Raw genomic sequence first — 143563 nt, 5'->3', positions numbered from 1 at the left:
ACATCCCAGAGAGCGCTTTTAGATTTCCCAGGGCCATCCAGATACTTTTCAGTCTCCTGTGAGAAGACACTCTGAATTCTCATTTCCTGGGACAGAGTAGAGGTCATTTCCATTTTCCTGAGAGGCTAGCCTGAAAGCTCGAAAGACATTTCCAATAAAAATTCAAAACACCCTGTGTTTGATGCATTTGATGTAGTACATTTAACAATTAAAAATTTTTTCTTCACGATGGAGCTAAAATCTGCTAAGCATAAAAGGATAAAGGCTTTTATGATATATGTTGGTTCAAGGTACAGAAAGTACTGCAGATATATTAAGATTATAAGGACAACAGGAGCCAAAAATTGCAACTAAAAATTAGACTTGCTGCTGGACTTTGTGTCTTTTTGGAAGAGGGTCTAGACGACATAAAATCCTGAAGAACTCTGAGAGGAGGTGGTAGGCACATGGGCATGGTCCACAAGGGTAACATGAAAGTAAGACCATTCTACACCTTGCATTCTCACTAAAACATGGGTCAAGGGCTTATGGTATTGGGCTGGCTTCGCAGAATGACATGGAGACTCCACTAACCCTACTAGAATGTAAGCTCTTTAACATCCAAGTCTGTTTCTCTTGTTTACTTTTGCATCCTCAGCACCTAGAACAGTGCCTGACATGAAAGAAATTCTCGCCACTTTGTTGGGGACTTGTTTAAGAAACTAGCCTGAGGGAGAAATGTGCATCAGTTCAACTCCTGGTGGATCTGCCATAGAGGAGATCTGATCTGTGACACGAACTCCACCATGCTAGGGTAGCCCTCAACTCCAGCTTCTGACCCTCTCTTCCCAGATCTCAAAGCTGCTGGGCCAGGTGATCAGCAGTCTCAAGGGGAGGTTCTAACAGTGCTCAAGCAAGTAAGAAGAATCCTAGCAGGATCACTACTAGACAGGTTAGATGTCATTTTGTTGTTGTTTTTTATCCTGGGATTAACACACAAGAAAGAAAGCATTGTGAAACATTCTGTACCATAAGCATGGGGATGATAGATAGATGATTGATTGATGATGATGATAGATAGATAGATAGATAGATAGATAGATAGATAGATAGATGATAGATAGATGATACAATGAATTACATAGAATTCATATAAATATACATATATGTGTATGCTTATATGTGTGTGTATAAATTTATTTATATTTATTAAGAAATATACAATGCTGGCTTCTTTCTCTCAAACCTAGTTTGTTGTTTTGTTAAGATAGAATTTTTTAAGATAGAATTTTTATTTCTTTATTTTTTTATTTTTTATTTTTTGTATATTTTTATTGGAGTTCGATTTGCCAACATATAGTATAACACCCAGTGCTCATCCCGTCAAGTGCCCCCCTCAGTGCCCATCACCCAGTCACCCCATCCCCCCGCCGATCAGTTTGTTGTTTTGTTGTTTTGTTTCCAGCCTCCTTCCTCCCAATTGCATAGAAAAATTGTATGAAAAGAAATGGAAATCTCTGTTCTTTATTTGGATGGCTTCCCACAAAACACAGGATCTGCTCTCTGGAACTGAAACATGTAAAGCTCTCAGCTGCAAGAGATGTGGTGTGGGCTGAACTGTGTTCCAAATAAAGAAGAAACATGGGAAGTCGTAACCCCCAGTACCTGTGTATGCAATCTTATTTGCAAGCAGAGTCTTTAGAGAGATAATCAAGTTAAAATTAGGTCATTAGGGTGGGCCCTAATCCAAAATGACTGGATTTTTAAGCCACTCAGTTTGTGGTACAACAGCTCTAGGAAACTAATACAGATAGACACTAGCTGAAGCAGAAAAAGCAATATGTCATCAGAACTCACTTTTTCTCGATTTCTCTAAGCTCTGCTTTCCTCGGTCTGGGCTCCACTCCCAGGCAAGCTATCACTATATGGTGGCCCTCAGATGCAACAGACATACAACTTTCCTGTTTCAAGTCCTCTGAGGGAAGTTCTCTTCTCAGGACTTCCAATAAAAGACCTGGAAGCCAGTCTCAGTGACTTGAATCTTGGGCATCAAGTTGGCCTTGACCTCCACTCCAGGGTCTGAGAGTGAGTTAAAGACTCTTCCTCATGGAAAACCAGGGTTCTAATCCCCTAAAAAAGAAAGAAATGGATGCTGAATGCTAGACAGGCAAAATATAGGAAGGAATCTGTAATACGTTTGGACATAAAAGAGTCATGCTTCCATTCAATCAACAAGTATTCACTGCACCAGGCCTTATTTGAAGTACTTGAGATACACAGGTGAGCAAAACAAAGATACCTGCCTTCCTGGAGCTAACACTCTAGTAAGAGGAAGGGTAAAACATTGAAAGCCACAGAAATCACTGTGCCAAATGCAGTGCCTATGCCATCTTGCAGGCACTGAATGTTTGTTGAATGAGTAAATGAATGGAAATAGAAAAAAAATGGATCTGCCAACTGAGCTCCAGCTACCTCTGAAAGTGCATGAAGGGGATCTTGAGGTTCCCAAATGCTATGCAGGACAGGACTTCGGTAGAGAAAAAGGTGGGTGGATCTCTGAACCCCAGGAAGGGGACAATAAATAACTTCATCCATACTGGAAAACCTAATGCCTAATGATGTGACTTTCTGTAACAGACACATGGAAATTTCATTACAAATGGACATGTAAAACCCCTATTACAACAGTCCTTTTATGAAGCTAAAACTGAATGTCTCTTAAATGCTGTTTTTCTGTTCCATCAGGGAACTTCTCACCATGCTGGCCCAGTATAAAGAAAACTGCTTCTTCTAAGGTGGTGGGGGGGGGGTGGGGGATGAAGAGCATGAAGTCACTGTATTTTGCAATCAGGTTTCTTCAAAAGCCAAATGTGTTTAAATCCAAAATGCTCCCTCCCTGAATGAGATCACGGATGGAGTGAGTACTTGCAGCTGAGTCGGTGAGCTTTCCGAAAAAGCAGAATTCTAAAAAAACAGATTCAACACATGTAGCTCCCTCTGAAATTCTGAATCATCCAAACAGGTCCCCATTCCCCAAGAGAAAGACGCAGTCTCTTTGTTTGCTTTAAAGCAAAGGCAAAGATAGTGGCCAATGGTGAAAGCTTGAGTAGATATTCACCATCTTCAAAATCATCAATGGTGTTTTGATTTTTTGTTCGCTAATTTATTCGCTCATCAACTAATATTATTTGAGCACTGTGGTCAAGCATAAGAAGCAATGATCAGCAAAGCAGGCTCTGTTCTACTCTCAGGGAGTGTAGGTATGGTTTGTACAGCCTACAGGCATCAATCAACTGCAAATAAACATACAATCTTACGTTGCTTGGAGCATCAATGTGGAGAGTTAATTCAAGGTTAGAGAAGACTTCTCTGAAGAAGTGATAATCTAACTGAAATTGAGAGGATTGAGAAGAAGCCATCCAGTGAAGAGAAAGAAAAAGGAGTCATTCCAAGGGAAGGGACAGAACAGTTAGTCATGAAAAAGAGTGACCCTCCACATGCCTGAAATACACAAGGGAGTGCAGTGGGAAATGAGCCTGGAAGAGTTGCCAGGGACAGACATTGAAAAGAAGCCACATAAAGAAGCTTAATCTTCATCCTAAAAGGAATAGGAAGGTATTAAGTTTTAAGCAGTGGCTGACACCCTCAGATTTGTGCTTTGAAGTTATGGTAGATACAATGTAAAAAAGGATGGGAGGGTCAGGATGGAAGCAAGTAGACTATTGAGGTGGCTGTGACAGTAGTTCATGTGATGGCTGATAACCTGGGATGCTGGTGGAGATAAAGACAATAAATTCAGAACTGCTTAGAAGGTCAAAGCAGCACATCTTGCTGATTCAAGACACACAGAATTGAGTGTGAGAAGATAAGGTCAACTCCCGGATCCCTGGCATAACCGGATGCCCAACGAAACCAATTGAGACAGGGCACACTGGAAAAACAGGAGGTTTTAAGGAGCAAGTAGCTGGTGAGTGTTGGTGCTGTTGTTTTAATTAATAGACTTTTTTTTTTTTAGCAGGTTTTTTACAGAAAAGCCAAGAAGAAAGTACAACAAGCTCCAACACACTCCCTCTCCCACAGTTTCCCATTACTAACAGCTTGCACTAGTGTGGTACATTTGTCACAATTAATGAACCAATACTGAAACGTTATTATTATCTGAGATCCATAGTTTGCATTAGGGCTGACTTGCACATTTCTACCAGTTTTGACAACTGTGTAGCATCACATATCCCCCACTGCAGTACCATACAGAATAGTTCTACTGCCCTAAAGGTACCCCGTGTTTCAACAATTCATCCTCATTCTCTTGCTCCAAACCCCTGCCAACCCCTGATCTGTTTAATGTCTCCATGATTTTGCCTTTTCTAGAATATTATATAATTGGAATCATGCCAATCAAGCTAGTCTTCTCAGACTAGCTTCTTTCACTTAGCAATGTGCATGTAAATTTCCTACATGTCTTTCTGTGACTTGAGAGCTCATTTCTTTTTATCACTGAATAATATTCCTTTGTCTGGAGCAAGTCACATCTCAGGGTTTAATCCAGTTCCTGAGGTTAAATATGTGTTTAATCAATATTTGTTGAATAAAGGAACTAAATGTCTAACATACTGTGTGGTGGCATTTATATAAATAGCCACATGATAAATTCGTTGCTTGATTCAAAATATATTTCACGATTGACTATTATGTACCAGGAACTGTAATTGTTGCAAAACAGACTAAGATTACTGCCCCTAGATGTTATATCCTGGAAGGAGGAAATAGTGAATAAAATTCAAACAAAACAAGTAAGTTATATTGAATGCTAAAAGGATTGTCAAGGTCTGGGAGAAAAGAAAATGTAAAGTAAGGTCCTGTTGGCCAATGTGTGAACTTGGACTTTTCTTGAATGGGATATGGAACTGTTGCAGGTTTTGAGTGACGGAGTGACATGATCCGCCTTGCATTTTGAAAGGATCCCTCCGGTCTGTTGAGAAGGCTGGAAGGAAAGAGGTTAGCCAATGACTAGTGAGTCAAGCAAGCCATGATGGTGGTGTCATTCTAGATACATGATGGAGATGGAATCAACAGGTTTTCCTGTTGAAGGACTGGCCATGGTGAGCAAACGAGAGGAATAATCAAAGATGACTTCAAGGTTTTTGATCTGAGCACTTGGAAGGAAGGACTTGTAATCAACTAAAACATAGAAGAATGTGAGGTACCTGAGTGATTCAGTCAGTAGAGCATCTGACTCTTGATCTCAGCTCAGGTCTTGATATCACAGTCTTGAGTTCAAGCCCCATGTTGCATAGAAGGATGTGAGAGAGGAGGTCTGGGGTTGAACGAGTCCAGAGTTCAGTGTGGGGGGTGTCAAGCTGGAGATACCTACTAGAAAGCTAATGAATAGAGATGTCAAGTAGGCAGCTGGAGCAGTCTGAGCTGGAGATATAGTTGAGAGTCTTAGTACAAAAGATACCCAAAGCCATGAGGCTGAGCAAGATCACCTAGTGAGTGTAGATGGAAAAGAGAACCTGGATGTAGCCCTAGCATTCTCCAACTGTCACCTTTTACCACCTCCACTACTACACCCTGCTCCAGAACCCATCATCACCTGCATTTCAACAGCCCCCAACCAGCTTCCCAGGTCCCACACTTGCCCACCTTTTGTGGCTCTCCTCACAGTGGTGAGGGTGGTCGCAGTAAAAGTCAGGTCCTCTTGCTCTCTGCTCAAACACATTGCCGTGAAGAATGACAAAGATGACCACGGTTGGATGAATGGATAAACAAAAAGTGACGTATCCATACAACAGAATATTTTTCAGAAATAAAAAGGACCAAAGTGTGGGTTCGTGCTATAACATGGTTGAACCTTGAAAGCATGGTACTAAGTGAAAGAAAGCCCATCATCAAAGATCTCAGGTTATCATATTATATGTTCCTTGTGTATACTGTGGCCAGAATCGACAAATCTACAGGGACAGAAAATGGACTGGTGGTTGCCAAGGGTCGGAAGGAGGGAGGAGTGGGCAGGGATTGCTAACAGGGAAGGGGTTTCAGAAATTACACAGTGGTGATGGTGGCATAACTCTGAATACACCAAAAACCATTGAATGGTAAATTTTAAATGGCTGAATTGTGTGGTACATAAATTACAGCTTCACGTGGCCGTTTAGAAACCCTGCCGTGGCTGCCTTCCCTCATGCAGACAGAAGCCTAGTCATTCAAGGTCCCCGATCCAGCTCACGTGGTCTACTATTTGATCTCCACACCTCTCACCCTGCTCTCGACCCTCCTGCCCCAGCCTTCCCTCATATACACGCACGTCCATTCTTTGTACCTGCTTTTCCTTCATCCTCCATCATCTGCATATTTTACCCCTCACTCCACTCAAGTCCTTGTCCAGACATTACCCTCTCAGCCTGCCATTGCGGCCTTCCTTGGCATCCCACATCTGCCTATGGGGGCAGGGCACTCCTCTCCCTTTACCAATTGTCTTGTTTCCTTCTTCTTCTTTATCCTTCTCATCATCTAGTTCCCTACGTCCTTACCCATCTTTTTATTGCCCGTGTCCCACATGGGAGGTGAGCTCACACAAGGATGGGGTTTAGTGTTGGTTTTGTTCAGTGCTGAATGCACAGGACTTCGGATGGAGCTTGGCATCCAGAAGACAGTCAATAAACAAATATATCTCCAGTGAAGAAATTATTATTTCTGTGGGCTGCTTTATGTGTTCCTTCAGATTGCTTTTCTGGGATGTTCCCCCCACACCCACATCCACACCCACACCCACACCCACCCCAGCAAGCTTTCTACAATGGATTTGCATTACTTACAGTCGAGGGGGAAGAATGTTAAAAAGGAAAAAAAAAAAATCCTACCACTGCTCTCTGCTGACACGGGATGAAATCCTAAAGTCCTTAGCAGATCCTGGTTTTTCTAACTGCCAAAGTCCCGATTCCCTCTCTGCCCTACACCAGAATGAGTCTTGTGTGGCTCTGGTTCCCTAAAATGAAAGTAAATGTTTTCAGAAAAAAAAAAAAAAAAAAGAGGTTTCCTTTGCTTAAAAATTGTTAGGGACACCTGGGTGGCTCAGTCAGTTAAGCAACTGCCTTCAGCCCAAGTCATGATCCCAAGGTCCTGGGGTCCTCTGCCATCTGGGCTCCTTGCTCAGTGGGGAGCCTGCTTTTCTCTTCCCCCCTCCCCCTGCTCATGCGCTCATACTCTCTCTCTCTCTGTCAAATAAATAAACAAAATCTCTTTTTAAAAATGGTTAAACAGGTTGTATCTTGTTTCATTCTATTGTGTTTGTTTTGCTATGGGCCTTCCATATCCTTCTGGAGAAAATAGAACCCTAATAAGACCATGGAGCCAGCAACACTCCCTGACACAGATGACCGAGGAGCTGTTTTCTGGTGGCTCGTCTCTAAGGATTAGAGTTCCCTGGAACAAGTCTGAGGAACACCGCCCTAGTCAAACAGGACTCATGGCAATCCAGAAACATCTCATGCTCTCTCCAGATGATGCTGCCCAAATGTGCAACCCTTCTCTGGTTGCAGAGACCCTATTGTTGCTTCAGAACTCAGTGGAACTCAGTGGCACTACCTGTGAAGTCTTCCTCCATCCCCAGCTCTAAATTAAAGTCTCACTCCCATGTGTTTCTACAGAACTTTATTTATATGATGAAAGCTCATGTCACAGTTCTTGCTTGAGGTCTAAGCAACTGTTCAAGTTACTCCAACACCAGACCATGAGTTCCTGGGGGCACCAGTGGTGCTCCCCAATCCCACCCAGGATTCCCAAGGGCCCAGCATGACACTGGGCTCTAGGAGTGTCTCTGCTCTTGGAACTGAGTCTCTGGAGGCAGGTGGGCCTCCCGTGGGGCGAGCAGAGCAGCAGGAAGCAGACTGGAGAAGAACACCACGTGTCCATCCTTTCAACTCTCCCTTCTCAAGGTCTCTGGCACCTCAGGGGTGAGTGTCCCAGAAATCTTTTTCTTAGCTTTTCTCTTTCCCTGTCTTTGGCATTCTGTAAAAAGGCTGGAGGGTGGGCCCAATTTTATTGAGATATAACTGACGTATAACACTGTATTCGTTTTAGGCATACAACACAACGATTTGATATTTGTACGTGTTGTGGAATAATCACGATATGCCTAGGTATATCCCATCACCTCACATAGTTACAAATGAGAACTTTTAAGACTCTCTTAGCAACTTTCAAATGTACGGTACAGTATTAGGAACTATAGTCACCATGCCGTACATGACATCCCCAAGACTTAATTATCATAACTGAAACTTTATACCTTTGACCCCCTTCTCCTACTTCTCACACTCCCCACCCCAACCTGTGACAACTACCAATCTGTTCTCTGTATTTATGAGTTCTTTTTTTTTCAGATTCCACATATGAGATCCTATAGTATTTATCCTTCCTTGTCTGACTTATTTCATTTAGTGTAATACTGTAAATGTCCATTCATGCTGTCACAAATGGCAAGGTTCCCTCCTTTTTCCTGGCTGAATAATATTCCGATGATAGATAGATAGATAGATAGATAGATAGATAGATAGATAGATCACAACTTCTTTATCCATTCATCCATTAATGGACGCTTAGGGTGTTTCTGTATCTTGGTTGTTGTAAATAATGCTGCATTGAACATGGGCACACAGGTCTCCTTTTGAGTTAGTGTTTTTCTTTCCTCCAGGTATATACCCAGAAGTGGGATTGCTGGATCATATGGCAGTTCCATTTTTAACTTTTTGAGGAACCTCCACACTGGTTTTCATAGCAGGTGAACCAATTTACATTCCCACCTGCAGTGCACAAGGGATCCCTTTTCTCTACATCCTGGCCAACACTTGTCTCATGTTCTTTTTTATAACAGCCATCCTTACAGGTGTGAGGTGATCTCTCATTGTGGTTTTGATTTGCATTTCCCTCATGATGAGTGATGTACTTTGCCCTGTACCTATTATCCATTCATATGAAAGAGCTGCTTCTAAATCAGAGGATCTGGATTCTAGAATTAGAATCTGGCTCGGATCGTGTCTTATTGAGCCTGACATCTTCTACCAATGTATGAGTGAGCAAAGGAGCTGTCTCGAAAATTAAAAACTCCCTACTCTATCTGTGGGAGGAGGCTTGATCTGCTAGGAAAAGTACTGAACTGGGGAATCAGGAAGCTTCTGTTTGTGTCCAAACATCTCTAATAGTGTAAGGGTGTGTGTCAATCACTTAACTCTTCTGAGACTCTATTTCTTCAATTCCAAAATGAAAGGGTCTCTGAGTAGCATCCTCAACAGCTCTAAGACTAAAGATCAACTTAAAAAGGAATAGCCTTCAGAGTATGTATTTGCTGAGAACTCTATTTTAACACAATCTAACAACCAGATAGTAGAGTCTCCTGTAGTAAAGCTCCATGGTCCCCACCACAATCAATAAGAAGAGTCAGACAAGATTGTCATCCTCCTTGCTAGCCCCGTCAAGACGGTCTTTGAGGGCATGTGCTGTAATCTTCCAGCTGGGTAGAACATGGGTGATCAGGTCAGAGACAGCTTGAGTGTGACTCATACCCACCCTGCATGGCCTTCCTGTGTTTAAAACCTACCCAGAGAACCCATTCATAGGGCCAATTTAAAACACGTGGTCTTCATGTCCCACCAGGACCCTCTCTCCATCCGGGCATCCTGTCCCGATTTAGTTTGGAAAAAATCGTCGCTAGAATAAGGGCTCTGTTTCTCTTGCAGGCAAGAAGTTCGTGAGGAGAATGAGTCAATTCTTCCTGGACTTTGACAGAGCCTCTGAGCAGAGGGAGGAGGACAGGGAATGTTGCTCAGGCAATAAACAGAAATCCTAGAGAGACAATCACTGAGCATTTGTCTTAGGGCCATTCGTGGGACCCTCCCTATAGAGCGGTAAAGTGTCATCGATCTGGTTGGGGGAGGGAGTGGCCCTGACTGGGTGACATCTCCAGCAAGGGAAGGCACAGATGTCTGTGCTGGCTGAGATAAGAGGCTTCTCAGGAAGTCTGAGTCACCTTGGGCTGACTCTCAAAGCATGAAGACCTCACAGCAGCGCAGCCTGGAGGCAAACCCAGCGCTTCCTCCCAGCCTGGGGGCCCCGGGAGTCAGCATTTCCTGTTGGTGTCCTTTGACCTGGGCGGCCACCACCCCTGGGAAGTTTCCGGCCATCCTCACCCCTACACTCTGCAAGCATGGTGTTAACAGGTCTTTGTGTCTCTGCTCATCTTGCATTTGTTTCCTCCGGAATGTTCAAGCCCCTTGTATCACCCTGTGCCAGGAATCTGAACATTCCAGGGTGGGAGAGGCTTCAAGTTACTCATTCCTCCATGTGATTTCCCAATGAAGGATCCAGAGTCCTGAGTTCTGGTCCAGGACTACAAACTACTGACTGTCATGGTCAAGGCCACTCTCTAAACTTTCCCTTCCTCCTATACCTAATTAGGGGTGAGGAGTAAGATGGAACAATTTGGGAAAAACAGACTTTCAGAACTGGGATGACATTAGGACCTTTAGGCTTCCTGCAAAGCATTTGCTGGCTGACACCTTCCATCATCAGATGGAAAAAAAATTGTTTAAGCTGTTATCATACACATACTCCTTAGTGTAAGTGAGGGAGATCCAAGCAGATTTCTGATGGAAGCAGACTCAACAATAAAGTACACATCTCTCTGGGGGATGTAGGCAGGCCTGGGAAGACCAGGGAAGGGAAGAAGTATGGAGAGAAGATCCATTCACACATTTTTTTAGGATGCAGCCTCACCAAAGGGACTTTCAGAGATTGTGTCACACAGAAACACGTGTTAGAGCAGAACAGTCATTGGAAGGCAACTAATACACCTTTGATTTTTCCACCCTTGGCCTTGCAAGACCATGACTTCAGAATCATACCAAAGTTTCCAAAGCCAGGAGCACTGTCTGGTATCTCCACTTAACAGCTCATTGTGTTGGGCAAGACATTCAACCCATCAGTCCCAGTATCCTCAGCCATCAAATGGGGATGACAGAAGGATGACGAGGAATAAAGGAACCTGTATATGCCACGTCTGGCAATTGTTTAGTTGAGTTTTTGAAAGATCTTACTTATTTATTTAATTTAGAGAGACAGAGAGAGACTGTATAAGCAGGGGAAGGGGCAGATGCAGAGAGAGAATCCCAAGCAGAATCTGCGCTGAGTGTGGAGTCTGAAGTGGGGCTCAATCTCACAACCCTGACATCATGACCTGAGCTGAAATCACAAGTCAGATGCTTAACCAACCACCCAGGCTCAGTCTGCCACCATGTTTGGCAATTGTAAGTCTATGATAAATGGTAGCATTAAAATAATAATAATAATAAGAGTAATAGTAATCCCCCCGGATGTCCCAACGACTCTATCTCCCAGAACCACAACTGAATCACCCTCCTAACCAACACTCTATACCCTTCTGTAAGAGGTTTCAAAACTGGAGGACTACAAACCCATTCTGAACTGAACCTAACCTCAATTTTTCACGTGCCTGTTTCTTCAGGCCCACCTGGGGTAAAGATGGAAAACCATCCATCATGATCCTGCCCCCTCTGTGGGTGGGGGTCATTCAAGGAAATGGCAATGTTGGGAATCCCCACAAACAGACCCTTAAACTCTGAAGGAGAATTGGGCACGGCAGTGTGATCAGATAGTAAAGGGGCTGAGGGAGATGAAGACGAAGATTCTTGAAGACTTTTCCAAGAGGGAGCAGACCACCCTCACAGCCTGGTTCTTGCTCTTAGAAGCTAATGAGCCGCAAGAGGGACAGCAGCTGACTGGGGCGGATAGCCTGTGCCCTCCCAGGCACCAGAAAGCAGGACATGTCCAGAGCCTGCCCCTGGGTGGCTGCCACAGACAATGCTGGGGGCCAGCTTCCACTGGACTAGTGCTGAGCTGTCCTGCGCCCGCGAGCACTAGTCTTTGTCAAAAGAATGGATTTGTGCAGCTCAGACCCCACAGAGCTTGGGCATTGTGGATCTGTCTGTCTGCATTTCAACTCTGGGCTTCACCCTCTGCTGAAAGTGATCCTCCGGACACACAGGCACCCAGAGCGGAAGCAGCAGCAATACGCAACCTCACTCTTTTATGCCAAGAGTTTTGTGTGGGTCAGGCCAGAGCCCTGTCCTGGGGGCAGTAGAGAGATCCAGAGGAATCAGAAGACCAGCCCCTGGCTGCAGAGAGCTTGCTCTCTAGCCCGGAGAAGGAACCCATAGCACCTAAGGTAACAAAGAATAAAGTGCCGTCTCTCCTGAGCTCTATCATTCTCAGAGCTGTTAACAGTATAGACTCTAGCTCAGCATGTCTTTTTTTTTTTTAAGATTTTATTTCTTTATTCATGAGAGACACAGAGAGAGGCAGAGACACAGGCAGAGGGAGAAGCAGGCTCTCTGTGGAGAATTTGATGTGGGACTTGATCCCAGGACCCCAGGATCATGCCCTGAGCCAAAGGCAGACGCTCAACTGCTGAGCCACCCAGGTGCCCCAAGTTCAGCATTTCTTAAAATGGGCATTGAAAACTAGAGATCATCCTGGAGGCCAGCGGCTAGGAACCAGAAGATGGTCAAGCTACTGGTGCTTGGGAAAATGCAGTGAAATCTATCATTCACTACCTTTCACACATTTAAAAGGTAAAATTAAGAGTATGTACCTAGTAGTTGGTACAACTGAAATGGTCAAACCCAAAGTCCAGGTACAAGTTACGTAGACTGCGTTATTCATCTTGGCTAACTTTCATTTGACAAGGTGTGGTTTAGCTCAGCTAACATTTTCTCATTATTTGTAGGTCATTCCTTAGAATTTCTTTGATGCTGTTGTTGCTACCGGCTCACAGCATAGCCCCAAGGCACAAAATGCATCAAGTGTTCACCAACAATTCACTGTGGAATTAATTAGTGGTGGAAGCAGTGGCATAGAGTACATTCACATGATAGAAACACACACTGCATCATAGAATAACGTAATAATCACTAACTATAAGCATGGCCTCAATGGGAGTATAGACTGAGAATTTATCATTTATCATTTATCATTTATTATAGGACTGTACTAGGAAATCTGCAAATTCACTCATCTCCTACATACTGCCAGAAAAAGAAACCCATGAACGGGAATTATGACAATTTGTGTCTTCAAATTGAATTTCACTGGAACAGTGAACGATCCACTCAAATCTCTACTGGATTGTCAGTTAAGAAACTATTAAATCACTCACAGATAAATCAAATTTTGTAGAGCAAGTGCAAAATCATGTTTGCAAGAAAAAAAAATAATTTTGTCACTAATGGTGAAGAAGAAACCAAGATGTAGAAACATCATTCTAAATTATACCTGAGCAGCAAAAAACAGTTCATACTATTTCTATGGTCCTGGGCGGGGGCGGGGGGAGACTTATTGACAAGTCTTTGACAAGACAGATGTTGGGCTTAGAATAAAATTGCATGCTTTAATTTTAATGTGTCAGTAAATTCCTTATCAGATGATACTGTTGGGCATCATGATAGCAATGCATAGGAACAATTGATATTTTCACTTGTAATTTGTCTAAATCAGAGGTTCTCAACTAGGGTCAGTTTTGCTCTGCCCCTCCCCCCAACACACACACACACACACACACACACACACACACACACACACCCCAAGGGGACATTTGGAAATACCTGCAAATAGTTTTGGTTGTTATGGCTGGGAAGGGAGGAGGAGGAGTGGGGGGTGGGGGCTACTGGCATCTGTGTGTAGATGCCAGGAATGCTGCCGAGACTTTACAAAGCAGAGTCCTCCACGACAAAGAATTATCTGGCCCAGAATGTCAATAGGGCTAAAGTTGTGACACTCTGGTCTAAATCGCTAAGGTGCAGAATATGAATGAGCTGTATGGGTAGAAAGAGAGAGAGGAGGGGAAGGGAAGGAAGGGAAGCGCAGAGGATGGGATGGGATAGGGCAGGGGGTTAGTGAGAGAAACATAAAGAGCTTAAAGACTTTTTGTTCTGTCTTTTCTTGAAAATCCATGCTTTGGGAGGAGATATGTGGTTAACGATTATCTTCTGAGTCATGGTGTTCACAAAGCATCTCAGCGTCCATATGATGAAGAATCGGATGCCTGCGCAGCCATCTTATGGAATAGAAGAGCCTAGACCAACAGGTCTCCTCCCATGGTGACTCAGTGTCGAGATAAATCATGAAACTCTGTGACTATGGTCAACTTATGGTCATGAAAGTTCATCTTTCAAGCTTGTCTCTCGAGGAGAGGAGGCCACGCTGAAGCATCTCCCCTTCCACCCTGCAAATCTCAGGCACTGGGTGGGGAAAGTACTTTCTGGAGGCTTTGAAAGGAGGGCTTAAGGTACAACCTGATGAAGATTGCATCGAGAAAGGCCGGTTTCGGGACGTCAGGTAGCTTGTAGGGGTGCCCTACCCCACTGATTTGTTGAGGGTGGATTTTCAAGGCAAGAGCTTCATCCTCATGCAAGGAGCAGGTGTGGTTCAAAAGTGGGCCTGCTGCCTTCCGGGAACCCAGAAGTCCCTCCTGCTGGATGCCCTAACCCACCTGGGGGCTCTCTTACCCCCCCACCCCACACTATGGGGTTAATCTCATGGAAGAGAGGGGGCCACCTTGGCCCTCTTCTCTCCCCTCCATACCAAAGAGAGGGTCTAGCCTCCCCTTCCATGAGACGATTTCCATTCCTCAGCAGGAAAGTAGCCTCCAGGAGAGTGGAGTCGTCACCCCTGCATGGGATGCCCCACAGAGTCCTGCACATCCCGGGGTCAGGGGAGCAGCCACATGCCTCCAGGGGAGTAGGCAGGGGACAGAGGACCAGCAGACCCCAAGGTCCGAGGGCCAGGACACCAAAGCACAAGTCAAAGGACCTCGTGACTTGGCAACTGGACAGGAATGAAGATAGTCCACCAGTGGTTCTGGTGCAGATTGCACCATCCCCGGGACCGATGCCTCTCTCCACCGCCCCCCTGCCCATGTTAGATGGTGGATGACCGAACTCAGACACCTTTCTGGAAAGACGAAGGAGGTAGGAGAACCCAAGGTTTGAACTTAAGAAAAAAAAAAAAAAAATCCAGAAAATTCCTGACATGACCAAGTGTACTCTGAATCAGCAAGGTTGTGTTTTCTACATCCAGGTGGAATTGACCTCAGATTCCAGAATCTAATGATGCTGATAATACTAATATAAAGATTATAATAAAGAGAGCTCTCTTTCTTGCAAAGCCAAGTACGAGCACTGAAAATGTGAGTTCCCCTGAGCTCCCGAGCTTGGGGGAAATGTAGAAGCTCAAAGGAAGGCATGGATTTCTTTCCTATGGAGAGGTGGGGGAGAAGAAGTTTCAAGAAACGGAATACTTGCCCTTGAGGCACTGATGTCAGACAATTAAAATCCAAACCATGGCAGAGGGGGCGCCTGGGTGGCTCAGTGACTGAGCATCTGCCTTTGGCTCAGGTCATGATCCCAGGGTCCTGGGATCGAGTCCCGCATTGGGCTCCCTGCAGGGAGCCTGCTTCTCCCTCTGCCTGTGTCTCTGCCTCTCTCTGTGTGTCTCTCATGAATAAATAAATAAAATCTTTTTAAAAATGAAATAAGAAAAAAAAGTAAAAATCTAAACCTGGGGACAGCTGCTCTTGCCTTGGCTCTCCTCTGAACTACCACATGATCACATGCTCCACCCCTGCGCTAGGAGTGCTCTGGCCCCAGACACAACTGGAAAGCACTGAGAGAAAACATCTGTAACTTAGGACATTTCCTTGGAACCAATTATTTGGGCGTTGGGGTCTTCAGAAATGCTAGTACTTCCTTTACAGAAACCAGGAACTGGAAAAGACTTGTTCCAAGGGGCCTGTGGGTTCCTCTCAACAACAGCAAGCAGAATTTCCATCCACACGTTAAACCCCCAGAAAGCAGCAAGCTAACCACCACCAAAAACAGTTCCTTCTCTCTGGGCAAGCGGGAAGGGACAGACGTGAGTATGTGATAACGTTTCCAAAGCCATCCTTTAACGCTTACTCCAAAACCAAGCACACACCCACATAAAACAACAGACTACAATGCTCATTGCATGTGAGCGGAGAAGTGCTTCCAAAATTATCCAGTCTGGCGACCTCATTCTGCAAATAAGAGCTCAGAGACTCAGAGACGACATGCCCTAATCTTTGTGACCAAGTTAGGTATGGGGACTCACACGGGGAATGGGGCTCTGCTGCTCTAATTCCTAGTGCAGACTGCTTTATAGTCTCTGCAAAGCAAATGTCGAATTTGGTTTTTGTTGTTTTGGTTTTTGGGTTTTGGGGTTTTGGAGTTTTTTCCAGTAGTGTCCTCCTCCGGGATGACAGACAGCAGGACAGAGCAAGGAAAGAAAACCCAACAGTGTGATCCAGAGGGTGGGAAGGGGGTGAGAGGATCCAGTCAGGTTGGTGGGCACTGGCCCCTAATGAGAAAGAGAGCTGGTCCGGACAGGCTGGAGCACTGGTTTCTTTCTTTTCTTTTTTTTAAGATTTTATTTATTTATTTGAGAGAGAGAAAGCAAGAGACAGAGCACAAGTGGATAGGGAGGGGCTGGGGGAGAGGGAGAAGTAGGCTCCCCGCTGAGCAGGGAGCCCAATATAGGGCTTGATCCCAGGACCCCAGGATCATGACCTGAGCTGAAGGCAGACGCTTAACCGACTGAGCCACCCGGGGGGCCCCTGGAGCATTGGTTTATTTTCTTTTCTTTTTTAAGATTTTATTTATTTATTTATTCATGAGACACATAGAGAGGCAGAGACATAGGTAGAGGGAGAAGCAGGCTCCATCCAGGAGCCTGATGTGGGACTCAATCCCGGACCCCAGGATCACGACCTGAACCAAAAGCAAATGATCAACCGTTGAGTCACCCAGGTGCCCCAGGGCACTGGCTTCTAAATGTCTTTGATTAGTGATCATTAAAAAGTTTGAGTGTTAGGGATCCTTGGGTGGCGCAGTGGTTTGGCACCTGCCTTTGGCCCAGGGCGCGATCCTGGAGACCCGGGATCGAAACCCACGTCGGGCTCCCGGTGCATGGAGCCTGCTTCTCCCTCTGCCTGTGTCTCTGCCTCTCTCTCTCTCTGTGTGACTATCATAAATAAATAAAGAAAAAAAAATATTTTAAAAAAGTTTGAGTGTTAGATTATAGACAGGGACAATATATTTATATATGGAAGCATATGCAGCAAAAAGTAGACATGTTTTTAAGTTGATATTTTGAAACAATAAATTCGAGTAGAAGTTGACTTAGTATAGTCTGACATTATAACAAATATCCCCAGAACTTCACTGGATTGGCACAGGAAGTCTGCTTCTCGCCCATGTCAGAGCCCAGCATTGGGTGGTCAAGGGGGCTCCGGTCCTTGTGTTCATCTGAGGATTCAGGGTCCTTCTACCTCGTGGCTCTTCCTGTCACCGAGAGCCAAGTTCAGCTGTCTGTGGCTCCAAAGGCCAATACTCAGAGAGGAGTTTTGACTGGAAAGGAACTGTGAGCTTGATTCAGGAGGCCGGCCACCTGGGAAGCAGGCCGACTCTTGTCCAAAGGCCCACTCCAAGGCTTCCGCCCAGCCCAGAGATTTTTTTTTTTAATTTTTTTATTTATTTATGATAGTCACAGAGAGAGAGAGAGAGAGAGAGAGAGAGAGGCAGAGACACAGGCCGAGGGAGAAGCAGGCCCCATGCACCGGGAGCCCGACGTGGGACTCGATCCGGGGTCTCCAGGATCGCGCCCTGGGCCAAAGGCAGGCGCCAAACCGCTGCGCCACCCAGGGATCCCTGCCCAGAGATTTTTAAGGGGGCTTAATCAGTTAAGGAAGTGCAGTGGTGACATTTCTTGAGCAGGTGCAGAGTCGATGATGCCAGCTACAAAATTATCTTGGTGCTCAAGGTTGTGCAAGAAGGTCCGGTTCCTTGGCAACCAGGAGTTGTGTAAAGTTATGCAAAGTTCTTTCTGCAAAGTAGGGCAAGGTCTCCAGGTATGCCAAGGGAGGTCAGTAAAGTCATTTGTGTGACTTTAAAAAAAAAAAAATCATTTTGCTAAAAGATCGCTGAGCTGATCAGAAAGCTAAGGGGGGGCTTCAAATGGACTTGCTGGCCTCTGTGGCCTGGGGACGTTCTGGTCCTTTATTCCCCAAGGCCAGTGGTCTGCAAACCTCAGGGAAAGCAAATTGGCTCTGTTACAAATCAAAGGCCTTGAGTCAGCAAGCGAGGAGTGTGTTACCTTGAAGCAAGTTAACCCTTAAGACCAGCACGGGGGCAACTACACCCTCTCCTCTGGGGCCTTGGGGTCCTCTGTATCCCACCAGCAGCTGGGGAGAGAGAGGGAGCCTTGAAGATTGCACCTACCATGGGGTGGAGGCTGGGGGTGAGAACCAGAGCAGGAAGGGACAACATCAGAGCAGGCTGCCCTGATTCCAGGGGTCCAAACACAGTCACGTGGTCCCAGCAAACTGCAAGGGAAGCTGGGAAATGTAGTCTAGCATGTGCCTGGGAGGAAAAGGTAATGGGGTTTGCTAAACATAGAGCAAACTCTGACACAGAAGTGCAACATCTCCCCACTCCGTCCTTATCCCCAAAGAGGGTTGGGTACCCTGAGGGGTGCATGTTCCCCTGCTTTGGAAACCATTGGCCTGGAGGCCTACATGAAGACCAACCCTGTCAACCCCCTTCCTCTCCCTTAGACCAGGACCCCCAGAGGAGAACCAGATTAGGCGAACAGAGGGAAACATGAATAAGAGCTAATATCACCAAGCACCTACCCTGTGCCCAGCACTCACTGGGCAATTTATGTGTATTAACGCATTTAATCCAGCAGATGACCTGAGGAGGTTGGTGCTCCTATTATCTTCATTTTTCCTATGAATAAAAACTAAAGCTCAGAGAGATTAAATGACCTGCCCCCCAAAATCACACAGAGGCAGGGATGGGACTGGACTCAGACACAGGCTGCAGAGCCTGTGCTGTCAGCAGGAGGGGAAATGGGGCATCACTCCCAGCTCTCTGCAAGCCCTGCAGGTGGAAAGGGGGCAGGGGAGGAGCAGGCTGCAGCTGACATGGCTGACACGAAGGGGCGGTGCAGGGAGGGGGGCAGCCAGGAAGGTCGGAGGCAGGGAGGGAGGGTGGGGGGGATAGGGAATGCACAAAGCTAGGCTGTTGGAGCTCACCGATGAAGCAAGCCCTAAGTCGAGGACGTCCAGCACCCAAGTAATTCCCCTTTCATGCTGGGGCCTCCCCTTGATGAAGCTCGGGGTAACCACTGGGAATACAGTGGCCCCACAGGGATGGACACGGGCTGCCCAGACCCCAGCTGCTTTCAGAGTTTACACTCATTGCATCCCCAGGACAAACTCAGCCCTTCCTCTGCCTTGACACCCGGGTCGGAGCAGGTGGGCAGGGTCCTTCAGACTCAGCCATCAGGAAGTGGCCTCTGGCTCTCCCAATGGTCTGGCTCCTCCGTTGCCTTCTGAGGAGTCCACTCTGCCCTGGTTGCACCTTGAAGGGACCTGCTTCTCCCAGGTAGAGAAGCCCTGGGTTGGTGGCTCCAGGCACTGTCACGGCGCTGTCCTTGCTTTGGACTCCAAGGCAGTGAGCATTGAGTGTTGTTTCTGCCATAATCGAGGCTCCGTGCCTCAGTTTCCCTACAGCAAAATGAGCTCAGAAACGTGATGACTCAAACCCCCAAGGAGATCCCTCAATAGCTCTGTGCATCTCCACCTCAAAACCAGTGAGTCCTTTCAAGGGGGATGGACGGGTCTTCCTCTGAGGATACGTCGGGTCGTAGTTTACACTGAGATGCAGACATGCCCGGAGTCTGCCTTCACAGAAGAGAGGTCCGTCTCTGCCGATGGCAATGAGCCTGAGAACATCGCAGAAGCCACACCACATTATGCCACAGAGCTTCCTTGCTCTGACACCTGTTAACTCTCCCCCTCAGGAAAACCTGTGCTGGTTGGAGCTGCCATCGTGTTCAGGGATCCAACCTAGACTATGGCCCCAGCTTCAGGAAAGAAGGAGATAATGTGCCTTTTTGGCATCTACTTTGATTTTTATTTTAATTGCCCCACGTATCAACCCACCCACTTGTTTTAACCAATCTGTACTGGATACGACCCAAGTGGGTAAAAGGTGTTAAGTCCTACAGGCATTGACATACCATCAGCCCACCCTAGGACACTTCGAAAGACTCCATCACCCACATAATCCCATTTAACGCTCCAGCAGTCCCAGGGAGGGGACTGTCCCCCTCCCCACTGCATGGATCACAAAACTGCAGCACAAAGAATACACATGACGCGGTCAAGATCACAGAGGCAGCATCTGGCTGAGCCAGGGTTCAAATCTTGCAACCGCTTGACTCCAGCCTTTAATTCTTTCCACCTCACTCGTCCTCATCCATAAGAAAGAAAGAGACATAAGCCAAAGGGAAGTGTGCTAAGTGAAAAGAAAAGAAAAGAAAAGAAAAGAAAAGAAAAGAAAAGAAAAGAAAAGAAAAGAAAAGAAAAGAAAAGAAAAAGGGTAGTGAAGGGCACACGGTCATGGAAGATCTGACGGTCCCAGGCCGATCATGTATGACAACTATTAAAGGAGACTCTTAATTCTTTGACCTCTTTGAACTTACAAAATCGTTTCTCATTCTATAATTCAATCCATGCTTGTGTCAATGATAAGTTGTTGAAAATTATTGTGTCTGAAAAAAATCTAAGCTCTCTAGGACACATGCAATTATTCATTGTTAAGCCCCGTGGGAGACAGGAAAGACATAGAAGACGCCATTTGTGCCCTTTTGGGGTTTCTGACCTGTTTAGCCTTTAGAAAACAGTTCCTCTAAATTTCCTAGACCAAGACTTGCTTCCTCTGGTTGGAACAGTGGGAAAGTGCAGGATATAGTGGACGAATTCCCGTCAGAAGTTTCCCAGAGTCTGTCCCTACTCATCCACCACTGTTCCACCCCGTTGACCCATTTGAACTTGGGGTTCACTATGATCACTAGCTCCTCTTCTTCTGTTGTCTGTTCCTCTTGGAAAGCATTCTGACCACTTGGAGATTATTTAATCCCTCATCCAAAATGCCTACCTCCCCAGTCTCAAACTGACCTGGTGACCTATTGACAATAGTGTCTATTTCATCCCGTGCGTCGTCCCCGGGGAGAGAGTTTGAGAACATCGTGTGTGTGGGACTGGCTGTAGCATGCCTCCAACTGGAAGCCTCCTGACCTGCCCTATGTAACCCTTGCTCAGGCAGTCCCCTGGGGAAGGTAGGGCAAGGAGAGGGCCTTACAAAAAGTCAGCTTAGCCTGGCCTGGTGGCTAGGCCTCTCGGCCCCACACCCTTTCTTCCCACACAATCCCACCAAACACAGCCTCCAGGAGCAGTGAAGGAAAGATGAAGTCAGCCACAGCAAGGCGGTGGTTGTAGCAAGCTTGAGATGAAAACAGTGGGGTTCGGGTGCAGAGGTAGAAAATGATGGGATTCAGGGGCTGCCACCCACCTGAGAACAGGTATAACCCCTCGCTGGGCAAGCTACCCTCGTGCTGGCCTGGTTCTCTCTGCCTTCGCCATGAAGGCATCTCCGGCTGCAGGAGGACAGAGAACCAGACCTCACGCACCAAACCCAGGAGCCTGTCACCACTGAGGCACGGCCTGGAGAGGGTGTGCGGCTGGCCCAGCCACCCCCCTCCCTCCTTCCCCACCCAGAGGGGCCTCAGACCTCATCTGCCCCTCGCAGCCTGCTAGGCACTAGGTAGTCAAATCCATCATGCCATCATGACGAAGGCCCAGGAAAAAAAAAAAGATGGAGTCAAGGGGAGTAATCATAAAACACAGATATTTTCTGGAACTAGACCCAGTTGCCTTCCCCATGAATCACCCGCAGAAGCAAGCATATGTCATTCTGTAAAATGACAAAATAGCATGCAAAGGAGGAAGGTGGCAGGCCTCCGCCCCTTCCCTCTTTGTCCCCGCCTGGGAAGGACAGGGATCCCGTTAAAGGAAGGATTGGCAGGCAGAGTTCTGGGGATCCTGTCATGCCATCCTTTGTTTGCCAAGCTCTGGCTCACGACTTCCTTCCTCCAGGCCGGGGGCCTGTCCACCCAGGGTGGGCATGCTGGGGGCTGCTGGGGCTGCCCTGGCTGAGCGAGGGGCAGAGGGCCTCCCCTCCCAGTAATAACCCCTGGGCTGGGGGGCATCTTTCTGCCTTCTTCCCCTCCCTAGTATTTCAGGCTCACTTCTCTCTCTCTCTCTCTCTCTCTCTCTCTCTCTCCTTCATTCTCTTCCAAGGAGATGAGATGCAGATTTGTGGGCTGTTAATGCATTCCAGATGCCAGAAGCAATCTTGGCCGGGCTTGGCAGTGCTGCCATTGGGCCTCTGCTCCACCCGCCAGCCCGCCAGCCACCCACCCCTCCCCTCCCCTCCCCTCCCCTCCCCTCCCCTCCCCTCCCCTCCCCTCCCCTCCCCTCCCCTCCCCTCCCTCGCCCAAAAGGGCAGCGAGAGAAAACAGGCAGGCTGGCGCCACCTGCCGGCAGCATCTCGAAGCGCAGCAGCGAAGACGAAGAGGATTTTAGGGTGGGGCTGGAGGTTTCGGGTTAACCAGCTCAATTCACAGGATCCGAGTGGAAGAATTCAGTTTATCTGATGAAAAGTCCTTGAGGGAAGAGGTTATATATAAATTAGAAAACTTCAGTCCTTAGAAATACACAGGAAGGGAACTAGGGATTTGTGGAGAGTTTGGGCAGCCCTCTTGGTCTCATTTTGCTACTTTGTTCTCTTTCTTTTCTTTCTTTCCTTCCTTCCTTCTTCCTTCTTTCCCGGCTGGGTTGCCTCTAATGTCAGAGCCTTTGAAGGGTGGAGATTTTTGCATTGGATCTCATGTCAAACAAAAGAAGCCAAGAGAAGACTCCGTGTAAATTAGCCAGCATGTGTGTGGCTCGGTGAAATCTAGTAGGTAGAGGAGGAGGGAGATTTGAAGTAAATGGAGCAATGGAAATTCACGCTCCTGTGATTGTTAGGACAAAGCAATCGTGAGGATTTTCCAGGCTAGCTTATAGGTCATTGCCATGCCCGTCAAACGGGAGGAGACTTTACCATAATGGTGAGTTCTGGGGGTGTTGTGCAAGGAGTGGATAAAATCCACAGGAAAAGGTGATGAGATTCGGGATTAGGATTTGGGGACACAAGAGAATGAAGCCCCCAGAGCCAGGGAGTCAGGTTCCTCCTGCAGCTGGGTGAGTAGCACAAAAACCCAGACCGTAATTTCTCAGAAAAGGACAAAGGGCCCAATCTCCTCAGAGCAGAGAGTGCAGCCCTGGCTGTGTGTCCTCTCCCCCAAACGTGGTCCTGTCCCCATCAGATCAGGCCTGACCCAGGATCCTGAAACCACCAGGCCAGCTGGGTGACGATATGAAGAAGAGAGCTTGGACACACTGAGCTTTTAAACTGGGTGTATGGGGAAGAATCAAGAATACAGAGGGTGAGATCTGCAGCAGGTCTGGAGACCAGGATTGTGGGAGATACTGAGAACGTTTCAATGAGACAGAAGAGTTGTTTTGTTTTGTTTTTTTAAGATTTTATTTATTTATTCATGACGAAGAGAGAGAGAGAGAGAGAGAGAGACAGGCAGAGGGAGAAGCAGGTTCCATGCGGGGAGCCTGACATGGGACTGGATCCCAAGTCTCCAGGATCACACCCTGGGCTGAAGGTAGCACTAAACTACTGAGCCGCCAGGGCTGCCCTGTTTTTTGTTTTGTTTTGTTTTGTTTTTAGTGACTTGTTGTGCATTAAGAATGTATTTCCTGGGGCACCTGGGTGGCACAGTCAGTTAAGCGACTGCCTTTGGCTCAGGTCATGGTCCCGGGTCCTGGGATCGGTTCCCTCGTGGGGCTTCCAGCTCAGCGAGGAGTCTGCTTCGCCCTCTCCCCCACTCCCCTGCTTATGCTGTTTCTCTCTCTCTCTCTCTCTCTCTATCAAATAAATAAATAAAATATTAAAAAAAGAAAAAAGAATGTTCCCCCCCTCACGCGTACTTTAGGTGGTTTCCTGAAGGACTCAACATCAGAACTCCCTGCGAGTTGCCTTTTTTCAGTGGGGAGAGAAGCAAGTATTTGCTGTTTCTTTGAACCAGCATCACATAAGACGGGGCCACAGGGGCTCCCCGTTGTGGAGTGATTGCACATTCAATGCATGTATGTTCTCAGCACTGAAAAGGAGTAGATAATAAAGACAGATACAGAGCTAGAGTCTCAGACCTTTTTTTCTTTCCTTTAAGATTTAAAGTAAACATGTCCAAACAAAGAAAAAGACAAGCCCATGTTGGTTTGGGTCAGATAGAGATCTGGGCTAAGATATTTTCCCCAGACACCTGGAGGGAGATCTTTGGTCCATATTGCATGAGTGTTGACGAGGCTCTCTGTGGGGATGGAGTTTATTACTGGGGTTCGAGGCTGTGGGATGTGTGCCACCGCTCCCACCAATCTGGGTAGTGAGCGGTAGCGTCCTCCTGTCTTCCTCTGTCCTCCCAAATCCCAGCACGGCGACTTCTTCCGCATGTGGCCCCAGCTAGTGATGTGTCCTCTTTTTGCCTCTACTTTTTTATTGGTGAGGTGGGGATAGAAACAGAACCATTCCCTTAGAGTCAAGAGTCAGCTAAGGAGTAAACAGGTGAAACTGTTAGCACGGAGACCACCATATTGTAAGTGTTCGTTAAATGTTAACCACTCGTGGGGAAGGAGAACTATTTACTGAAATGGGCTCACTCAGGCCCCTGGTAAATATCTGTAGTCTAATTATTCAGTTTGTTCAACCCAGAGGCTACCTGTACTGGTCCCACTGGCTGACTACATCCCTCCATTGGGGAGCTCTTCTGTTGGGCCCAAGGTATCTCTGAGTTGGGGGTGGTGAGGGGTCTGGCTTGGCATCCTTAGCCTGACTCTGGTAACTGACTCTCTTCCACCTCCTGTAGCAGGCTTCCCGTTGCCCGTCATGTGGAGGTGGGGAAAGAGAGGATGTTGGCCGACTACTCTGGCCAGCTGTGAGCTTTGTCCCCTTCCCAAAGCTTTTGGAAAGAGCAGAGAGACATTGCAGGCCACAGATGTCCACTTAGACCCCATGTGGGGGGTGTAGGCCATGTCCTGCTCAGGTCCCACCATTGCCCACATGCCCTGTTCCAACCTGGCCAAGGTCTGCTCTCATTCTTCAGGAGATTGGGCTCCCAAAACCCAGCTCCCCTCCCTGTGGCTTCCCTGTTGCTTCTCACCACCTCCAAAGCTCCACCACCTGAGTGAGCAGAGCACCTACATTGGGACCAGGAAAAAGACCCAATAATAGCTTACAAATGGATAAGGGACAAGGCACAGTTGCAGCATTTTAAAATACTTTCGGTGTTTCCGGACCTACTTCTTGGTCACATCTTTTATGGCCATTTCCTCTCTTGAGTTCCTCCAGCCTCTTTATAATGAAAGGGTGAATTCACTATCCAGCCTCAGCTCTTCCACTGTCTAGACAGTGCCCTTGGCAAGTGGGGTGCACTCACTCACGGTGGGGGGTGGGGGGGTCCGGGATGAGTCTCTGCGGTGTGGTCAGAAGATGCTCTAACTTCGACTTCTGATTGTTCTTATCTTCTTTTTCAGCTTCTCTTTCTGCGTGTGTTTTAGATTTTACATAGGAGAGCAGTGAAAACTCTTCCTATTTGTAAATCGGTGCATGGGGTACATGGGGTGCGTGCTCACACTGGAGGTGCACAACGTCAAAGGTTTGATGACCTGCATCCTGGTCCACAGCTCCTGTCCATCATTCTCTGATCTGGCTCGGGGTGGCTTTTCCTGCTTCATCAATCCCAGGAGGAGTTCCCCTCCTAGCCAGGGTGATATTTACAGCCCCTACCTGCTGGGGGTGAGGGTGGGGGTGGGCAGGCACCCACCAGCCTTCCCAAAAGACACTGGGCTTGGGAGATGGTTGGGCTCCTGGGGGGATGGAGGGGCAGCCCAAGGTCAGGCAGGCACTTGGTGACTTGTGACAGCTGCTGGTTGCAACTAGCCAGGAAGTATTTCAGAATGTGAACAGCAGGCAGCCCGAGCCCAATGTCAAGTCCCCCTGTGGCCACCCCCTTTTCTCCAGTGGGTGGTTCACACTTCCCTGCACCTCTGCAAATCCTGCCTCCATTTGCACTGTCCCCTGGGAGTGAAGTGCCCTCCACCTTTCCTCTGCCTGGTAAAATGCCTCCCATCCTTCAAGATCAAGTTGGGATCCTCCCTTCCTCCCTTCTCAGTGGAGACCCTCTGAAGGTGCCCCCCCGCCCCCCCCCTCCGCGCAGGATTAAGGCCTCCTGCGGTGCTCCCAGCGCGCCCTCACAAGGAGCGCTTACTGCTGCAGTGTGTTCTATGGGCCACACTCGCTGTGGCCCACGCTCGCCCACCCCCCTCCCCAGCTCCGACCCAGAAGAAACACTATAAGCTCCTTGAGAGGAGAAACTCATGTGTGTCCACGAGCGCAAGGTGCAGCACCGTTTTATACACCTCTACGCTCGAAAAGAACCTGCCAGTGGACGATTTCCAAGAGGCTAACAGCGTCTTTTAAGCGCTGCCGAGAATTAATGAACCGTGGTGCCCGGTTTGTACCTGCATCACCCCCTGTCTTGGATGGGGTTTGCATGCAGCACGTGATCAGTAAATTCCGTTGGGTCCCTTGTTGGAGGGTCTAGCACAGAAAGCCAGGGGAGGAAGCGCTGAGGAGAGGAAGGGCCGGCCCAGCGCCCCTGAGGCCGCAGGGAGCAAAGACAGCTGAAATTCGGGGAGCCCTCTGCACATGTCAGCTGTGACCGCTCCCCCTGTGGTTTGGGGGAGGAGTTCAGGGCAAAGGGACCCAACACCCCAGCCAGAGTTCCAGCTCTGTGATGGCCTGCCTGTCACCAGAAAGCCACTTAATCCCTTTGACATTCCTCGTAGTAAATGATGACAAGTTAGTGACATGTCACATTTACAGAGTGCTAACTCCATAAGCGCTATGCCAGAACTTTCATTCTTTTTGTATTTTATTAAAAAATTATTAATAGGGGGCGCCTGGGGGGGCTCAGTGGTTGAGCGTCTGCCTTGAGCTCAGGGCGTGATCCTGGAGTCCCAGGATCGAGTCCCGCATCAGGCTCCCAGGAAGCCTGCTTCCCCCTCTGCCTGTGTCTCTGCCTCTCTCTCTGGGTCCTCTGGGTCTCTCATGAATAAATAAATACATAATCTTTTTAAAAAATTTAAAAATATCAACATATTTTTTAAATGGGAAACCTATGTCACTGGCCCTTTTTATTTTAAGGATAATGGGAGGGACAGCCCAGCCCCCCCTTGGGACATGTGACCTTAGCCAGGCCACTTCCTGCATTTCAGAGCTTCCCAAAAGTTAATCACAGGTACCCGGCCTACTAAAGTTATATTTTATGGAGACACAATACAAGACTGGATGTCAAAGAGCTTTGAAAACCACAGAGCCAGACGGATGTGAGAGATTGTTATAGGCAAACAATGACATTACAGATGTGAAAGTGCTCGCCGCCCTCAAGAACAAGGATCCTATTCCACTCCAGTGTGTCACCATAATAGAGATAGAGTCCCCGGCTCTCGGGGCATAAATCTGCCCGGCTGGAAGCTTTCAGAGAATGTCAAAGTCATAACTCGTTAATAGCAAGGCATCTTAAAAGTCTCTACAGTTTTCAGGAACCCAATGGAACTGGCTTTAGATCTTGAAGAATTGGAATCATTAAGAAACATAAAATCCAGGATGCCTGGGTGGCTTAGTGGTTGAGAGTCTGCCTTTGGCTCAAGGTAATGATTCCGGGGTCATGGGGTGGAGCCTCAGGTCAGACTCCCTGCTCATCAAGGAGTCTGCTTCTCCCTCTCCTTCTGCCCCTCCCCACCCCCACTTGTGCTCTCTTGCTCTCTCTGTCAAATGAATAAATAAAATCTTAAGAAAAAAAAAAAAGAAAGAAAGAAACAAAGTCGTAATAGAATTTTCAGTCCAACAATTTTGGGTGTCTGCACCGTACATAAACTGGAAGACAGGTTTTTATTTAATGGGTCCCATTTTCCCATTTCTCTCTGTTCTGATCAGAAAACTGGTCCAGTCTCTAAACTTTTCCAAATCAGAATAACCACTGATTCCACTGGAGAGCTCAAGAATACCATTAAACTCCTCATTTTCCCTTTCAGTAGTATTTTGTGACTCCAGGAAAATAACTTACTTGCAGTATCTAGCAGGAAATCTGATGTCTTAAAAGCATAATATCAGATTTAAATTACAGACATGCAAGGAAGACTCCAGGAATTCAAGATCACGGCTTCATCTGTGGCTATTTAGAGCCCTGGCTCTCAAACTACAGGGAGCTTCAGGATTACTGGACCACTTGTTAAGACACTGACTGCGGGGCACCTGGGTGGCTCAGTGATTGAGCATCTGCTCTTCGGCTCAGGTCGTGATCCTGGGGTCCTGAGACAGAGTCCCGAGCCAGGCTCCTTGCTCATTGAGGAGCCTGCTTCTCCCTCTGCCTGTGTCTCTGTCTCTCTCTGTGTGTCTCTCATGAATAAATAAAATCTTTAAAATATGTATATATTAAACGGCCCATAGAAGACCATTGAGACGTTTCCATGAATGTGGTATACTTCCAATTTAGAACTCCTGGGTGACACTCCTGCTTCCCAACTCCTAAAGCACCCATGGAATGTCAAGCAAACCAACCCTACTACCACGACCAGACTTAATTGCACCAAAGGAAGGTGCCCAGATTAGAAGCCACACTGAATGCAGGAGAGCCCAGCCATCTGCTGCCCTGCTTGGGGTGGCTGGAGGAAGGTGGGGCGAGACCTTGGGTGTGTGCCCTCCCCTCCTGGGCTCTCATTTCTCCTTCTGCAAAGCGAGGATGCTAACTTCCACCAGTGCAGGAGCTCTTTTCCTCTCACTGCCATGAACACAGTGACTTTGTTCTTCCACATGCCACTCCTGGTCCCCTTTTCTCTGTGCTATGTGAGGAACTTGCCAGATTGTCAGATTTGAGTTGGGGAGGGCGGGGGATGTCGGGTGCTCAGAGAGCCTGAGAACAGCCCCCCTAGGAAACCAAGGCAGACTCAGGCAGTGGGGGGTCAGACCCAAATGGCAAAGAGCTTAGACAATGTCACATTGTGGAGTTTAAAACCATGCATTTTTTAGGAGCCTGGGCTTACTGAGTCAGCGATCTGGAACATTCTCAAGAGACTAAACATATCCCAAGAGTGGACTGAATTTTAAACTATGCTTTAAAAAACTTTCTATGTGAAAACAATTGGGCATTTTTTCTTCCAAAATGGTTCTGTGTTTTTCTTTATTTAGATTTTCACGCTGCAAATAAGAAGTATCGAGGGCGTTTCAAGCCTCAGACATGGCGTTGGAGGTCATGGCCCAAAGAGTCATCTGGTCCTAAGATGGTATCCAGGGCACCAAGATTTATAGCCTTAAATCTCTCAAACAAATTACACTTTCAGAGCAAAGAGGTAGAATGCTTGCCCTTGCCCTTCTGATTGCCAGTTTGAGGGTTCTCTGTCACAGCATCCACTAGCAGGACACAAGGTTATTTTCAAGCAGGGGTTTGCAGCTGCCACATGCTTAGTTCCTGGTGTCACCTGCCTTCCCCGAGCAAGGCACGTGTGAAAGACCTGTACACAGCCCAAAGCAGGTGAAACGTTTACCCGAGTATCACCACCACCCTCACCGCCCTCCTCCCCACCCTCACCACCTTTCCCCAGTTCACAGTAAAATATGCTTGGACTCCCAAGAGGCCAAAGTTCGTGGTACTGAGAACCTGAACCAGGTAAACCACTGCCTGAATCTCAGCACGAAGCAGCAGGACCTGGCAGGAAAAAGTACCTCCCCCGATTTTCTCAAGTGTGCTCTGAATCCAGGGACAGACAGCAAGGGAGGCCCAGAGACCCAGGGTCGGTCACTAACGGGAAAACCACAGCACCAAGAAGCAGCCTCCGCACTTAGCCACGGGGGCTTCCCTTCTGCCCTTGATGGGGTGCAGCACCTTACCTTGGACTCACGAACTTGAATATGAATTTGGGGAGGATGCGATTCAGCCCATAGCGTGTGCATGCAACACCCATGGATTGAGTACCTACTATGCGCCGGCCATGTGCTGGGTGCCGGGGATATGGAAATTAGTAAGACATGGACTCTGACGTTAAGGGGCGCCCCCTCGGGAGGGGCACAAAGGTCGACACATAATTGCAGTTCAGTGCAGGAGCTTCAGTCATAGAGGCACAGGGAGTGCTATGAGGGCAAAGAGAGCCTGAGAGCATCAGAGAAGGCTTCCTGGAGGAGGTGGCATCTAAGCAAGTCCTTTTTCTTTAGTTTCTTGGGTTTTTTTTTTTTAAGATTTTATTTATTCAAGAGAGAGTGAGAGTGAGAGAGATCACAGAAGGAGAGAGAGAGAGAAGGAGAAGCAGACTCGCTGCTTAGCAAGGAGCTCGATGCTGGGTCTGATCCCACAACCCTGAGAGCATGACCTGAGCCGAAGGCACATGCTTTACCAACTGAGCCACCCAGGCGCCTCTTCTTTTACTGGGCTTTTTATTGTAAAAGTTATAACTGGGGGCAACTGGGTGGCTCAGCTGGTTGACCATCTGACTCTTGATTTCAGTTCCGGTCATGATTTCAAGGTCACGAGATCAAGCCCCACCTTGGACTCCACACTCCACCCAGAGACTTGCTTGAGATTCTCTCTCTCCCTCTCCCTCTGCCCCTCCCCCACTCATGTGCACACTCTGTCTAAAATAAATAAATAAAACCTTTTTTTAAAAAAGAGTTCTACCTGGGCTCAATATAACAAATAGAATAATATAAAGGTTTATGAGGGGGGAAAAATACTAATCTTCCCCTCGCTGCCTACAGTCCCTGCTTATAATTGAATAAAGGGTAACAGTTTCCTTTCCTGTGGGGCTTTGCTCGATGCTCCTACAAATCTATACGCACATATATGGAAGAGTCTTACTAGTTTTCTAAACTCTGCAGTAAAAATGCAATTATGCTGTGCACAGCACTCTGCGCCTTGGTTTTCCCAGTTAGCTCTATCTTAGCCGGTTCTCCAGAGGCCCCAGCTCATTCTCTTTAACCAGCTGTACCTAGAGCAGCTGTGGGCCTTTCTAGCATCTTCGCACTCAGTGTCAGGGCATCAATGCATTTTTTTTTTTTACTTATTCATATTTTTCACTCAGTTGTATTTCAATTAGAAATCTCACTCTTGTCACAGGAGTGCGGTGGTCAGACCCTTGACAGCGTAGCATGCAGCTGTCTTCGACGACGCCAGAGCAGATGGCCAGCAGTCTGGCTGCCTGACAGGCTCAGAAGTGCACACAATTCTTAATTCCTGCCTTTCGTTGTCAACCCTACAAATTAACAAGGTGGTTTTCACACCCCAGCTGGAATCTCAGGCAACATACCTAAGCGTTTGGGATGGATGGCACGAGGTGGCGGACTGCCAGCCAGAGGCTGCAGGCCAGCCCAGCCCAGCCAGTCTCTTCCCCATGCAGGTGGCACCAGGTGGCGCTGGGCAGGTGCACCTGCCAGGTCCAGGAAGGACCGAGCGCTGTGTGTCTGGCAGGGCTAACCTGGAGTGGAAGGTGTGGGGCTGTCGGGGTGTGAGCTCTGCACAGAGCCTACTACTGTGTGATAAGCCAGTCGACGCTGCCACTGACCCAACTGGTCAGTCTGCCCAAGCCAGTTGGGGGCAGACCTGACATTTTATTCCTCCTGGAGGTCATTACAGGCCTGGATAAAATCTTCCACATTGGCTGGGCTGGGGATACCAGGTTCCCCTCACTGTAGGTCCCCCATCCCCCAGCAGTGTTCCCCTAGCCTGGCAAGAGGCCACACAGCCAGAGGTGGTGGACCTGAGCCCAGGCTGCCCTGTCCTTGGCCAGCTCGCTGGCCCACCTCATACCAGTCCTCGCTGTGATGGTATGACTGGCAGGGTCGCTGTCCCGCAAAGCAGCACCATCCCTCCTCTCAGCAAGCACATGTGCCTCGTTGGGAGGCAGACACATGAGCAAGGACACCGGTGCTACACCAGACATCAATTTTATGCTGAAATGTCGCTAAAGTCATTTAGATTCAGAGAAGGGTGGGAATTGAGTATTTTTTTGGTTGCGTCTTTGTGAAGAACCGGAATCTAGAAAAGCCAGAAGGCAACTTTCTGGACACCAAGCCAAAGAGTTGAGATGGTAATGATCCTAAAATCCAGCTTTCGTCGTGTACCTCCCTTGCTCTGGGGTCCCTCCGTGTGTCCAGGGCAGACTGCGGACGTGAGCCAGGGGGTTACAGACAGCGTCAGGCCAGCAGGGCACCAGCAAGGAGGCAAGGGCAAGAATGGGGAAGGAATCTTGGTGATTGCTGTGAAGGAAATCCAAAGGGTCTGGTAACTGGTGTGAGGTGGGATGAAGACGGTCAGCTTAAGTCTGCTCGGGCCGCAGTAACAAAGTGCCCCAGACTGGGGGCCTCTAAAAACAGAAAATTTTTGTCTCACAGGTTTGGGGGCTAGAAATCCACAATCAAGGTGCTAACAGAGTGGCTCAGTGGCTAAGCATCTGCCTTTAGCTCAGGTCATGATCCTGGGGTCCCAAGATTGAGTCCCACATCAGGCTCCCTGCATGAAGCCTCTTTCTCCCTCTGCCTGTGTCTCTGCCTCTCTCTGTGTGTCTCTCATGGATAAATAAATAAAATGTTAAAAAAAAAAAAGGTGCTAAGGTAGGTGCTAGTAGGGTTGGTGTCTCTGGAGGCCTCCCTCCTTGGTTTGCAGACAGCCACCTTCCCTCCGTGTATGACTGTGCCCTAACCCCCTTATAAGGACAGCAGGCCTGTTGGATCAGGGCCCAGGTAATGCCCTCGTTTTAACTTACTCCCCCCTGTAAAGGGCCTGTCTCCAAAGACAGTCGCATTCTGAGGGCTGGGGTTTAGGACTTCAAAATATGAATGTGGGGGCAGGGGGTGATTTAGTCCAGAACAGTTAGCAAGAGGAAAATGAGTTTGGTTCCAGGGAGACCAAGTCTTAAGGTGCAGCCAGACCTCCAAAGTATAAATGTCCAGCAGGCTGTTTTGTAGATCTGGGCATAATATTGAGGGGAGGCCATGGCCACATGCAACTAGAAGCAGCTGCTTGCACGTCCAACTCACAGTGTGTGCTGTCCGGGGAAGCATGCAGGCATGGCTTCTCACCCTCCACGTGAAAGTCCAGAAACTCCATCCCATCCATTCACCCACCGAGCTCTGACCAAACCCCAGTGAGTTAGTTCACGCCTGGCACACTCAAAAGAGACTCCTTTGTAAATGAGAGGGCCTGTTTACCAATTAAGCCACAGAAATTCCTGGAAGGATCATGAGCACCAGCCATCCCCCTGGGACATTCCTTCCTGTTGACCATTTGAACTTCTCTCCCCTTCCCCATCACCCTGCACTGATGAGAAGCTGACTGTGGCCCCAGGACTGGGCCCCACTCCTGTTCACACTCCTTTACTTTCAATCCTAAACATATCTTATTAATACTTTGCATCCTTCCCAGCATCTAACACAGTTTCTTTCTGTGCTCAACAAGTATGTGTTGATGGTCACGCAGGTGATCCCTCTTAGGGTCTGGCCCCTAAGAGGGTGCAGTGGAGCACTTAGGAGCCCAGGCCATGGGTCAGACTTCCCAGTCTGAATTCTGTTTCTGCCAAGTACAAGTTGCGTGAGTGGAGGAGAATCAGCTGCTCTGTGCCTCACTTCCCTCATCTTATCAAATAAAGGCGATGCTCAGGTAGCTAACCTCACATGGTCGTCATGAACATAAATGAGGTGATGGATGTAAAGTACTCAGAGCAGCGCAGGACAGTACAATTATATTATACAAGTGATGGCAATTTTTAATATCCACTGTGCGCTTGCTGCATTATCTAGTCCGTCTCATTAAATCTCCAAGCAAGGGACACCTGGGAGGCTCAGTGGTTGAGCATCTGCCTTCGGCTCAGGTCATGATCCTGGGGTCCTGGGATCGAGTCCCGCATCAGGATCCCTGCAGGAACCCTGCTTCTGCCCCTGCTTGTGTCTCTGCTTCTCTCTGTGTGTCTCTAATGAATAAATAAAATCTTTTAAAAAATCAATCAATCCACCGATCTCCCAGACACTATTTGAGATAAGTATTGCCAGCCCTGCTTAAAGAGGAAGCCATGTACCAGCAGCTATTCAACAGGTAACTGGCAGAGACAGAATGTGAGCCTAGAGCTGAGTCTTATGCTTTTTCTCTTTCTACTCCACAAATTAGGCTGGAGAGAATCCTCAGCCAAGAAGAATGGGTCCTCGGGCTCTTACAGAGAACCCCATGGATGCCAAGAGTCATGAGGTGGGGCTCTCACCCAAAACTAAGGGGTTCAAAGATGCCATCATGTCCCAGCTCCTACTCTATATGGTTGGGACCCTATACGCTAAATCAACATCACATCCAAGCTCAATAACTTTCTAATATGCAGCATCCAGAAGGCATCCCTAGTATTCAGTGCCCCCAAAATGTCCCCCTCGGCACCCATCCAAATCTCCAGCATGCCGACATGCCCACATAGCTCCAACTAGCAAAACAGATGACGGCTGGGCTCCCCAGCAACTGGTCAAAAACATAGATCGTGGGATCCCTGGGTGGCGCAGCGGTTTGGCGCCTGCCTTTGGCCCAGGGCGCGATCCTGGAGACCCGGGATCGAATCCCACATTGGGCTCCCGGTGCATGGAGCCTGCTTCTCCCTCTGCCTGTGTCTCTGCCTCTCTCTCTCTCTCTCTCTGTGACTATCATAAATAAATAAAAATTTTAAAAAAATTATATTAAAAAAAAAAAAAAAAAAACATAGATCGTGACAAGGACAGGTTGTTACTGTGCCTTAGAGAATCGCAAGCATTCCTTCAGCCCCAGGATGGCGAACAGTAAGACACTGTAGGTACTAATTCTAATTAATTAGAAGACATCGTGGAGAATCAGTGTTTCCAGAGAATGTTGGCCGCTAAGACTGAGCTCAGTGGAAGAGATTGACTAGTGGTGTCTGCTGGGAGCACAGGACGGGAAGCAGCGCACCAGATGCACGTTTGCCAATTGCCAACCCTTCTTCAGCCACAGCGCTTCACGTCCACTCAGTTGTTGATGAAGCACCTGGTTATCTGTGTGGTTTATGACAACAACGTGGATATGACACATACGTGCAAAGGCACACGAAGATGAGAAATCAAATAAATATAAATGCAATTGCTATGTAGGGGAAATTCCTGGTTTTTTTAAAGATTTTATTTATTTATTCATGAGAGACACAGAAAGAGAGGCAGAGACACAGGCAGAGTGAGAAGCAGGCTCCCTGAGGGGAGCCCAATGTGGGACTCGATCCCAGGACCCCAGGATCACGACCTGAGCCGAAGGCAGATGCTTAACCACTGAGCCACCCAGGTACCCCAAAATTCCTGCTTTAAAACCTTAGGTACTCTTTTGTTTTATTTATGGGGTAGGGATGTCATGGATTCTTACTTTTCTCAACATTCTTCACAACACAGTCAGTTGGTGTCAGCTGCCTCTTATAGAGTCCAAGCTATAAAAAATTGAGCCATAAAAAATCTTGAGAATGGGCCCCGGATGTCACTTAGCTCAGTCCCTTGGCCACGGCAGGAACACTTCTGGCAACAACCGGACACACCTGTTCAGTCCCTTTATCGACCCTGCTGGACGAGGCAGCCAGTTGAATGTGATTGACATGACTGACATGATTGCCATGAAGCGTTTCCTTAGACTCAGCCAAAATCCTCTTCCTCTAAACTCTATCCATCTGCCCTACTTCTGTCTCCCAGAGCCATATGGGACACGAATACTCTGCTCAACATGACAGGGTTTCTTTTTTTCCTTTTTTAAATTTTATTTATTTATTTATTTATTTATTTGAGAGAGAGAGAAAGAGAGAGAGAGAGAGAAAGGAGGGGTAGAGGGAGAAAGAGACAACCTCAAGCAGACTCCCGCTGAGTGTGGAGCATGACACGGGGCTCAATCTCACGACCCTGAGATCATGACCCAAGTTGAAACTAATAGTCAGCTGCTTAACTGAGAGAGCCACCCAGGCACCTCATCGTGCCTACTTTTAATACCTGGATTTGAAAAAGGATCACACTGAAGTTCTAGAAAGATCTTTGGTCAGATAAAGTCCCAGTGACCAGGAAGCACATATATTTTGCCATTTAAACTTTAATATTAAAAAAAATAAAAATAGTAAAAAATAAATAAACTTTAATATTATGTGTGTTTAGGAGGCTGGGACTCCCAGGAAAGGTATTGGCATCTTGCTTGGCATTATCCGGTAAGGACAGGGCTGCCTTGTCAGATGAGGGGCCTGCTCACTTTCCACCTCATTAGTCTTTTCAAGCCTGGTTTTTTTGTTTGCAAAATGGTGGTAGTTATACCTGTTTCACAGAAATAGTGTGGAGTAAATGATCACATACTGCAAGTACCTGGTAACGAAAAGCTAGAGATTCAGATATAAGAGAATCTTTGGAGAACTTCTGGACCAAGCATTCTTACACATTACTTGTGGGAGGCAAAATGGGATGAGTCTCTAAAAAGTCTTAGTAATAACTTTCAAAATTGTAAATGTGTAGGGAAAGAATGTTTTCTGGGGACTTTCATGTCCAGCCAAGATGTGGTTAACAAGGACTAGACTCAACCTCCCATAGAAAACTGGACAGGAGAGATGAAATAATTTTTTTCCAGGCATCAGACAACAGGCGGTGCATAACTGCAGTGGCTGAGAACAGGGAAGTAAATGAAGTGAGCCTTATAATCACCCTGGCTTTCTGCCTGGAGGCAATTTCTGACAATGAGATCAGGGAGGAGGAACCTAACCAGAGCCAGGATCAAAGATGATCTAAAGAAGGGAGAGTCCAGGCTAAGCAGGTGATCTCAAGTCTGGTCACCTGGGAACAGTGCAAGTCCTGGGTTGTTTAGCTGGGGGCAGGAAAGACTTGGGGGTGGGGGGGCGGTACATGCAAATTGTCTTCAGAGATTAGAAAGTGTGTCATGTTGGGGCACCTGGGCAGCTCAGCTGGCTGAATGTCCGACTCTTGATTTTGGCTCAGGTCTTGATTTCACTCCCCAACCCCCCCACCCAGCTAATGCTCTCTCTCAAAAAATAAATAAATCGTAAAAAAAAAAAAAAAAAAAAAAAAAAAGAGGGCAGCCCAGGTGGCTCAGCGGTTTAGCACCGCCTTCAGCCCAGGGCCTGATCCTGGAGTCCTGGGATCGAGTCCCATGTCGGGCTCCCTGCATGGAGCCTGCTTCTCCCTCTACCTGTGTCTCTGCCTCTGTGTGTGTCTCTCATGAATAAATAAATAAAATCTTTTAAAAAGAAAAGAAAAAAAAAACTGGGCAAAATGGGAGAATTCTCTTTTAAAAATATAAAGAACTAAACAGGCTAAGAAGAATAGAAAAGACAATGAAAAAACAATGAAAGTAACTGAATCAGGAACTTAAAACACACATACACGCACACACACACACAGGCACACACATGCACACACCATCACCATGCTTAGAGTCTTACAAGCAGATTCTATCAAACATACAAGGAAGAGATAATCCATATTTTGCACAGATTGTTCCAAAGGAAGAAAAAAGATACAGTCCTGAGCTCCTTTTATAAAGCTGACATAACCTTGATACCTTCCTACAAAGAAAACACCAGGCTCAAGCAGTAACTCCAGCCACTGTGACCAAACACTACAGAAAACAGTATTTCCATCTTTACACAAAGAGGTCTATGATATTAAGAGGGAATGCCTGCCAACTCGCTTTACAAGGCAATCCTACCCTTGTAGTGAAATTCAATAGGACAGTTTAAGAAAGTAAAATTTCAAAAAAAAAAAAAAAGTACAATTTCAGATCAATCTCACTCATAAACAGAGGAAAAAAATTATTTAAAATACAAAAGCAAACCCAATCCAGCCATACGTAAAAATGGTGAGGGGCACCTGGTTGGCTCAGTCGGTAGAGCACACAACTCTTGATCTCAGGCTGTGAGTTCAAGCCCCACATTGGGCATGGGGCCTATTTAAAAAAAAAAAAAAAAAGAAGGATCATGAAACACACTGTATTTATTTCATGAGTGTAAGGTTAGTTTGACATTAGAAAATTATTTAATATAATTTACCACTAAAAGAGAAAATGACTCTCACAATGAGCACATAAAAAAAGTTTGATAACAATTCATTTCCCATTCATGACAAAATTCTCTCAACAAGCAGGAAATAGACAGGAACTCCCCTATCTTGATAAATGGTATCTATAAAAATCCAATAGCAAATATATTTAATGGTAAAATGTTGAAAGCATTCCCTTTAATAACAGGAACAATACTATGCTATTACCACATCTTTACAACATTCTACCAGAGTTCCTAGCCAGTGGAGTGAGGCATAATCAGATGAATAATATAAACATTAGAAATAATCAAATTTATCTTTACTTGAAGTTTGCATGATTGTATACATAAAAATCCCAAAGGATTTATACAAAAAAAATCCTACAGTATGTTAAGTTTAAAACATTTAGGAAATGTGTTTGTAGGGGCACCTGGGTGGCTCAGTGCTCGAGTGTCTGCCTTCAGCTCAGGGCGTGATCCCAGGGTTCTGGGATCGAGTCCCACATCGGGCTCCCCACAGGGAGCCTGCTTCTCCCTCTGCCTGTGTCTCTGCCTCTCTCTGTATGTCTCTCATGAATAAATAAATATCTTTAAAAAAAAAGAAAAAGAAAAAAAAAGAAATGTGGTTGTAAAAGATACCATTTATGGTAACAACAAAAAAGGAAAAGTACCAGGGCACCTGGTTGGCTCAGTCAGTAGAGCATGCAATTCTTGATCTCCAGGTCATGAGTTCAAGCCCCACAGTGGGTACCTAACAATAAAGCTAACAAATATATAAAAGATCTCTGGAAAAAATTATAAAAATTTTATTTAAAAATTATCAGGGAATGAAGTTATATGCAACGTTCATGGATCAGAATAATTACTATTGAAAAGATGAGAATCCACCATGGGGTACCTGGGTGGCTCAGTCAGTTAAGTGTGAGAGATCGAGATCTCTCTCTCCATGTGCATTCACCAAGAAAAGGCTGTGTGAGAACAGTGAGAAGGTGGCCATCTGCAACCCAAGGAGAGAGTTCTCATCAAAAAACTGAATTGGCTGGCACCGATTAAGTGTCTACCTTGGGCTCAGGTCATGATCTCGGGGTCCTGGGATCGAGCCCCACATCAGGCTTCCCCACTCAGCAGGGAATCTGCTTCTCCCTCTTCCCACCACTCATGGGAAAGTGGAGAATATTTTGCCCACAATGAACCATGGCAACGGCAGGAAAGAATAGAAAAATTATGAGCAAGTAATATAATTCACTACAGATCTCTATGTAACACCATACCAAAAAAGTCTATATTAAAGGCTTAAAGACATAAATGTAAAATACAAAGTTATGAAACTTTTAGAAGAATATCTTTATGTCCTTAGGGAAAAAAAGAGGTTCCCAAGTATGAGACATAAAAAGAGAAACTGTTACAAAATGTGATAATTTCAATATTAAAATTAAAAACTTACTTTCAACAGGATTTCAAGATGGGACACAACATTTGCAACATGTATCATTGGCAAAGGATTTGTATCCAGAATACATAAAACATCCTTCCCAATATGGTATTACAAATTAGTAATAAAAAGGGAAAATTATTAACTGAATTATTCAGTACAAGGTGCTGAGACAATGGGCTGTCTATACGGGGAAATATAAAATGAGATCCCTACCTCACACTATACACCAAAATAAATTCTGAATTATTTAAAAAGCAAAATATGAAAAGCAACGCTTTCTCATTTTAAAAGAAAATCTTAGAGGGCCTGGGTGGTTCAGTCGGTTAAGCCTTTGCCTTCAGCTTAGGTCATGATCCCAGGGTCCTGGGATGGAGCCCCACATCGGGCTCCTTGCTCAGCAGGAAGCCTGCTTCTCCCACTCCTTCTGCCTCTCCTCCTGCTTGTGCTCTCTGTCAAATAAATAAAATATTTAAAAAATTAATAATAATAATAATAATAAAAGAAAATATTGGGTATCACTATGTACTACTTAAGGAGAGAGTATCTTAAATGAATACCAAAGAGACAAGTTTATAAAAGGAAAGACTGGTAAATCTGATTACATTAAAATTGTGTAAGTCAAAAAAACACACTGATCAAAGTTACAAGTGAAGTTATAGACTGGAAGAAGCTATTTGCAACACATGGCAGACAAAGGATAAATATCCAGAATATTTAAAATGTCCTATACACACCACAAAACTCAGCCCATTTGGAGAACAACCAGATGTTGCCGATGACTATAGCCCAGAGTGGGGTGCATAAGTGTACGCGTGTACCTGCGTACTACTCTCCATACCTTTGCATAATTCCTTGGACTTAAAATGCCCTTTTTATGTTTTGTTCCTGAAATTGGGAAAGAGTTCATGAAAATTAATATTTCTTTCTTTGGGCTTCTCTGGCTAATTCTACATCCTCAATAGACAAGCTTTAAAATATTATAATTCATTACGACCAGTATTGTACTAGTCTGCTTGGGTTGCCATAACAAAATGCCATCGGCCAGGTGGCTTATAAGTCCAAAATCAAAGTGCCAGCCAATTTGGTGTTTTGATGAGAACTCTCTCCTTGGCTTGCAGATGACCACCTTCTCACTGTGTTCTCATACAGCCTTTTCTTGGTGAGTGCACGTGGAGAGAGAGATCTCTCACCTACTCTTCTAAGGCCACCCATCCTATTGGATTAGGATCCCAGCCTTATGATTTTACTTAACCTTAAGTACTTCCATAAAGCCCTATCTCCATACCTGACCATCTGCCATAACTCCACTTCTGTCCTAGGTATTAGGGTATCTAGATGAGCGTGTGGTTGTTGCCAGGCTATCTCTGTAGGTAAGTCTAAGGAAGGGGGTAAAAGACAGGATTCTAGGAAGCAGTGTAATGTGATCCCAGAGAGAGGAAAAAATGTTCCAAGGTGTGTTTAAATTCTCAAGTAAGAGGTGACACCATTCGCTTTGATGTGGAGGTATGAAACAGATGGCCAAGGAAACTCCCCAAGGGAGTGTGTTTTTAGCCTAATTTTTGCTAGATGCTTTCACCATCTGGGTAGCATCTGCTACCCCATCTCTGTTTTGTTTTGCTTCTTGTGTGTGTGTGCATTTTTTTTTTCTTTTTTCCAGAAGGGGCTGCCAAGGCTCAGAAGAATGCACAGGGCTGGTCTTTCGGCGGCCATAAGCACCAAGAGATCCATAGTTACTCACTCTTACCTAACCTTGGCAAGTTTTGCTGCTTGAAAACCTTTGTGCCTTCATTCCAAAATATGAACTTGTAACTAAGCATCAGTAGCTGAACAGACATGCCAGCAGAAGCCAAAAATCTAACAGTATATACACAGTGTCCTGCAAGGACGACCGCCCAGCTCTTGCTGGTGGCAGCCCTACTCATGGCCCCAGATGGCCATGACCATCAGCTGCTTTATCCTTATCTCCTGCTGCTCCATCTAGGGATCCCCCAAAGAAAGCTACCTGTGATTTGGGAACACTGGAAGTCCATAGCCTAGCCCAAATCTACAGTTGAAACCAAGACACATATGTTCACTTTCCCCTGGGCTGTTAGATGGTGGGCACATGCTCAGTAGACGTTTATTGAGTGCCACGAGGTGTCTGGCATGGGGCTATGCACTGAGAATATAAAATTAAACAAGAAAGCTAGGATCCCTCCTGCCATAGAGTTTACAGACACCTGGAAGGCCCTGACAGCTAGTTTTATGTGTCAACTTGTCTAGGCTGTAAGTACCCCGTTATTTAATCACACACTCATCTAGGCGTTGCTGGGAAGGTATTTTGTACATGTGATTAACATCCACAGTCTGTTGACTTTAAGTCAAAAGAGATTCCCTTCGGTAATGTGGTGGGTTTTATCCAATTAGTTACAGGGCCTTAAGAGTAAAACTGAGAGTTTCCTGAAGAAAGTTGGCCTAGAGATTGCAACATGAGCTCCTTCCTGAGAGCGCTGGCTGCTGGTTGCCCTACAGATTTTGGACTTGCCACCTGCCACAACTGCGTAAGCAGCCAATTCCTTGAAATACATCTCTTTGCATGTGTGTGTGCATGAATTAGATGTACGAGCTCATCTGTAGAGACTTATTTCATGGGATGTATCCTGTTCAGATATGTAGATACAAAAATATGGGCAGAGATAGAGAGAGAGAGAGAGATACATTTCTCTCTCCTGCTGGTTCTGCTTCTCTGGAGAACCATGATTGATACAGGGAGACTCCCATGTGCACAAGGCAGTGTCCCAAGTGCTAGGACCAGGAAGCAACATACGTGGTTTGCAGCCTAAGTCAGGATCTCCAGATCTGAAACTTGGATCCATCCACGGGACACACCAGGCCCCTTGGATCAATTCTTTAGGCCTCACTTTGCTCGCATGTAAATGGAGATAGTCCTCGCCTCCTCATAGGGTTATTGCAAGGGGTCAAAGTGGTTAACAATCTGGCCTACACTGGGTTGGGAGTATGGGGCCAGGATTTAAACTCAGGTCTGCCAGGCTCCAACTTGTGTATCCTTAATCCTTGCTCTGTCACCGCACTCTGTCTATTGTTCTGCAATAGACACTTTGCCATAGACAAACCCATACATTGTCATGGCTTCAACTACGCTCTGCAGAGATGCCTCTTAAATTTATTATACCTTTGGTCCAATCCTAAGGTAGAATTCCAGGTCTCCACTGCATTCCAGTACTTGGATGTGACCACTGGCTTCAAACCCAATGTATCTTATTTATTTTAGAGAGAGAGGGAAAAAGAGAGCAAGTGAGCAGTAGGAGGGGCAGAGGAAAAGAGAATCTCAAGCTGACTTGAGGTTGAGTGAGGAGCCCGACGTGGGGCTCGATCTTACAACTCTGAGATCACAACCTGAGCTGAAACAAACAGTTGGGACACTTAACGACTATACCACTCAGGGGCCTCAAACCCAAACATATCTTAAACTCATCATCTTCCCCCACCATCAACAAATCCTGGCTTCATCACTCTCTACTTACATGATTCTGGGAAAACAACTGACCTTCTAATCCTCAGACTTCAGTTGGGGGCGGGGGGTGGGGAGGGTTGGCAAGCAGACAGACAGTTCTTATTTTTTTGTGTCTTATTTTTTATATCTCTGTGCCTGGTATATTGTAGGTACTAGATACACTATTTCATTTATTCATCCAGGATCTATTCACCAGCACTGATTTTAATTTAATTAATTGTACCACAAGAAACGTGAATTTAGTCCTAACTCACTACTTGCAGGCTAATTTTCCAAGAAAATTATTTCCCATTAAAGCAAGTAAAAAAAGTGCTGCAATGGGCCGGTTTCATTTACATTTTATGTTGGTGTATTGCCATCTAGTGGACAATGTGCAAGTTACAAGCAAAAAGAGGACAGGGGCGCCTGGGGTCATGAGTCTGTTAAGCATCTGACTGGATTTCTCCTCAGGTCATGATCTCAAGGTTGTGAAATCAAGCCCCATGTCGGGCTCCACAATGGGCGTGGAGCCTGCTTAAGATTCTCTCTCTCTCTGCCCCTCTCCTTCTCTTAAAAAAAATTTTTTTTAAAGGAAAAGAGCGGGCAAAGAAAAGCACCATCCTAGAAGAAATGTTTATAATTATGAAGACTGAGTCACACATGGCATTGTTGGATTTCAACAACCATCTGAGAAACATAACAGGCCATGCCTTTTAAATATAACAAATTATAAATGAACACTATAGCAAATTACCAGCTCATATAATCTTATGATCCCTCACTTGTTCTAAGCCAAAACTCAAAATAAGAGAATCAGCATTCTTTCCTACAACTATTTTGCTACATCTGAATTCTCCATGCCATATGTTAGATGAGACTCTAAATTAAAGGGAAGCACTCGACTAGGAGTTAGATTTCCTAACTGCTTTTCCTTTAACTGCTAAGAACTCTGTTTTCTTTTCTAAGTTACCATCATCAAGTGCTTACTGTGAGCTTGGGGCCATGCTGAATATTTGACATGGATTATCTCACTTAATCCTTGTGAATCCCTCCCCCTGCCAACTCAAGGGGTAGGTGATCTTACTTATGAGACTCAGCTTACCGCCTCATCTATAAAAATGGGATAAATGACTTGTTCAAAGTCAAAACCAGGACGTACAACTGGATCCGGGACCCAGGTGTGTCTGAGTCAAACACAGGTTCTTCATGATTGCATCTTTCCACATCCAACACTCCTGCCCAATTCCAACAATGTTGTGAGGACGAAACAAGCCATGGAAAGCACTTTTTGAAGAAACAGCAATGTTTGAAGGCTTATATGCAAAAGCTTACACAAATCGATGTAAAATGCTCTGTGTTCTAGTAGGACAACCATTACTTTACAAAAGTACCATTGTGGATTGGTCTTTCTCAGTAGTAATGTCCCCTCTTTCATTACTGATTTTAGTAATTTTGATCTTTTTTTTCCTAGTCAGTTGAGCTAAAAGTTTGTCAATTTTGTTGATGCTTTCAAAGAACCAATTTTGGGTTCTGTTAATTTTCTCTATTGTTCTCCTATTCTCTGTTTCTTTTAGCTCCTCTCTAATCTTTGGTATTTCTCTCCTTGCTTACTTTGGGTTTACTTGGCTCCTCTAGTTTCCTAACGTGAAAAATTGAGCTATTGATGGACTTTTTTTTTTTTTTTTTTTTTTAGTTTTAGATTCATAGCCCAATTGAGAGGAAAATATAAAGATTTTTCATATCTCCCTGTCCTACAAATCCATAACTTTCCACATGAGCAACACCCCTCACCAGAGTGGTATCTTTGTTAGAGTTGATGAACCTATATTGACACATCATCACCCAAAATCTATAGTTTTCCTTAGGGTTCACCTTTGCTGTTGTACATTCTGCATCTGGACAGATGTACAATGCCATGTATCTGTCATCATAGTATCACACACAGTATTTTCATAGCCCTAAAATTCATCCTTCCTCTCCACCCCAACCCTTAGCGACCACTGATCATTTTACTGTTCCCATAGTTTTTGCCTTTTCCAGAACTTCCTGTAGTTGGAATCATAACGTGCAATCTTTTCAGATTGGCTTTTCATTTGGTAATATGCATTTGCCTCCTCCATGTCTTTTTATGGCCCGATGGCTTTTTAGTAATGAATAATATTCCATGGTCTGGGGGGTGCCTGGGTGGCTCAGTCGGTTAAGTGTTCAACTCTTGATTTTGGTTCAGATCATGATCTCAGGGTCCTGAGATGGAGTGCTTCATCAGGCTCTGTGCTCAGCAGGGAGTCTACAGGAGATTCTCTCCCTCCCTCTTCCTTTGCCCCTCTCCCTCCACCCTAAAATAAATAACTTTTTTTTAAAGCAAGATATTGAAGTCTCCAACTACTATTGTTAGATTTCCTGACCACATCACCTTTCACTAGCAAAGCAACTCAATTTATCCTCCTCAACAACAGTTACCATTACAACAGTTACATTACACCAGAGTGCATGCCATGACCTGGTACTATGCTGAATATTCTATATGCACTATCTCTCAATCATTAAAATTACTAATAGCGAATCATCAGTAATAATACTTACTGAATTCTTTCTACCTTCAATTCTCTCAGTATTTGAATTTTGGAGCTCTGTTGCCAAGTGCATATATAACTGTTATGTCTTCCGTATGAATTGACCCTTTAACCAATATGTAATATCCTTCATCTCTTGTAGCAATTTTTTTGTCCATTTTGAATATGTCATCTTACAGCTTTCTGATCTCATCATTTCTGATGAGAAGCAAGCTTTTAATCTTTTTGAGCACCCTTTATATGTGATGGATTGTATTCTCTCATTGCTTTCAACATTCTGTCATTGGTTTTTGACAGTTTGACTGTTTGTGTTTAGATGTGGATCCCTTTGAGTTTATATTTAGAACTTGTGGGATCCCTGGGTGGCGCAGCGGTTTGGCGCCTGCCTTTGGCCCAGGGCGCGATCCTAGAGACCCGGGATCGAATCCCACGTCAGGCTCCCGGTTCATGGAGCCTGCTTCTCCCTCTGCCTGTGTCTCTGCGCCTCTCTCTCTCTCTCTCTCTGTGTAACTATCATAAATAAATAAAAATTAAAAAAAATGTTTATATTTAGAACTTGTTGAGCTTCTTAGATGTGCAGAATAATGGACGGGTTTTTTTTGCCCAAGCCCTTCATCAAATTTAGGAAGTTGTCAGTCATTAATTCTTCAACTGTTCTTTCTTCTCCTTCTCAGATGCCTATAATGTGTATATTGGTATACTTGTTGGTGTCCCACAGGTCCCTTAGGCCGTGTCCACTCTTCTTCATTCTTGTTTTTTTCTGCTCCTCAAACTGGATGACTACAGTTGTCCTAATTTCTAGTGTTCTAATTATTCATCTAACTGCTCAAAGCTGGTGAACTCTTCTTGTGAATTTTTCAGGTCAGTTATTTTACTTCTCAGTTCCAAGATTTCTACTTGGTTCCTTTTATTTTCACAATGTTTAATCTTTTTACTGATATTCTCATTTTGCACATAAGTAATTTTTATAGTTTCTTTTAGCTCTTTGAACATATTTCAGACAGTTAACTTAAAGTCTGGGTTTCAAACGGTTTCTGTCGATTTTTATCCCTGGTGTGTGAGCCATATTTTCTTGTTTCCTTCCATATCTCATAATTAGTTGAAAATTGGGTAATTAAAATAATATAAGGTGGCAATTCTGAAAAGCAGGTTTGTTGCCCTCTCAAGATTTTTTGTTCTTACAGAGATTTTTTCCGTGATTTTCTGTAAAGAATAGTTATTCTTTCTGCATTATTTGTCATGTGTAGCCACTGAATCTGTCAGCTTAGTCTTCAGCTAATAATTAGATAGGATGTGCTTAAGCACCTGAAGCAGTATCTCCCACCTTTTGCTGAGGGGAGCATGTGTACTAGAGCACATCTTCAACACTCTTGCAGTTTACAGCTCTGCCTAAGCCTTTATTTTTTCTGTTTGTGCAGAGCCTCAAGACCATCCAGAGCTGAAAGACTGGGGCCTTTTTAGGTCCTTCCTGAGCATGCAAATCCTGCATATGCATATGCTTTTCTGCATCTCTAGAAAAAGCTTAAAGCTTTTCAAAGCCTCCTAAGGACATCTCACTTTAAAACTTTTCAGTTTTTTGACCAGTCTCTTGTTTGCCCCAACTGACATCACCATTTCAGGCAGCTGTGCTGTTTACGCAATTATCACTGATTATTTCCAACAAACAACCTGCAGACAGGGTTTTTCTCAGTGAGTCATGTTAAATAAAGATAAACCCCTTGACTGGGATTTTTTAGGAAGCTGCAAGACACATTGAATAGTGACAATTCTTTTGTCTAACTTCATATCTATTTAGAGGAATTCCAAACTATTCCAGTGGTTGCTAGGCCATTGTCTTTCACAGTTACTGTGGTTCAGAGATGTTGGTTTTCAAGGCTACCACAGAGCTGGGCAAAGGCAGATGGGATCCAGACCAGTTAAAATACTACAAAGCTTATTGTTCTCACAGAGACTCAAACATTTTTCTTGAATACCTGTTCCTCAAATTGTTGCAATTCTTTGGTTAATTTCTGGAGTTTGAAAAAGTTGATTTTGACAATTTCTGCCAGTGTTCTCATTGCCTTTTATGGAGGATCAGAATTTCAGAGATCTTTACTTCACCATTCTTGAAATGCTTTTCCAGGATTTCTTTCGATAGAAAATGAAATACATAAGATTTCTCTTAATGCAATCAGCATATACTGAATTCACTTAGAACACCAGACATTTCACCGAATATCAGCACTGGTTTCCAGAGTATGGCATCCACCTCCAGTAAGCATCACAGATTAGAACACCAGAATTCAAGCTCAAATTTATCTGCTCTTCAGTTCCACCTGAGCAAAGAGGACCTAAGGGACAGATTCTCCATTAATAACTGCCAAAAAACAGTGTTTCCTACCCCTTCAGACCCACAGCCACTTGTTATTACAAATATTTTTAAATGCCCTTTTCATTATTCTAACAAATGTATAGACAGACAATATAACTTACCTTGGGCATTTTTCTGAATCAGTATGTTTAATTATAACTTAGGGGAAATAAAAGGAATCAACTTCTGGTGATATGTAATTCAATATGAAAATAACTGGTCACAACTCCTGAAGACACAATAAAGTAGCTTGCATATAGGTATATATAATTACCATGAATGAGGCCACTGCAGATGCAGACCAACGCAGCTGCCATGATTTTGAATTCCAACTCAAATGCCATGAGCAATGCTGCCACTGGTGACAAGAATATTTACCAAATACCCTTGGTAAAGTACTGAACAAAGAGTACAACCTTCTCTTATGTGATAGTTGCATTTTTGGGTAAGTATGGCATATCTACAACAAATGTAAATTATAGCTGATACACATAAAATGGATTTACAATGTAGGCTCAGATAATTACTGTCAGTGCTCACCAGCTAAAGACCATGAGGAACAGAGCTATGGTCACACCAAGTTGGGTTTATTAGCACTCTTTGTACAAGGGAGACCCCACACCATGTGGGATGCCTCAGTATGAGGGTTTTAGGAAGGACTTATTCTAGGATTTGGGTTTGTGTTAGGCCCTTTCTAGAAGGGTTCCACAAATCATTAGGTTTACTCTGGACTGAGGACTTTGAGAAAACAAAGTAATTCTACAATCTAATCTGGAAGGTAGCACAACTAATTGGCAAAGCAGCAGCAGTCACTCATGTAAGCCAGGAAAGGGGGTGTTTGGTCATTTTTTTTGTGGCTTACACAGTATTGTTTCTATACTCCAACATGATTGTAGTGTCCTTATTTTCGCCTTGCTCTATCATGGTCACAAAATGGCTTTGTCAGATGTTAGTGTTGAATAAAATTATTTATGTTCAACAGAACGCCATAGACTTAGCTGTTAGGTTAAAGGTCAGCTTCCAGCAGACAACTGTGGGGGGAGGCATGCTTTCTTTTTCTCATTATAAACAAAATTTTCATGTAATTGTTTAGTGGGAGATACAGAAGTTTTCAGGGATGCAGGACAATATGGGGCTGTAGAGAACTGTCCTATGCTCTACAAGTGCCTGGCATCCCTAGGCTCCACACGTTAAAATATCACCCAGCAAAGTGACCAATCACTGTGTTAACCAACCCCTCTCCCCAAATTACAAAAACGCCCTCCCTTGGGGGTGGCACCATCCCCCTGAGAACCACTGCTGTGAATATCCTAAGTCCAATCCCCACATTATATTGAAGAATATATAAAGAATACATCAGGGATCCCTGGGTGGCGCGGCGGTTTAGCGCCTGCCTTTGGCCCAGGGCACGATCCTGGAGACCCAGGATCGAATCCCACGTCGGGCTCCCGGTGCATGGAGCCTGCTTCTCCCTCTGCCTGTGTCTCTGCCTCTCTCTCTCTCTCTGTGTGACTATCATAAATAAAATTAAAAAAAAAAAAAAAAAATTAAAAAAAAAAAAAAAAAAGAATACATCAGACTACACCTTCATAAAACCATCTTACCCAGTTGTATTGAATGGCTTTTAGCCAACCCAGCAGCCAGTGTCCTCTACATAAAACCTCACATGAGAAATATGTAGTCAGCACTGCTAGTTGCCTATCCCTTTCTTTTTCCCCTAACAAAATCTCACATTTATGCAAGACAGCAATGTGCCTACCGAGGTATCTGCTTTTCCAGACTTCCTGACACCTGAGTGACATCATTTTGGCTAACAAGATGTGAGAAGCAGCAGGTCTTCTATAACTTCTGAGAAAGCTTTTTGCTTTTCTGATCAAAGAGGACAGATGCAACTAGAGCCTATAATCTTCTTCCTCAAAAATAGATGAGTCATCTTCAGCTGTGACAGTCATCTTGTGACCCTGAGGCGATGAGCATGGAGACAAAAACTCGCTCTCTAAAGAACAGTTCAGTAACCACATCAACATACTAGCAATAGCCCACTTCCAGACTTCCTTTGTGGAAAAATACACAGACCCTTTTTTTATCTAAGCCACTATTATTTGTAGGATTTTCCATTACTTGTGGCTGAACAAATTATTAATAGAGGAAATCAAGTTACAACAGACATCTGATGGAATAAAAAAAAAATACATTATGTTAAGCCTTTAATATAATACTAAATTGGACAAAAAGCAGTGCTCAAACAACGTGTGGGAGAGGCGTTTGAGTGAAATCTTCATTTTTCCATAGCAGGAAGTCAACAGCTGATGTACCAAGTTGAAAAGCCAAGAAATATGTAAGTAGTGAAAGAATATTATTTAGAGGTATGGAAGTAAATACCCCAAAATATAAAAACAAAAGCAGTTGAAGACATTTGCTTCTGGAAGCAGAATTGAGTGAGATAAGATAGTTGCTTTTCTTTGTAGCCTCTGTAATACTTAATTTTCTGACTCCTGTGCTTCGTTTAAAAATTAATTATAGTGAAAAGTTCTATGAGAACTTTTTTTACTTTTTTTTTTTTTTTTTTTACTTTTCTCTTGGCAATAAATTGTAACTTCTTCAGGAAATTATAAGTGCCCTCCTTTCTTATGTAGAATAATATAAAGGTTTCAAGGAGTGCCTCCTGCTTCTCATAAGATATTATTTCTGGGCACCTGGGTGGCTCAGTGGTTGAACTTCTGCTTTTGGCTCAGGTAGCGATCCCTCGCAGGGAGCCTGCTTTTCCCTCTGCGTCTCTCATGAATAAATATATAAAATCTTTTTCTAAAAAGTAGATAATATTTCAATTTTATTTAACTGAAAACATATATTTTTAGAATGTGCTGTTCAAAACCAGCAATAGACTGAAGTTTGAAAATCACTGCACTATGGTAAAAATTGGCATAACTGAATTTCACCTGCAAATATACTGTTTGGCTTCACATGTGTTTCCTTCCTTTTTTTTTTTTTTTTCTTTTGAGAGAGAGAGCATGAACGGGGGAAGAGCAGAAGGAGAGGCAGAGGAGACTCTTAAGCAGACTCCATGCTCAGTGCAGAGCACAAGAGGGGGCTGGATCTCAGGACTCTGAGATCATGACCTGAGCCAAAGTCAAGAGCTGGACACTTAACCAACTGAGCCATCTGGGTGCCCCATTTCTTATTTTTAAATTTAATTTATAAGCACTAAAATATCAGATTTCATGTAAACATCTAGACTTTTTCATTTCTCTTGAAAAACCGAAAACTCAAGCAACAGAGGGACTATATTCCTGAGTGGCAACAAATCGCTGAAATTGAGAAGCTTCTGGTCCCTCAGAAGGTGTGTAGACTCTCCTAGTTGACAGTTTTTAACTGGTCAACTCCATCTATCTGGTCCCACCTGCACTATAGGGATAAGGAATCCAATTTCTTTTCTTGCAAAAAGAAATAGCATGGAGCTGGGCGCCTGGGTGGCTCAGTCAGTTAGGCATCTGCCTTCAGCTCAGGTCATGATGTCCAAGTCCTGGGGTTGAGCCCCACATTGGGCTCCCAGCTCAGCGGGGAGCCTGGTTCTCCCTCTCCCTCTGCCCCTCCCCCTGCCTGTGCTCTGTGTGTGTGTGTGTGTCTCTCTCTAATGAATAAACAAAAAATCTTTTTAAAAAGTACCATGGAACAATAGAAAGCTTACTGAATGAGGACTTAAAAGTTGTCTAAGTGTGACTTATCAGTTGTGCAACTAATAAGTCAAAGTAGGCTAGTAAGTCATGTTGTGGGAACAAATGAACCAGGTAATCAATTGGCTTACCACACCAGAATTTTCTCACTTGCACTGTATGTCTCATAGGAGTAGGTAGGGAGATTCTGCTCTACAAGTCCCCCTGGGGACCCACACTGGCTTGAGCACCACAAGTTGCCACCAACGGAGAAGAAAGATTAGAGATTTTCCCTTCTTCACCCAGAAATGACACTGGTCACTTTTACTCTCATTTCATAACTACTCACATAGGCTCAATTAATTAAGGGAGCTGGGAAATGTAGAACAAATGGAATACTTGGTGAACATTACTATCTCTTAACACATGCAATCTTCTGTAAATTATCTTACTTATCTCACAGGGCACCTGAGTGGCTCAGTTGGTTAAGTATCCAACTTTTTTTTTTAAGATTTTATTTATTTGAAAGAGAAGAGCACATGAGCTACAGCAGGAGCAAGGAGGAGGGGCAGAGAGAGAATCAGACTCCTGCTAAGCAGGGAGCCCCACACAAAACTCGATCCCACAATCCTGGGATCATGACCTGAGCCGAAGGCAGACAACCAACTGAGCCACCCAGACACCTAAGCGCTGGACTCTTATTTTCAGCTCAGGTCATGACCTCAGGGTCCTGGGACTGAGCCACAGGACAGGCTCCACGATCAACAGGGAATCTGCTTCTCTCTCACTCTCCCTCTCACTCTGCCCCTCCCCCTGATTGTATCCACTCTCTCTAAAATAAATAAATCTTTTTAACTGCACTACCAGGTATTTACACAAAGGACACAAAAATACTGATTCAAAGGGACACATACACACCCCAGTGTTTACAGCAACACTATCAACTACATAGTTTCCAAATTATGGAAAGAGCCCAATGTCCATCAACTGATGAACGGATAAAATAGATGTGGTGTATAGACAATGAATATTACACAGACATAAAGAGTGAAATCTTGCCATTTGCAACAACATGGATGGAACTAGAGGGTATTATGCTAAGCTAAGTAAGTCAGTCAGAAAAAGACAAGTACCAAATGATTTTACTTATAAGTGGAATTTAAGAAACAAAACAGATGAACATAGGTGAAGGGGAGAAAAAAAAAGGGGAGAGGAAAGCAAACCGTAAGAGATTCTTAAAGACAGAGAACAAACTGAGGGTTGATGGAGGGGGTGAAGAGTGGGTGATGGGTATTAAGGAGGGCACTGGTTGTGATGAGCACTGGGTGTTGTATGTAAGTGATGAACCACTGAATTCTACACCTGAAGCCAATTTTACCATACATGTTAACTAGAATTTAAGTTAAAAAACTGAAATTTAAAAAAATGAGATCATACACAAGAAATTTGATGAGCTCTAAAGGATTATACAAATTTAAAAGGATCACAGAACCTATGGTGAAATTAATATGCTATCACATGTGCACGCATGCGCACACACACACACACCTTTGCCTATTTATTTCAGAGGTGTGGTCACAGAATAGGTACTCTGGGAGCTGTAAAATGCAATGTTGCTTTCATCTGAATGGCACCATGCAGCCAGTTCACCTGCACACGGCTTGGGTCCACATACCCTTCCCTTGGACTCAGGGGGACTCTGGTGACTGTGTCAACCACCAGGGAAGAGCAGAAGTAATGTTATGCGGATTCTCAAACCAGTCATAACACCACGGGCTTCTCTTGCTCTTAGAATCCAGTTGCTAGGTTGGGAAGAAGGCCAAAGAAGCCTACACAGAGACCACACAAAGGGGTCACAAAGGTAGGTGTTTCAACAACAACCTAGCAGAGGTCTCAGCTAACAGGCCACATCAACTTCCAGGCCTGGGGCTGAAGACACCCCCTAGAGTTTCCTGCCCCTAGCCAATGTGTAAAGACAGGCCTTCAAATCTTCCCAGCTGAGCCCCAGATCCTTTTTTCTATATAGCAGAAAAAAGCTGACCCCACCAGGCTATTTCCAAATTCTTGTCCCACAGCAAATTCCTGTCCCACCACTAAATGTTTACGCAGCAGTGTGCCATCTTTAGCACCTATAACAGTAGCATAATTACCACACAGAGGAAAGGACAAAATACATGTTTACTGAATCATTACATCTCAAATGCTATACTTACAGAAACAATCCTAGGGGATGCTAAAAATATACTGTATTAATAAGAATTCCATTAGGCTATAGCAACAGAAAAGCTAAAACAGTTAACACTTCAACAAGCAAGAAGTTTGTTCCTCACCTAAAACTTCCGACGCTGCAGCTCAGGGCTGCTATTCCGGTCAAGGAGGGCTCAGACAATCCCTACCTTATTTCTGTTATTCATAAAAAGAGGCTTCCACCTCACAGTCCAAGATGACTGCTCAAGCTCCATCTATTATGTCTACATCTCACCTAGCAGGAAGGACATTTTTTTCAAGATTTTTTTTTTTTTTTTTTAATCTAGCTAGCTAACTATCTGACGTGGAGGAGCAGAGGGAAAGAAACTCAAACAGACTCCCGCTGAGTGCAAAGCCAGAGGCAGGGCTCGATCTCATGACCCTGAGGTCATGACCTGAGGTGAAATCAAGAGTCAAGAGTGGACACTTCACTGAACCAGCCAGGTGCCCCTAGACCCCTCCTTTTCAGAATACTTCCTGCAGGTACATCCATTGGCCAGAACATGCTCATGTGGCCACATTAAGCTACAGCAAGACAATCTGAAGAAAGCTCTCTATTGCCATGTCCCTGCTGATAAATGTCCTCCCTGGAGGATGGAAAAATGGACTCTGGGAAATAAGTCTGCCACATATTCCAAAATTCAATTCATACTTGGCTTAAGATTACAGTTTCAAATAATGACACAGCTACCTCAGGAACCATACCAGTGTGGCCCCTGTCAGACTCTCAGCTCTAAGGATTTAGTTCAGAGCTTTCTGATCAAACACATGTCTTTACAAGATTATCAACTTTCCTCACCAGATAGGTATAAGCAAAATGGCAAATAAGCACTTAATAAATTAATGAGTCTTGAGAAAGCAAAAGACATTTAGTGACAAATAATTCCTCTAAAAACAAAAACATATCCTGGTGGGTAATCTGTGTTTCCTTAGACAAGGCACTCGATCAACCTAAAGTCCCATCTCATCAGCTGTAAATAGGTATCACATGTAAGTGGTTTGTCGTGAGGATGAAAGATTACACGTGTTAAAGTGTTTTGTAAACAGCAGTTTTATACAAATATAAAGTTATGAACCTTCAAAGCTATCACTCCAATAAAGACACTTAATCAATTAAACATCTTTTTAAATTTTTTAACAATGTATAAATACATTCCACAAAATAATCTGTTGGTTAAAAGATTCCAACAAAGTTTACAGAACCAAGAACAGAATTTGTAGACTCCTACAACCACTTGTAGATTGTTACATATATTGCTTTAAGAAATATCATTAATACAAATGCATGATTTACAATAGCCCCATTATAGCAAGAAAAAAAATAGATCCATAAAATGTTTCTTAGGCATTTATTATGCCAAGTATTTAAATGATTATTCTCACTATGACATAAGAATAATACTCTTTTAGTGATAAAAGATAGAATTCATTAGGCCAAAGACCACTGAAGAGCTTCCAGGAAGTTCCAAAGTAAAATCTGGCTCTCCCTTCCAAAAAATAAATAGAACAGCAGCAATCTCTAAGGTATCCCCTAAACATAAACCATGAAAATTCCATTTATATTAATTGGGCCTTAAGTACATGAGTTATTACAAATAAAAATAAAATTTACAAACTAGTTAACCACTGGCCCAAATTTGGTTTGTACCTGCCTGTGAGCGCCTAAGATGAGAAGTTTCATCACAAAGTATATATTATGTTGTAAAATTAACAATTACCTCTAACTTACACATAAGCCAAAGTGCTCACTCTTACCATGGAACCAAAACTTTCTTCTGGCAACAATCTACAGAAATAATATGTACACATCTAGAGTTCTGAGACAGACCGAGAACATCCTCCTACATCCTACTGGATCCAATTACAAAGGTCTCCCTTACAAATGTCCATGAACACACTTTCAGTAATCCGGGATATACAGGTTACAAGGACTATGTGCATACATATGTAAGTCGTGAACCAGTTTTGACAATGTTCCTGGCAACACCATACTTTCAAACCCGAAATGCTAGAAAGAAAATGAACAGTTGATGTGAAAACCACCTTTCCATTTTTTATTTTTTTTTTTTTTTTTTTTTTTTTTTTTTTTTTTTTTTTTCACCTTTCCATTTTTTAAAGTAAATTTTAAACTGCAAAAACAAACCCAATGCTCCTCTTTGCAACATGTACTCAGTTTCAAAAGGTTCAGAGTCAAGAATCTCTTCAGTTGCTCCCCAGTGTAACAGAACACAGGAGCTTGCTTGCACTCTCCTCAGGAAGTCTGGTCTTCTCCAGCATTCTGCAAAAGAGAAAGAAATCCTTACTGTAAGTGAGAACTCTTTTACTTGGTGAACCAGACTTCAAAGCACGAGGAAAACATTCCCTATCCATCAGCAGAGCCAGCTGCTACACTACCTTACAGTGCATGGCCCAGTTACGTTAAAAATTCTGGACATGCCAGAGAAGCAATCGATGGTTTCACTGAGACATCCAGCAAGCCAATGTCATGTTAGCAGAGCACCACCAGGTGCCACGTAACTCCACTAACCCGACCCATGTTATGGCAGGGTCAAGGTTCAATTTCCCTGTGCTCAATGTCCCTCCCTGCTTTACAAACACTAAAAACCCAAAAGAAAAAAACTAATAAACACATGCTTGATGGGAACCTGGGTGGCTCAGTCGGTTAAGCTTCTGCCTTCAGCGCAGGTCATGACCTCAGGGTCCTTGGACAGAGTCCCACATCAGATGCCCTGCCCAGTGGGGAGTCTGCTTCTCCCTCTCCCTCTGCCTCTCCCTGCTGTTCCTGCACTCTCTCTCTCAAATGAATAAAATAAAATCTTTAAAACACACACACACACATTTGACAATAACCACACAGTGGACCACAGCAAAGGTCTATCTGGGACTGTGCAAAAATCCCTCAGGAGAAGAATCACGTCCCTACAAGACTATTCGTTTTCTGTACTTTTTATCATTTATACAAGAGAAACTGTACAGTGGAATGAAAGAACAATAAATTTCAAGAGAAAACAGGTGGGTTAGGCCCTAGCTAAGTATCATGTGTTGGTGGTATATCCTTAAGAAGTCACTCAATCCACCAGGGTACCAGCCATCTAAATGTAGTTCCTGGACCAGAAGCAACAGCACCACCTGGGAACTTGCTAGACGTGCCAATTATGAGACCCCACCCCAGGTCAACTTTGGGAGTAGGACTCAGCAAACTTTCTCTTAGACTTGTGGGTGATTCTTAGGCATGTCCAAGTTTGAAAACCATTATCTGGTATTATCTGCACAACCTACTGCACTTAAACAATTGGGAGGTATCATACAAAGTAGCTAGTCAATTTCTCCCAAGCTATTTAACCATTACTACTCACCTATGAACAGTACTTTTTCCACTGAAAACCCTGACTTAAATCTTCATACTGGGAAACTAGTTAAAACTTAATGTTCTAGAAAACAAACAAATAAATCTGAGTACTCTAAAACAATCTTTAATGATACAGCCTTATGTCTCTACTTGTTCTTACTATAAATCCTAAAATCATAATATACATTCTCCAAAACTGCTCATTTTAGAGCCACTAGAATTAATGGAAAGCTACTGAACTTAAAGCAAGTTTTTTAAGGCAATTTTTTAAAAACAGATTGTTATCAACGGTAAGTTATCCCTGTGGTTTTAAAATAATTTCAGGGCAGGGTGCCTGTGTGTCTCAGTCGGACTCTTGATTTCGGCTCAGGTCACTATCTCAGGGATGTGAAATCGAGCACCTGCTGAGAGATTCTCTCTCTCCCTCTCCATCAGCTCCTCCCCCCAACATTTTCTTTCTAAAATAATAAATAAATAAGAATAAAATAATCTCTGGGCACTGACAATACATTTCTAGAATGTCCTAAAAGTCAAGAGTAATTAACATAACTTTATCATCATCTCATAGTTAAAAAATATGTGCCTTAAAAAACCTACTTTTTTAAGTATTTCACAAATAGTAAGAAACTCTCTAAGAATTAGAAACTTCATAAAATACTCAATAAGAATTAGAAATGATTCCATCAGTCACTGGCCACATCAAAATTACCCTCACATCCAGAAAACACTTACTTGTCTTAAAAACTGCTTTCCAAGATAAGATGTAGCCATGTTGGTTAAATTCTTCCTGCTGCCCACCTTGCACCTGATATAGCCATACAGGTTGGCACCTTGTAGCACCACACCCATGATAACCACCGCCTGAAAGAAAAAATAATCAATGGTTACTGGCCTAAAAGTGACCTTTCTCTGTGCCAAAACAAAACACACATATGCCAAAAAACAAACAAACAAAAAGACACCAACAACAAAGCAGATTGTCATGGGAAAAAGAAGGAAAAGGAAGCTCATGGGTGGGGCTTGTGCCAAGGAGACTCCTTAACTTAGCAGAACAGACCTATCTAATACATGCTGAGAACAACACACTCATCATCCACCCAACAAATACTATATTAAACACATATGCTATATAGCAGACCCCATGGCAATGCAGTGGATGAATCGTTCTCTAATATTTTATGTGCATCTGCAAATAAAGATTTATAAAAATTAAATAAATGAGATTCAGAAGAGGCTCAAATGTTAATTATCCCTTTAACAATCATGAGAGAATGGCCAAGAGATAAAGCTCAACAAACCAGGAGCATGCGGAAGGGCATCTCTGCTCCAAGCTGACGTGTGTGACAACTGGCTTCTGGGGAAGCAAAGCAGAGTAGCAAGGCAGCAATCAACAGGTGTTTGCCTTCTGTGATGAGCAGGGTGCAGGGGGAGGCCTAGGAGGAAACGCACTTTGGCAGAGTGGTTTCTTCCTTGGCCACATCTAGGAACCTACAGGTGACCCCACTAAGAACATTAAAGACTGAGAATAAAAAACTCAAGCCTACTTTTTAAATATCATGGAAGAAAAGTGCATTAGGACAATGTGAGGAGGTCTCATGGGTGGACCTCCACCCATGGAGGGGTGGGCTAAGTTCTTCTGTTAAAGGCCAGATAACAAATATTTTAGGGGGCCAAGGGATCTCTGTTGCAAACACTCAACTCTGCCTTTCTGGCCCAAAAGCTGCCACAGACAATACATAAACAGACAAGGCTAGGCTCCAATAAAAAGTTACAAAAACAGGGATCCCTGGGTGGCGCAGCGGTTTGGCGCCTGCCTTTGGCCCAGGGCGTGATCCTGGAGACCCGGGATCGAATCCCACGTCAGGCTCCCGGTGCGTGGAGCCTGCTTCTCCCTCTGCCTGTGTCTCTGCCTCTCTCTCTCTCTCTCTCTCTCTCTCTCTCTCTCTGTGACTATCCTAAATAAATAAATAAAATAAAAAAAAAAAAAAGTTACAAAAACAGGTGTTGGGCTGGATTTGGCCCATAGGCCATCGTTTGCCAACCCCTGCTCTAGAATAAACAACTCCTCAACCCATCGGCTGTTAAAAGGATTACCCAGGAAATATTTCTATCTGTAAAAAGCAACACAGCTAAACAGAGTCTCTCTCTCCAATCCAGACTTACTCTCCTTAATCCTTAAGGAGCTGTACAGCTGATTTTAAGGAAGTTAGAGGATTTGAATGTTTAATTAAGGAATAGATTCAAATTCCTAGTAAAAGTAGATTTGTACTTGCTATTTAAAACTTGTGTTTCACAGAAATAAACACATTAGAATTACACAAGGTTAGTTACCTAAATAAATATAAAACTATATTTTTATTTAAATAAATCTCTTTCAACTTCTCATGCCTCTCAAACTGGGACACTCCTAATATGCCAGGGATCACCTGAATGCATAGACTGAGCATGAGTCCTGAAACACATTTTAAAATGTATTTATAAGTTAAGCAGACATCTGGTTTAAGATGGTTATAGGAAAGCCAGACATCAAGATCTCTCTATCCCTAATATATAATAGTTTTTTTAAATACATAGGTTTAAAAGAGATTTTTTTTAAAGTCTTAAAAAATAAAAGGCAAACAAGCTGATGCTAATAAATATTTTAAAAGAGGTGGGGGGGGGGGTGCTGGTGGTGGGAGAAAGAGCCAGCTTGGTTTTGCTCTATACAACTCCTAGCTCTAATGGAAATTTAACTGATGATCACTACCCCCAACACCTTAGAGGCAGAAGTTCAAAGTATATAGACAGCTCTGAGAAAAAAATGCAAAAAGAGACATGACTCCTACCACATAACACAAGCTACAAATCCCAGCAGTTTGCCATGAGATGGATGCCCCCTCTGATAAGGAGAAGGAGAAGAAGGACTGGCAATCATTAAGTCCATGTTCTCAGCAGAACAGGGGTAGGAAGAGGTTCCTGGAGAGCCTGAGTGACACCCCCTTACCACCCTGTAGTCTTCACCCAGGATCCCAAGCCACCTTCTTCTGCATAACCTGTCCCAGTTCTGTTTGAGGGAAGTGGAAACAGTGCTAGAGAAGAACGGGGCTGACTCCCCCATATGGATGATAAGGCTCCAGGGCCTCACAAATGATCTAAAGCACCAGTATGGAGCACATGCCCACCCAGGACAAAGAACTGCACTATCTAAGAGAAGGCAAAACTCAAGCAAGCAAATAAGTAAGTCTATAACCAACAGAAATCCAAAAGCAGAAGCCGGGAAGAGAAGTGGGAGAAAGAAGTGTGCCATCCTTCACAGCAGGAAACCAGCACATATTCACTACATTTCCTAATCCACGAAAAGAGGGTGTGATATAAACATAAAGGAAGAGAGACCTGCTAGAAAAACTAAAAATACAGAATAAATCTTCCCAACCCCAAGAAAGAATGTATGTGCATATACAACGAAAAAAAAAAAAAAAAGACCCTATGTAGCAAAATAGAGACAAGAATATTAAAAATACAAGGAAAAACATAAAGCCAAAATATACCTGATATCAGTAAATGTTAAAGTCAACTATGAAAAAACAAGATTCATGGTTTGGGTCAAGTGACAGATTATATTTTCCAAAGATGTAGCAATAATACCTGTCCCACATGCTTTTCTAGAACCTCATCAAGCTACAGAGCTTATTTCCCATTCCCTTGAATGAGGACAGGTGGCAAAAGTGATGATTTCTGAACCTAGATTGTTCTCATGGCCTGAATTGTGTCTCCCCAAAATTCTAATGTTGGAAGTCCTAATCCTAGCACCTTAGAATGTCACTGTACTTGGACACAGACTTTTAAAAGAGGTAATAAAGGTAAAAATGAGGCCACTAGGGTGGACCCTAATCCAGTATGACTGGTGTCTTTGTAAAAAGAGATTAGGACGGACGTGCATAGAGGAAAGACCACGTGAAGGAAAAGATGGCCATCCACAAGCCAAGGACAGAGGCCTCACAAAGAAGAAATCAACCCTGCCAACATCTTGATCTGGGATTTCTAGCCTCCAGAACCGAGAAAATGTTCTGTTACTTAAGCCCCCTAGAATGCAGTACTTTGTTATGGCAATTGTAGCAAATAACACAGCTGTAAAAGGCAACTCACCCTCTGAGCTGAGACACTCCAGATTAGAGCTATGACCCTCCAAGGAAACAGTCTAACTGCCATGAGAACCACCATGCTGTGAGGATGCCCAAAATGGCCTTGTGGTGAGACAACGTGGAGAAGCCACAAGACCTCATGAAGAGATGCCTTAGCAGCCTCCAGCCACTGCCTAGCTGCAACCACATGGACCCCAACCCACAGTTTCCCAGGCAAATCCTCTCCAAGCTCCTGAACCAGAGAAACAGTGAGAGATAATAAAACAGCTCTTATTTCAAGCCACTACATCCTGGGAAGATTTACAACATAAGCAATAGACAACCAGAATAAGTTACCAGCTAATATTTTCAGAAAAGCCCATTCTGTTAGTTCCAAACCAAGCTAACCATTTTTGTTTGGCATTTATTGAACATCCCCATCCAACAAGATAATACTGCAATAAATATATGGTGACCTCTGTACAAGGCAGTTGTTAAATCAAAAACTCTGTTAGGCACTTGGGGAATCAGTGAAATGGGATCTTTAAGAGGATTCTGCTCTCCAGTTCAGAGAGCAAGGAGAGTTGGGGACTAGAACTTGGGAAATGTGTGATGGAGCTGCCTATTCAATAGAGGTCCCTAATGTTAACATAGGTGGTTGCTTCTGGTGATTATTCATCAGTCTTCCTAACGAATCAGTCGGTACATCCTCACTGATACTCACCAACCACTTCACTCGGAAGGAGAAAAGCGCGCTAAAGGCAAATATCACCCACAGCACAGGACAGGCAATAAGTCCTAACCAAAAGATTCTTGATTCGGCCTCAGAAACTGTTTTACTCTCTTGAGCAGATGCCTAAAAAAGAACATGAACTTAATAAACCAATATTTTAGCACTTATCAGTAAAAAGTTTAACATTTTTAATTAAAAATACCTTAATTTAAAATTCAAATAAATTAATACAGATGATTCAAGTCCCAAGTTAGAACCCTCCCCCCCCCCAAGGACAGTTAACATATTTACCACTATTTAATTTTAGGAACTAGCTTAAATGTGCTTTAACTCGAGAATTTTGTATTTTCAGTTCAGAATGGACAGTCTGTCATGACCCAAGATGGTAAAGGGTTGTTTCTGACAGGCTTCTGTTCAATTCTTCTTGCACTCTACTGTTTATTCATAAGAAAGCTTTGAATCGCACCATACGAGGTAATGTTCAAGGCAATGAAGGCTACAGTCACCCTGGAGACTAAAATCAAGTCAGGGACCAGAGAAAGAAATGGAATTGGGATTTTGGACAATGACCAAAATGTCTTAGCAATACCAAGAAATTTTAAAGGGTGGTAAGCTGCTTCCATATAGAGTAGTAATATAAAAGGAATATTACTGAGCACAATACTGTGTTCTCAGAAGTGTTGTCAAGGCCTTTCCAAGCAGAAGGCAAACAACTTAATCAGTAGTGTCCAGGAATTCTGTCCTCTGCCTCCCAGGCTGACTTCTCCAAACTGAACGTTCGCTACAGATAAGCAGGCCAACCCAAAACAGATCAGCCTCCCCGAGGGTTCCTGAAGGCAGAAGCTTGAAGAACCCTGTTCTGGTTGACTCAGACTTTCTATCTACTTATAATCCCTCTTCTTTTCTTTTTCCTGCCCACATGTGGGAGTGAACCATGGGAGCAAGAACAGAAAAAGGTGCTGGAAGCAGTTATCTGCTGACAGGGAGAGATCCCTGGAGACATCAGGCACAGCCACACAAAGCTAAGAGACCACAGAGATCATTTAGGAGCAGCCCCTAGATAAGCAGCTTAGCACACAGTACAAACTCTGACCCCAAATCCTTTCTCAGAGGCATCTTTCCTGTATGTGCCTTACTTCCAACCTCAATTAGACAGAAAACGCAGATAGTTTGAGAAGGCCGTCTGGTTTAGTGCTGACAAGCCAAGCGATCCGGTTAGTACTTTTCATCGTGAATCCCCCACCCAAAAATATTCAAATGTAATCTACACATAACTTATTGAATGACATTTTGGAAAAAAGGGGGGAGGGGGATTTACCTTCCTGGACTCAAACACCCAATGGCTTTTTCCATCTTCATCTATATGATTCCACCAACGCAGACCAACCATGAGTCTACCGGTGACATTCTGATAAAGATTAACATACACACATTTTAAAAGCATTGTTTAAAAGACCTACCATAAGGTCATATCTTAGTGCAACATATCACAAACCCAAAAAATCTTCGGCTTTTCCTCCATAATACCCAGTTAACAAAGACCACCAGGTAGGCCTGGACATAAAAAATAAAGAAAACGCAACAGCAGGACCAGCAGGGGTGGAGGTGACAGGGTAAGTTTATCAATAAACATCACCCTAGGGTGCCTGGGTACTCAGTCAGTTGAGCATCTGCCTTTGGCTCAGGTCATGATCCCGGGGGTCCTAGGATCCAGCCCCACACCGGGCTCCCTACTCAGCAAGGGAGGGGTGGGGGGCTGCTTCTCCTTCTCCCTCTGGTTCTCTCTCTCTCTCTTTCTCTCTGTCTCACTGTCTCACATAAGTAAATAGAATCTTTAAAAAAAAAAAAAAAAGAAGAAAAAAGTTTCTATCAATTATAAGCCACCCAGACTATGGTACTGTTTATAGCAGCCCAAACTGATTAGACAGTGGTGATAGACCAAGGCTTTTTTTCCTCTTATTAATGTAATAAACTACTTTAATAGCTCTCTCAATCTTTATTTACTCAACTAATATTTATTGAGCACCTACTCTGTGCTACAAATAAAATGGTGACTAACAGATACCACCCCTGTCCTCATGGAGCTTCAAGTGTTATGGGGGAGAGAGGCAGTGAACCAATGCACAAATGTGCTGCCACCAACTATAGTTAAGTGCGGTGAGGGAGAAGTGCAGGATGTCTTAAGTAAGAGGAGAACAGGGAAATCTGATCTAGTCTGGGAGTCAGAAAATGTCTCCCTGAGGAATCAACTTTGGGAATGAGATTTAAAGGATAAGCAGGAGCCACTAATGCAGAAGAGTGTTAATTAGAGGTGCCCACTAACAGATTCAGGAGTTCTGTGAACTTGGTGAGGAAAAAAAATTCTATCTTCATTTTCACTAACTTCCAGCTGAAATTCAGTTTATCTTTATATTATAAATGTAGACAATAAACCCCAGTAGAATTATCAGTACCTGTGACTTGGACCAATAAAAACCAGGATATTATTTGCATTGTATTAGACCTGCTGCATGTATCACAAAATCGTGCTTATGCTCATCACGGCTTGGGAAGCAATTAGACCTGCCTCTAGATCTTCTTGTTAATGCATTCGTAAAGAAGCACATAGTACAAAATCAGAAATTTGCCTTTCTTAATGTTTTCATTATATGTCAAAATAAGTGACTTCCTTCGTAATCCTACATATTTTCCTTCGTGTATTTAAAAGCGCTCATAGAAAATAAATAAATAAATAAATAAATAAATAAATAAATAAATAAATAAATAAATAGCGTTCAAAGCTTCGTGAGACTGTGAAACCAGTCTCACATGGCACAAAAAAGGTTAGGGATCCTGGGGCCATGGTGATGGGGGGTTAGAACAATATTCCAGAAGAACAGTCGGCACAGAGCTCTGAGGAAGAAAGTAACATAGATAGATTTATAGGACTTGGTGACTGACCGGATTGGGAGTAGGAAGTAGGAAGAAGGCAATTCCTATGACTGATTTGCTCAAGTTAAAAACCAGTGACTCAAAAAAAATAATAATAAATTAAAAAAATAAAAATAAAATAAAAAAATAAAATAAAAACCAGTGACTCGAGACCCTGTGAAAGGGAGCACGAACAGAAGAGCAACATCTCGGGGCCAGAGGAGAACAGTGAGATTCCATCCAAGCGGGGTGAATCTGAGGTTCCTTCAAGACAATGAGGTGAGACCATCAAGAGGACAGACAGATGGGTCTGCAGCTGTGAGGGTAGGCCTGGGCTGGCAACTGAGGTCTGGGGGTCACACAGCTCACAGACCACCGGAAATCAGAAGCACAGACATACTGCCCAGGAAAGGAACATGGAAAGAGAAGAAAAAGAGGAGCCTTCACGCCAAAATCCGTATTGAAGAAAAAGGCTAAGGAAAAGAAAAGAGCTGGTAGGAAAGACGGAGGACAGCTAGAGGCCGATTTTACTGGCATTTTCGAACACCTTCTCAGAATATTTTCACACTGTTTTCCCATTTCCCCATTCTTTACATTTCTGCTTTGATCATTAGATTATTTTCCAAATTTCTCTTGGGCTTATTGTTTTTTGTTTTTGAAGCTTCTGGACCTCTAATAATAAAAACCTTTAGTCTGCCATTTTTCCTCCGAGTTCAGCCTTCAACACATTCTGAAAGTTTCGATCATTGACACTAACTTATAAATAATCTGTATTTATAGTCTGTTTCCTGTTTAAGCCAAGAGCTTTCACCAGGTTGGCTTTAATTTGTAATTCGGATTTTAAAAACCTTTTTTTTTTTAGATTTTATTTATTTGAGAGAGAGCACAGAGATCGAGAGAATGAGTAGGGGGAGGGGCACCTGGTCATTTCATTCAGATCCTTTAGACCTTATTTTTTTGTCGCTTTGATGTGTTAGACTCCTGTCACAATAATTTTCCCCACCTCCCTCTAGAGCTTCTAACAGTTTCTCCCTACACACGGTTGGAAGGAATGTCACTCTGTGAATGGTCCTCACTGTGACTCATAAGATGAGCTTCTCTGTTCCCCTAAGTGCTGTCTTACTCTCTATTTAGTCTGATCATATTACAAATACCAGGTTTCTTTTTGTTTCAGTTGGGCTGATTATGATTACTATCTTTGTGTCCTTTTACTTTTTCTAATGCCACCATTTTAGTTAGATCCTTCGGTTGGAACTTTTGATTTCTGACCCAATCTTCAAATTTTTGTCTCTTAAAGAGAGTTTAATCAAATTACATTTAGTATTATAACTAATTTGCTACTACTTCCATCACCTTGCACTCTGCCTTGTGACATTTAAGCTTTGCTTTCCTTCTCTTACTATGTGAACTATGCTTTAGTTGCTCCTAGCCTCTCCAACACTGTAGAAGATACACAACTTATTTTAAATTTTATTAAGTTACTATTAAAATTCTAAAACGATTAGTTAACCTTTTTTAGTGTCAGAAAAGGAATAAAACAAAAACCCCATAGAGGCTATTACATTTAAAATTGCTTTAATAATCTTTTATTTGCCTCTTATTTTTATTAATAAGTTAAAATTAAAAAATTAAAAATTAATCTCATTTGCCAAGTGCACTGAGGTTTATAAAGATCGTGATGCATCTCTGTTCTAACAAGTTTCCCAACCGGGCCTCCCCCTTCTACCAAGTCCATTTAATAATTTCCCTATTCTTGACTTCTTAATTTTACATCGTATCTCAATGGTTTGGATATCTATAAGTAATTCTGCCACAGATAAAAGTGATATTTCTAAAGCCCCTGTTTAAAAATAAAAAAGAAAGAAAGAAGTTTATCAGAAAATATACTTTTGGGCAACGTTTTTTTAAAACTCTAAGCCCAGAAGGATTTAATTTATTTATAAACATTGGGAAATGACCAGGAAGAACTGACCAAAGGCCTAGTTCTCTTAGGCTAAACAGAGATTACATGAAAACAAAAAGAAACATTCCTCAAAACAAAATTGTGACTGGGATACAGTAAACACTGCAGAGCATAAAGCAACAGAAGAAATTCAAAGAAAGACAAACCAAAGACAGCACAAAAGAAAAACCTACATAAAAAGAGACCTTTATAATCCTCATTCTCAGCATTTCGCAGCGTGTGGAAGCTGGCCAGCACCAAGCCAGCCACTTTCAGTGTCTGTAAGAATCCAGAGGTCTAAAAATGGTGGATCTGCAGACTGTGAATATTGTAACATCTTCCTGGTTTTTGAATCAATATACATCTCTCTGAAATCCCAAAATTAGCTTTTGGTTCTTTTTTTTTTTTTTTTTTTTTTTTTTTTTTGGTATTGTTACCTTTGATTTTTTTTTTTCCTCACCATTTTACTAGGAAAATTTCAAGATACACAGAAAAGTCAACTTTTACAGTTACCACCCACTTAGCTATTACTAGAGTCTACATTTAATATTTAATATTAATATAGTTACTTTATCCTATGTTATATGTCCATCTACCCAAGTACCTGTCTATTCATCTATCTCTCCACCTATCACTCATTTGAGTGTAAAGCCACTTACTCCCTCCTATCCCTTACAACAGTTTCTGAACCTCAGCACTATTGACATTTTGGGCCAGGTAATTAAGCAAAACAGGAGGTATGAATGAGAAGCAGTATCTTCCCCGGCTGCTTATCACATTTTGTCTGTTTCATTTTATAGCTGATGTAGGCTGACATAAGGCAGAGACAAATCAGTGGTATTAACACGATGAGGGCTGACATAGGTAACAAAAAGATAACTAATCTAACACAAATCCAAACTGTTAAGAGTAATTTTTTTTCACTTTTTACATATCATTCAATCTCATCATATTAAATACAATGTTAAAATAAAAATGATTAAACCTACCTTGACTGCCCAAAAGTCACATGACAACAACAAGATAATTGTCACCATACAGGCAATAAAGCTGCTGCTGAACAATTCACAGAGAAGATAGACTACAATTGCACTGACTCGAAAGAATAAATGGAAAAATGATGCCACTGGATGTCTGAAAACCAAAACAAAATAAAAGAAATGCAATTACATTTCACCACAGGTACTGCAGACGGAGATGAATGTTTCAGCCATAACATAACCATGCAGAGTTTTGTCAAAGCAAAAGAAATGACCTGAGGAAGAAGCAAACCGCCTACCTCTCTTTTTTCCTAAGTCCCATTATTTGACTAGACCCTGTTGTCACAGAAAATACACTATGGAAACAGGACTTTAATACCTCACTGAATATAAGCTTTCACAAAATATATAATGAGAAACTTTGCCGATCTTGGAGAATTAAGAAAACTATACTCTTAGGATTAAAATCCTATCTTCACATAAAAAACTCATTCTGGAGCACCTGGCTGGCTCAGTCAGAAGAGTGTGTGACTCTTGATCTTGGGGTCTTGAGGCAAAGAAATTACTTAAAAAAATAAAAAATAAAAGAATTCCTGGGCCCTCAGGAAATCACTTCAGGCTTTAAGACAAAGTAACTATCAGGTAGACCTGTTTTTAACAGCTTTATTGAGATATAATCCACATACCATACAATTCATCTATCTAAAGTGTATATCCCAATGTTTTTCTGGTATAATCACAGAACTGTGCAATCACCACAATCACTCTCAGAACTTTTTCATTACCCCAAAAGACACTGTGTCCCCACTGGCAGTCCCTCCTCACCAACCCCAACCCCACCCCATCCAGTCATAAGGCACCACTAATATATTGCTGCCTCTACACATTGGCCTCTACACTGGCAGTCCCTCCTCACCAACCCCAACCCCAACCCCACCCCATCCAGTCATAAGGCACCACTAATATATTGCTGCCTCTACACATTGGCCAATTCTGGACATTTCACATAGATGAAATCATACATTATGTGGTCTTTTATGACTGGCATCTCTCACTTAGCATAACATTTTCAAATTTGTAGTAAGCAAATTTCTTTAGAGGGAACTAAATTTGGAATAGAAATATGTTTGGCTTGACATGTTCATGTTATTTTATTGATAAAACACATGATTTTGAAATTTACATAGTAAACCAAACTGGAATGGGTCTACAGAAACTAAAGAAATGGTATGTTCTTGGTAAACAGGAGCTAGAAGTAAAAATACCAATGATCACAAAATCGGATTCACAGATGTGAAAACTCGGCAATGAGTAAAATTCCATATGCCAGTTATTCCCAAAGCAAATCTGAAAGGTCCTCTTTGTCTCAGATCAAAGCTCAAACTAGTGATGTCCACTATTCATAAGGACATAACAAGCGTTCTGCCTCGAATCCCATCAGCTGGTGCCCATCTACAGACAGAACAGCACTGGGCACTCACACAACTCTTAAACCTCCTACCTGATCTTGGATTTTTTTGGTCTGTTACTCGTCTCCTCTTCCGCATCAAACAGGGAAACATCCTCAGTGTCGTCATTACTGTCCTAGCAGGAAAATTAAATTTCCATGAAGTAAGGTGAAATTCAGTACCCACGTGCCTCCCACAAAGAAGGCAGCACGCCAAAAAAAAAAAAAAAAAAAAAAAAGAGGCAGCACGCCAGTCCAAATGGAAGACAAGAGTAAGACACTGTCATGGACATCAGGGAGTTCACAACCTAGGGAAAGGGCACCCCAAGATCATGTGGCAACGAGCCATCACTCCCCGCTGCTGAGCCCTATGAGAAAACCCAGGGGTGCCAATGATGCTCCTGCAAACTTCCCACGTGCGCTCTCAGCTGCTCTCTCCCCAGCCACAGCGAAAGCAGAGACCATCGGGGACACATTCGATGCTTTTGGCTCCTTCATGAAACCATCTGCCTAAACCATCTGCCTATAATATCCTTGTTTCCCTGGCCCCTTCTCACCCTTCGATTTTTAGCCAAAGTGAACGCAAACTGTTGGTCTTGGAATCTCCTGCCTCCTTGGGGGCTTAACTCCATCAATTTTCCCTTTATTTACACTTCCTTGTCTCTTCGGCTCTTCCAATTGGATCTTTCCAATCAGGAAATGAACTTTTTCAGGTGTCATTTATTTCTTGAACAAGATGTTTTAAAAACCCTCATCCTGAACCTCCCCTTCTCTCTTTGGCATTGGTCCCACTAGGCATTCCTCCCTTTCACAGCCTTAGATTCTAAGTGGCTAAGATCCCAACTCATTGCTTCAGCCTCAACCACCACAAACCTGCTTTTACACCTTGCCTAGTGCCAGCCACCCACCACTCACCTGTCTTTACCTCATCCCTGCCAGACTCCAGACCCTCATTACCCACAGAAGTCATCTCCCTTTTTTTTTTTTTTTTTAAAGATTTTATTTATTTACTCATGGGAGACACACAGAGAGAGAGGCGGAGATTCAGGCAGACGCAGAAGCAGACTCCCTGCAGGGAGCCTGATACGGCACTAGATCCCAAGACCCTAGGATCACAACCTGAGCCAAAGACAGACACTCAGCCACTGAGCCACCCAGGTGCCACAGAAGCGATCTCCCTAATGTGAGCCACACCAGGTCATTCCCCTCTGCAAATCTGTTCAGTGGTTCTCCTCCATGTATAAGATAAAACTTAACTCCTCCATGCATAGTACAAGACGTCTCATGATCTGATCCCCCTACTTATCTTCAGACTGTCCCTCCCACTGAGTAATGCAGCAGCACCACTGCTACATGTTCTCTGAAAACACCATGGTCTCCCATCTGTCTCCCTTTCTCATGTGTTCTCCACACAGAAAACTCTTCCTGTCTCCATCCTCTACATAGCTCACCATTAGGCAACACCAGATCTCTTTCTAATTTCAGCTAAAATACTGAAAGAACTAAGAAACTTTCACTGAAATCCCCAGGCTTCCCATTTCCCATGTTCCCACAGCACCAGGACAAATGCTCACCTGCACAACCATCTCAAGGTACCTGCAGGTCTCCAATGACTACCTCCATCTAGACTCTATGCTACAGGAGAGCAGGGAGTGTCACTCCTCGTGCACTGCATTGTAGTAAGTCCTAGTGTCCAGTAGAGCACCCTGCCAGGTGGTACAGTATTTATTGAAGGCAACAGCGAATGCACAAAGGAGGTGACTGCAGACTATGATCAGAGACAGGAGAAATACAAGTGCAAATGAGAGCAGGGGAAGCAAGAAGCTCATTTCTGTTAGTGAGTTCTGGAAGAGGGCTTCTGTACTGGGCACTGACAGAGCAAGGGGGCCCCCTGTTCACACAAGGGACTTGGTGTATTTTCAAAGGCAGAAAGTAGAAATACACAGGTATATATAGGGAATGGCCAAGAAGTCCACATGGTAAGTGAACAGTGAGAGAAGCAGAACAAGAGCTAAAGCTTTAAAAGGAAAATGGACTCAGAGATCGGAGACCAGTAGTTCTCAACCTTGGTCTATAGGCTGGAATTGCCTAAGGTGCTTTTAAAAAGGAAACAAAACAAAACAACAAACAAACCCTGATGTTTGGGTCCCCACCCCAAGGTTCAGATGTAATTGGTCTGGGGAGTGGTCTGGGCATCTGGATTTTTTTAAACTCCCCTCCCCAAGATGATAAAAATGTGCAGCCAAGACTGAGATCCACTGTATGATGCTATGGATTGAGACTTCCGCCCTTGATCCCAACAGTCCAATTTACATCCAGCAGCCAGGGTGACCTTTCACACTTAGATTATCAACCTCCTGACAACCTAGAGGACTTTGAAAAACTGACTCCCTATCAGGACCCATGGTGATCTAGCCCCGCCCACTTCTAAGACCTTATCTCCGGACACCCCCTTCACGATCTGTATGCACTGAATAATGCTTCCTCTCCCTCCTGCCAAAGACACCCTGGTTCTAATGCCTGGAATTCATAAATATGTCAATTTACTTAGCAAAAAGATTTTTTGCAGATGTGACTGAATTAAGGATCTTGAGTGGGGAAGTGGAGCCTAGATTATACAGGTGGGCCCAACGATGTAATTACAATGGTCTTTATAGAGGAACAGAGGAGGGTCAGAGTCAGAGAGGGTACTGAGACCATGAAATGCAGAAGTCAGAGAGATTTGAAGATGGAAGAAGACCACTAGCCAGGAATGCAAGTGGCCTCTAGAAGCTAGAAACAGCAAGGACAAATCTAAGATTCTCTCCTAGAGCCTCCAGAAGGAACACAACCCAGCCAATACCTTCAGGTTAGCCAGCCCTCAGGACTCATTTTGGACTTCTGACCCAGAACTGTGACATGATAAATCTGAATTAAGCCACTTAATTTATGATAATCTGCAGCAACAGGAAACCTATAGAGTAACTGTGCCCATGCCACACTAAGTGTTCTTTTTAATTCCTTGAACATGCCAAATTTGCACCCCACTGGGTCCTTTTACATTTGTTCTATCTAGTTCTTCCTAGAACACTCTTTTCTCTTACCCTGTTCTTTGTAAAACTGGCTTATTAAATAAATACCGAGCGCCAAGCACTGTTTTTAAGTGGTACACCCTGTAATAAGAAAAAAGACAAATAGTTCTGCACTTTTGGAGCTGCCTTTACCAAGATGGGGAAGGCTGTGGGCACATCAGGGTGAAATTAAGAGTTTTGAACTTTAAGCTGAAGATTCTGATATTAAGAACTTTAAAAAAAAAATTGAGAATAGGAACCATTAGCATGTCCTGCGCACAGGACTATCACATTCCAATTTAGGTATTAAAAGGAAAATTCTGGGGCAGCCCCGGTGGTGTAGCAGTTTAGCTACTAGCCCAGGGCGTGATCCTGGAGACCTGGGATCAAGTCCCACTTCGGGCTCCCTGCATGGAGCCTGCTTCTCCCTCTGCCTGTGTGTCCCTGCCTCTCTCTCTATGTCTCTCTGAATAAATAAAAAAAAATTTAAAAAAAGGAAAATTCTGGTTACTGTATGGAGACTCTGGGAGGGAGAGGGAAAGACAAAGACACAAAGCTATGAGGCTGGTTTAGGATTCTAATCCTAATAACAGAGTCAAGAGGTAATGGGTTGCTCTAGGGTGGATGCATTGGAGGCGGTGAAATGAAGTGGACGCCTGGGTGGCTCAGTCCATTAAGCTTCCAGCTCTGGTCGTGATCCCAAGATCAGGCCTTGAGCAGGCTGCCTGCTTCTCCCTCTCCCTCCGCCTGCCTTTCCCCCTGCTTGTGCTCTCTCCCTGTCAAATAAATAATAAAATCTTAAATTAAAAAAAAAAAAAATGGCAACAGTCAGCATGGTGTTTTTCTTCAGCCTGGGTTCACGTTCTGAAAGCGGAATCTAACCATCATTGGAGGGACGTCTGGGTGGCTCCGAAGCTGAGCATCTGCCTTCGGCTCAGGGCGTGACCCCGGAGGTCCCGGGATCGAGTCCCAGGTCGGGTTCCCTGCGTGGAGCCTGGGTTCCTCTGCCTCTGTCTCTTCCTCTCTGTGTCTCTCATGAATAAATAATTAAAAATCCTTAAAAAATAATAATAACCATCATTGGATCTTCTCCACTCAAGCGACCTCCTCAGAGTGGTCTTTTCTGACCATAAATTCTAAGGTTGTCCTGTTTCTCTGATACTTGCCACATCACTGTGTGTTTGCCCTCATTACCTGAAAACCTCCTCAGCTATGTGACTTATTCTCTCCTCCCACCCCCGGCACCATAAGCCTGTCTGTCTGTACTGTTCACAGCCCTATCCCAGGCCCAGAACAGTGAGTGCCAGGCCCATAGTAATCCCTCAGTAAGAAAAAAATACCTACATTTTTTAGTGAAAGTGCACTATAAGCAGCAAAAAAGTTTCTAGCATGGGAAGAGATTATTAAATGATTCTTACTCATCTGGTCGCAAACGGCAACTAACTCTTAAGGGCACAGATGCGATCACCAAAGTGGTAACAATCGCCACTGGCGTCACTCCGGCAACGGACGCACGGAGGCGAGGCCCTGGCGGTGCCTCCTCCTCGCACTGGACGGCGGAGCAGCCCTCGGAGTCCCGGAACGGCTGGGGAAAGCCGGACCACCCGCAACTTCACACCTGAGAGCGTCCCCGCAGCCCGGCACCCGCGCCGCCCAGCGCCCCGCGTCGGCGGCCACGGGGCTTCTGCACAGGCGCAGCCGGGCCACCCTCCTCCACCAGAGGCCTCGGGGCTCCCGACCGCGCTCCCGGACACGCGCCCGCGGCCCTCGCCCCCCCGCGGCCCCCACGCCCAGGCTGGGGCTGCAAGCGGGGCTGCAGGCTCAAGGGCCCGGGGCCGCCACACTGGCGCCCCTCGGACCCGGCAGGCCCGGCGCCCAGCCACACCCACACCCACACCCACACCCGCCCTCCAGGCGCGCCCGCAGCCCCTCACCTGCTGCAACATGACGGCCCTGCGCCAGCCCAACTTCCGGGAGCCACGTCAGCCCCGCAGCTGACGCGACGCGGTCGCCACGGGAGGGGCGGGACAAAGGACAAGCGCGGACCTTCCCACTTCCGCTTCCAGGTGCTTCCCAAGGGGCGTGACTGCGGGGGCGGGGCGAGCACGTGGGCGGGGCATCCGGGGCGGAGCGCGAGGCCGGTTGGGGTCTCGGGGGCGGGGCGAGGGCGTGGGCGGGGCGAGCTGGAGCGGAGCGCGAGGCCGGTTGGGGTCTCGGGGGCGGGGCGAGGGCGTGGGCGGGGCGAGCTGGGGCGGAGCGCGAGGTGGCGGGCGGCTGGGGTCTGGGCGAGCGCAGGGAGGGACTCGGCTCCCGTTAGCCGGCTGCGAAGCGAGGACTGAGCGGGGGCGGAGGGCTGGTCCCAGCGGAGCGAAAGACCCTGGAGAGAGCATCCCCAAGGCTCCATCCGTGACCTGAGAGCAAGGGGCGTGGGGCCCTATTGTTTCACAGTTGCATTGTGTTTGAATGTTTTACAGCATATGTTCATGTACTGTATGTGTACCCTAAATTGTAGAAGCAACTGAAAAAAGATAAACGTGCTCCTGTAAAGAGGCGGGAAGGTGCTAAGAAGAAACGAGATGGAGGGCTCTAAATGCAGGGAGGAAGACAGGCCAGGAAACAGGAAGGAACAGAGGTTGAGAGCGTGGGTTTGAGTCCCTGCATCTCCAGGTACTAGCTGCCCAGCTAGCTTCTACGTCCGTCGCTCCCCAGTTATAAAGTGGGGATGAAAACAGTATCCCAGGGCAGCCCGGGTGGCTCGGCGGTTTAGCGCCGCCTTCAGTCCAGGGCGTGATCCTGGAGACCTGGGATCGAGTCCCCTGTCCATATTGGGCTCCCTGCTTCTCCCTCTGCCTGTGTCTCTGCCTCTCTCTCAATCTGTGTCTCTCAAAATCTTTAAAAAAAAAAGAAAGAAAATGGTATCCCAGTAGGGTAAACGTGCTTACTAAATGGAATTCTTATTACTGCTTTTAAGTTTAATCGCTGGAGGTATCATTTCACTCCGTGAAGGACCTGAAATTCAACGACTTTACGTCATCTCTGACACTGTGATTATAATAGTGTGATTGTAACAATAGCCTATCTGCCCAGCCTACATCAAAGTGCTGTTGGGAGACTCATGGAATTAACACATTTCCTTCATGGAGGGGATCCCTTCCATAGAAATCACAATTTTTACATGGCTATTTATTAGTGCTGCGTTAATTTACTTGAGAGTGAGCAGGGAGGAAGAGAGAGAGAAACTGAAGCTGATGCCACAGAGAGCGCAGAGCCAACTCAGGGCTGTATCCCAGGACTCTGAGATCATGACCTGAGCTGAAATCAAGAGTTGGTTGCTTACTGGACTGAGCCACCCAAGCACCCCTGCATTCTATCTGAATCTATTACTTCCTATGTCAAAAAAGCTTGGTTCAGTCTACCTGCTGTGCAGGCAAAAGCCCAATTCTTCCCTACTGTGTTTTTCCACTATCTCCTTTACTCTTCCCATAAAGCACTTCTCTTCTGGTCACTAGATGCGTGGAAGTTTCTTCCCCACGCCAAGCAATTTTCTGGAATACCAGCTGGGTATCCTACAATTCAATTCAATTCTGACAGTATCTATCAGGAGATAGAAGCCAGATCCCACAGGTTATAGGCTCAGTCCCAGAAGACCCTCACACACATGTGTTTGCACTCTCTCACACACACACTCTTCAGATGCCACTTGGAGGCCCAGTTTCTCACCTGGGCTTCTGACCAACTGGCTATAGATCAAAGGTTCCAATGACCTCCTTCTTAAGTTCAATTAATTTGCTAGAGGGGCTCACAGAACTCAGGGAAACATTTACTTACCTGTATTAAAAGACACAGATGAACAACCAAATAAAGACATACAAGGCAGGGCAGCCCTGGTGGCTCAGCGGTTTAGCGCTGCCTTCAGCCCAGGGTGTGATCCTGGAAACCTGGGATCGAGTCCCACGTCGGGCTCCCTGCATGGAGCCTGCTTCTCCCTCTGCCTGTGTCTCTGCCTCTCTCTCTCTCATAGAGAGAGAATTGCATAAATAAATAAATTTTTTTTAAAAAAGACATATAGGGCAAGGTCTGAGAGAGTCTGTGGAGTTGGGGTGTGTCACCTTCCCCATGTGTTCACCAACCTGGAAACTCTCTGAGCCCCATGCTATTGAGATTTTTATGGCGGCTTCATCACAGTAGGTATCATGGATCATGAACTCCATTTCCAGCCACTCTCTCCTCTCTGAAGGAAGGGGGGGGGGGCTAAAATCTCTAACCTTCTAATCCTGACTTGGTCTTTCCGGTGACCAGCCCCCATCCAGGAGCCATCCAGGAGCTCACTCTGAGTCCCCTCATTAGAACAAAAGATGCTCCTAGTGGTCATATCAGTTAGGAATTTATAAGGGTTTCAGAAGCTCTGTGCCAGGAACTGGGGGCAGAGACCAATATATATTTTCCATTATTTCACACCATACTGTGGTCATGCTGAGCCATCAAGGAGAAGCCACCCCTTTGGATAGGGCTTGAGCTCTCCAATGGGCCATAACTCCCATAGTGTACTACATTTTTTTTCTTTAATTACTTGCCTCGTCCCTGACATCATCCTTGGAAGGTCTAAGTGGAAACATCAACACATTTGATATGAGTGTCCTTCTTTGAAGAAAAGACAAATATGCTTAATTCTGTTCCACAGGAGTTAGCTCTGAGAAGGAAAAGAATACATAATGTTCTCAAATGCAATAGGTCAGCCCTACTAAGGGCCTCTCCTTTTATTTTTTTTTTTGTTTTTGTTTTTTGTTTTTTTATTTATTTATTTATGATAGTCACACAGAGAGAGAGAGAGAGAGGCAGAGACATAGGCAGAGGGAGAAGCAGGCTCCATGCACCGGGAGCCCGACATGGGATTCGATCCCGGGTCTCCAGGATCGCGCCCCGGGCCAAAGGCAGGCGCTAAACCGCTGTGCCACCCAGGGATCCCAGGGCCTCTCCTTTTAGATTAACTGGACTCATTGAGCTTCATCAGGCTTCAGTGCAAAAATACCAGGGAATTCCAATGCATTATTCCGATACAGTATTATCCGTTCATTTGCTATCAGAATAATAGCACTAAATTGGTGGTGATGAGTGGTATTTAATTTTCCAATGATCACTTTCCCATCTCCCACCAGTGATGTTGGGCTTTCATAAGTTTCATTAAATGGTTTTCAGTGGGAACACAGATGGCAATCTCTCCCAGTAACCCCACCCCACCCCCGTTTTCTTGATGATAGTATCAATTCTTTGGTTCTTAGGAAGATAATTAAGACTACCCACATCGCCAAGGTATAGTCCAAAACAAACAAACAAGCAAAACAAAAGGCCAAACACCAACATCCACTTGGTTCTCTGTTTATTTTAAGATGTTCATTTCCCAAGGCTGGTTCAGATAAACATGTTTTGTCCAAGTTCAGGGGCTGCTGTTTTCCCTCGCTTCATGAAATTATCGATAGGTAGCCCTTTGATTTTCCTGATCCATGCAGCTTTGCTGGCTTTTTCTGGATTGACCACTCCACTGGGCTCTCTGGCCTGATACTCCTTCATCTTGGCTTCCCCATACTCTTTCTCCTCCTTTACCGTCAACAACATGAACTCAGTGTTCATTCTAAAGGGATCAAGGGTCTTGTAGAAGCGAGGTCGTTCTTTCTTGACAGACTTGGTTGTCATGCCCATTGGTGGAGCCAGCATGCGGTTGGGTTTAATAACCTGCAGGCTGGTTAATGGGCTGAAGTTGCGCACGGTCCCATCGATGGAGCTGGTCGCCTGGTCTTCACCCCTGAGGCTGCTCTCGAATCTGGGGCGGATAATCACAGGCTGGGGTATGGTGGACTGGACCCTGGGACTGTGCAAAGAGTTCTTCAGGTTGGGCTGCAGTTTCTGGATCTCAAGGGGAATATTGGTTTGTTTCACATTGATGGGAGGGTGGTTCCACCTCAACCTATCGACTGCGTGTTGGACTGATTTTCCTTTGAAACTCAGGACCTTCCTTGGATGGGAAATTGAAGGTCCCCAGGCATCAATGACTTGGGTTTGGGGCCTCCGGGGATAGGCAAACTCCCCTGAATTATGAGCCTGCTGCAGGGCATTAACTGTCAGAAGGAACTGATCTGGCGACATAGGGATTTGCCAGCGCTTTTTCTTTGAACGCCTGATCAAGTCTCCAGGAGTTTTGAGTTGTCCTTCTTTTTGTACTTTTTCCCCATCCTCTAGTTTTTCAGAAAGAGAAAACAAAAGCAAGTCAGAGTGTTCCATGAAAACCAGTAAGTAGTTATGCATGAAAATTAAACCCATTCTAATGGCTGTGTAAACTGAGGTCTTTGTTATCCAATGGCCATGCCAAGATGTGGACAAAAATCCTCTGTGACACTGGAAATGATGACATATTCAACACAACAAGTGTTTAATAAATCTCCTAGAACCTGAGGACAAGTGTGTATTAAACTCTAGATATGCATGTTTTGGAGGGAAGGGATATAATCCCAGTATTTCACACATTTTGAAACCTCCCTGTAGGAGGGAGCTTCACCCCTCTTTTATGATTCACAGAAAATAGGCCTTCTAAATTTATAGTAATGAGGGATGCCTGGATGGCTCAATGGTTGAGCATCTGCCTTCGGCTCAGGGCCTGATCCCATGGACCTGGGATCAACCCTGCATCAGGTTCCCTGCTCAGTGGGGAGCCTGCTTCTCCCTCTGTCCATGTCTCTGCCTCTCTCTCTGTGTCTCTCATGAATAAATAAATATTTTAAAAACATAAAATAAAAAAATAAATTTATAGTAATGAATCTCTAAACAAAAATTGTATCATAAAGTTTGATCTCCGTCTTATTGATTACTAATCAAACTTGATTCTAAATGATCTTTGGGCATTTCCAAAACCAAAACAGCCTCCAAAATATATATCACCTCTAGGAAATGCAAAATATCACAACATAACCAAAAAGTGCAATTTCTGAAAAGGAGTTCCTAAAATGTTTTTGAGTAATAGCAGCAGTTCCAAAAGCCACTTGACATGAACAAGAGATTCACTCTAGCATACTAATACAATCAAGGCTTCCAAGATGCTAAATACCTATGAAGTAACAAGGATGTCTTCACACATGAGCAAATCTATTTTATCTCTCCCATTTGGGCTTTTCAATCCCTACAATACCTCACAGATATACTGAAAGCATTATCCCCATTTTTTAAAAAAGATTTTGTTTATTTATTCATGAGAGACACACAGAGAGAAGCAGAGACACAGGCAGAGGGAGAAGCAGGCTCCCTGCAGGGAGCCCAATGTGGGACTTGATCCCAGGACTCCGGAATCATGACCTGAGCCAAAGGCAGACGCTCAACCACGGAGCTACCTGGGTGCCCTGCATTATCCCCATTTTACAAAAGGAATAACTCAGTCATGAAAAATAGAAGTTATTTGTCTAGTCCAACCTAACAATTAAAAGTCTGTATCCCAAATTATGTCAATGCATAACTAGCAAATAAAACGCAAAGTGCACTGAGCATATAATTTTCCTTGACAAAAAGGGCTTTATCCCAAGATGTTTGTGTATGGGCATACTAAGAACGAAGTTTCAAATATCTCCCTGTCTACTTTGTTAGAAAAATAATATCTCATTAAATTATTAAATGTTGTGGGGAACCTGGGGTGGCTCAATGGTTGAGCATCTACCTTTGGCTCAGGGTGCGATCCCAGATAGGATCAAGTCCTTCATGGGCTCACCGTAGGGAGCCTGCTTCTCCCTCTGCTTATGTGTCTGCATCTCTCTTTGTGTCTCTCATGAATAAATAAATAAAAATCTTTTTAAAAATTATTAAATATTGTTAAATAATTAAATATTATTTAATAATTACAGTATTAAATGATTATATTACATATTATTACATTCCTGTTAAATTGTAAAATATTAAGTATTTTTACTAAAGCATACAAAAATAAAATTAAGATGTCAAAATCTGTCCTTCTAATCTCATAATAAACCACCCTGCATGTGTGTGTGAAAACATACATAGCTTTTCTCCTCTAAGAAAAAGAATTGTGTCGGGGCACCTGAATGCCTGAGTCAGCTAAGCGTCTGACTTGACTTTAGCTCAGGTCACAAGATTGAGCCCCACCCAAGTCAGGCTCCCAGCTCAGTGTAGAGTCAGCTTGAGATTCTCTCCTTCTCCCTCTGCCCCGCCCCCACACTGTCTCTAAAATAAATAAATAAACAAAATCTTAAAAAAAAAAAAGGAATTGTGTTGAAAAAGTGGGGTTAGAAGGAACATACCTCAACTTAATAAAGACCATATATGAAAAACCCACAGCTAACATACTCAGTGGTGACACACACACACACATATACAGAAGAATATTACGTAGTCATTAAAAAGGATGAAATTATGCCATTTGAGACAACATAGATTGATCTGGAGGGTATTATGCTAAGTTCAATAAGTCAGACCAAGAAAGACAAACACCACATGATTTCACTCACAAGTGAACAAGTGAAACTTAAAAAAAAAAAAAAAGAATAAACAAAAAGTAGAATCAGACCTAAAAATACAGAGCACAAACTTATGTGCAAGTAGTTGTGCAAGTGGTGGGGAAATGAGCAAAATGGGTGAAGGGAAGCGAGAGATACAGGCTTCCAGTAAAGAAATGAATGAAGTCTCAGGAATAAAAGGCACAGCATAAGGATTACAGTCAATGATATTGTAATAGAGTTGTATGGGGACAAATGGCAGCTACACTTGTGGTGAACAGGGTGTCATATACAAATCTGTCAAATCCTTATGTTGTACATCTGAAGCTAATGGAACGCTGTGGGTCAACTATACTCAAATTTTTTTTTAAGGAATTGTGATGACTCATTGTTCATTAATGTGTCTTTTTTTGTATAAGAATATATTGTGAATCTCTAAGTCACTATATGTGGATCCTCATGATACAATTTTTAGCTAGTAGATCATATTCCACAGTATGAATTTTTCTTTATCAACTTAGTCATTGCCCACTGGTGGACATTTCATTGTTAGTGATCAACTTTAAAGAAATGCAAATACTATTTTTATTTATCATATAAGCAAGTGCAAAATTATGGATAAGCAAGTACAAAACTATGGATAACACCCAGTTTGGGCATGGATGCAATGGGAGTTCTCATGCATTGTTGGTGGGACTGTAAGTTGATGAATCATTTTTTAAGGATGACTGTGGCAATATCCTTCTGAATTTTTTCTATTTTTATTTTTTTATTTCTTAAGAAAACACCCTCAAGGCAGGGCTTGAACTCATGACCCTGAGATCAAGACCTGAGTTGAGATCAAGAGTCAGATGCTTAACCAACTGAGCCACCCAGGTGCTCCTCTAATTTTTTTTAATCCAAAGAAAATAATCAGTTATGCTAGTGTTATCTTCTTTTTTCATTATTTTAAAACATTTTAATTCCAGTATAGTGAACATACAGTATTATGTTAGCTTCAGGTATACAATATAGTAATTCAATCATTCTATACATTACCTAATACTCATCATGACAAGTGTACTCTTCATCCCCTCCACCTATTTTACCCATCCCCCCTACCCACCTCCTCTCTGGTCACCATCAGTTTATTCTCTACAGTTAGGGGTCTGGTTTTGGTCTTTATTTCTTTGTTTGTTTTGCTTTGTTTCTTAAATTTCACAAAAAAGTGAAATCATATGGTATTTGTTCTTCTCTGACTGACTTATTTCACTTAGCATTATACCTAGATCCAAATGGAAATATTTTTCCTTTTTATAGCTAAGTAATATTCCAGTGTGTGTGTGTGTGTGTGTGTGTGTGTGTACCACCTCTTTTTTTTCCAATTCTTTTTAAATTTATTTATATGTGAGAGAGAGCATGAGCAGGAAGGACAGACGGAGAGGGAGAGAGAATCTGAAGCAGACTCTGCGCAGAGCATGAAGCCTGATTGCAGGGCTAGATCTCACAACCCTGAGATCATGACCTGAGCGAAAACCAAGAATCAGTCACCTATATATCTGAGCTGCCCAGGCACCCCTATACCACCTCTTCTTTATCCATTCATCTATTGATGGACACTCGGGGAACTTCCATAGTTTGGCTATTGTAAATAATGCTGCAGTAAACAAGGATGTAATATCTTTCCAATTTTTATAGGTTTATTTATTTATTTACTTACTTACTTATTTATTTATTTTAGAGAGAGAGCCCAAGCAGGGGTAGAGGGAGAAAGAGAGAAAAGCAGATTCCCCACTAAGTGCAGAGCCTGCTGTGAGGCTCAATCTCACGACTCTGAGATCATGACCTGAGCTGAAATCAAGAGTCAGATGCTTCACCAGCTGAGCCATCCAGGTGCCCCAATATCTTTCTAATTTTTAAGGGCAGTTATCCTTTGCCTCTGCATTGCCACTCCTAAGACTTTACACTATAGATATACCTCTATGGGTACATAAACATTAGGTATATTCAAGGATGCCCATTGTTAGTATAGCCCTCCTGAAACTTAGTTTTACCCTCACCTTGAAGCTGGTCTTTATAGGGAATTTGATTCAAAGAACCACTATTACATTAGCAAAAAATATTTGAAAGCAATCTAAATTTTTACCAAAGTCTCTCTCAAAAACAACAAAGGGACGTCCTATTCATGATGACACACCAGTCCAAGAAGTGAGAAGTCTCAGTGGCAGGCATGGGAGGCAGCCTGTGAGCCCTAAACTGGAAACACAGCTCTTCCAAAGGTTTTCATGCTGGACCTCAAGTTAGTAAGGAAAACCAATAACCCTTCAGCAAAGTCAGACATTTTACCCACTCTGAATTCTCAAAGATAAGCAAAGTCATTGACTTGCTGAAAAACTAGACAGGACAGACCAAGTGAGCAATAGAGAGACAGGGAGGGAGAGGATCTTGCCCCTGATCTGGAATAAAATATCACCATTGGTTGTATCTCCTGTGAGGGATTTTGTTTCAGAACTCTCTTGTCCACCATCTATGCCATTTGCTTCCTTAGAAACAGGACTTGCTCTCTTCTTGCCATCTCTCCGGGGCGATTTTAACTTTCCTTGACTTTGAGGTGCCTCTAATAACACTTCTAAAGGAAGATTAGGGAGGAAATCATAGTAATTACATAATTCAGTTAGGTCTAAATAATGGGGGCATAGCTGGTAATTTGGCTGATTTTCACCCAAACTATCACCTTGTTGTTTGTCGTCAGGTGACACTAGGTAAGTCGTCTGGAGCCTGAGGTCTGCATCACCTCCTGCCTCTTCTCTCACCCACTTTTTCAACTGATTGTCAAGCTTTAGGCATTATCTAAACCTACTGGTCTCTCTTTTCAAGACAGAGCTCATCATTTGTCGTGTAACACACCTGGACGCGATCTCTTGATGTTCTCTCTAGAGCCGCAGATCCAGTTTCACATAACAAATATGGGACAAGTGAAAGGAAGGAGTCTGGCATTCCACACACCACTCACACGCATGTACACACACGCGCATCTGCTTCCTACTAGTATTCTCTGGGTATGCATGTTATCAACCAGGGCTCTAGAGATAATACATTCTGCATAGAACATTTTTCTATGGTATAATAATATCTTGTCTCTGTTCTAAGGAAATAATTATGCAATCTATGTTTGAATGGGGGTGGAGAGCGTTGGTTGTTTTTCGTTTTAATGGCAAGTGGTAAGGGCCAGTATCATCTACTGTACAAAGATTCTAGTATGTTTGTAAACCCAGGTCTTGAAAATCAGGAGATTCTCTTGAGCTGGAGAATGGTCTCCCACCTTCCTTAAAGGTTCTCATACAGAAAAACTAGTCCTGCCAGCCCCCCCCTCCCCAGGTGGTTCATCGGGTACCACTGAGGTGGCCTAGGATGCAGCTCTCTTACCTGTAGGTACCTTGGTTGCCTTGAGGAAAACTCGGGACCTGTAGGGTTTACTTAATAAGGACTCCTGGGCCACAGTTTGTTTACTGGACATGGAGTCCTTCAGGCTGAAAACCTGAGTGCTAGACCTAGAGAGAATTTCTGTGAGGCCATTTTCTTCCCAGTCATCCTCTTTATCCTTCTTCTTTTGTTTGGCCCGGTCCGGAGCATACTGCCACTTTATATTCTCAAACTGGAACATGAGAATATTGCTCTCCGTGTTGATCACCATCCTGGAACCAAAACAACAAGATTGCCCACAAAAGGCAAGGAGGCCACAACTACCCGGCCTCCAGCATTTCAAATACTGTCCCATCTGGGGCAGCCCCAGTTGCGCAGCGGTTTAGCACCGCCTGCAGCCAAGGGTGTGATCCTGGAGACCCAGGATCGAGTCCCATGTTGGGTTCCCTGCATGGAGCCTGCTTCTCCCTCTGCCTGCTTCTCCCTCTGCCTGTGTCTCTGCCTCTCTATCTCTCTCATGAATAAATAAATAAAATCTTTAAAAAAAAACAAAACAAATACTGTCCCATCCAATGCTAAGCCCAAGGGCCTAAGAAATGACTCTACAAACAGGATGGTGGAGGTGATTGGAGGGTCTGGAGCCATGAATGGTAGCAGGCCAGGCAACATGGGTAATTCTCTTTAAAATTAACTGTAAGCAGGGTACATATGTTTTGATCACTTCACTTTTCAAGGTAAAATATTTTAAAATAAATTTCCGTTCATAGAGTGAGTGCCAAGTCCCTAGGGTGCCCAAAGCAGAAAGGTTAGGTACTCATTAATGTCTTAAAATTCACTCTTTTTTTTTTTAGGGCACAGCATCCAAATGCCATGTTTTGGGGATCCCTGGGTGGCGCAGCAGTTTGGCGCCTGCCTTTGGCCCAGGGCACGATCCTGGAGACCTGGGATCGAATCCCATGTCGGGCTCCCGGTGCATGGAGCCTGCTTCTCCCTCTGCCTGTGTCTCTGCCTCTCTCTGTGTGTGTGTGTGACTATCATAAATAAATAAAGATTAAAAAAAAATCAAATGTCATGTTTCATTGCTGTGATGGGGGTAAGGAAAATTCTGTAATGGGGAGGAATTTGCTCCCTCGTTGACCCTCCAGCCAACTCTCCATCCCTCTATCATTCCAGGGTCCCTTTGCATGTTCTACATTTAAACAAAACAGCTGCATTTTTATAAAGCAGGATGATTTCCATCTTCCCTAATCCACATTTCTATGCCCTGGTAGGAAAAGAACTCCAAACCTGAGCCCCCCAGCAGGGCCCCGGCCCCCCAACCACCCACTGGTTTCTGTTGTCCACAATGCTCATAGATCTACTCTGTGCCTTGATCTCCTGGAACCATAAACAAGAAATGGCAATACCAGGCGTAGGTTCCTTTCTGCTCTGAAATGCTGAATTTGAACCCCTTAACTGTCAGCATCAACTCTCTGTAAAAGTGGCTTGTTTTGGTTAGAAATGCTAGAATGAAATTTGGGGAATCATTCCAATTAGGAATCCCTTTTGGACTCCACTTTTACTCAGGTTCAGAGGAAATTGTCTCTCTTTGGATGTCATAAAAAAGAAAAGGGGATCCCTGGATGGCGCAGCGGTTTGGCACCTGCCTTTGGCCCAGGGCGCGATCCTGGAGACCCAGGATCGAATCCCATGTCGGGCTCCCAGTGCATGGAGCCTGCTTCTCCCTCCGCCTGTGTCTCTGCCTCTCTCTCTCTCTCTCTCTCTCTCTCTCTGTGTGTGTGTGACTATCATAAATAAATAAATAAATAAAAGGTCAGGGGACTCCTGGGTGGCTCTGCAGTTAAGCATCTGCCTTTGGTTCAGAGCGTGATCCTGGGGTCCAGGATTGAATCCTGCATCGGGCTCCTTGTGGGAAGCCTGCTTCTCCTTCTGCCTATGTTTCTGCCTCTCTCTCTCTCTCTCTCTCATAAATAAGAAAGAAAGAAAAGAAAAGAAAAGAAAAGAAAAGAAAAGAAAAGAAAAGAAAAGAAAAGAAAGAAAAGAAAAGAAAAGAAAAGAGAAAGAAAGAGGGATCCCTGGGTGGCGCAGTGGTTTAGCACCTGCCCTTGGCCCAGGGCGCGATCCTGGAGACCGGGGATTGAATCCCACGTCGGGCTCCCGGTGCATGGAGCCTGCTTCTCCTTCTGCCTATGTCTCTGCCTCTCTCTCTCTCTCTCTCTCTCTCTGTGTGTGTGTGTGTGTGTGTGTGTGGCTATCATAAATAAATAAAAAATTAGAAAGAAAGAAAGAAAGGAAAGAAAGAAAGAAAGAAAGAAAGAAAGAAAGAAAGAAAGAAAGAAGAAAGAGAAAAGGTCAGAGGTGATTTTTTTTAATGGGATTATTACCTGGTAACTGAAAAGTGTCCCTTTATTGAGAATTCTTACCAACCCTGCCCCTTTAAGATGGGAAATAGCACTAGTATAGTAGCATTAAAAGGAAGGCAATCAGGCTCAGGAAAATTAACTGATTTCAACTGAGCCGGTGCAAAAGTTAATTCTATTTGGGCATTTTCACAAAATATTGCCTTCAACCTAGCCTATGACAAATACAATACTACCTAGAGATAGTCACAATTCTGGTTTCTGTAAACTAACCTGCTCAGCTCTGCCCCACTGAACACTGGACCCCCTGCTAATACCATCCCATACCCTCCTATGAGTCTCTTTGCACCAGGAGTGAGTATCAGAGACAGAAGGTCAGAAAAAGAACGCTCTGCAAGCAACAGGGGCTACACATCGACAGCGGAGCCACACTGTACTCACTGCCTGATTAGCCCAGACATCCAGAACAACTTAAGAGTAATGCAAACCCTGCTTGCTAAGTTTTGTGCAAAGTCTGATTAGCCACTCTCCCAAAATTATTATTGCCTTTCTACAGCCAAAGTATTAACTTTCTACAGCTAACATTGTAGGGGGAGCACCCACTCTCGCCTACTGCCGGCAAATGCAGGGCTGGTGTCCCAGAGGAGAAGAAAATCATCCAAACGAAAGAGCTCAAGGCTCTGACCTCCACGCCTACCACCCACCTGTTGCCCTGAATAAAGAAGGACAGCACAGGATCACCTCTGCCATTGGCTTTCATCACCTTCAGACAGTTCCCATTTAGGAAATTGTAAATGCGGATCTTGCCATCTGCACAGGCACTGATTACCCGGAGGAAGAGTAGAGCCACGTGGAGCACTTCCCTGGAAAGGAACAGAGCAACAGGCAGTACATGTCGGCTGTCAAACTGCTGGGGTTTGTTTATAAGCTTGGGGTATGTTGTGGGCATGGCTGGGAGGCTTTGGTCACAACTGCCCTGCATGTGATGTTTGCCATCATTTCATAATTCTGGATGCAAACCTTTAACCTTCAAGACATGGTTGTGCCCTCTCCTCCCCTTCTGCTGTAAGTTTTCCACCAATCTGGTCGCAGTGCCACAGGATAGCAAGAAGCAAAGGCTTAGGTCATGGGTTTGTGGGATTTTTTTGTCTTTTGTTTTGTCTGATCATAGATTATCACATATTTCCTCTTACAATTTGGTTCCTACCTGCTGGTTTCTACAAAAGTCATGCAGAGTAGTGCTTGATGTTTTGATTACTTTTCAAGCAGCATTTATAGATAAAGAACAGAACAGATGGGAAAATGATCATCTTTATATGAAGCAAAAACCTGATATTTCAGCAGTTTCATTGAGGGTCTTAAATTGATGGCTTCTGTTCTTTCAGTGAAATATCCCAAAGGAAAATTGTTCCCAGGGATGAGAGCTCCCTTTTGTGGTAACCAGCAGAAACAGAGAGAGGACCAGGAGGCTTAGATGCCTCCAACAAAACCTTCCTACCACGGCTGTGGCCAAGTGGGACTCCAGGAGTGTGGAATATTCAATTCTGCAAAATACAATTACCCCATTCCTGTTAAGGATACTATAAAGTTGAATTTGGTGCCACCAATTTGTTAGATCTTATGTGCAAAGCAAGTCCTTTGATATCTGCCATCTGTACCCATCCAAGTCCATCCATGGCCCAATTCATGTGCTACCTTCTCCATAAAGTCACACTTTATTTCCATTTCCCCTTTCCCATAGACACATGCACAAACCTCAGGTACACTGTTAGATTCTCTTGGGCAGAACACATGTCTTACTCATCTTTGCATGCCCAGCACCTAACACAAGTCCTAGCCCATAGAAGGTCCTCAATAAATATCTGTTGAAAAGGCAAGTGTCAGCTCAAGTTTCAGAGTATGATCATTGATACAGTAGATTCAAAGAATGACATCCACCCCATACCATTTGGCCTTAACCCTGAATCATATCTAAGGGCCAGATTAAGACGTTTCAAAGCCCCAACTTCTAGCAAAACAGAAACAACAAAGACTTTGAAAGGCAGCAGCATGCTTAGCATGTTAAAGGACAACAAAAAGGCCAATGTGGCTCATGTGATAGATCAATCAATCAAATGATGACTCACTCCACAGTGTAAAATAAGTATAAGAAAGTCCAACAAAGTTCTAGTTTTATTTTTAAGATGGAAACATAAAGCATTTATTGGTGCCTTAAATGCATCTTAGTCTACTTGTAGGAAAATCCAGAGCTAGGAGAGATACCCTATGATAGAAGGGTTTGCCTCTTTCAAAAGTATCTATTTTGATCTTGCAGAGCTAGACCTGCACTTCTCATAGGCTCCGATGACATTTGGTAGTTCAGCCTATACCATTATAGCCTCGTGATGGAAAGCATGGGCTCTGGGATCAGAAAACCTGGGATCAAAACTTGATTCTACCACTTACTGACTGTGTAACTTTGAGAAAGTACCATAACCTCTCAGTCTTTAGTTTTCTCCTCTATGAAAAGGGGTTAAAGGGCAGCCTGGGTGGCTCAGCAGTTTAGCACCGCTTTCAGCCCAGGGCATGATCCTGGAGACCCAGGATCAAGTCCCACGTCAGGCTCCCTGCATGGGGCCTGCTTCTCCCTCTGCCTGTGTCTCTGCCTCTCTCTTTCTGTGTGTGTCTCTCATTGAATAAATAAATAAAATATTTTTTAAAAATGAAATGAAAAATGGAGGGTTAGTGATTTCTGCCTCAGAGGACTGCTGTCAGGATTAAATTAATGAAGGCACCTTTCAGACAGCCCAGTATCAACCCAATAATGATTATTATGATCCTATCATAGCCCAGTCTCCTTTCAGATTTTATCTCACCCTAGAAATAAGTCATTTCTTTCTTAAGTCTCCTTTTTTGTTCCTTCTTTATCAAAAGACACTGCAGAGAGTGATGTCAGGAAGAATAGTGGAAGGAACTCCAAAATCCTTCCACAAAACCCTTCCATAAAAGCAATGAAAAAACTAGCAAAAACTATCACACTCAATTTTTTCAGAACTCTGGAAAATAACCAAAGGCTTACAGCAACCCAAAGAGCACTCAGACAAAAAAGAATGGCTTTGTCCCAGTACAAAGAGTGAACTTTTGATATATTGACTTACCCGACATGGTCCCATTTCCAACCCCCAGCTCAGTGGTAACCATGAAAATAACAGCCCACATTCCTGGCACTAGAGGAAACAGAACAAATTTCCTTTACAACAAACTTCCTTTACAGCCTCTCTCAAGGCTTCCTGGAAGACTGGCTCAAGAAGTTTGTCTTTATTTTGCCATAGTAGGAACTCACCCAATGCTAAAGCCACTAACTTGGCCGATGGGGGGAGGGGGACAGGTGGAGGGGGCACAGTATTCCTTGAAATCCTTCATAGGCAATTATTGTAGTCACTGCTGCCTAAGGCAATAGATATCCATTAGATCAAACATTACACTAACCAAAAAGCTTTAAAGTTAAAACCAGGAAATAAAATGTCCATAAGGATTTTGAAAAGTTCAGGCATATTCTTGGGACTCTATGTGGCCATATACAGGGTTGTACACATGCTGAGGAAAGACCTGAAAAAGCCCTAAGCTCTCACTCTTAGCTGACCTTAATATTCTCCACAAGCAAAAGTAAGAGCAGAGTTGTAAACTGTCTGGCTGATTGAAAGTTTCCCTCAACAGGCACACAGAGCTCCTTGGCAAAGAGTGGGAGATATTTTACTTCCAGGTGTTCAAATAAACCTTATTCCAGTCAGTGCACTACCCAGCTAATAGAATAGAGGTTTCAGCAGTCAAACAAGACACCTATACAGACTCACTAAACAAACACACAATAAAAAACACAACCAACCCTGGGAATGGGGAAGAATATGATTTCCAGAGACATCATATTAAAATATGCCAAACGCCCAGTTTTCAAATATATATATATATAAAGCATAATAAGATACTAAAGATTATAGAGAGGAAAAAATTTAATCAATAGCAACCATCTACAAGGAAGCCTAATGGTTGGACTTTCAAGACAAAGACTTTAAATCATCTATTCTAAACATGTTCAAATAGCAAATACATGTCTACAAAACTAAAAGAAAGTATGAGAATAGTGTTTCACCAAATAGAGAATACCAATAGAGTTAGAAAATACTTTTTAAAATGTTCAAATAGAAATTCTGGAGTTGAAAACTATAATAACTGAAATGAAAATCCACTAGAGGGACTCAACAGCACATTTATGTAGGCAGAAGAAGCAAAAGACTTGAAGAGGGGTCAATTTAGATTTTCCAGTCCAAAGAACAGAAAGAAAAAAGAATGAAGACCAATGAAGAGAACCTCAGAAGCCTGTGACATCATTAAACATCAACACATCATACTAAGAGTTCCAGAAAGAAAGGAGAGAAAGACGCAGAAATATTTGAAGAAGTAATACCCAAAAGCTTTCCAAATATAATGAAAAACATCAATCTATAAATCCAAGAAGCTCAACAAACCCAAACTGTGATAAAGTTAAGAATTCCACATCTAGATCTATCATAATCAAACTGTAAAAAGCCAAAGTCCAAGACAATATTGAAAGCATCAAGAGAGAAGCACCTCATCCCATAAAAAGGATTAACAACTGATTTTTCATCAGAAACCAACAGAAACTATGGAGTCCAAAGGCAATGAAATGACATACTCAAAGTGTTGGAAGGAAAAAAAATAACTGTAAACCAAGAATTCTATATCCATCAAAAGCATCCTCAAAAATGGAGAAATTAAGACATTCACAAATAATCAACACTGAGAGTTCATACTAGCAAGAAATGCTATACAGGTTCCTTCAGGTTGGAATGAAAGGGCATTAGATAGAATTCAAATCCACATGAAGAAACAAAAGAGCATCAGTAGAGGTAACTACCAATGTAAAAGACAGTATAAATGTGGGGTTTTTTGTTTAAAAGTCTTTTTTGGGGGATCCCTGGGTGGCTCAGCGGTTTAGTGCCTGCCTTTGGCCCAGGGCGTGATCCTGGAGTCCCAGGATCAAATCCCACATCAGGCTCCCTGCACGGAGCCTGCTTCTCCCTCTACTTGTGTCTCTGTCTCTCTCTGTGTCTCTCATGAATAAATTTTAAAAATTAAAAAAAAAAACATTTGGATCAAGAAGACAGAAGGAAGACCCTTTTCTTCAGTTCTTCTTCCACCAAAGGACAGATAGCATGACACCTACATTGTATTCAAAAGTTGGGTAACAGTCCCATCGTTAGATCCCTCCAGCAAGGCAATCTGCAAATTGGTCCTCATTACCAATCAATTAGAAACATTTATTGAGCACTTCCACATGCACACCACTACTACAGTTGAGTGGAAGAGGGGCCTCACAAACAAGAACACTGACCATGTCCTCCCCATGTCTATGGATTTGCTGTAACTGTGAAGGTATCAAGGACCAATGTGAATGAGATGTTGAGGTTGTCATTCAATGGCAATAGAATGGTCTGAGAAGGTCTCATTGCTGAGGTGGAGTAGGAGGCTCCCAGGTTGACAGAATGGCTACCAAACTTCGAGGTTTGCTGGGAACAGGTTCTTTTCCAATACCTAAACTAAATCCTACAGAATCGTGCTTGGAAGGTTTTAAAAACATATAGTTAAAATTTTCAGGTGATGTCATAAATATTGACTCTTTCAAGTTTTGATGATCCAGATAACATGCTAAGAGGCTTACTGGTCATCACATAAAGGTTGGATAAATCACGGAACAGAAGCCCTGCCCAGCACACGCTCATCAATAATGTAGTCATACACCACCAAGAGTAAACATACACATGTATACTCAAATCCCCTCCTACCTCCCACAAAGTCAGCGTGTCTGCTCAAGAGGTTCTTACGAAGATATGAGGAAATCTAGGGCCATATTTTACTAAACAACTATCCCCAATAGATCCCCTAGAAGATCCATTTATACTTTTAATCAATTAAGATAGTATTTTGTTTCCCTAGAGTTTTTAATAGTGCACTCAGGGAAAGAAGCACCATTTGTAGTGTATAAGAGTGACATAGCCTATAAACCCATGGCCATGGCAGAACCATTAACTGACCACAATATCCTTTCCAAACAAGCTCAGATGTGACCTCAGACTACTTCTTAATTGGCTCCAAGCAGCCACCACCACTAAATTGGGATTGGAATTGTAAAATGAGATCCATTTGCTGTCCTAGAATAAAACGTAGCCAACATGGGGCACCTGGGTGGCTCAGTCAGCTAAGCATCTGCCTCCAGCTTAGGTCATGATCCTAGAATCCTAGGATTGAACCCCATGTCAGACTCCCTGCTCTGCTTCCCCCTCTCTCTCTGCTCCTCCCCCCGTTCATGCTTTCTCTCTCTCAAATAAATGAATAAAAGCTTAAAAAGAAAGAATGTCACCAACAGACTCAGATGAAAGCTCCTTTTTCAAGCCCTTATTTTTAAAACTTTGGCACTTGGATGATTTTAAACCTTTGTGAACATAAGCTTCTTGGGGTAAAGACCAACTCCAAGTATTTTGTTTATTAGAACTGGCATTTTTGGGGACAGTTCTGCCAATATTCATAAGTTTGGTAGACAACAGATATAAACGTATCATGTGTGTCATAAACATAACATTTCAATAATTCCTCAAAGTCCACATCTAGTACTGCTATTTCTTAAGAGAAATAAGTGACAGTGGGAGATGAAATGGCCAAATGGGGGCAGAGTGGGGATAAGTAACAGGCAGAGGGGACAAAAGGTCAGCAGAGAGCAGAAGGGACCAATCTGCCAAAAACCAAAGTGTAGGCTATGAGGGAAAAGGCTTTCCTGGTACCTACTTTGGATGCTTGAAGGCCATGAGGCACCGCTCATACTTTCCCACCATGCTCCAGGCCATGACCAGGCCATCAGCACTTCCCGAGAGGAGATGCCACTGGTCAAAGCACAGGCACTTCACGGCTCCCTCGTGGCCACTGAGAGTCTGCAAGAGAAGATGCCTCTGTTTCCAGCCCATCTTCAACTCAGATTGCGAGTTCTCCAAGGGCCAAAGCTGAAGGATTCTTTAGGTGAATTGCAAAGCCACACTCTGCCAATCCATGACTACCACTCACTTGGTATTTACCGGAGACAACTTTACTTTTGTTCTAATAAGGCCAGTGGTGTCCATGCCTCCCTCTCTCCAGAGCTCTCTTCCCATTGAAGAAAGAATGTGGTCAGGGAGAGGCCTTGCTCTTGGTGGATCTGTAGCTGGGAACAGGTCTCATCTTCCTGGAATACTAGAGAGGGCCAGAATTCACCACCCTCTGCTGCCACAAGGTGTAGAAGGTGTAGGGCCAGGCATTCCATCCTCAGTTCCTTGCCAAGGACCAGAGGACACCTGGGGTATCCCTGCACCTGTAACTGCTGGTTAGACCATGGTGACAACAAGATTGATGGGAAAAAATCCACCACCCAGGCCAGCAGATTCTCACTGTGCTCCTGTGCTCCTGGCACAAATGTATCTCACCACCACCCACTAGGGCCAGGGGGGTTTCAAACCCAACATTTTTGTGTGTGTGAACATTCAAGCACTTCCAAGACAGCCAATGTTCTCTTTTCACCAGAGGGTGAGGAGAAAAACCACTGTGACTTTGTTTGTTCCCTTACCCCATGCAAGAGTTGGGGTAAAATGTTCTAGAAAAGGAAGTCAGTTTACCTCTGCTATTAAAAGACCCTGAACCCATATATCATACCGAGTCAGAATGTAGCCTTCTACCACCACCTCCATGAAAACGTGGGTCACGTGATCCCTGACCCTCCACTGACTCCAAATGGCCCCCTTTGGTGGAGGGCAAGGAGGAGCTTCCACATCAGCTCTTCAGGATCACCCTTTTGGAGACTGTAAGTTGATAGCTTTAGGGATTCTGGGGAGCTCCATGGGGGAGGCCATAAGTCTCATCCAGTCCATCACCACTAGGGTGCCCCTTCCCCCCACAACTTACTTCCCTCTCACCTTTACTAGCTGGGCCATGACAATGTGCCACACTTTGACCAAGCCCCGCTCGCAACTGCTCACGATGTAGGTGTCGTTGATCCTGGTGGCCAAGATGGGGTCTTTGTGTTTAAATGTCTTCAGACACTTCCCTGTTTCTATGTCCCACTCTGAAAGGGAAGGGAAGGGGAAGAAAAGGGGCATGAAGGCAGGTTAAGGTAGAGTTCCATACCCCATCACAGAAGCCAAGCCCATCAAGTCAGACCCTAGAAGGCCATCACCCAGCCCAGCAGGCTCACCAACAGCTCTGTGTGCCTCCAACTAGAGCTCCCGACCATGGGCCCCTGGGAGAGCCAGCAATGCACACACCTTGCCTCTAAACCTAGAATTTTGTGTTGGGGTCCAAGTGCTAGACAGCTCATCTCTAATAAGCCTCCTTCTTGAGCCTGAAAACTACTTGCTATTGAGTGGACTCCAAGAAAATCAAGGCATGTGTTCATGGCATCATTGCTTCCAGACACTATTCTCCTGACTCACCCTTTCTACCCCCCAGAGAAAAGAAAGCTATCTATCCTTATTTACATTTTAAAATATTTCTGAATCTGACTTTTGGATTTTACTAACTGACAGATTGCCACAGCTGGGGGCAGGCTTAATGCTGCTTCTATATAGATGGTGCTGGAGCAACTGTCTAGTGTACTGTAAGTGTTGGGAAGTATGAAAGTAGAAAGGTAGGTAGGAGAACAGAGCTTAAGGAAAAAACTGAAATTAGGCACCAAAAATTCATCAGGCCCAAAGCACCTCTCAGGCAACAGGATGCATAATCTAAGACAAAATAATAACCACAGCTGATACTTAACCTATAGCACTTACGAGCCAGGCACCATTACAAGTGCTTGACATGTATTAACTCCTCTTCACAAGACAATTACTATCATTATTCCCCACCACACAGATGGGGAAACAGGCATAGAGGGGTTCAGTAACCTGGTCAAGATCATGCAGATCTTGATAGCAGATCAAGATAAGCAGATAGAGCTGGGTTTCAAATCCAAAGATTCTGGATCCAGAAGCCATGCTCTTAACCACATACATTAGATTAACCCTAACATATAAGAATGTTTTTCTTCATATATTTTTACATATCCATTAGCCCTTTTATCCAATTAGAAAGAAGAAAATTGAGAGGCACTTGGCTGGCCTAGTAGGTGGAGCAAGAGACTCTTTATCTTGCGGTTGTGAGCTTGAGCCCCACATTGGGCATAGAGATTACTTAAAAATAAAATCTTCAAAAAAAAAAAAAAGGAGAAAGTTAGAAGATAAATTAAAAGAATCTATGGGGCATCCCAGGTGGCTCAGCGGTTTAGCGCCACCTTCACCCCAGGGCCTGATCCTGGGGACCCAGGGTTGAGTACCACATCAGGCTCCCTGCATGGAGCTGGCTTCTCCCTCTGCCTGTGTCTCTGCCCCTCTCTCTCTCTCTCTCTCTCTCTCTCTCTCTCTGTGTGTGTGTGTGTGTGTGTCATGAATAAATAAATAAAATCTTTAAAAAAAAGAAAAGAAAAGAATCTATGGGAAGGTGCCCTTGTTTAAAAATTTAACAAAGGGCGCCTGGGTAGTTCAGAAGCCAAGCATCTGCCTTTGGCTCAGAGCATGATCCCGGGGTCCTGGGATCAAGTCCCGCATCAGGCTCCCTGCATGGAGCCTGCTTCTCCCTCTACCTGTGTCTCTGCCTTTCTCTCTGTGTGTGTCTCTCATGAATAAATAAATAAAATCTTTTTTAAAATGAATAAAAACTTAACAAGTGGGAGGTTACATTTCAGATCTCTAATCGTCTCTTTTTCCTTCTATTTTGGTAACCGAGGCAGGTGGGAGGACCCCAGGGGAAGTAGGCAGGCTGGGGTCTGGGGCTAGGATTCTATAGGATAAAGCTCATGATGCAGAAGGCCCTTGATAATTTGGCCTCAACAAACTAACTAGCCTTATGTCCAACACCACATGCTGTAGTCCAGCCATACCAAGCAAGGGGAAGTTCTAGTAATACATCATTTTTTCAACCTTCTGTGAATTTGCCTGTGCTGTGCCTTCTGCTTATAATGTTCTATATTCTCCCTCTGCCTGTAGAACTATTTATCCTCAAGGCTGCACTCAAATAGCACCCTGTCTGTGGTGCTTTCCCTGCTACTCTTATTTCTATGGTCCCTTAGAATTTCACATGTTGGGGTGCCTGGGTGGCTTAGTCAGTTAAGCATCTGCCTTTGGCTCAGGTCATGATCTCAAGGTCCTGGGATAGAGCCCAGCATCAGATTCCATGCTCAATGGGGAGTCTGCTTGTCCCTCTCCCTCTCTCTCTGCCCCTCCCCCTGCTCATGCTCTCTCAATCTCTCTTTCTCTCAAGTAAATGAAAATCTTAAAAAAAAAAAAAAAAGAATTCCATGTGTTGGTTAGGAACACATGATTTAGAGTCAGACAGCCCTGGGTTCAAGTCCCCACTCTACCACTCAGCAGCTCCAATTTGGGGCAAGTTGTTTTTCTCTCTGAATTTTAGACTCTTCATCTGTATCCATGCCATAGGCTTCCTGTGAGGGTTAAATAATCAATATGTGTAAAGCATCTATGTCAATCACAAAATTAGTATTCAATAAATGGCAGCTGTTATTATTCACATATTTATTATAGCCTCCATTGCATATTCATGTATCTATCCCCATTAAGAGATTATGAGCCTCTTGAGGAAATAAAAAGCCATATGAAAGGGCCATATTATATTCATTTTTTACCTTAGCACCTAGCAGTGTCTAATATATTGTAGGTATTCCATAAATAGTCGTTAAATGAATGGATCAATAGATACGTGGGTGGATGAATGAATGGATGGTTGGATGGATGGTTGGATGGATGGATAAAAGAATGTCTTCCTATAGAAATGAGCAAAACAAGTATTTTGACAACCCATGGATTTGGGGAAATTTCTGAGAAAGCTCAAGGAATTTCTTTCTCACCTTTCACCTGGCAATCTCTTGCTCCAGATACGAGCCTGTTCTTATATAAATCCATGCAAGTGATTGTCCCCTGGTGGCCATTGAAGATTCGTATACAAGCCCCACTTTTCAGATCCCAGAATCTGCGGAATCAGGCCAAAAAAAAATGTTTTTGAGATTTTTCTGAGGGCCCAAAGGGATCATACTGTATATGACTTCCCTTAGATCAAGATTTGTTGAAAGGCAGCAAAATTCGTGGTCAAGCTTAGAGTCAGAGGTCTGGATTTGAATCCCAGTTGCAGCTTTGGGAAAGTTACTTAATTTGAATCCCAGTGTGACTTTGGGAAAATTACTTAATTTCTGTGTAAGCTTCATTTCCTCATTGGCAGAATATAAATGATAACTATGATAGTTACACGTCATTGGGGTTTTGTGAAGAATTAAATACACAAATGTAATGATTGTCAACTAGGAGTGATTTCCACCCCTAGGGGACATTTGATAATGTCAAGACACTTGGTTGTCTCAAGTGGGAAGAGAGATGCTACTGTTATCTAGTGCGTAGAGTCCCAGGATATTGCTAAACATCCTCCAATGCTCAGGATAGCCTCCACATGAAGTACTTTACAGTCCCAAACTGAGAAACCCTGCATTAATTCATGTAACATTGGAACAATGATCAACCTGTAGAAAATGCTTAATAAGTGTTGGTTGGTATTAGGTGGAAGAGTTTCTAGAATTACCATCAGGCTTAAAATCCATGGCACTGATTCAACAGTAGGGCTGATTTTCAAATAAGAACAAAAGAACAATTTAAATTTACTTCAGTCACTTAGATCTAAAATATTTTATGTGTATTTCTAAGACATATCTAAGAGATATATAGGAACATGTATGAGTCACACCATTTTTAATAAGCAAACCTGCCTGAGGTCTTTGAACTATCACTGATACCTCCACTTCAGCCAGTTTGCTTTTGTGACAGGGCAAAGTGTAATATTAAGATATTGGGCTCTGGGATCCCTGGGAGGCACAGCGGTTTGGCGCCTGCCTTTGGCCCAGGGCGCGATCCTGGAGACCGGGATCGAATCCCATGTCGGGCTCCCGGTGCATGGAGCCTGCTTCTCCCTCTGCCTATGTCTCTGCCTCTCTCTCTCTCTCTCTCTGTGACTATCATAAATAAATAAAAATTAAAAAAAAAAGATATTGGGCTCTGAAGCCAGGTTGTCTGAGGTACAATCCCAGGTCCAACACTTACTAGCCGCATGATCTTGGATAAGTTAATGAACCACTCTATCTCAGTTTCCTCACATGGAAATTGGAGATAATAATGATAGTTACTACCTCATAGAGTTATTATGAGACTCGGCACATAATAAACAATTAATAAATGTTTCTTTTGTTTTTCTTTGAATGTGCTAAGCTTTTTCTTCCAATATTCCCAAAGGTCCTGTGGCTTTAGCTGTCTGTCAGAGCCTGCTATGCACCCACAGTGCATTTAATGATATCCCACTGGCCTGGAAAAAAGCAAGTTTTGAATTTCTGTTTCTAGCAACATGGCCAACCACGTGTTCAGGTTGTTTTTCTTAATTTGTGCAGAAAAGATATTTGATAAACACTTTTAGAGAAATAGGAATAGGGATACCTGGCTGGCTCAGTCAGAAGAGCATGTGACTCTGATCTTAGAGTGGTAAGTTCAAGCTACGTGTTGGGTACAAAGATTACTTAAATAAATAAATAAATAAATAAATAAATAAGCTTTACAAAAAATAAAGAAAAATAGGAATAGGAATAGAAGGAACTTCCTTGATTCCACAAACTTATAAACAAAGAGTCATAACAGCAAGCATTATACTAGTGAAAAAACTATAGATGTACTCCCTTCAAAAAGGAGAACAAGATAAAGATGCCTGCTCTCACTGCTTCTGCTTAACTGGAAGGTCTAGGTAAAGTCAGAAAGAAAGAAAAAGAAAAAAGTAGCATATAAGTATTAGAAAAGAAGATAATTATCGTAATTATTTCTGTTTGAAAGACTATCAGCATAGAAAAACCAAATCAGCACACATACTTTTAAAACTAATAAGAGAGGTTAGCAAGGTTACTGGATACAAGAACAATCTATAAAAAATCAGTATCATTGGTATAGAGATACCAGCAATAATCAATTTGAAAATATAAACAAAAATAAGATACTATTCACAATAGCAATAAACTTATATAAAGTTTATAGATATTAAATAATAATACACAGACTTAAAAAGAATACATAGACTTTTATAAATAAAATTTTAATATTTTTTAAAGAATTTATTTCCAAGTAATCTTTACATTGAACGTGGGGCTTTAACTCACAACCCTAAGATTTTTTTTTTTTAATTTATTTTATTTATTTATGATAGGCACACAGTGAGAGAGAGAGGCAGAGACATAGGCAGAGGGAGAAGCAGGCTCCATGCACCGGGAGCCCGACGTGGGATTCGATCCCTGGTCTCCAGGATCACGCCCTGGGCCAAAGGCAGGTGCTAAACCGCTGCGCCACCCAGGGATCCCTCACAACCCTAAGATTAAGAGTCGCCTGCTCTACTGATTGAGCCAGCCAGGGTCCCCTATAAATAAAACCTTAAAGGTCTAAGAAAGAAAAAAGAAACGAATGTGTTGACCAAATTAGTCAATAAACTCAATGCAACCACAATCAAAAGTCTAGTTTATATTTAAGTTAATGAACCTACTCTAAAAACTAAAAAAGATATATACTCTAGCTAAGTTACATTAAAAAGAAGAAAAGTAAAAAAAAAAAAAGAAGAAGAAAAGTAAAGAGTAGAACTTGCCCTACCATCATATATTATAACATTATCCTAATGCATAGTTAAAAACAAAACAAATTAAAAGCTAGAATGTTCCTGATTGACATCTCAGCAAGTTATTTTGTGGGTATCAACAAGGTTATTCTCAATTTTTACGGGAAGAATAAATCCTAGAATCGCCAACACAATACCAATGGAGGGAAACAAAGTTGGAAAACTGACACTACTTGACCTCAAGACTTACTGCAAAACTATAGTAGTCAAGATGGTGTGGTATTGGTTAAAGAACAGACAAATAGATCAATCAATGAAACTAAATAGAGAGCCCAGAAAGAAATTAGCAGAAATATAGTCAACTGGTTACAAAGATAATACAATGAAACAATAGTCGTTTTAACAAATGCTACTGCAACAACTCATAAGCAAAAAAAGTGAATGTGGGCACCGACCTAACACCCTTCACAAAAATTAACTCAAAATGGATCACAGACTTAAATGTAAAGTGTAAAACTGTAATACTCCTAAAAGATAATGTAAGAGAGAACTAGCTGACCTCGGGTATGGCAATGATTTTTTTAGATAAAACACCAAAAGCACAATCAATGAAAAGAGATAATTGATAGGCTAGACTTCATTAAAATTAAAATTTCTGCTCTGCAAATGACAATGTCAAGAAAGTGAGAAGATAAGCCACAGACTAGAAGAAAATATTTGCAAAAGGCACATCTGATCTGATAAGTACTACTATCTGAAATATACCAAGAACTCTTAAATCTTGACAATGAGAAAACAACTCTGGGATGCCTGGGTGGTCCAGCAGTTGAGCCTTTAGCTCAGGATTATGATCTCAGGGTCCTGAGATCAAGTCCCGCATTGGGCTCCCTGCAGGGAGCCTGCTTCTCCCTCTGCCTGTGTCTCTCCCTCTCTCTGTGTGTCTCTCAGGAATAAATACATAAAATCTTTAAAAAAAAAAAAGACAATAATTCTGATACTAGAATGATGGATACATGTCATTATACATTCGCCCAAATTCATAAAATGTATAGCACCAAGAGTGAACCTAAGGTAAACTGTGGATTTGGGGTGATTGTGATGTGTCAATAGATGTTCGCCAATTTTAACAAATGTCCCACTCTGGTGGGGGATGTTGGTAATGGGGAAGGCTGTGAATATAGGGGAGCACAAGGTATATGGGAAATCTCAGTATTCTCCTCTCAAATTTGCTGTGAACCTAAAACAGCTACATAGAAATTGTCTTTTTTTAAAGATGTTTTTTGATGCAAGATCAGAAAAACAAACCAATAGTCTAGAATAGAGAACTCACAGAGACACTCTCATGTATGTGTGGGGAAATTACCATGTGATAAAGAAGGTACCACAAGTCAGTGGAGGACACGTAGATTCCTTACTAAATGTTGCTGTGGGGGAAATTGCTTGCTTTATTTCAAAATAAATAAATGAAATGGAAACTCTACCTAACACCACGTACCAAGTTGGACTTGGTTAGGTTAAAGAACTTAATCTTAAATAGGTTAAAGAACTGAATGTAAAAGGTCAAACTATAAAGTTAATAGGACAAGGGGTGCCTGACTGGCTCAGTTGGAAGAATGTGCAACTCTTGATCTTGGGGTCATGAGCTCAAGCCCCACACGGGGTGTAGTGATTATTTAAATAAATAAATAAACTTTTAAAAAACTTAAAAACTCAAGTTAATAGGACAAACTATTTTTTTAAGATTTTATTTATTTATTCATGAGAGACACACAGAGAGAGAGGCAGAGGGAGAAGCAGGCTCTGTGCAGGGAGCCTGATGTGGGACTCGATCCCAGGACTCCAGGATCACACCCTGGGCCAAAGGCAGGCACTAAACCACTGAGCCACACAGGCGTCCCAGGACAAACTATTTTAAAATATCTTTGTGAACTAGGACTAGAAAGACTCATAGACAGAAGATTAAAAGTATGGATAAACTGATACATTTTATTACAGCAATATAAAGAATTTTTATTCAGCAAAGGACATTATAAACAAAGTTAATGGAGTTATGAAGGAATAGATGATATTTGCAATTTTTAAAATGACAAGGGGCTAATACAAAGAAGAAAATGTAGAACTGCAAATCAAGAAGAAAATTAGAGGAACCCCAGTAGAAAAACAGGAAAAAGATACAATCAGGCCATTTATAAAAGAGAAAGCAAACTTATTAGTAATCAAAGTATACAAATGGAAATGATTTTACACATATCCATCTGGTATTTGGATGCACATATCCAATATTTTGAAAAAAAATTAAAATCTAGATGATGCCCAGTGTTGGTAGGGAAAGAGATACAAGAGGTCTGCTAGTGAGAATATGGACCCATACAGTCACCGTGGACTCCAGTTAGTACTTGGTCAAATCAGGTAGCACCTACCCTATATCCCAGCAAGTCCATTCCTAGGTATATATACCTAAGAAATCTCATAATGTCAATAAGACAAAGATGCTCAAAGCAGCATTATTTGGAGGCAAGCTGGTGTCCTTCACTCGGGAAGCAAGCAGGTGAAACATATTGGAGTACTACATGACTAACCAGATGGTAATGGGTACATCTTTGAAACATAGGATGAGGGACGCCTGGGTGTCTCAGTGGTTGAGCATGTGCCTTCAGCTCAGGGCATGATCCCAGGGTCCTGAGATAGAGTCTCACAGGAGCCTGCTTCTCCCTCTGCCTGTGTCTCTGCCTCTCTCCCTGTATTTGGGGACAAGATCAACATTTAAACCAATGGACATCCAGTAAAGCAGATTGCCCTTCATAATGTGCATGGGCCTCATCCAATCAACTGAAGGCCTAAAGAGAACAAAAAGAACAACCTCCCCTTACTCCAACAGCGGGATTCTCCAGCAGACCACCTGCAGATTCATCTGCACCCTCAACTCTCCTGGGTCTCCACCCTGCGGGCCCACACTGTAGATTTGAGACTTTGCAGTCTCCATAATCACGTGAGACAATTTAGTATAATAAATCTCTTTATATATATATAAAGACACACATCTCACTGGTTCTCTTTCTCTGGAAACCTTAATACACACATATAAGAGTATGCCCAACCTCATTAGTAATTAAAGAAGTTATGATTAAAACCACAATAAAGATTATTTAAAGCCCATCAGATTGACATTTAATATCATTGGTCTTGAACATTTAAAAGTGTTGGTGGGATCTAGAAGAAGGGATCCTCTCATACCCTGCTGATGAGAGTGTAACTTAATGCAACCGTTTTGGAAAATAATTTAGCACTCCTACCAAGAAATTGCACTACAGGGGCACCTGGGTGGCTCAGTGGTAGAGCGTCTGCCTTTGGCTCAGGTTGTGATCTTGGGGTTCAGGGATCCAGTCCCGCATCAGGCTCCCTGCAGGAAGCCTGCTTCTCCCTCTGTCTATGTCTCTGCCTCTCTCTGTGTGTCTCTCATGAATAAATAGTAAAATCTTTAAAATATATTTATATGTGTGTGTGTGTACATTTTCAAACACTATTTTGCTCCTAAAGCATATTTCACACCCACAGAAAACTACTTTCCCCTGAGGAATCTATAAAAAGAAATACAGCCATCATCTAAGAGTGCTAGAAAAGATACGTTCTGATTCACAGCCTTCAACTAGAAAGTAGCCTGATAATAGCTATAAATCTATCTCATTCAAAGTTTAAACAGTATACAAATTATTGGTTTTTACCTGGACAAATAAAGAAGAAATATTATGGGATATTCAAGAAATCAGTATCATTTAAGGTAACTTTTCAAAAAATACGAAAAGGAAAAAGCATGCATGCTTCTTCCACAAACTGACTTTGGGCCTTGGGTAGGGTGGACCACGACTCCCTCGGACCACTCACCTGATACTCAGGTCATAACTCCCGCTTAGCAGAAAGTTCTCCTCCTCACACAAGAAGAGAGTGCGGACACTCCCAGCATGGCCTCGGAACTCGATGGGTAACTCCTTTACTTGTATGACATCTAGAAGCTGGATCTTACGGTTGGATGACACTGCCACCAAATCTCCCCCAGAATAGTGGATGACTCTGTTTCGGTCCCACCTGAGTTGCCAGGGAAAAAGATGATCCATGAAAGAAGAGTTAGTGTCCTTCCAAGAACTCCCTTAGGACGGTGGCTGTCACCCTCAGCGATAATATAATGGAAAGTTCAAGGCCTTCTGACAAGGGATATAGCAGAAGGCACATCCTTGGCTGACCCCTACCTCATACTATACCAAAAAGCCATTTTAGGTTGAAACCTAAAGACAAGAGGTCCCTGAGTGGCTCAGTCAGTTAAGCATCTGCCTTTGGCTCAAGTCATGATCCCAGGGTCCTGGGATGGAGCCCTGCATCCGGCTCAGGGAGTCTGCTTCTCTCTCTCCTCCTCCCCCTGCTTATGTTCTCTCTCTCTCTCTCTCACTCTCTCAAGTAAATGAATAAAATCTTTCAAAAAAACTAAAAACAGACAAAACCATGAAAAAATCTGCTAGTGTATGATAAATCCCCAAGAGAACAGAATATGCATCATTTCCCAAACTTATTTGACCATGGGAAGCCCTATACCAACTGCATATCCCACTGTTTCTTTTGTTGTTGTTTCTCTTAACCAATATCCAATGAGCACATATCAGGTTCCAAGTCCTGTGCTAACACAGGAAACACAAAGATGAATTAGATGTGGATCTTGCCTACAATGAGCTTGTAGTCCAGTAAAACAGGGTAAGTTAAATTAATTTTCCAATCATAAGACTTTCAGCAAGTAGATAAAATATGAGCGAGATGACCAAATCATTTATAGTCCAAACTGAGACTTTGTTATTGTGAAAGGGGACACTATTATTAATAACCCCAGGACCACAGAGTAAAGCGGGATTTTTTTAAGATTTTATTTATTTATTCATGAGAGACACAGAGAAAGAGGCAGAGACACAGGCAGAGGGAGAAGCAGGCTCCCTGCAGGGAACCTGATATGGGACTCGATCCCAGAACCCTGGGATCATGACCTGAGCCAAAGGCAGACACTTAATGAATTGAGCAACCTAGGCACCCCAAAACAATGAAAATATTTCAAAAAAAGCAATGCTATCATGCACATGACTTGTGTGAATGACCACTGATCAGTACACCAAAAATTATAACAGGAGAGCATCCTCCGCCCACTGCGAAGAATGGTGCAAACATCCAGCATCTATGCTCCGGAGGGATCTCATGTTCATGGTGGGCCAGAGCTTGATGTGATGAAGGACTGCCTTCCCAAGTGAACAGGGGTCATGGGAATCCTAAAGACACCGTTGTGGATGATTCAAGGGTCCCTGAAGACCTGGATTCTGACCCCGGTACCTACGTGTCAGAGAGAATGCGGATATTATAAGTCCCACAGAAGATATTTCTCTCTTCCATCTGGACCTGCTGAGTTTCCTGGTTCTGGTATGCGGCCCACAGGTTGTAGTCATTCTAACAAGGGAACACTCGGAGTCAAAGCACAGTGGCAACTTTACCGGGCCCCAAATATGCACCCCCTAAGGTCTTCCCCGGCAAGGACAAAAGGGCCCAAGGATTCTTCCTCTTTGGGCTGTGGCTCCTCATGGGAGGGACCCATGAGCAAGCACTACAGTAATCCACAGTGAGTCAAGGTTCCTGACTCATCCTTCATCTCCTTGTAATTTCCGTGTGTTCTGATTCCAAGGTCACTGATCACTCAACTTTTCCAAAAATGAGCTCCCAAAGGGTAATGCTCGTGAAATAAAATCACAGGTGCCCCCTGACAAGCTATGTTGCAGAAGTCGGGGTTTTGTGGTTATGCTGCATACGCCTGACAGTACAAAGTGTGCTGGTGGGAACTCAAGCAGTATGTGAAATCACAGCCACACACTCTATGCGTTCATGCCTGGAAGTCTGCGCACATAGGCAAGCTTGATTTCTCCTTTCTCCAGGATCACGGCCCGGCTGCAGGCAGCGCTAAACCGCTGCCTGTGCCCCTGGGGCTGCCCAGTCCTTCCTTTTTAAAAGCTCCTTCCTTCCTTCCTCTCTCCTTCCCCCTCCCTCCCTCCCTCCCTCCCTTTCTTCCCTCCGTCCCTCTCTCCCTCCATGGCACACTCTGAGCCACTATGGCATGCCAGACATGCTAAATTCTGGCATAGATGACTCTACCAGACTCTCAGCTTCACTCCTCTTTCCAGCCATACTCTTCACCCTCAAATAGCAGGAAATGACAACCATGATAGCAGGAAACTGAAAATCAGGGTGAATTTATCATGAAACCAAAGAAGACCACAGCATCACGTTTGGATCTGGGAACATCTCTTCAAGGTCTCCTTCCCACCTAGACTTCTCAATGCCTATAGACTCTTCCTGGGGATGCCCATTTTTCTCAGCTCAATCTCCTTCTTGATCTCTAACCAAGTAGTGTTGTTCACCTAAAAGCCTCTCCCCAGAATCTGTCAACCAACCTCCCCTCCCATGTCCAAGTAGCTCTGATATCCTGCCTTGAATTAATCAAGACTTCCTTGACTTCTCACGGCCTGGGCTGGAATCCCTTGGCTCTTGTTCATCAGCTAAGCTTTGAAAGCCTAGAAGCTCCATGGTGGAGTCATTGGGAGCAGAAACACCTGATTCCAATCCCAGCTCTGCCACTGACCAGCTAGGAGACCCTTGGCAAGTTCTGGAACATCACAGCCTTCATTTCCACATCCATAAACTGAGAGCAAGGGTATCTCCTTGATCTACAGTGAAGATCAAGTGAATGATGTATACGAAGCCCTTGGCACCACACCTGGCACACTGGTCAAGCTCAGTGCCCATGGCAATCACCACCCCTCAGAAGCACTCACCTATGCCTTTCCCTAGCAGACCTAATTGTCTTGCTCCCTCATGTGTTCTCATCTGTTTCTCTCTCTTTTATTAAATTAGAACATTTCTAAAATATCAAACACTGCCCAGGTAGTCCTTTTTGGTTGGGCAATTACTAGCTATGTCACCTAAAGAAGAAGGGTGTTAGTTTTCTTATACTTAGAGCAACAAGCTCAGAAAGAGCAAGTCAGTGTGTATCTCTGTCACTCTATCTGGGAGACCTGAAACTCTCTGTGCCTCAGTCTCTTCATCTGTAAAATAGGTAAAGAGACCAACTCAAAGACAAAAAACAATTGCAAGTCAAATGAAGTCCACCAACGTTTTTCTCTTTGGCCCACATAGATTTTTTTAAAATGCTCTTAATTAGTTGCCAGCATTTAAGGAAAATGAGAGACGTCACAAGATAACTCAGATTTCTAACCTCTGTTTAAAGTTCAGATGGCTAAGGAGGTTGAGGACCACAGTCTCTTATGGCAATTATCAGCCGGAGCTGAATAGCAACCAGCCCCTTCAGGTGGAGAGAGAACTCTCCAGCTAATCCCGCTCTGTCACACCTGTTCACACCACCAACCTCCCCTCATTCATGTGACCTGTCTCGTCTCTACAGATATATGAACTAGATGGTCTCTCTGGTCCCTTCTATCTCTCAAATTCTAACTCCTACTACACAGCTTCCCTATGAGAAGCTAGAGTCTGGCCACCCCTCATTAAGTATCCTTTTTTGTCCACTGGATAGATTTCAGAACAGAAGGCCTCTGAGTAGAGAATTGGGGGCAGGAATATGACGGTTTTAGGAATGACCGCCATGTCTGGAAAAACTGTATATAGAGCTCAGAGTCTTTTATCTGCTCTTCATCGTTGCCTGAGATTTCCTGGGGGGGTCTATGGTTAAGACTCCCAGCTATTACTGACATCCACTCATTTAACAGATGAGGAATTTAAGGCTGAAGGAGAGGAAGTCACTCGCTTGAGGACACACACCACAGGACTCTGGTCTTCCTTAGGGAACGTTGCCTCCCATCCCCTAAATCCATGCACTACATCCTATATCCTCCCACTTTCTCTACCTTCATGTGACTGCTGAGTCTGGACTCCAGCACAACTAATGAGAACAGGACACTCACAGTGACTTGCCCCAGATGCCACTGCAACCCACCTTGGTTCTCAGTTTCCATTTCTGATTTTTCACACGTATGCACTTCCCATCATCGGTCATTTTAGGAACTGGGATAAAAAGCTTGTTGGCATAATTGGGATCGATTCCCGTTGTGTAGGATCCCTGAGGAAAAAAATAAACATAGAATGGTTGTCTTGGCCCCTACTCTCCAAGAGGAGGGGGAAATCTAATGCTTGGCAAGATCTGAAGGGTGGGTAAACTCTGGCGAAGGAAGGCCTAGGCCTGGCCCGTTAGGCCATTAGTGCGCACAGATTGGCGTAAGGTGGATAAGGAATACCAAACACCTGGAGGGACACCGGTGAGAAATGGCCGCAGTTCTCCGCTTCCCAGAGTATGGCCCACCTCATAACGCCTGCCTCTTCTTGTCTTCTGATATCTGTCTCTGCTGGGAAAAATTCAAGCTACCAAGGACCCATGATTCAGGTTAAGGCTTCAGGCAGGAAACAGAAGTAAAACTGCCAGAGCTAGACACTATCCAGGAGAATTGCATTTTAACCTAAGAATATACTTAGTGGTCTTCGAAACATCTGCAAACCATATGGGGAAAACAACCCCCTGCTCTGTGAGGTTTCAGAAAGGCTCTGCCTCTCTCTTCCTGAGAGGTTTCTATACATGCTGTCCCTGCTGGATGCACTGGCAATGGGGTGATTAGTGGGGAGTCCAGACACAAAGGAGGTGACTACGGAAGCCTACAAAGCAGCAAATGTGGAGCAGGAGACCGAACAAGGCTCTACGAAATAGACCAGAAAGGCCCACAGTCAGGCCAACCTCAACACAGAAATGAGGCTGGTGTCCAGAGCGACCTTCCCCAGACAGGAAGTACCTGCAAGAAGGCAATATGGTTCTGAATGAAAGTATGCATCGACAAATCCATCTTGACTTGCTGAGCGAGGGCGGCCCAGTGCTGGCTCACAGAAGTGCACCTGTTCAGGCTGTTTTTATCCAGCATACCTGGGGAAAACAAAACAAAACAAAACGAAACAAAAAACCTGGACCTGGGAACCTCCCAACTGAGCTGTGATGAGCAGCATCTCAAGAAATAGCCCAGCGTACTTAGAATATATTTGGAGAGGTGGATGGGCAGGTAACGGATGAAGTCTCGGTATTTGCTGACTCCAGAAGACAGGTCTTTGACGACATCCAAGTCAACCAACAGATCCGAGGGGGTGCTTTCTGCCTTGGACATGCCCACTTTTCTGGAAAACAGCTTATTCATCTCGGAAATACACTGGAGTGAACTCTTCCGTTGTCCTTCTAGAGGAAAGCCAGAGAGGGGTTTGGATGAGATTGTCTCTATGGTAACTCCAGGCCAAAAGAAGCTCTCAGCAAACCCTCTCCCGGGAAATGAAGCTCATCGGAATTCACCCTCAGACCACTGGATTTCTGTCATCTCTTCTGCCAAACTGGAAATAACAATCTCCCCACCAAATACACGAGGACTTTTCAGCCTTCCCAGTTCAAGGAGATGCCGGTAGAATCAAAGCCCCGCTCAGGTGAGATGGCCTTTTGCCTAGAAGTTCCTTAAACTATCCCAAGGAAAAAATGTGAACAATTTTGTAAAGGGAGCAATGAATGAAATGATTCGGTCAAGTGTTGATAACTATTGAAGTTGAGTGATGGTTATGTGGGGTGGTTATCAGACGGTCTTATCTGTTTAAGAGATCTGGAAGTTTCCAGATAAAAAGTGCTTCGTGTTTCTTGTAATTATGTCATGCAGAGCTCTCACTTCACAAACCAACTTAGGAGAGCCTTGAGGTTGGGTTCCAGCTCCCCACTGCTTTTGTTTCCTCCTTAAGACTGAATCCAATGCTGCTGCAAACAATAGTCACCGGTAGGCTAACTTCTAGAGGTGTCCACCTCACCAAAGGTCAGGGGCCAGATGAGGGATGGTGGCCCTGGGGCAGAAGGAGACTCCAAGGGAAACCCTTTGATAGCTTCCTTTCTGAGCTCTATTTTCAGATGTCTCTCAGAGACACCAGGATGGAGAAGCGAAAACATGGCCTTTAGGGTTGTCATGACTGCCTTCAATCCTTGCTTCTTCCCTACTTGATGTGGGATTCAATGACGTAACAACTCCTGGTGCCCAACTCTTGGTGCCCAGTGAATGTTCAATTCCCAAATCTCCCACCCCCAGATGCCACTGCCCTAGCCGGCTGCTCCAACTCCATCAGGACTTCCCGAGCTCGTGTCTATTAACTTTCTTGCTACAAGCTGACTTACCAGTATTAGACGCTTCACCCTCTGTGTTCTCAAACAAATTTTCTTTCCCTAAAGTTCTGGACAAAGGGAAGGAGGTATTCCTGGTGCTGGCTGCCCAGAAAACACCTGAGGTCTCAGTCTGCGGGTTGTAGTCTTTCTCAGGGAAGAAAAACAAATCACTGGTGTCTTGATTGAGGCCTGAAAAGCAAAGGGCCAGGACAAGGTTGTTCTTTAAGAGGGGGTGTGGAGGAAAGGAGGTGAGATAAACTTTTATTTCTACTTGCTTCTCTTTGATCTACGTGAAATGGACCGGGCCAGTTATGTCTGGTTTTTACCGAGGGGCAGGGGGGACTCCGAGTTTCTATGCAAAAATTGCCAAAACTCTTGTTAGGTTTTGCCAGCCCATCTACAATGCAAATTATCTCAGAGCCCCATATAAAGGAGAAGAGGGCTGTGGGCAGGAGCTGAAAGTGGGACAATTTTTCTGCAGTGCCTGCTTAATTTTCTTCAACAATATCAGTAACCGCCCTCGAGTCAAATTAGAAAAAGAATTTAAGATTTTATTTATTTATTCATGAAACACACAGAGAGAGAGAGAGAGAGAGAGAGAGAGAGAGGCAGAGGGAGAAGCAGGCTCCAGACAGGGAACCCGATGTGGGACTCGATCCTGGGACTCTGGGATCATGACCTGAGCCGAAGGCAGAGGCTCAACCACTGAGCCACCCAGGTGCCCCTCAAATTAGAAAATGTAACTTAAGAAACATGCTCCCCTAGGAAAGAGGGAAGCTTGTTTCAATCACTAACTGGGCTCCCACAACTCCAGTCCAAGTGCCTGACCCCTATGGTGGGTGGTGAAAGCCTTCCAGGGGGAAACCACAGAATGCTGTGTGTGTACAAGCCAGGCCTTCTGGAGTCTTCCGGCTCCTGGAGGGAGCAGCAAGCCGTAGGACACGTTCCGTTGGGGAGACCTGGTTTCCAAGCCCCCTCCTGCATGACCCAGGCCGCACCACTCAAAGTTCAGTGTCCCTGAACTTTGGCTTCCTTATCTACAAAATTAAGGAGCTGGACTGGTGGATCTCTGATCTAATTTGCAGGATGCTCTGATTTTTCTTTTTTCACCAACTCCAATCTAGATTTTTATTCTTTTACTTCCCTAACCCACCAAAGAAATCACATGGGATCTCAGTGTCCTCTGGGTTATCTAGCTTTGAAATTCTTTTGGATGCTAATAGTCTACAAATATGACCACAAAACAGGTCTCTGGACATTTAGAAAATCCCCACCTTCAAGAGCTCAACACTGAGATGCTGAGACTCCTCCATCTGATGGCTCCTCTCAGCCTTCTCCCACCCCACCCCCCACCAATCCTGGGCTGGATCCCCCCCTTTAATCTCTTGCCTCTTTGCTGGTTTCTTTTGCTTTCCCCATCCAGGTGGTTAAACATTTCTAAGACACTCTCACCCACACCCTAGACCAATGGCTCTCAAGGTGAGGTCCCCAGACCAGCAGCAGCAAACTAGGAACTTTTTAGAAACGCAAATCTCACGTCCACCACTGAGCTGCTGAATCGGGAGTACTGGGGGAGGGTCCCAGCCCCGGGCTTTCAAAAGGCTTCCCAGAGAATGTGATGCAAGCTAAAGTTTGAGAAGGCCTGCCCTGCCCTTATGAGGCCCCTTTGCTGTCTCCAGCCTCAGACAGACCCCTCTGCCAGGTTGGAATTTATGCACCAGAAGGAAGATGGTGGAACAAATGGGCAAAAGCCCTAAACTTTGACCTCTTGGCCTGGCTTCTGTGCAGTGCAAACTGAAGGGCAAAAGAATTCAGAAGCCATCCCCTTCGGTCCCTACCGAACCCAGTCTAAACCCTAAGCCAGTAATGCAGGAACCACACCACACCAGAAAGCAGTAGAGGTGCCGACCAGCCGTACGTGGGCCTAAGTCCATTTTCAGTGCCTGACCGTTACAAGTTCTATGCCTCCTTCTGCGTTTGCATGTTATACTTTTCTAGAAGGAAGTCACGTTCAGTGATTTCTCCTTTGGGAAACAGGACCGCATGTCGGGATGTCAGGCTGAGGAACTCTATCCTGCATTCTGGAAAATCCCCATCTACCTAAGCTTGTCCACACCTCTGGTCCCTATGCGGCCTGGCTTCCCAGTCTTCGGAGGGCCCCTCCGGTCTCCACCCGTGGCCTTGTTTACCTGAGACGTTGTTCCTCTCTCTCAGAAACAGGACTCTGATGACATTGGCAGCAGTGAGCAATAACTTGGGGTCGCACATTTGCAGCAGCAAGAGCGTGTAATTTGCCTTGGTCCGGTGGGTGCTTTTCCCAAACCAGTACAGGATCTCCCTCATCTTCTGTTCTACCGTTTTGTCCAACATCTGGTTCAGGGAAGACTTGACGATTTTCCCCTCCTTCCTGCTGAGGTTGATCCGGGAGCGGCTGTAGATGAAATCCTTCCCCTGCGTGGTCTGCAAGATAGTCTGAAAATAGTGCAACAGATACAAGCTATCCAGCTGCTTCAGGATGCTAACTAGAAACCGCTTCTGGGGCACCTCTCCGATCCTTTGGAACCACTCTTTGGTAGAGAAGATCTTCCAAGCCAAGACGCATGTTTCACACTTCTGGCACACGGGGACAGAACTGTCCCCCTTCTCACAACGAAAGTAGGGGGCATTCCTGAGCCTTGAGTCCAGGTTTTCCATGATCCTGAGATGACCAGCTCATTTTATCCTTGCCTGTTGTCAACCCTACCAAACACCAGAGGGTACAGGAGAAGCTGATACATATCCCAGTTGAGCCTTTTCTATTATAAACATTTCCCAGAGGAAAGGTAAACCTGTTGGATGGAAAGCTTCTCTCTCCCAGAAACTGCCGGTCGAAGTCTGGCTTTTTGTACTGACCTCCTAGGAAACATGGCTTTACCGTAAGTCTCCTAAACCGGGCACTGCCTAGGAGGAGGCAGTTGCTGTATATTCTGAAAGAGCTGGTCATCTCATTTCTAGAACAACCAGAGGAGTGTTAGTCAAATTGAAGGAATACAGGCACTCCTTTTAAAGGAAAAAAAAAATACATATATCATGTGGAGCTTCGATTGTTATTAATGACTTCTAAATATTCATGGATATAAAACTGGATGCAGGGGCACCTGGGGGGCTCAGTGGTTGAGCATCTGCTCAAGTCGTGATCCCCCGGTCCTGGGATGGAGTCCCACATCGAGTTCCCCACAGGGAGCCTGCTTCTCCCTCTGCCTGTGTCTCTGCCTTTCTCTGTGTCTCTCATGAATAAATAAATAGTTTTTTTTTAATTGGATGTAAACTTCCTACATGTATAGCTGTTTGGTTATGAGGCAGCTATCCCAATGATCTTGAATATGTTTATATTCGTTTTCTAAACCCATCGATGAACTGAAAATGCAGATGTTTAATATGAATGTAAGTTGTTTCACTGCTTCAGGATGCTAACCAGAAACCTCTGCTGGGAAGCACTCCTTCATGGGAAAAATTTCACACAGCCTCAATGCCTTACACGAGGATGTGTGTCTGGGTGGCAGACACAATCAAGGGGGTCACCGCTTGGGGTGCATTAAATTGAACACAAACCCAAAGAAGTGATTGAAAGTAAAGAACTTTTGATTGCTTGGCACAAGCAAGGAGACGGGAGATAGCTCTCAAAACACTGTCTGTCTGTGGGATTAGTGCAAGAAGCTTTCATTCAGTATAATAGGGGGCAGGGGCAAGGAGTTTGCATACATATTAAGGAATTTATATGTATTCTATTTTTTAGGCGTCTTGGTTCAATTGCTCATGCCTAGCATGTCCACAGGCTCGTGCATGCATTACATCCAAAAAATGGCAGAAAATTCTGCCCTTGGGTGGAGATCTTAGTATCGTAATGAGCTAAAGGTAAGTTCACAAGTGGGGAGACAGGTGCAGGGGCAGGGGTAGGGTTGGATCTGTGCAGATCCTTAGCTCCAAGCTGGCTCAAACTGGCTCCTGTAGGAGCATCAGGAGAAATACCTAGCTAGCTGCTCTCAGGTGAAACACCCAGCTTGGCAGCTCACTGACAGGAAACGCTGGTTCTGCAAAACACAACGCATTCCTTCCTCGGCTGTTGGGCTCTTGTCCGTTCCCCCTCTTCCTTCTGCTGCTAGCTTTCAGCCCTCTGATTTCAGTACCTTGGGGTTGCATCCCAGCCAACAGTACAGCCGAGTGAAGAAGAGAGAGCGGTCTGGGCCCAGACTCCTGGGTTTGGACGCCAGCCCAGCTGCTTACTAGCTCTGTGTGCACAAGCACAGTACTTAACCCCCTGTGCCTCAGTCTGCTCATCTGTAAAACAGACAACAAGAGTTCCTACCTCAGAGTCTTTTTTTTTTTTTTTGAGGATTAAATGAGATAATATACACAAAGCACTTAAAAGACTGTCTGTTAATATTCAGCCCTCCCTAACTGCTAACTACTGTCCTGTTGTTGTCATTGGGATCATTGTTCTGGGCAGCCAAGTAAGCAAAGCGTGCTACATACAATCTTTACACGAGTGCATGTGCATACAGTGAGGTGCATGTGAAGAAATGCATGTGTCTGTGCATGTTTTTAAAAGAATAATTTCAAAGGGGCACGTGGGAGGAGGCTCAGTCGGTTAAGCATCTGGACTCTTGATTTCAGCTCAGGTCATGATCTCAGGGTTGTGAGATTGAGCCCCCCATTGGGCTCCGTGATCAGCGTGGAGCCTGCTCAAGATTTTCTCTCTCCCTCTCCCTCGGCCCCTCCCCTACTTTCTCCTCTCCCTCTCTAAAAAAAAAAAAAAAAAAAAAAAATACAGCTACCTTCTAGGATTAGATCAGATATGAGACCAGTCATCACTGCTCTTGTTCTTATCATTATTTCCCTAGGTTAAGCCAAAATGTTTGCAATAACTGAGCATTTCTGGTGCCCACGCCTGGAGCCCTGGCACAGTTAGAGAAAGGGATTGAATATCATTGCCCAGCTTGGTGTCAATGGCAGTCACACGCAAGGGTTGGGGTTAGGGACAGGAATCAGGCTGGGGAAGAGATCTGTACCAACAGCTCAGCCTCTTCTGTCTGAATTAGTATCTGGAGAAAAGGTGAAAAGTGGATTAACATCTAAACGACCAATTGGGAAGGCCAGACACAGGATGATGGTCAGGAGGAAAGAGCACCCAGACACAGAGCACAGAGACCTGGGGTGTACAAGCAGGAGACACACTACCCCCCAGACCTGCTACAAACTGGAAGTAGCTTGGTTTTAAAGATCCAACTATATTAGGATTTTAATCTGTGAGGCTGATGAACATCGAGGACGTTTTAGGGGCACCTAGGTGGCTGAGGTTGAGCATCCACTTTCAGCTCAGGTTGTGATCCCAGGGTCCTGGGATTGAGCCCCACATTAAGCTCCCTGCCCAGTGGGAAATCTGCTTTTTCCTCTCCCTCTGCCTGCTGCTCCCCCGCTCGTTCTCTCTCTCTCTCTCTCTCTCTCTCTCTCATAAATAAATAAAATCTTTTTTTTTTAATCCACCCAACTCAGTGTTTATTCCATGCTGAAGGCCATCTGTGGCCCAGTGGCAGAGCGCAAACCTGGGAGTCAGAAGGGACTGGCTGGAACCCCACAGCTGTTCCTTACTAGCTGTGTGATCTTGAACAAGCAACTCAAGCCTCTCTGAGTCCCCATTTTCTTATCTGCAGAAGACACATAATCCCCACCCTTGCAGGGTGTTGTTCTATGAGGACTAGATTAATTGAAGTAGGTAAGCATGGAAGTTACTTCTGCTGCCTCTCCATTCCACTCACCACCCTGACACAGATACACACACATACACACAAATGCACACACAGCATCTTACCTGGCGCACGCAGGGAAGATGAAGCCATTTAGGATCTGGTGTTCCTTTAGAAAGTGCTCTCGGTGGAGGGCAGGACAGGGTGACCAGATGGGATAAGCCAATGGTGGGGAACTGGTGCCAGTGTACCCAAAAAGGGAAGGCAGACAAGTAGGTCTCATCAGAGTTAAGACCCAAGAGAGGAAAACATTTCTCAATGGAAGTCTTTGGGGCTGAGAAGTACACCTGGAGATTTCTCGAATATCCAGGCTACCAACAGCCTGGAGCTTTCATGCTTTTTTTTTTTTTTTTTAATGTTTATTTATTTATTTATTTGTGAGAGACACACTGAGAGAGAGGCAGAGACACAGGCAGAGGGAGAAACAGGCTCCATGCAGGGAGTCCGATGTGGGACTCGATCCCCAGACCCCAGGATCATGCCCTGGGCTGAAGGCAGCACTAAACCACTGAGCCACCCAGGTGTCCCAAGCCTGAAGGTTTGATGCCAGTCCCCTGGCTGTCCTTTCTGCCCTGTGTTATTCTGTTTTGTTCCCAATTCTGATTAAATCGTCTTCCCATACGGCCCCAATCTCTACTTCTTTTTTCCCACCCTCTCGTTCGTTTTGGAGAACCCCAGAAAGCACGGCTGCCCAGCTCCACCCAGCTCTGCTGCCCGTCTCTAACTTTGCACCTGAGGTTCTACTGTTCGTGTGCACAGCCACCTGCCCTGGCTCAGCCAGCAGGAAGTCAGGAAAGCCCTCAGGTGCCCGAGTAGTAGGCTGTGTGTGGGATGAAACCAGGCTGGGCTACAGCCAGTTACATGCCTCTGAACGATTCACTTGCCACTCTCGGCCTGCTCTTCCTCTGTAAAATGGAGATTGTACCTCTGTCTGGCTCACAGTGAGTGTCAGGGTCAGATGAATGGATGTATTTGAAGGGCCCCGTATGGGGCACCTGGGTGGCTCAGTGGTTGAGCATCTGCCTTCCACTCAGGTTGTGATCCAGGGGTCCTCCCTGCAGGGAGCCTACTTCTCCCTCTGCCTGTGTCTCTGCCTCTCTCTGTGTGTCTCTCATGAATAAATAAAAACTTTAATTTAAAAAAAAAAACTGCTTATACTAAAGCTCACAGACACTTGTTACCAGTAGTTGAAGAGTGGAAAGGGTTAAGGAGAAGCGATAGATGTAAACCAGTTGTTCTCAAACATACTTGTGCTCCAGAATCCCCTTGAGGCCTTATTAAAACAGATTGCTAGGCCCAGCCCCCAGAATTCCGGATTCCTAAACCCAGCCTGGGAGCCCAGGAATTTACATTTCTATTAACCTTCTGGATGGTGCTGAGGCTGTTGGTGGGAAAACCACATTTTAGAAGCACCAATATAAGCTATGCTTGTGTTTCAAAATCAGTGAACAGAACTTCATTTTAAAAATAAACACAGGGGGATCCCCAGGTGGCTCAGCAGTTTAGAACCTGCCTTTGGCCCGGGGTATGATCCTGGGGTCCTGGGATCAAGTCCCACGTCAAGCTCCCTGCATGGAGCCTGCATCTCCCTCTGCCTGTGTTTCTGCCTCTCTCTCTCTCTCTCTCTCATAAATAAATAAAATATTTTAAAAAATAATCTAAGCTTTTTGTGGCTCAATGGTTGAGCATCTGCCTTTGGCTCAGGTCATGATCCCGGGGTCCTGGGATGGAGTCCCACATCGGGCTCCCCGCAGGGAGTCTGCTTCTCCCTCTGCCTGTGTCTCTGCCTCTCTCTGTGCATCTCTGATGATAGATAGATAGATAGATAGATAGATAGATAGATAGATTCTTTTTAAAATAAAAATAAACTATGCTATAGTAGTTTTGCAATCTTTTTAAAAAGATTTATTTGTAAGTAATCTCTACATCCAATGTGGGGCTCGAACTCACAACCCAGACATCAAGAGTCCCTTGTTCTACCGACTGAGCCAGTCAGGCGACCCCGGTTTATAGTCTTTTAATGGGTTCTAGCTATACATTTGTCTTTGATGAACACATGATATGTTGGTTAAGGGTACCAAAGTGATCACTGGTGTTTTATGAATAAAGAAGGGCCAGGTTTTAGGGCTGGCTGCACTCTGAAAGACTCATGGAGAGTCCGATGTTTTACAGATGGAGAAAACGAGGCCCCAGATGGTTGAGACAGCTAAATATCACTGGTAGAATGCCCAAGTTGAAGAAGAGAGTGACCAGTAATACATTCCAGTGGACAGAGGACGTAGTGGTCTGGGGCAATGGTGAACACTGACTTCCCTGAACTGGGACCAAGAAACCCTACAGTCCTAGTGGCTCATTCGAGGAACAGATCAAGGACAGCAGACATGGAGACAAAATGAGAAAAAGAATAAAAAGAGTCATCTCCATCTGACAGCCTTGCTCCTTACCCTGCCCACTGCAAGGATCCTGGCCCTGACCAGCACTGGCTGTGGCTACTGCGATCAGCACAGAGTTTGCTTGGCAAAAAGCAAAAAGAAGGCTGAATTGAAGAATTGGTGAGAACCATCAAATGAACAATACTGTCAAATGGAAACATGTGGCTGTTTAAGAGTAAGAAAAATTTCTAACAAGCAGACTCCATACCTTTTGGGTTATTGTTCCATTAAAGCAACTCATAGTACAGATAAGTTGGTCGCACAGACCAGGCCTCTTAGTCTTCCCCGAGAGAGCTGGACAAAACAGACCAGGAGCCCACCTGTGAGCAGAGTTCTGCTCCCAGGACTCTGGGCTGCTGGACACTTTGCCACAGCACCTGCTCACCCTCCCGACTGGCCCGGGGTCCTACCCATACTTCCAGCAGCCACAGCCAGAGCCCCAAGGTAGAGGCTAGCAACCAGACACGCGAAACCCATCACCCTGCCTTAACATCACTGCATAAAGCCTGGAGCATCCTGTGGGAAAATAAACATCAAACATCAAGCTTGAAACTGCCTGAATGGAAGATGGGGCCAGGATGCAGGGAAGACGGCATGGGAGATATGGCTAGAACAGAAGAAAGGATGACAAGGGTTTTTACAGAAACTTCTGGAAGCATGTTATCATTTGAAAAGGCTGAGAACACTGAATCGTGATAGCTCAAAGCATCTCAGATAGATCAAGGGGTTCATTGAAGTTTGTAGTAGTTTAGTAGGATCTTTGGAAAATTATTTTTATATGAGTTTTTTATATATAAACACACACACTTTTCCTCCCAAGGAATCAGGGTCACTACATTAATTAATCTGGGGGGAAAGTCATTAATTTAGGGGAAAGGACTTTGACCTCAAATGCCTGATCACAGCTATCCTGACCCTCAGTCTTTGTTAGATGACCTGTTTGCCCTCTTCTTTTCCAGTACCTGGCCTCCCCTCTCCAGGGAGACTGGATTTACTCAAGTCTGTAGAATAAGCCAGAAATGAAGATAAAGACGAAGCATGTCCCAACAAAGACTGGACGACCAGTCACTCTACCATAGTGTGTGTCCTGCATGTATACATCAGATGTACATGACATAGTAGCCCCCCCTGCAAGGCCACCTACCCTACCACCAACGCATCGCATCGCGGATGCAGAGAGAGGGGAGTCGTGCTCAAATATGATGGATTTAGAAGCAAAAAATGTGCACACTACCATTTCTTCCATTTATATCTTTGGCTAATGGGGCTGGAGTTGTGAATCTTAAAATGAGGGCAGTTGGCTGTAAAGATTGAGAGCCATCAGATAGATGGTCAGTCAACAACACAATACAAAATTCAAGACAGCCCCCAAAAACGTTAAAGACAGTACATTAGACATGGAACTGAGGGATGTATTCCATACTGCCTTGTCTGTTATTATCTTGAATAGATTTCTTTTTTTTAGCCTAAGATTTTTTTTTCTAAGATTTTATTTTTAAGTAATCTCTACACCCAACGTGGGGTTAAACTCACAACCCTGAGATCAAGTCATTTGCTCTACTGACTGAGCCAACCAGGTGCCCCTGGTTGGGATAAGAATAGTAGATTCCTATTTAGCTCTTCAGTTTCAATCATTTTCACTTCAACTTAAATCAAATTATTGGGGGGCACCTGGGTGGCTTAGTGCTTGAGCATCTGCCTTTGGCTCAGGTCATGATCCCAGGGTCCTGGGATCAAGTCCCACATCAGGCCCCCCAAAGGGAGCCTGCTTCTCCCTCTTCCAATGTCTCTGCCTCTCTCTGTGTGTCTCTCATGAATAAATAAATAAAATCTTTTTAAAATTTAAATAAATACATAAACTAACTTCTTGGGGCGCCTGGGTGTCTCCATTGGATAAGCGTCCAAGTCTTGACTTCAGCTCAGGTCTTGATCTCATATGGTTGGTTGTAGGACGAAACCCTGCATCCAGCTCTGCGCTCAGCAGGAAGTTTGCTCCAGATTCTCTCTCTTCCTCTCCATCTACCCCTCCCACCCACTCTATGTCTCTCTCCCTCTCTAATTAATTAAAAAATAAATCAACTTCTTATGATCAAAAGATACAGCTAGTTATGTTTTGAGTCACTATATCTTAGTGCTTAGCATAATGGTTTGCCTGTTATAAAAGCCACGTATGTTGAGTCAATTTGATTTGAGGACAGTCACTCCAAAAACATGCTGAACCGGGTTAGAGAAATAAGGGCTACACACCTGAGCCAAAATTCATATCTCATCATTTCATCCCAAATCTTAGGAGAACATGGGAATTTACTCAGATTCCAAGACATTCCTGGAAAAGAATGCCATATGCATTTGAATTTCAAAAAGTTGAGACAAGAACGATTACGTAATGGCTAAAATTATATTCTGACTCTACAATCAAATGGTCTAGTAATGGAACAAAACAACCATGCGCCAAAAGGAGTTCCTGATGAGTTCAGATTTGTTTTTTTTTCCAAACGCGTCTACACAATTGAAGAGGAAATAAATGTAGGTAAACACAGAAGGGTGACGCGTGCACACACACACACACAGTTTGGGGGAAATGGCAGAGTATAAAATAGGCCTTGTTCTCATGTTTTATTCTTCTTTTAAATTTGTTCATTTTAGGCAATTCCAGTTTGGGGACCAAAAATAAGAAAAAAAGAAAAATGACCCTCAGTTGAAGCCATAACAGAAAGAAAGTAGATGTTTCTCTCAATTTTGCTTTGATCTTTTATATCAAGAAGGGAGGTGCTGACACTGAAACTGAACAAAAAGAGCTGGCAGAGAAATGAAGTTCAAGTCAGTGGAGGAGACACCCTAAAGTTTCCTTTCTAAGAGCTCAGGCACTCTGAACTAAATAAATTACATCTCACAACATGGACACTGTTTACCAATGTGACCAAAAGCTAGGCAGTAATAATATGCAAGAAATTAGGGGAAAAAAAAGAAATTAGGAAAAGTGGTAGAGGTTGGAGGACACATAAAACTCTTGGCTTTTAAAAACAAAAATAAGGTAGATTATGGAAATGACAGACTCATCAACTCGATGTTAACTCACAGCAGAATCTTAAAATGGTTTAATCAAGCAGTTGGCAAGCATTTAGAAAATAAAGCAGCCAGCACCAATAACCCACAGAGGCTCAATAAATACAAGGCAGGCCATATGATCTCATTTTCTCTTTTGAGAGCATTGTGAGACAAGTGGAGCAAGGAAACCCAGACGTGTCTTGATTACTGCCTTTGGAAAAAGTCCTTCCTGGTGTCTGGTGGATAAAGGGCTAAAAGTGAGTTTTAAAACTGGGCTGTATTAGTGTTTTACCAAAGTATAACTTACTGAATAACTAAACCCAAAATGTATGAACTGGGGGCTGCCAGATTCCATATCTGGCCCTACCCTGATCAATATGTATCAGCAAGAGGAACACTTCAGAAGAAATGTTTACCAACTCTGTAGGTGATACCAGGATAGGAAGGAGTGTTCATCTATTAGGCACAGCATCATGAATCAAAAGTGTCTCAGCAAGCAGCAGTGATGCAATGAAATTTTAAATTCAAGTAAAAAAAGATTAACTCAATAAAATTCAAATTTAAAAAAATACGATAAAAAATTCAAATCCTATAGTGTATAAATCCTTGGATATAAATACAGGATGGGGTCTCTGGAAACAAGACAAGTGACACAAAGAAATGTACTCTTGAAAAAGGACTATCAGACGGTTGAAGAGGAAGAGACTTGCTTTGATACACTTCATAGGAAAAGATCCAGAAGTTATGAAGGAAAGTGGGAAATGTAGTGTGAAAACAAGACTACTTCCCTGGAGGATATGATATGCATGAGAATTGTCTTCAAATATTTGAAGGACTGGCCTCTGAATGAGAGATCAGACAAGTCCACATCTCGAGGTGAGACTCTCCTCAGAGGTCACAGGGATGAAGACTTGGACTCTGTTAAGATATTTCTTATCATCTTCACTATCCAAGACTAGGATGAGCTGTTGTGTGAGGTAGTGAGGTCCCTGCTGCATGGCCCAGCCAGAAAGAGTGCGTACAAAGATGCCGAGTGTTTAAGATGCTTGATGTCCCCACCAAGGAGTTCTTCGTGTAGCTTATTTCCTTACACACAATACCCATGATCTAATAAGGAGGGCAGTAAGGTGTAGTGGTTAAAATCTCCACGTCAGCTTGCTCAGGTTCGAATCCCAGCTGTGCCAATTACTCACCGTGTGAGCACAATGACTGTGAGCAAGTTAACTAACCCCCCTCCCCGGACCACAGGGGCCCCCTCTGCAAAATGAGGATGATACGAGCCTCCTCCCCAAGGGGAGGCTGTGAAGGTGGAATCAATGGCCATGCAGCATCCAGAATAGTGTCTGTGGCGTAGGAAATGCAAAATAGAGTTTGCAACGGATTATGCATGATTGCTCTGCAATCTTTTTGATCATCTGAGGATTCCTGGTCACTGAGTCCAGGCACAGTGTGACATTCACCGGACCGAACAGGAGAATTTCACTAGAAGATGAGAAACAGGGTGTAGGTACCTAGGGAGTGCTATACAATAGGGAACAGCACAGCAGGGAGCAAAAGGGAAAAGCCAGGGACCTCCCTCCTCGTGCAGGGACCCCCATGATTCCTAAAGCCAGCTACCACTGGCAGATGTTTCCATCTCCAAGTCACCCTTAAGATGCAAGCTGCCACCCCATCTTGGTGGTCAGCAAGAGTCGGGGGTCTAGGGAGCAGCCTCGACGGAAGTTGGCATGGGCTTCTCGGGCTCCTCCCCCAGATCCATGATCCGGATGGCATTTTCCTTCTTGGAAAGCCAGAAGGCAGGGTAGACTGGCTCTGAAAACCGGCACTCGAACTTGTGAATCAGAGTCATGGCATCAGGCTCCACACCATAGAAGGAGAGGATCCCTCCTGGAAAGTCGACATAGACCCCCAGCCTCCGGAAAGGGCTGGCTTTGAGCGGTGTTTCCGTGTCACTGTGCCAGGCTGTGAACTCCTTTCCGTTCCAGTGGAGGCTCCACGAGAAGTTGTTTCCAGAAATGCAACTGTTGCGTTCCTCCCCTTTCCGATCAATGCCTTTGCAGGTCAGGCCAACGTAGGTGCCCGCCCCGGAGATCTCTACCTCAAAATAGTACCTGCGTAGATACAGGCTCTGTTGGGACAGCACCTGTCGCCAGTGCACAAACCTGCTGGGGAGGTCCGGGTAGGGATGCTCCCAGGGCGTGGTGTTGGTGACCTTGCGATTGTCCTCCTGCAGCCGCAGATACCTGTGTGCCGTGTCCGGGTCAAAGGAGATGTCACATGCATCTGAGGGGATGAAGAAGGGCAGGCAGGCAGGTCAGGAACTGGCCGCTGCTTGGGACACTTCCAACCCAGCCCACCTCCCAAGTATGAAGGGCTTGTGAAAACAGGCACTCACACATCCACACTTGAGTCTTTTTTTTTTTTTTTTTTTTAATTTGACCAACATTTAGCTGGGTAAACTCTCAAACGTTCCCTGAAACATATTCTCTTCCTGATTCCAGAGAACAAAAAAGTAAAGGCACCTCCACGCACCCCGTTGCTCAAGTCACACTAAAGTTATTTTTGAAATTTCTTTCCCGCCATCCTCACCACCTGCTTCCCCCACACAGACAGCATCAACTCTGTAGATTCCTCTTCTGTCCAAACCACTGCTTCACCCCCAACCTAGTCCAGAATAGACTAGATTGCTGACCATGCTGCTCTGTCTTGAACCTCTTCCAGCACTTCTCTGCCACAAGGCCACGGAGCATGTTTCAGGGTGTAGGCTTAGGTATATCATGTCACCCCAGCTTCAAGACCCCGGTTGGTGCCTCTTGCCCATGGAATAAAGCAGTGATCCCTCCTCCCAGCCTGCACAGCCGTGCATGACTGGCCCTTGCCTGTGTCCCCAGCTTTGTCTTCTGCCCACTAGCCCTGGATTGCCATGCTCCAGGCACCCTGACCTCAGAAGCATGCAACCCTGAGCCCACTTCAGGGGTTTAGCACAGACCATTCCCTCTATGACATGATCATCGCCCTCACCTGGGCCTAGGTGATTCCTACAGATCCTTTCAAATTGTAGCTAAGGGTTCATGTCCTCAAAGAGGCTCTCTGGTCTCCCCACCACTTTCTCTCAGAGCACTCTCGTTTCTCAAGCTTCATGGTACTCAACACAATGTGTATACTCCATTTATTTATGTATTTTTTTCATGCTTATCTTCCTTCTAATCTCTACACTCCACATTTCACATAGGACTCTATCCCGGTGTTCTAGCTCAGAGAAGATGTTCAGAATATATTTTCCAAATGAACTAGCACATTTGAGTCTATTTGAAATCTATTAATATAAAAAATTATTTGGATTAACGCAGAGTTTTCAAAATTCCTTTGTGTCTAGGTAAAGAAATTCTTTTTTTTTTTTAAATCTAAGAAGTTAAAAGGAAAAATGAAGGGGTGCCTGGGTGGCTCAGTTGGTTGAGTGTCCAACTCTTGATTTCGGCTCAGGTCATGATCTCAGGGTTGTGAGATCAAGCCCTGTGTCATGATCCATGCTCAGCGTGGAGACTGCTTGAGATTCATTCTCTCTCTCTCTCTCTCCCCCTCTGCCTCTCCTCCAGTTCTCTCTCCCTCTCTCTTAAAAATAAATTTAAAAAAATTTTAAAAAGGAACAAGGAATGTGAACTGAGGACCTAGGTATATAGGTGCTCACTTTGGCAGCATATATATAAAATGGGAATGATACAGAAATTAGCAATGTCCAGGTGACATGCAAATTCATGAAGTGTTCCTTATTTTTGAAGGCAAAGGTACAAAGTTCTAGTTAGATAAGTCCAGGGGATGTCATGTACAGCATGGTGACTATACTTAACAATACCATATTGCATATTTGCAAGTTGCTAAGAGAGTAGATCTCAAAAGTTCTCATCATAAGAAAAAAGAAGTCGGTAACTACGTGAGGTGATGATTTTTTTTTAAAGATTTTATGTATTTATTCATGAGAGACACAGAGAGAGAGAGGCAGGGACATAGGCAAAGAGATAAGCAGGCTCCCTGTGGTGAGCCCAATGTGGGACTTGATCCCAGAACCCCAGGATCAGACCCTGAGCCAAAGGCAGATGCTCAACTGCTGAGCCACCCAGGAGTCCCCATGTGATAGATGTTAACCAAACTTATTGTGATGATCATTTCACAATATATGCATATGTCAAATTATTATATTGTACACCTAAAACTAATAAAAGTCGTATGTCAATAATATCTCAAAAATGTGTTTTAAAAAGGCATCTTTTTTCAAAGATTTATTTATTTTAGAAAGAGAGAGAGTGAGCATGAGTGAGGGGAGGAGCAGAGGCAGAGAAATAGAAGCAGACTCCCTGCCGATTGGGGGACCCAATGTGGGGCTTAATCTCACAATCCTGAGAGATTATGACCTGAGCCAAAACCAAGAGTCAGACAGACACCCAACCAACTGAGCCACCCAGGCACCTGAAAAAAGGCATATTTTTAAAACTACCTGCAGCTCTGTGTTCCTAAAATAGCACCAGTAGCTCTGGTTCCCAATAGCACCAGCAGCAGACTTTTACTGACCAACTCCTTTGGCAATCCTTAACATCCAGGTATCGAACGATAACATTCTTCTCATCTAAGGGCATCCAGAACTTCGTGGCAAGTAGGTGACTCAATGTCTTGGGACAAGAAAGTCAGAATGGGTCTGGAATATTCTGTTAGTGCCAGAAAGCAACGATACTTTTCAGGATTTCAAGGGCGGAATGCCAATACCTAAAGGAGAAAGAGTGGCAGGGCGCCTGGGTGGCTCCATCGGTTCTGAGCAGCTGACACTTGGTTTCAGCTCTAGTCATGATCTCAGGGTCCTGGGACAGGCCACACATAGGGCTCTACACTCAGCAAGGAGGCTGCTTGAGATTCTCTCTTTCCCTCTCCTTCAGCCCCTCATCTCACTCTAAAATAATCTCTCTCTAAAATAAGTCTAATTAAAAAAAAAAAAAAAAAAAAAAAACGGTTGAAAGGAGAAAGAGTGGCTCCCACTTATCAAGTTGGCAGTTTGAGCCACACGACTTTGACAGGTCGAACAATCTGAGTCTATAAAAGGCTCAAAGTTCATAATGATACCCAAAGAGGCAAAGTTAATATTAGGTGTGAAAAAAAGACTTCTGTAATGGCAAAGAAGATAGGTTATAATAGGATACACTTCATATTTATCTTCATGTTAAGAATAAGGGCTGTTTGGTTTCTTTTTTTTTTTTTTTCGGTTTCTTGTACTAATTACATCTGTGTATAAAAATACAGATGTGCTTCTGTTGGGAAGCAGGAGAGAATAAATAAAGGAAACTGTGTAAGTAAAGAGGTCCTGGGAAAACGCAGAAGCTGTGGGCAAAAACAGAGACAGTCCTCGGAACCCGAGGCTCCATGTGATAACTGGAAAAAAAGGGGGTCTAACAGTCAACCAGTGGTCACCCCCAGGAAACCAGCAGTAGCAGGGTTCAACGGCATGTTCCAAAAAGATTAATTCACCAAATGTCATAAAAATGAGTCTCAACATTTTGAGTCTCAACAGTCCTGCCTCTCTTGGGACTTGCTAAGTACCGACCAGAAATACAGTGTTTTAAAAAATGCTAACAACAACAGCAACAAAAAACATGGGAACAGACCAGGTCAACACCACATCATGACAGGACAATGGGTTATGCAATTCCAGCTGAGCCAGACTTCAAAGGGAGTCATTTGGTAACTAGCCAGGATCTTCCAAAGTGCCAAGCTCACAAAAGACAAAGTAAGGGACAGGACCCAGACTGGGGGAGTCTAAGGAGGCAGGAAAACGTCTGTGACCCTAGATCGGACTATGGGTCAGAAAAAGGACATTAGTTGGAACGCCTGGTGAAACACTTGAATAATTCTACAGATTAGATAATAGCAGTGTAACAACATTCATTTCCTGGTTTTGGTCAATGCACTGCAGTTATACAGAGTGTTAATGTTTGGAGAAATTGGATGAAAGGTATGCAAGAATTCTTTGTCCTGTTTTTGTAAATCTGAAATTCCCTCCAAGATGAAAAGTAAAAATAAAAAGTTTTTTAATGTTCCATTTAGGAGTAGACCTGAGGTTGCAAGAATCTGAAACTTTCATGAAGGCCGATGCTCTTGCTCCAACAGAGCAAAACACTAACATCAAATAAGTGGTTGAGGGAAGCTGTTTGCAACTTACATTGGAGGAACTGTTGCCTGGTGCTGGGTTCAGGTTTTGAGGTCCAATACTTGCGCTCGATAACAGCAGACACGTGAGTGCTGATATTATATTCCTCTAGGAAATCAGAGAGTTATGAATGCACACCTGTCCAGGTGGTGAGAACCTAAGAAGCAGGACATCCCAGCCACTCTTCCCTTGGCTCCCCGGGAGAAAACAAAGAGCTGCACTCTAGTCGTGTCAGAGACAATCATGCTCAGTGGGTGATTTCTCTCATGGGTGTGAAGCAAAATATGCTGGAAAATGATCTCAGAATGGCTTAGATTTCACTTAAAAGTATAGGTGTTAGCAACCTCTGAAACTAGTCATAGAAATTTCACCCAGTTGCGGGATGTACTAGCTCAGCTTCTCTGGATCTCAATAATAAAATAAAACCATCATGGTAAGTGTCCCTTAGCAACCCATCTGGCCAAAGGATGGCTTTGAAAATTCCCTGATTTGCCCTCCCTCACATTCTGAGGAAAACACATACCACAGCCCAGGACTCAGACAGCTTTCCTCACCTTCCTTGGAGAAATCCTGGAGCTTCTCCTTGTAGTTCTGCAGCAACTGGATTAAATGCACCGTGGAGTCTGTGATGACCTTGCGGATGCCCGAGAGCTTATCTTTGAGTCCTATGTAAACACTGGGGAAAGCACTGTCCTCCGTGTTGGTAAACTTGCAGTACTCCTGCAGGAAGGGGAATGTGGCAAACTTGCCTTCATTTCTGTATTTCTGAAACTGGTCTGCTCTCATTACATCACCTCCTGCATCTGCAAAATGGGTTGATGGTAATGTGCCCTTCACAAAGCAAGCATGCACAACATGTCTGGCTCAGGACCCAACAGCACAGCAAGCTATTTACGGTTTTTGGGGGGTTTTGGGGTTTTTTTGGGGGGGGAGATTGTGGTTGTTTTTCTTTAACTAGGAAATGGGCTTTTAAAAACCAAGAGAGACACACACAAAAAGAAAAAGAAAAAAAATAAGAATCAAGAGAGCTAGCTGCCTGGGAACAGCTCCAATGCACCTCCCAGACTACAGACCAAGAACAAAAACAAGGTGTGTGCCAACAGCCCAAATAGCAACAGTAGCATTCCTGCCTGCTACATTCATTCCTGAAGGACTTTTTTTCTTTCTTTTTTTAGAAAAATTTTTAGAGGTTTTATTTCTTTATTTGAGAAAGAGCGACAGAGAGAGAGAGAGAGAAAGACCGAGCTCAGGGGGAGGGGCAGAGGGAGAGGGAGAAGCAAGCCCCACCCCAGGGGCCCCACCCCCACCCCACCCACATGGGGCTTGATCCCAGGACCCCAGGTTCCTGACTTGAGCCCAAGGCAGACACTTACCAGACTGAGCCACCCAAGCACCCCTGTTTTTCAGAATTTAAACACCAGCCATGGCTTATGGGAGGGGTGAGTGGAGGAGCAGGTGCAGCACTTGGAAGATCCAGGACCAAGTCCTCAGACAGGAATGCTGCCTCTGCCTTGTCCGTTCAATCCCATACACAGGCTCTCTCTAATTTTTGCACTGTGCTTTAGAATTTGAACAGTGCTTTCAGGTACATATTCATATTAAATTGCCTAAGCTTCAAATCAACTGGGTGATCAGGAAAGGCTGCTTTCAGATGCAACACAGTATCAAAATCCAAACTCAGCTGGAGCATTGCAGGCCCACTGGCTATAGCAGAAAACTTAGCAATAGAAACAGCTGCTTCTGTTGAGCCCCAGTGGCTCAGGGGTTTAGCGCTGCCTTCAGCCCAGGGTGTGATCCTGGAGACCCAGGATCGAGTCCCCCATGGGGCTCCCTGCATGGAGCCTGCTTCTCCCTCTGCCTGTGTCTCTGCCTCTCTCTGTGTGTGTCTCTCATGAATAAGTAAAATCTTAAAAAAGAAAGAAAGAAAAAACAATTGTACCAAAATGGTTAGGTAGAGAAAGAGAAGAAAAAGGCCAACCCACAGGATAGATAGAAAGGTAAGCATTTTGGGGCACCTGGGTGGCTCAGTCGGTGAAGTGTCTGCCTTCGGCTCAAGGCTGTAATCCCAGGGTCCTGGGATTGAGCCCCAGGTCAGAGTCCTGGGATCGGGCCCTGGGTTAGGGTACTGGCTCGGGGCTGGGGGGCCTCCTTCTCCCACCCACACCTCTGGCTCATGCTCTCTCTTTCCCTCAAATAAATAATCTTTTAAAAAAATAATAAAGGAGGAAAGTTATTGACTCTGGCCTGATTGTCTGACAAATGAGGCATTTGAGACCTAGAGAGGTTAAGTGACTTAGTTAATAACCACGCAGCTATCTAGTGACACATCTGGGATGATGGAATTTATACCCAATCTCTGCAAGATTACGCGTCCTTCAGATGTGGCCCTAATGGCACGAGGCTTAGTGTATAAGGAATCGCCCTGTAATAAACGTCCCATCTCTGCTGAGCCTTACTAGCTCAACCAGCACATGCAGCCCTCTCTGAAGGGCAAGAGGTCTCCAGCCTCACCCCTGCCAGGTACACTGATCTCAGCTCATCACTTCCCCGCTGAAATCCTCCACTGGCGTAGGTGACTTGGAGCAGAGGAACAAAGTTCTCTCACAGCCAGATGCCTGCCTGGCCAGGCCAGCCTCACCTCCATCCCTAAATGCTCAGCAACCCATGCCCCAGCCTTAGGAAAGCGCTTTATTCCCCCCAAATCAGCTGCGCTTTCTTAAACCCCTTTACCTGTGCATAGGCCGTTCTCTCCCCGCAGCTCCCCGTGCACCCCACTATCAAAGAGCAGTTCCATTCCCACATTCCCCACATCTGCCACAGGCCTAGCAGAGTAAGGGTGCTCCCCGGCACTGGCGGCCCGATGCCTCTGCCTCCGCCCCCCTCGCCTCCCCCCTGCCCTCGTACCTCCAGAAACAGGACAGTGTTGCTGATGGCAGCGATCCTCTCCAGCTCCTGCTGCCTCTTCTCCATCTGTGCGCCCCTGTGCTCCAGGTGAGTCTTGATGCCGTTGGCCTGGCTCAGAGCCGCTTGCTCCTTCTCCTCCAAGAAGAGCATCACGTCGGCCTGGGCCTTCCTCATGGCAGCAAGCAGTTCCCCAAACTGCTCCTCGGCCACCACCTTCACCTCTGACACGGACATCTGGGGAGGGAGGGGCAGTGAAGAACATGCTAGCAAGGCGTTCACTCTTCTTGAAGCTCAGCACACAGGGCCCTAAACCCGAGAAACCCGTAAGGTAGGGAGTGATTTTCTATTGTAAAAGGAAGGTTTTATTCGCCTATGAACCCTGGGGTGCTGGAAAAAGCGGATTTGCCCTCCAGGGTAATTCGCCATCATCAACCTTGTCTCTCAGACTTCTTCTTTATTTTTAAAGATTTTGTTTATTTATTCAGGAGAGACGCAGAGACACAGGCAGAGGGAGAAGCAGGTTCCCTGTGGGGAGCCCGATGTGGGACTGGAGCCCAGGTCCCCTGGATCACGACCTGAGCCGAAGGCAGATACTCAACCCCTGAGCCACCCAGGTGTCCCATCATCTCTCAGTCATTCGATGATCTCTGAGAACCCTGCCAGCTCTGACAGTCTGGGGTTACCATTCAAGTATCCAAAATCATTTCTCCTACCAGGGCAATGCATGTATTCAGTATACTTGATGGTTATATTTCTTGAAGGGAAATTGATCATTTAGCTTCTCTGAACAAATCAGGAGCATGAATTCGCTTTCTCTGCGTTTCATGGCATCATGAGTCCATCGAACTGAATACACATGGAAGCTCACGGTTTCTGTACCAGGCACAAAATGTTTAGGGTGTGGGTAGGTGGCCTTGGCACCTGAGCACGGCAATACGAGCATACCCCGGGCAGGAGGAAGGGGGTGTCCAAATAAAATACAAAGCGACCGTGTGATAAACACTAAGGGTTTGCATGATGGCATGTAGGCATGTGCATGTGTACTTTCTACCCTTTCACAGGATGAACATCCTTTAGAAATGCCTTCAGTCATCATCATATTTATAACATCAGGCCAAGTGTAAATGCTTTCCTCTGTCCTTTGCTAGTTCTTAAGGACCGGTGCTAACAGCTCCCTCGGATACTGTCCAGTTTAAACTTCATCCAACTGTCTTAGACACACTTTCCTTTGCTCATATTCTCCTCACCTCATTCCACAGCCCACAGTGTGTTCTCTACCTGCCTCAATCTACCCGCACCATCATCCCCACCCACACCAATCCCATCTGAGGGCAATCAGAGCAACCCCTCCAGGGCTGTTTTTCTGTTCCCCCTCCTGAGAGTAAGGGCCATCCCTGGTTTTGGGAGCCCAAACAACAGATAGCTCACAGGCTGAGGCTGCTAGGGCAGCTCTGTCCCTTGGCAGGAAGGATGGGGAGGGGAAGAGGAGAATTAGAAGGGCCTGGAAAGGGAAGGACTCAGAAAGGTTGGCACTCTGGGCCCAAGGGCATGTGGAAGCCTCAAGGTCTGGAGGGAGATGGGAAGAAATGATGCCACCAGGCAGGAGGAGCTCTGCTTGGCTGGGGACTCTGCTTGGCCAGGACTCAGGAATACAAGCCCACAAGTGAGCCTAGGGGTGGCCCAGTCTTTGATCTGCTGGGAAAGGAAGGAAGGGGAAGAGAAGCAAGGGCATCTCTACTGGGGGCAGGGAGATGGGTAGAGCCTCTCTACATTGTGATTTTCATGCCAACTGCCCCATCACTTCGTGGTTTCCTCAAGGCTGGGGCAGCTGAACAGAATTAGAAACAAATGAGCCTGTAATAGGGACTAAGTAGGAAGGCAGATGGGAGATCTTCTCCAAATTCCTCAAGCCCAGACATAGAAGAGCTTGTAGAGAAGAGCAGCTGTCGTGTATGTGCCCAACGTTAAATTTCTCATCCCTGAAGCACCAATTTCAAAAGGCATCCATCTGGAATAAACATATTGCCAGCTGTGGGACACAGCTAAGAGCAGCACAACCAGATAAGGAATCGGGCCACCCCCACCCATGAAGCTTCCTCTTTCAGAAAGCCCTGAAATCTAGACAACTGACCCCTTGAGTGACCCTGCTTCTTCCCAAGCCTGAATTCCTGCTCTTATGCTTTAAATAAGCCAACTAAGAGTGAACCCATGAAACCCTCGACACCCGCCTTCAACTCCAGGAAAGGCAGATCCCAGGTCTGTACCTCTCCCTCCCTCTCTTTTCCTGTGACCTTGAAGTAGGGCAGTGTGGCCCTCAGGCAGCGTTCTGTGCCTTCCAGGACCTTTGAGTAATAAACTTTGTTCTCCAAATCGCCCTGACAGTTTCTTGCTGACATGAGTCTGGCAATCACAAATTTCTCATGGAAGCACCACACCATGAGGCTGAGAAGTATGAATCTTAAAGAATCCACATCCCTCTCCTCCACCAAGGCCCTCCTGAGGAAGAAAGCTTGGACTGAAGTTGGAGGATTGACTCTTCTGCTGTCAAATGTGACCTCTCCTTCCTAAACCGTTTTACGGAGAAATACTTCTTCCTTGCATGTAAATGGAATGTGCAAAGGATTCTATTTACCACCAAAATAATGACAAGTAAAGACCAAAGAGAGGAGGGGCCACAAGCATATCAAAGTATCGAAGTTTATGGTTTAGAGAGATGGAGGATGGTACACGTGCCTCTAAATGTCCTGAGTTTCTTAGGTTGAGGGAACAACAATTCCAGGTTCCTGTTCCATCAATCTGGGGGCCCCAGACCAGTCTTGTTACCTCTTGGTGCATACATGTCCCTTGTACATGTTGGCCATTGTGATAACTACCTCCCCAAGTTACCACACAATTATGGGAAGAGCTGAGTAGGAATGGAAGTGTCTGAAAAATAAAGGGCTAGAAAAAAAAGGCAAGATGCTCATGTGGTTCTCTAGATTATCTTGAGCCTGGAAATCAACAATATCTGAAGATTTATAAGACTTTAAAGGGACAATTCTTTTTCTTATTTTCATAAGATGATGTGAGTGCAAAAGAGGTATTGATCTTTCACAGCCAGTTAGTTGTAAACACCGAGAAGGAGAAAATTAAATTAAAATGGATACATGCATCAGACGTGGATGGATGGATGGAAGGATGGATGGATGGATGGATGGATGGATAGTTGGATCGAATCATTCATGGAATGCAAAGATGCTGCTACTGAGTCACTACGATAGCTTAGGTGTTTTGCATTCTTTTCTGAGTGATGGTTTGGCTTTCCACTAATGAGAAGTATTTGTGGAACTGTTTGGGTGTACTTAGAGTTTATATGGAAACTGGCCATAAACCAGAGAGACTAAAAGCAAGCAGCCTGGCACACAATTGGCCTTATTAAGTTACCATCCACTAAGCAAGCAGTTCTCCACACCTTTTTCTGGTTTCCAGCACACAGGACTGGTGACACTGCCATGCAAAACACCCTCCTATCATAGGAGAAGCCCTGAGTCTGTCTGATTCTCAGACTTCTAGCTAGATATCCTCTCCACTCCCCGACACACACCTTTTTACTCATCAAAAAAGGATAAGCAAGTGTAAAAACAAGAATGCTGTTATAATAGGATTAATCTTGCTCCTACAATGTTTTTTTTTTTTTTAACATTTAATTTCTTTGCGAGAGACACAGAGAGAGAGGCAGAGACACAGGCAGAGGGAGAAGCAGGCTCCCTGCGGGGATCCTGATATGGGACTCCATTCCAGGACCCCAGGATCATGACCTGAGCCAAAGGCAGACTCTCAACTGCTAAGCCACCCAGGTGTCCCTCCTACGCTGTATCTGTAAACAGAAATCACTTGCCAATTTTGAACCTTAAACTAATTTCATAGCAAAAGCCCATGGACCAGGAGGGTAGGCCTGCAACCCCGTGTCCCAAAAGGCCAGATGGGCCTGACTGAGCCTACAGCAGCAGCCAGGTGTGCTGACACATGGCAGGTGACCCAGAACAGCCTTACCAAAACAGATTTGTGATTTGCTTGGAGCCTGGCGATGGCATTCTCATTCAACCTGAGTTTCCGTTCCAGTTCTAACTGGGTCTCCCGGAGCTCAGCCTAAGAAGAGAGAAAAACGGTGTTGAGGAGTGTACATAGAATGTCCCTAGGAGCCATGGGGCTATCCACCCTTCTTGCATGGTAAGGAGAATAAGGAGTATTTGACCTTGGGAGCTGCCTCAGAAGCCAGCCTGGGGGGCCTCAAAGGGACATGAAAGGTCAGCTGTGTGGGGATCCCTGGGTGGCTGAGTGGTTTAGTGCCTGCCTTTGGCCCAGGTGTGATCCTGGAGTCCCGGGATCGAGTCTCACGTCGGGCTCCCTGCGTGGAGCCTGCTCCTCCCTCTGCCTGTATCTCTGCCTCTCTCTCTCTCTCATGAATAAATAAATAAAATCTTTAAAAAAAAAAAAAAAAAAAGGTCAGCTGTGTGCAGCGCCTCCTGGGGCTGAACTCAACACGAATAGGCCAAAAATGCCTCGAGCACATACATTGTGCTGCGCTGGTCTGATGACTTCCAGAATTTAGCTGGATGACCTCCTATTACCCTGACCACACCCCCATTAGCTAAGTACCACTGACCCCATTTCACAGATGATAACAACCAGCGTCACACGGTTCATCAGTAGAGTCCAGCCCAGCCCCTCTGCCCCCAGAATAACCTAACAAGGAGTATGAGCCGGAGCCAAGGGTGGGGACCCCACCTTTTGTTTTCTTTTTTTTTTTAAAGATTTTATTTGTTTATTCATGAGAGACACAGAGAGAGAGGCAGAGACACAGGCAGAGGGAGAAGCAGGCTCCCTGCGAGGAGCCTTATGCCAGACTCGATCCCTGGACCCTGGGATCATGCCCTGAGCTAAAGTCAGACACTCAACCTCAGAGCCACCCAGGCATCCCGACCCCAGCTTTTCTACGTAGCAGCTGATCCTTTGGAAAAATCTTCTTAACATCTCCAGACATCCATTTCTTCACCTGCGAAATGGGGATAACTAAATTGGGATAACTCCCAACACATGGGGGTTTTGTAAAGACTTAGTGAGATAGCATGTGTTAATGCGAATGTGTTCTAGCAGCTGGCACGCTGTATGTGCTCCCCAAATGCCATCATGGGTGCACTTCTTCTTGACCATTGCTACCATGGCCACTTTCCATCACACACTCATCACTCCTGAAGGGGGGCAGAGCCAGCCCTCCTGGCCTAGGCCAGTGCCTGCCTGAGTGAGAACCTCGGGTCTGCCTCTCTGACCCCACTGCCTGCTTCATTCTCCCCTCCCAAGACTCCCTAAGCACTTTCTGCCAAGAAGTGTGCCAAGGCATGATACCCAAACCTTTGCAGCCTTCGAAGGCCCTACAAGGGCATGAGTCAGCAAAAAAAGAAAAGAATAGCTTTAAAGGCTTTCAATAGGTTATGTCAGCACTGGAAGCTGTGCCATTTGCACCCTAAGGAAACTCAGAAGGCAAAATGGGTCTCTGCTTTTTCCCACCGAAGCCTGGCAGAAGTGCCCCGCCCCCAACTCTCCACCATCCAGAGGCCTCCCCTCACTCTGCAGAAGGCAGATAACTTCCTTATTTTGTTTTGCTGGGGATCTGGGATGCTGACTTGGAGCTGGGGGAGCTTTGTGACCCCTCACCCCTGCCCCCGACACCTGTTTAGATATGGGGGAAGGGTCTGGCCTATTTGGTGGTAGTCTTTATTACACAGTGACCTGTTCCAGGGAAGGGGGAAACACAAAGTGCTTGTTTAACGGTAGTGAGCACACCCTGAACACAACCAAACAATGGGCGTCGGCAGCCCCAGCATGATCCAGAGCCACAGGGAGACTCCCAGAGAGGAACCAGGGAGAGGGCTCTCTCCCCTGCCTGCAGATTGCCATAAAAGGAGAAAAGGACTCCTAAGTCCCTATAGGGGACCTCTCTAAGTGAGTCACCCCAAGCAAGGGAAGGCACTCGGGATTGCCACAAAGGTGGAGTCACTTTGGGAGACCTGTATCTCCAGTTATTCCTGTTCTGAGAAAAGGACAGGCTGCCTCGGGCTCTGGCTTTAGGGTTTACCAAGATGTCAGCCATCCACCCACTCTGGGGCCAGGGTGGACCTTGCGCAGAAGTTGGATGGTGGTGCCCATGAGTGCAGACAGCCCTGTATTGATGAGCATGGGGGTCCTGTCTACTTCTTTTTTTTTTTTTTAAGATTTTATTTATTTATTCATGAGAGAGAGAGAGAGAAAGAGAGGCAGAGACACAGGCAGAGGGAGAACCAGGGTCCACACAGGGAGCCCGATGTGGGACTCGATCCCAGGTCTCCAGGATCACAACCTGGGCTGAACGCAGCGCTAAACCGCTAAGCCACCTGGGCTGCCCCGGGTCCTACCTACTTCAATGAGGTAATGACAAATGTGGTGTAAAAGGTATAGTATTTGGGGTGTGAAGGCCTATCAGATCTCTGTCAAATCATTTCTCTTCTCCTCTGGTGCAGGGCCACGGGAATGGGTTAACAGAGTTGTTCTTGCTTCTACCTACAGGGGAAAGTAGCACCCAGAGCTTGGGGGTCAGACATGGGGTTAGAGATGCAGAGAGGACTAACGGAAGAATGAGAAGAGGAAATTGCAGCTGGTCCAGGTTCCTCTGTATTTCCAGCCACACGAGCAGGTGGCCCTGCTGGACAGTTTGTGTGTAGGTAGCACCAGAGCTCCACCTGGCCTGGTTCCATTCCTCAGACAATTGGCCAGAACCTACCATATGCCAGTCCAGTCAAGTAGGACACCCTCCCTGCTCCTGAAAGACATACAGCCTGGTAGAATGTTTAAGGAAAAAAAAAAAAAAAAAAGTTATGTAACACTGAGCCCAAGGCATCCCTCAGAATTTCTAGAAGAAATTCTTTTCCTGAGTGCCCTCCACCCTGTGTGTGTTTTGGCTGCCATCAAACAGGCTATTTATGATGCTGGTTAACTGCTCCCCCGAGAAGCATGACTACTTGTGCCTTACAGAAACTTGCCTCCTGCTCTACATGGAGTCACTTCCAGTTCCTGAACTTTCTGGAACCAATGCTGAGGCGCAATGTGATGTGGCCTGTCCCTAGTAGACCCATGATCTGAGGCAGATCTTCCCACCTCCAAGAACCCAGTCCTGACCTCACTCCTGCTGACAACTCCATCTTGGAAAATGGAGCGGTTCTGTGGCCTCAGCCCTTTGGTACTTGAGAGGAGCCACAGAACATGCCTTGGCTTCCTCATTAGAGTCCAAGCTCTAATGGACAGACAGTGCAGCCTGTCGATGGGAAGCAATCCATGATGCTTGATAAGCTTGAGGAAGAATAGGAAAGACCCACATACATTTCCTGAGTCAGAACAGGAACATGGCCAAAGGATCCAAGTTTTAATAGGCACGCATGCATGAATGCACGTACACAGCAAGGCCAGCTGACCTTGAAAGCAAAGGGGCCTTAGGAAGCTGGCCTGGAGCGGCCATCAGTCCCATTCAGGAAGACTTGAGGTGTGGGGGGTGTTTCTGGAAGCCCAGCAGGATAGAAGATCAAAGATCAAAGAACAAAGAATACCCACCTCCAAAATCCAGAATTTTTGCCCATTGGCATAGTTAGAGACCAGGGGAGCTTCAGCAGGGGCTCACTTGGTTCACCTGCAGATCTGGCCATGCAGGTTCTCAGCTACTTTTGTCCTCGTGGCTGACCCTGCCATTTATACTTTCCTACAAAAACACGCCTGCTTGAATAATTAGCCCTTAACACCATCCAAAGTGACCTTCTGCAAGCTGCTCCAGCAGGCTGGGCCTAGCTGAAGGGGATACGAGGCTTCTGGAGCCTTCATTATGTCTCTAGTAAAGCTTTCAAAATAATCCTGGTGGCATTTGCAGTCTCATCAAGCCACTGTGTCTTCAGGGCTGGTCTCTTGGCCTCCTTACAAGAAATCTTTTGGTTCCTAAGACTTGGCAGAGCCATCTAGAGTGTGGCTGTACTTATGAAGTAAACTTGCTCTCTGAGCTGAAAACAAGGACACAAGATAGAAAAGACGAGAGCTCTTATGCAGACCAGAAAGGTAGAGGTTTTGAACTGGGGTCCTCACCAAAAATCTGGGGTATGAGGCTGTTGGGTTGTACATGTAGCCGTGATGGCTTTTCAACACCAAAAATTGCCCTGGAGCCCTTTACCCAGTTCTTATTTTACCTTACACAGCCCTCCCCTAGGTTGCCTGAATTTGGGATTCTGTATATGCTCTACTGCACTCTTCCCTAACTCTGTGATGCACCAGTTGGTTGACACTGTGTTTAAAATTCATATTGCATCTCTACTGGTTCAGACACAAAATTTCTGAAAGGAAACAGAAGAAAGCAGAGATAGTAGTGTTTGCCTGAGGAAGGAGGTAGGGGGGATCCAGGATGAGAGGGAGACCTTTTCCTGATATAATCTATTACAACGCTTGGTGGAGATGGCCTTTCAACATGTATATGCATCACTTCTTCCAGTTAAATATAGTAACATTCAGATATTATACCCAAAAAGAACAGCAGTTTACTTTGTCTTAATATCTCTGCTCTGTGTGTGGCAGAATTTTGGTACAAAAAAAAAAAAAAAGCGAGGTTATAATATTGTGATCTTGGGGTCTTCTACTCATGTTCCCATGTAGGGTGGCTTTCCAAAAGCATCCTCTCCTCACTCCATGACTTAGTTATCTGTATGCGTTTGACAAAATGTGAAGATAAAAAGAATTGCCACCCTGTAGAGTTATCTGAGGACTGAATGAGAAAATCCACCTTCGGCACACAGCAATGCTCCATGAAGCCCATTTTGCTCAACCATCTGTTGATACAGAGCATCTCCGTGGTTAAAGAAAAGCATTACACAGAACCTCGTCCTGGTTATGAGAGGCAGTGTACTGCTTTCCTGACAGGACATTCCCTGACTCCAGAAAAAATGAAAGCAATTGGCAAGTGGCTTCCTGAGCTGGGAATGGTGACTCACTGGCATCTGGAGCTTTCCAGAACAATTCCCACTAACACCAGATAAAATTCTATGCCTGAGAAAAGACATGGAGGAGGGGCCCTGGCAAGTAAAGTGCCCTTCCCAGAAAGCCCTTCTCCTTGCTGCCCAGGAACATTGGACCAAGGAGTTGTCCGGGGTCTCCCGCCCTGTGCTGTGCAAACGGGGAGCTGCCAGCGGTATGAATGTAAGGAATGTGGGAGAAAAGTCAACTACACTACTCCCACTAAGAAAGAAAATAAAGTACTCATGGAAACTCCAAGTATGGGGATCCCTGGGGGGCTCAGCCGTTTAGCACCTGCCTTTGGCCCAGGCTGTGATCCTGGAGTCCTGGGATTGGGTCCCATATCGGGCTCCCGGCATGCAGCCTGCTTCTCCCTCTGCCTCTCTCTCTCTCTCTCTCATGAATAAATAAATAAAATCTTTTTTTAATAAAAAAAAAAAAAGGAAAGTCCAAGTATGAGAAACAAAGAATACAAAGTAGCTAAATTGGGGCACCTGGGTGGCTCCCCTAGTTAAGCATCTGCTTTCTGCTGGGGTTATGATCCCCAGGTCCTGGGATCGAGCCTGGCATTGGGCTCCCTGCTCTGTGAGGAGCCTGCTTCTCCCTCGCCCTCTGGCTGTTGCTCTGCCTGCTTGTTCGTTTTCTCTCTCTCTCTCTATCTCTCTGTCAAATAAATAAGTAAAATCTTAAAAAAAAAAAAAAAAAAAGGTAGCTAAATCCATTCCCAAGAACTTCTCCATGTTTTCAGCTTTAGGGTAAAGAAAAACTGGTTGTTCTAGAAAACATCCTATCTGATGGGAATTAAATTACAGGCTGTGAGCATGGTGTTTCTTGGTCCCTCCTGGTACCTCTATCTGATGAGGAATTTCTATTTTCCCTAAGTTAAGCCCTCCTTGACATGGTACCTGGGGGTAAGTTTCCAATTCTATGCTACCTTAGTGGTTTTCAAGCTCTCAGATTTCACACCAGGTTATCTCTAGAGGAGCACTTTCTACTGGTCTCCCATTTAGGGTAAAGGGGAAAAGAAAAGAGATATTAAAAGTTAAAAAAAAAAAAAAAAAAAAAGACTTTTTTTTCTCTTGAATTTCTGCCAAGATTTCGTTTCACAATTGCCACACAGATCCAGCCAGAAGGAGACGTCACTGCCCTAAGCCCCACAAGTCCTGCACCCCACACCCAAACACACATCCGTCACCGAAGGCTGAGTGAGAGACAGGTAAGCAGCAAGCATGAGGGAGAGAGGGACACACACACAGAGACAGTCCAGGAGCAGCAGGTCGGAGATGGGAGTAGAGTGACCTACTTCAGTTTCCAAAGTCAAGTGCAATAGATATTTACCCTGGAGGAACAGCCAAGCGCTAGGGCTGGAGCCCTTGTCAGGACCCAGGAGCACAGAAGCCAAGCCGGCAGCCCCGGGGGCGGTGGCCCAGCCTCTCCCTGCGCCCACCACCTCCCCACCACCCCCTCCTGGATGGACCCCAGCACTCGCCTCCTTGTCCCTGCGGGCGGCATCCAAGGAGACCCAGGCGTGGCCCTTGTGCTCCTCCTGGCCACACTCCTGGCAGATGCACTGCGCATCGGGGCGGCAGAAGGCCACCAGTGGGCTGCGGTGGGCAGGGCAGGTGCGCAGGTCCCGGTCCTTCACGGGCTCGGTCAGCTGGTGGCTGTGCAGCTTGCTGTTCTCCTGGTGAGGCCGCAGGTGCTCCTCGCAATAATTCACCATGCAGGTCAGGCAGGACTTGACGGCCTTCACCCTGCCCGTCCCCAGGCAGAAGTCACACAGGACCTCCGCCTCCCCTTCGCTGGCAGGACTCCCCTCTGTCTCCCCCTGGGGGCTCCCCGGGGAGCCCAGGTCCTCTTCTTCTGCCGGGCTGCCCGACCCAGAGTCTGAGCTGACGGTGGCCAGAGAGTGAGCGGTGATCCCGGGCAGTGGCCCTGGAGCCATCAGCTCCAGCTCAGCCATTTGGAAGACTCTGGCGCTGAAACTGCCCTTCCTCTGCCCCTCGGCCCTGGGTCTTGTACAGCCCAAGTCCACCGAGAAAACCACGCCTATAGGATTGCAGCTGTCACTGGAGTTTAACTGTTTCCGCCCTCCCGGAGGAAGCTCAGTCATCACTTTGCCCGAGGCTTGGACGGCCGCCAGCTGCAGTGATGACGAGGCAGCGAGGTTGTTCAGGCTGAGGACGGCAGCTCAGAAGTCTCTCCATGGGCTCCGGCCCCTCCTAGGCCTAGCCCCGAAACTTCTCTTCTTGTGTGAATCATTTGCTCCCCATAGGCTCAGCCACAGACCACATGTGTCTATGGTCGCTCTGGAAAGAATTAGAGATTCCTGAGCTCTGCTGTGAAAAGCCTACATTGCTTTATGAGACTGGCCAGGCAAAATTTTTGTTTGTATTTTTTCAAGTGATCTAAAGTGTCAGGACTTCAACGATAGGACAGCCCTTTATCCCGTCCCATCTCATAGAACTGGACACGAGGCACCTAAGAAAGGAATGTAGGTCCCTGACCCTGACCTTGCCCATACTGCCTTCTCGCAAATGGGTATTCGGGGAGTCAGGGAAGAATGTGTCTCCTTCCACAAAAAGCTCCATTCAGACAGCTCTCCCAGCTACATGTCCCACCCCAAGGTTCCTAGAAAGAGGAATGTAGCAAGAAACAGTCCCTTTGTCCACCTAATAAGATGTTCCTGGGCATGGTGTATGAGTTTCCTTATGCTGCCATCATGAAATACCACAGACTGGTTTATAGAAACAACAGAAGGGGCACTTGGGTGGCTCAGAGGTTGAACATCTGCCTTAGGCTCAGAGCATGATCCCACAGTCCTGGGATAAAGTCCTACATCAGGCTCCCCTGCAGGGAGCCTGCTTTTCCCTTTGCTATCTCTCTGTGTCTCTAACGAATAAATAAATTAAATATTTAAATAAATAAATAAATAAATACCCTGTCTCCAAATACAATCATATTATGAGGTCCTGGGGTTTAGGAGTTCAGCATATGAATTTGGGAGAGAAAGACAGAATTCAGCCCATAACACATGGCCAAAGGATGAGACAGGAAGCATCCAGCTCCTTAAAAGAAAGGAGCTCCCAGGGATCACCACTGGATGGGGATACACAGTGTACTTAGTATTTGCCACATGGGCACCAAGGCACCCAGGATGATTCCAGGGTGCCTGGACCCCAACATCTGTATCTTGGAGGAGAGGTTCTACAGCTTCCCCCCCAAAAAAATTTCTTTAGATATTCTCAAGGGGATTTGGAAAGCTTATGAAACAGGGAAAGAATGGGGAAGGGGACTCTGGTGCAGTCCATCCCTGGGATCTGGGGTTGAGGTGGCTCCATGGCTCTCCACCCCCAGGGTGAGCTCTGTAGGATCTCGGTTAAACCAGACAAACCAAGGAACATTTCTTGTCACTGACCAGGACGTGCCAAAAATTCAAGAAAT

General features: G+C 44.6%; 3 protein-coding genes and 1 long non-coding RNA gene across 11 annotated transcripts; 1 reads left to right on the top strand and 3 right to left on the bottom strand.

Annotated features, from left to right (window-relative positions):
- Positions 1–54969: 54969 nt before the first annotated feature.
- TVP23C (trans-golgi network vesicle protein 23 homolog C) lies at positions 54970–74534 on the bottom strand. Of its 4 annotated transcripts, none has more exons than XM_077892565.1 (8): positions 74382–74534; positions 69452–69534; positions 67960–68104; positions 63437–63526; positions 62110–62241; positions 58018–58146; positions 56038–56214; positions 54970–55979 (listed from the first exon to the last, which is right to left on the bottom strand). In XM_077892565.1, the coding sequence occupies exons 1-7, from the start codon at positions 74391–74393 to the stop codon at positions 56188–56190; spliced, it is 618 nt and encodes a 205-aa protein (XP_077748691.1). In that variant the 5' UTR covers positions 74394–74534; the 3' UTR covers positions 54970–55979; positions 56038–56187. The 4 variants fall into 4 exon arrangements, with proteins under 4 accessions (XP_077748691.1, XP_077748693.1, XP_077748689.1 ...); XM_077892567.1 differs by lacking the exon at positions 74382–74534 and adding an exon at positions 73866–73956; XM_077892563.1 differs by lacking the exon at positions 74382–74534 and adding an exon at positions 73792–73917.
- Positions 73955–85394, top strand: LOC144310875 (uncharacterized). The gene is made up of 3 exons (XR_013376506.1): positions 73955–74513; positions 74960–75114; positions 85190–85394. It is a non-coding gene; the product is annotated as an uncharacterized LOC144310875 (long non-coding RNA).
- Positions 77808–113626, bottom strand: FBXW10B (F-box and WD repeat domain containing 10B). 5 transcript variants are annotated; one of them, XM_077892562.1, is made up of 15 exons: positions 112895–113626; positions 110718–110894; positions 109551–109751; positions 109321–109448; positions 108477–108599; positions 105816–105925; positions 104333–104533; positions 97674–97795; positions 94693–94841; positions 93539–93681; positions 87403–87561; positions 84342–84610; positions 83389–83544; positions 80144–80248; positions 78652–78677 (listed from the first exon to the last, which is right to left on the bottom strand). In XM_077892562.1, the coding sequence occupies exons 1-14, from the start codon at positions 113397–113399 to the stop codon at positions 80151–80153; spliced, it is 2541 nt and encodes an 846-aa protein (XP_077748688.1). In that variant the 5' UTR covers positions 113400–113626; the 3' UTR covers positions 78652–78677; positions 80144–80150. The 5 variants fall into 5 exon arrangements, with proteins under 5 accessions (XP_077748685.1, XP_077748684.1, XP_077748686.1 ...); XM_077892559.1 differs by lacking the exon at positions 80144–80248 and having other exon boundaries at positions 77808–78677; positions 109551–109748; positions 112895–113624; XM_077892558.1 differs by lacking the exon at positions 80144–80248 and having other exon boundaries at positions 77808–78677; positions 112895–113623.
- A 7896-nt stretch (positions 113627–121522) lies between these two features.
- Positions 121523–142324, bottom strand: TRIM16 (tripartite motif containing 16). The gene is made up of 6 exons (XM_077892557.1): positions 141609–142324; positions 135095–135190; positions 131063–131296; positions 128713–128878; positions 128171–128266; positions 121523–124251 (listed from the first exon to the last, which is right to left on the bottom strand). The coding sequence occupies exons 1-6, from the start codon at positions 142230–142232 to the stop codon at positions 123668–123670; spliced, it is 1800 nt and encodes a 599-aa protein (XP_077748683.1). The 5' UTR covers positions 142233–142324; the 3' UTR covers positions 121523–123667.
- Positions 142325–143563: the final 1239 nt, after the last annotated feature.

This window comes from Canis aureus, chromosome 3 (assembly GCF_053574225.1).
Source record: "Canis aureus isolate CA01 chromosome 3, VMU_Caureus_v.1.0, whole genome shotgun sequence".
Taxonomy (NCBI): Eukaryota; Metazoa; Chordata; class Mammalia; order Carnivora; family Canidae; genus Canis; species Canis aureus.
Note: the sequence above shows the minus strand (reverse complement) of the source record. Positions and strands in the feature narration are given on the sequence as shown.

Excerpts from the sequence above, each read along its gene's own strand:
- FBXW10B (XM_077892558.1), bottom strand. The coding sequence starts at position 113,399 with ATGGAAAACCTGGACTCAAGGCTCAGGAATGCCCCCTACTTTCGTTGT. Across the intron at positions 97,796-104,332 it reads AGTTATGACCTGAGTATCAG|ATTCTGGGATCTGAAAAGTG; the intron begins GTGAGTGGTCCG and ends CTGATTCCGCAG. Across the intron at positions 87,562-93,538 it reads ATGGCCTTCAAGCATCCAAA|GGAAGTGCTCCACGTGGCTC; the intron begins GTAGGTACCAGG and ends GTTCCTTTCCAG.
- TVP23C (XM_077892563.1), bottom strand. The coding sequence starts at position 73,869 with ATGAGTAAGAATCATTTAATAATCTCTTCCCATGCTAGAAACTTTTTT. Across the intron at positions 63,527-67,959 it reads GTGACTTTTGGGCAGTCAAG|AATGTCACCGGTAGACTCAT; the intron begins GTAGGTTTAATC and ends AATCTTTATCAG. Across the intron at positions 62,242-63,436 it reads GGGTGTTTGAGTCCAGGAAG|GCATCTGCTCAAGAGAGTAA; the intron begins GTAAATCCCCCT and ends GTTCTTTTTTAG.
- TRIM16 (XM_077892557.1), bottom strand. The coding sequence starts at position 142,232 with ATGACTGAGCTTCCTCCGGGAGGGCGGAAACAGTTAAACTCCAGTGAC. Across the intron at positions 128,267-128,712 it reads CCAGGATTTCTCCAAGGAAG|AGGAATATAATATCAGCACT; the intron begins GTGAGGAAAGCT and ends CTGATTTCCTAG. Across the intron at positions 124,252-128,170 it reads CAGGCAACAGTTCCTCCAAT|ATGCATGTGACATCTCCTTT; the intron begins GTAAGTTGCAAA and ends TCATCCCCTCAG.